At 36.9% G+C, this 144,179-nt stretch overlaps 3 protein-coding genes and 1 pseudogene across 7 annotated transcripts; 2 read left to right on the top strand and 2 right to left on the bottom strand.

Moving 5' to 3' along the window:
* The first annotated feature begins 42,255 nt into the window (after positions 1–42,255).
* On the top strand, positions 42,256–108,630 carry LOC120077951 (dynamin-related protein 3A-like). Of its 5 annotated transcripts, none has more exons than XM_090313892.1 (21): positions 42,256–42,970; positions 45,477–45,759; positions 45,835–45,863; positions 45,944–46,045; positions 56,377–56,445; positions 56,527–56,586; positions 56,823–56,936; positions 57,307–57,355; positions 57,480–57,589; positions 62,751–62,843; positions 73,449–73,541; positions 73,650–73,787; positions 88,054–88,167; positions 94,505–94,600; positions 94,752–94,782; positions 98,306–98,460; positions 98,551–98,697; positions 106,949–107,001; positions 107,128–107,227; positions 107,780–107,945; positions 108,030–108,630. In XM_090313892.1, exons 1-21 carry the CDS (start codon positions 42,611–42,613, stop codon positions 108,053–108,055), a joined length of 2,388 nt encoding a protein of 795 aa, XP_090170018.1. In that variant the 5' UTR covers positions 42,256–42,610; the 3' UTR covers positions 108,056–108,630. The 5 variants fall into 5 exon arrangements, with proteins under 5 accessions (XP_090170018.1, XP_038888014.2, XP_038888015.2 ...); XM_039032087.2 differs by having other exon boundaries at positions 42,265–42,970; positions 88,054–88,176; XM_039032088.2 differs by adding an exon at positions 43,527–43,692 and having other exon boundaries at positions 42,313–42,970; positions 88,054–88,176; positions 107,780–108,630.
* Positions 76,786–84,019, bottom strand: LOC150036084 (uncharacterized). Its single transcript, XM_090313944.1, is given in 8 exon segments — positions 76,786–78,732; positions 79,433–79,517; positions 79,614–79,793; positions 79,838–80,395; positions 80,539–80,733; positions 80,831–81,349; positions 81,941–82,077; positions 83,899–84,019. Coding segments are annotated over 8 exon segments (3,141 nt in total). The 3' UTR covers positions 76,786–77,386.
* Positions 108,631–112,350: 3,720 nt separating the features above from the next.
* Positions 112,351–112,830, top strand: LOC150036083 (uncharacterized). Its single transcript, XM_090313559.1, has one exon. It carries the CDS (start codon positions 112,351–112,353, stop codon positions 112,828–112,830), a length of 480 nt encoding a protein of 159 aa, XP_090169685.1.
* A 3,419-nt stretch (positions 112,831–116,249) lies between these two features.
* LOC150036082 (dehydrodolichyl diphosphate synthase CPT3 pseudogene) lies at positions 116,250–119,117 on the bottom strand (annotated as a pseudogene).
* Between the last annotated feature and the right edge of the window lie 25,062 nt (positions 119,118–144,179).

Genomic DNA, 144,179 nt, shown 5'->3' with positions numbered 1-144,179 from the left:
GAGTGATGTAAGGTAATAAAATTGATTTATCACCTAGACATCATAGGTTAATTCCCCGTATAAGAGTTATACTAGGAAAAATTACCTAGACTTAGGTTGTATAAAATTAGTCAGTTTATAACCAAGTTAGTACCAATTTTTATAAAATAGAACACTCTAGTGGGAGATTAATAGTATTTGAGATATATTATTTCTAGCTCTCATGTCCCTAAGAGTTCACACCATGAGATCCATGCTCGGCTTTGAGTTATTATCAGTGACAACCTCCCTTTGGAAAGTGTTTGCATGGGTCAATAACAAGGTGAATAGGGGAAGTAGTTCATAGTAAGTGGGTGAAGGGTGTGTGTCAACACGTCCTACGGTCTCTTCCATTAGGTCATACTGTGAGATTCCTATGTTGCGTCTGCTGGTTGGCTTTATGCGACCCTTTGCTAGTCGTTTCACGACGGCTATCCCTTCAGAAGGTTGTAACATAGGGTTCAGAACACCATAAACTCTAGAAATGGATAGGTACTTAGGTCCGTTTTCAAACAATTGTTTCTCCTTCGAGGGCTTGTTTGATTCCGATTTTTGTAATTTGAAAATGACGGACGGGTATACACTTACAAGACTTACTAAGTGTTAGTAAAGATCTTGACCAAATAAATGGTAACTAAGTACTATAAGGATAAGAGTTATACTGGTATTAGTATTTAGTCAAGAATGTCTTGATTTAGTGAAGGAGTAGTCGACTGCCTTTCGTGGGGGCTATTCTGACTCACTAAAATATCGTACCAAAAGAATAATGAGAACGAGTACATTATTTTTGCTAAATAAATTGGATAAAAAAGAGTTAAATCAACTCTCTAATAATTTGTTTACTTTTTTCAGCAATGTCAACATCCATATACAACTACTAGCTTCTGAAAAACTTAATGGCGATAATTATGGGACTTGGAAATCAAATATAAACACGATACTAGTAATAGATGATCTTTGATTCGTTTTAACGGAGGAGTGTCCTCTATCCCCTGGTCTCAACGCAAACTGAACAGTTCGGGATGCGTATGAGAGATGGGTCAAAGCTAATAAAAAGGCTTGGGTTTATATTTTAGCTAGTATATCTAATGTACTATCTAAGAAACACGAGAGGTTAGCTACTGTAAGAGAGATCATGGACTCTTTCCAGGGCCTGTTTGGACAATCGTCCACATCTGCCATACATGACACAATTAAAATCATTTACAACTGTAGAATAAAAGAAGGAACCTCCGCAAGGGAACATTTTTTTTAACATGATAGTTCACTTCAATATTGCAAAAGTGAACAGAGCCGTCATGAATAAGAAGCGTCAAGTTGGATTCATCATGCAGTCTCTTCCAAAGAGCTTTTTTCAATTTAAAATGAATGCCATGATGAATAAGATAGAATATAACTTGACAACTCTTCTCAACGAACTCCAGATTTATGAATCTTTATTGCAAAATAAAGGTTTAGAGGCAAAAGCAAATGTTGCTTCCACTTCAAAGAGGAAACCCCAGAAACATTTGTCTTCTGAGAGTAAATCTGGCACTTCTTTCTCCAAGAATAGATGTATTCAAAAGAAAAAGAATGAAACTGAGAAGGAGAAGGCTCCAGCTGCATAGAAAGGCAAAATGTTTCCATTGCAACAAAAAAAGGCATTGAAAAAGAAATTGCCCTAAATATCTTGCCGAGAAGAAAACTGAAAAAGAAAGACAAGATAAATTAGATTTACTAGTTATTGAAGCATGTATAGTGGAGAATGAAGATTCTACCTGGATATTGGATTCAAGGGCCACTAATCATATTTGTTTTTCTTCTCAGGAAACTAGTTCCTAGAGGCAGCTTGAAGAAGATGAGATTACTCTCTGGGTTGGATCAAAGGAGCGTATCTTAGAAAAAGCAATGGGAGTTATTAAGTTAAATTTTGGAAATAGATATCTGTATTTAGAAAATGTTCTTATGTACCTTCTTATAAAAGAAATTCGATATCTATTTCTTATTTGTTGGAAGATTTGTACAAAGTAAATTTTTGTCTTAATGAAGCGTTCATTACAAAAAGAGGTATACAAATCTGCTCTACAAACTTAGAAAGTAACTTATATAAGTTAAAAACATCTAAAGTTGAAGCTGCATATAACACAGAAATGTTTAAAACAACCGAAACTCAAAGAAAAAGACAACACATTTCTCAGAGTACTTATCTTTGACACTTGAGATTGGCCACATTAATCTCAATAGGATTGAGAAACTGACTAAAAGTGGACTTCGAAACAAGTTAGAAGAGTTCTTTTTCCCTTTGTGTGAGTCATGTCTCAAAGGAAAAATGACAAAAAGATCTTTTTCTGGAAATGGTCGTCGAGCCAAAGAAACCTTAAGGCTTGTGCATTCGAACCTCTGTGGACTGATGGGTGTTAAAGCACATGGAAGTTATGAATATTTCATTAGCTTTATAGATGATTATTAAAGGTACGGTTACATTTACCTAATTCATTTTAAGTCTGAAGCTCTTGAAAAGTTCAAGGAATTTAAGACCAAGGTTGAGAATAAATTAGGTAAATCTATTAAGCATTTCAATCAAATCAAGGAGGGGAGTATTTGGACTTGAAATTCCAGGACTATATGATAGAACATGGGATTCCATCACAACTCTCTGCACCGAGAATGCCTCAGCAGAACGATGTATCTAAACGGAGAAACATAACCTTGTTGGACATGGTTCAGTCCATGATGAGTTATACTTGGTTGCCTAACTCGTTCTAGGGGTATGCAGTAGAAATTACAGCTTCCATTTTGAATAGTGTTCCCTCTAAGAGTGTTTCAGAAACACCTTATGAGTTATGGATAGGGCCTAAAGCTAGTTTATGTCATTTTCGGATCTGAGGTTTCCCGGCACACGTGTCAGTGCACAATCCTAAAAAATTGGAACATCGTTCAAAATTATGCCTATTTGTAGGTTAGCCTAAAGGAATGAGAGGTGGTCAGTTTTATGATCCTCAAGATGAAAAGGTAATTGTATCGATAAATGCCACATTCCTAGAGAAAGACCACAATCGAGATCATAAACCCCACAGTAAACTAATATTGGAAGAGATTTCACATAATGCTACAGGCGAATAAACAAAAGTTGTTGGTCAGCCTTGCTCATCAACAAGAGTTGTAGATAGATCAAGGACGTCCTGTCCATCACATCCTACTCAAGAGTTGAGAGGGCCTTGACGTAGTGAGAGGGTTGTAAGACAGCCTGACCGCTATATGGGTTTAACTAAAACCGAAGTCAACATACCTGATGATGGATTAGAGGATCCATTAACATATAAACAGGCAATGGATTATGTTGATTGAGATCAGTGGATCAAAGCCATGGACCTTGAAATAGAGTCTATGTACTTTAATTCAGTTTAGGAACTTGTAGATAAACCTGATGAGGTAAGACCTATCGGTTGTAAGTGGATCTACAAACATAAAAGAAACCATACGGGGGAGGTACAGAGCTGCATTGCAGACTCCACAATGGAAGCAGAATATGTCATTTCTTGTGAAGCAGCCAAGGAAGCAATATGGCTTAGGAAGTTCCTAAATGATCTGGAAGTTGTCCCAAACATACGTCAGATAATCATTTTGTACTGCGATAACAGTGGGGCAGTAATGAACTCCAAAAACCTAGAAGACATAAGCGCAGAAAACATATTGAGCACAAATATCATCTCATTAGAGAGATCATGCTAAGAGGAGACGTTATTGGGAGACAAATAGCGTCTGAGGACAATATTGCTGATCCGTTTACAAAGACCCTCCTGGCAAAGATTTTCGAGGGTCACTTGAAGAATTTAGGACTACTGGTAGAATAAATAGGGCAAGTGGGAGAAATTGTGGGTATGGGATGCCCTACTTTATTTTATTTAGTCATCTCTCACAGTACTCAACTTTGTTGTAACCCACTAGGAGTTTAAGTCCAAGTGGGAGTTTATTAGGTTGTATGTCCTAAAACTCCTAGTTTTGTAAACAGTAAATATATATGAAGTTTATTCAGACAAATGTTGTTGATTGTTTAATACCTCTAAATCCAATAAACTATGAACCCTTGGCTATTATCATGAATACTTGGACTATATGTGGAGATATAAACTTGATCAAATTTGAGTAAAATAGCCTAACAGTCTATAGTACTTGGATTAGGTTGGGTACCTATTTTTGGAGATACTATTAAATACGATCTTCTTTATGATTGTTACAAATGTTGTAAAGTGTCATAAACAATGTGATTGGTATGTTCATGTAGAGACATGTAAGCAGGGGTATTCTACACGATGAGATTGTGTAAGACAGACTACAAAATAATCACTGTTACGTATTAACACCGTTACTATTAACACTGATTAATTTCACTTCTTGATGACCTAGATAACTTGATCTGAATCCTGAGCTATCTATGAACTCATGTTTATTCGCGATTGTCCCTTGATCTGCATAGGTAAGGGTAAGCTCAACATCGCTGCTCAATATGCCTCCCATTTCAAGGATAAGACTGGGTAGATGGTTGGGGACATAAAAATTGCAAGATGAAAATTACTCCTACCCATTTTAGGGATAGTAAAAAGGTTGTTCCCTTAAGGGCTAATCCCGAATCTTAAACAAGGGGCCCCATCCTCTCATTGGCTTGAGAGGGAATGGATTTAGTGATTATGATTTTAAATCAATTGTTCATTAGAAAGACAATGGTACTTAAGGAGAAAAGATGTAACTCAGGGGTAAAACGGTGTTGAGGTTACGAACAACTTGTGAAGGAAGAACTTATTGATGACGGTTATATCAAATGGACACATAATATATCTACAATGAGAGGAGTGCAACTACAGGCTATAGTGGAGAGTCTTGTTAGTTAACAAATGTTGATTAACTAGGTTAAAGAGTTTGATCAGTTAGTCTCAGATCGTTAGAGCCCATGATCTATAGGTACAGATGTCCACGGGGCGGGGCAGGGACGGGGAAGCCATGCCCGTCCCCATCCCCGCCTCTCTATACTATTCCCTATCCCCGCAAATTTCTCTGCGGGGAACGGGGCAGGGATTCCCTGTGGGGATTCCGCGGGGATCGGGTTCCTCGCGGGAAAAAATTCCCCGCTTTTGTTTTTTTAATTTTTTTTAATAAAATGTGGACTTTTTCAATTCAATTTTAATTGAAACAAAACATTTTCTAGTGCAAATTTCAATAGAATATCATCAATTTTTCTATTAAAAACATTCATTCATAATCCATCAATTATTCTAATTAAAATTCAACACAAACTTAAATAATAAATACATTCATCTCATTAAAATTCAACTTAAACTTAAATGATATCTATTCATAGTCCATCAACTATTTTAAAAAAAGTTACAACATGACAACAAACATATTTGTTAAAAAAGTTACAACATGACAACAAACATATTTGTTAAAAAAAGTTACAACATGACAACAAACATATTTGTTTAAGACACAACAGACAACAACACTCCACTAACATCGCCAAACGAAGCCACCATCAACGAATTTCATCCAACTTTGCGAGGGATGATTCATTAAAAAAAAACACACAAATATTGTACATATTAATATAAATCAATATTAAATTAATAATAATAATACATGAACTTATAACTTACATCATCTGGATCTCGATCCTCAAGAACATTTTACAAAACTTTAGCATCGATAGGAGCATGTTTATCTATTAATTTAAATCACTAATGTGAGAAAATGTTAATTAAATAATTAACTTTATCATTAAATTGTTTATTATAGTTAGTTTTATATGACAATTTGAATTTAAAGATAAATTACTCAAATTTTGGCCTAAGAAAGCTTATTAATTTTTTTAGTAGAAAGAAATAACTATAAATCAAATTATTCACATATAATCTAAATTTAAACATATTCATTATGTTTCCCAATAAATAATCAAATTTGAAATTTAAATGTAATATTTATATAATAATGATAATAACATAACATTAGATAACTATATTAAATAAATATGTAAAAGCTAATCGGGGTGGGGACGAGGAACGGGGCGGGGTTTGGGCCGGGGGGGGGGCACGGGGAATGTTTAGCTCACATTCCCCGTCCCCACCCTTGTTTAGCTCACGGGGAATTTTTTTCCCCCATTCCCTCCCTCATTCCCCACCTAATCGGGGAATCCCCACCCTGTTCGGGGCGGGGCCCCATCCCCATGGGAAAATTGGACATCTCTGCTCGACAGTTAACGGATGGTGGATCTCGTGACTAAATAGTTTAGTTAGCTATTCACATACTGTTGGAGTTTCACGCTATAAGGTCCCCTTGGTAGCTCAATGGATTCAAGTTTAGAATCAGTTTTTGGGTCAGTTTGAAGTGTTCAAATTGATAAGAGGGGGTTTGATTATATATAATATGATTAAACTAGTTCAATTATATGTGATATAATTGATGTGATGTATGAGATACATTATTTGGAGGATTTTAATATAAATATGATTTATAATGAATAAAGGAGAAAAGGATTATGGTTTAAATGTTACATATGATGTGATATTAAAACTATAGGTTATAAATATAATATGATAAGTTAGTTATTATATTTATTTATAATTAAAATAATTATACGATAATTGTAGGCAGTTTCTCCTTTAACTATGCGTGAAGTTGGAGGTTATATTTAGTTTTCATAATTGAAAGATAAAATGAAAAAGGTTTTCACTTTTGTAAAGGATCGCTTCATTAAGTGTATGATCAATTGTTTAGCTCACGGAGATTGAACGATAGCCTTTTAAGCGAGAGCCTAAACGATCATGTACTAGCGCCATTGACTAAACGATCGTGTAGAATTTTACTAAACGATCGCATGACAAGCGAGATTATCTAAACGATCAAGCCTATTTTTCCTAAATGATCGTGTACCTACTGAGTTTTACTAAAAAATCAAGCATAAAGTCTATAGATAAACAGGATCCTTCTCCTACTTGCTTAGTCGTATAGTTCGATCATTGTTTCTTCCTTCCCTCTACCAAATCCAACAGAGCCCACACCTCTTGGATTCTCACTCCGAGAATACCAAGGTTACTGAGTGGTGGTGTCTGAGAGGTTACTTGTTCATGGAGAAGATTGTCCGTGATTGACCAGACGATTACCTGGACGATCGTAGTGACAGCAAGAGGTTGCTGGTCCAAGTCTTCACGAGAGCGAGAGGTCTTTAGAAGAAGAGTTCTTCAAAGGTATGGTTCTTGTTCCCTTTGTATTTATTTACTAAAACATGTCGTAATTTGTTCTAAGATGCATAACTAGTATATATGTCTGTGAATGCTTATAATTCAGTCATAATGAATTTGGATCGATCGTGCTTCTGCTCATGGGTTCTCTTTGATTAGAGTTCCTTTAATTGGTATCAGAGCTAGGATTTGATATTCCAAATCCCTTGATGTATAGAATAGCATTTACATTCTTAGTGGGTGTAAGTATGTCTACATTTTGTTTAAGTGTTAAATAAGTTTGTGGATGTGGATTAATGGAGTTTCTGGGATGGTTGCCTCTGGTTATTGAATTCTTTTACATTCAAAGTTAATTGTAAGGGCTCCTGCGTTTTTGGGCATATTGACTTGCTATCGATTCTGTAATTCAAAGTGTTTGAGTCAATGTGAGTCACTCATGATGAAGCTTTAAGGCATGGAGATACACATTACTTCGAGGTTGAAGAAGACCAAACGTTGGTCAGATCGTGTAAACGATGAAGGTAAGCGATCGTTGAGTATGGGATACTCAGTAGTAATGTTGATGTATGCGCACTGAACGATCGTGTAGCTTAGAAGGCTTCAACGCCTTGTCATCAACTACACGATCATAGGGTAAAATTTACTTAGCGTTTGTTCTTCGATCATTTCGGAGATCATGCCTTATAGCATCATAATCGTCTAAACGATCATTTAGCCTTACATTGTTTAAATTAGTGCGCTAAATGATTGAGTGGCCTTAAGCTTCATTGCATTGTAAATGGTACTCGATCATAGCTAAGCGATCGTGGTTACTCACCCAATTTACTAAACGATCAGGGAAGACTTCGCCCAGGCAGTTCAAGACCCGGTGCTTGTGAACCGGTTTGCTCGATGGATTTATGTAATAGATAGAATTTAATTTTGGTTTTTTAGGCTAATCATCCCGGTCCACTAATTTGTGAATGTACATAAGATGTATGTTTTATTATATGCCATATAGTTGAAATCCCACCATAGGTTATGCATTGCTCATGCATCATCTCTATATTGTAAGAGCTATGATATAGTAGTTTGCATGATTAAATTACTTAAGAGCATGCTCATGCATCATATAATATAAGAGTTATATTTATGCATGCATTAAGCATATTCATGCATCATCTTTATATTATAAGTGTTATAGTATAAGGGTGTATGGAAACATGTATGCTTAGTTCATTACCAAGTATATAAGTGTTATATATAGTAATGAATGGACATAGCATGAAGCATGACACATAGGTTAAATTTATAAGAGTTGTAAATACCTAGTTATGCATAGCAATGTGAATGGTTTTGGATGTTTCTTTTATAAGAGTTATAAGGGCAATTAGAACTAAAATCAATAGAAAGACATGCATGCGAACTTAGGCTTGAATCATGGTTTTAAAAGAGTTTTAAAACTTGGTGGAGATAGACCTAAGATCACGGTTCTAATGAGATTAGAAACCTAAGGTTTAATCTTTTAATCAGTTTAATAGGATTAAATTGACTAATAAAAGATTAAATATGTAGCAAATCTATCTGTAAGGGACCTTTTGTCTAAGGTGGGTTTTGTCTAGGCTGGGGTACTTAAGCTGACGAAAATGGAACACCCCTACTTGGGAACCTACCTAGAAAGGTGAATTAGATAGATTTGATGCATGCATGCAAATTTGAGGATAGTCCGTTAAAGAGTTTGATGGGACTTGACTTGTTTAATATCAAAGACAAGAGTTGTTTTTAAGCAAATTAAACATACTTAGATAAAATCAGTAGCCGGATGATCTAAGTTAATGAACCCTTAGCTAGAACATTTAGTGGGAGGTACTTGAGGTATATGATACTTCATTTAAACCTCGTCACGTTTCTCTCTTTATGTTCACACCGTGAGATCTATCCTCGGCCTCGAGGCACCCTGGGAGTGTCCCCCTAAAGGATGGTGTTTGAGTAGGTCAATACCAAGGTGAATGGAGAGAATATTCATAGTAAGTGGGAGTCAAACGTGTGACAACATATCCCACGTTCTCCCTCATTAAGTTGGACAACATTTTTGTGCATCGCCTCGAGGTACCCTGGGAGTGTCCCCTATAGGATGGCAATTTTGCACGACTCTTTATCTGATCTCCTGTATAGGATAAGGTCACTTTAGTCTCTTGTCCTAATATACTTTTTTCCTACGGTGGGCGCATTACAGTGGGACTTTAGGGCCGAAAATGAGGGGTTACACTTATGCGGAATTGTTAAAAGTTAACAGTTCCGGACCAAAAAATGGTGACTATTAGTGTCAGTTACAAGAGTTGTTTCTACCTAATTGTTGAGAATCTCTCATCCCAGTGAAGGGGCACTTGATCCTCCACCGGTGAATTTTGTTCTGTCTCACTTGGGCATCATTGTGAAATAGATGTCTTTTCACTTAGGGTACATGAAAACTATTTTGTTAAAACTAAAATTGGTGTTAAAAGTAGTAATGCATGGACTTATTAAGTTTTTTATGTTTTCAGCAACGTAGAAATAGCTAAAGCCACATTAGCTCTATTAAGTGTTGATAAGTTGACTGGCGAGAATTACGTACTTAGAAACACACGATAACTACAATTTTGATCATCGATGATCTAAGGTTCATCCTTACGGAAGAGTGTTCTTCTATTCCAACTCAGAATACCACTCGAAATGTTCGGGAGGCTTATGAGCGATGAACAAGGGTGAACGAAAAGGGCCGAGCTTACATCTTGGCCAGTCTAACGACATTTTGGCCAAAAACAATGAACATATGGTCTCTGCGCAGGAGATCATGGAGTCCCTGTGGGGGAATGTTCGGACAACCATCTGGACAACTCAAGCATAAAGCTCTTAAATGCATCTTCAATTCCAAAATGGAGGAGGGTACATCTATTCATGAACATGTTCTGAACATGATGGTCCACTTCAATGTGGCGGAGATGAATGGGTCACGTATCGATGAGGGCAGCCAGGTTAGTATCATTCTGCAACGTTGCCAGATAGCTTTTTGCACTTTGTCAGTAATGCTATACTGAACAAAGTTGACTATACCCTTACAACTCTCCTCAACGAATTGCAGACATTCCAATCCTTGTTAAAAAGTTATGAGAAGAAGGTTGGTGAGGCAAATGTTGCTTCATCATCAAAGAATTTCCATCGGGGTTCAACCTTAAGGACTAAGTCTGCACCTTCTACTTCTAACACTTCCAAGTGGAAGAAGAAGAATGGTGGTAAGGGGAAGGGGAAGGCACCTACTAACCCACAGCCTGTCACTCAGCGGGGAAGGCGACTCGCACTGGTTGACAAAAGAAAGTGTTTCCATTGCAACCAGGATGGGCACTGGAAGCGGAATTGTCCTTGCTGGATAAAGGAAAAGAAGAAGGATAAGGCCAAGGCAAAACAAGGTAAATATGATTTACTAGTTTTGGAAACATGATTAGTGGAGAATGATGATTCTGCCTAGATTATTGATTCTAGGGCCACTAATCATGTTTATTCTTCTTTTTAGGGGAAGATCCTAGCGGTAGCTTAAGGCTGGAGAGATAACGATGCAAGTAGGCACCGGGCACGTTGTCTCAGCTATGGCAGTGGGAGGACTCCAGTTGACTTTACGGAAGAAATTTATCATTTTGAATGATGTGTATATAGTTCCAGAGTTAAAATAAAACTTAATTTCTGTAAAGTGTTTGATAGAATGTAAACATACTTTCACTTTGAATTGAATAAAGTGTTTATTCTTAAAGATGGTGTTAAAATTTGTTCAGCAAAACTAGAAAATAATTTGTATGTGCTAAGGTCGTTAGCAACAAATTCCATCCATAACATAGAGATGTTTAAAACTGCCATAACTCAAAATAAATGACTTAAAGTTTCTCCAAAAGAAAATGCCCAACTTTGGCACCTTCGATTACGGCACATCAATCTCAATAGAATTGAGAGGTTGGTGAAGAATGAACTTCTAAGCGAGTTAGAGGAAAATTCTTTACCTGTGTGCGAGTCATGCCTTGAGGGCAACATGTCTAAAAGACCTTTTACTGGAAAAGGTTATCAAGCCAAAGAGCCTTTAGAGTTGTACATTCAGACCTTTATGATTCGATGAATGTGTGAGCCAGAGGAGGCTATGAGACTTTCATCACTTTTGCTGATGATTGCTCGCGATATGGGTATGTTTATTTGATGCAACGGAAGTCTGAATCTTTTGAAAAGTTCAAAGAGTTCAAAGCTGAAGTTAAAAACGCATTGGATAGACGGATTAAAACACTTCTCGGATCGAGGTAGAGAGTTTTTGGATTCTGAGTTCCAGAACTATATGATAGAACATGGAATCGTTTCCAACCTCTCAGCGCCTAGTACACCTCAGCAGAATGGTGTATCGAAGAAGAGAAACAGAACCTTGTTGGACATGGTTCTTGTCGATGATGAGTTATGCTTCCTTACCAAACTCATTTTAGGGTCTTGTACTGGAGACTGCAGCTTATATCCTCAACTGTGTTCCTTCCAAAAGTTTTGCCATAAAACCTTTGGACTTGTGGAACGAGCATAAAGCTAGTTTGTTCACTTCCACATATGGGGTTTCCCAGCACATGTGCTTGAGGCCAATCCAAAGAAACTGAAACCACGTTCAAGGTTGTGTCTATTTTTAGGCTACCCCAAAGGTACACGAGGGGGTTACTTTTATGATCCTAAGGAAAACAAAGTGTTTGTGTCGACGAACACTACCTTCTTGGAGGAGGATCATATGAGGGAGCACAGTTCACGTAGTAAGATCGTGTTGCATGAACTTTCCAACGAAACTCTTGAAGCTTCAATAACAGTTGTTGAAGGCATGCTCCGTCAACAAGAGTTGTTCATGGATGTTCATCTAGTTGATCAGTTCCACCTCAAGAGTTGAGCCTCGATGTAGTAGGAGGATTGCAAACCCACCTATTCACCATATGGGTTTCATTGAAATCCTTACTATAGTAGCCGATGGAAAGGTTGAGGATTCGTTGTCTTATCAGAAGGCAATGGAGGATGTTGACTGGGATGAATGGGTCAAAGCCATGGATCTCAAGATGGAGTTGATATACTTCAAATCAGTATGGGATCTTGTAGATCAACTTGATGGGATTAAACCTATAGGTTGCTAATGGATCTAAGAGAGGAAACGAGATGCCAATGGGAAGGTGCAAACCTTCAAGACTAGACTTGTGATAAAGGGTTATACCCAGGTGGGGGGAGTCGAGTATGAGGAGACTTTCTCGTCTGTTGCCATGTTAAAGTCTATCTGCATCCTTCTATCCATTGCCTCATATTATGATTATGAGATCTGGCAAATGGACATCAATACTGCCTTTCTGAATGATACTCTTGAGGAGACCATCTATATGGTGCAACCCAAGGGATTCATAGCCCAAGGTCATGAGCAAAAGGTTTGCAAACTGAATCGGTCAGTTTATGGGCTGAAACAGGCATCTCGATCTTGGAACATTTGGTTTGATACTGCGATCAAATCATACGGCTTTGACCGAAATGTTGATGAGCCTTGTGTTTACAAGAAAATCATCAACAGTTTAGTAGTTTTCCTAATGTCGTATGTAGACGATATCCTACTCATTGGGAATGATGTAGGTTTACTGACATCAGCTAAGAACTGGCTAGCGACCAAATTCCAAATGAAAGATTTGGAAGAGGCTCGGTTTGTTTTTGGTATTCAGATCTTTCAGGATTAAAAGAATAAAGTGGTAGCGTTATCTCAAGCATAGACATTGACAAGATGTTGCTCAAGTACTCGATGCAGAACTCCAAAATGGGCCTATTGCCTTTTCAGCATGGAGTTACATTGTCTAAGGAAATGTGTCCTAAAACACCTCACGAGGTTGAGGAGATGGGAAGGGTCCCCTATGCATCTGCCGTTGGCAGTTTGATGTATGTGATGTTGTGTACTAGACTAGACATCTGCTACGCTGTGGGGATAGTTAGTAGATATCAGTCTAATCCAGGACAGGGTCACTGGACCGCAGTCAAGAACATCCTTAAGTATCTTGCGGAGAATAAGGGACTACATGCTCGTGTATGGATCTAAGAATTTAATCCTTATTAGATACACGGACTCTGACTTTCAAACTAAAAGGAATTCTCGGAAATCCACTTCAGGCTCAGTGTTCACTCTTAATGGAGGAGTTTTAGGGTGGCAAAGCACTAAGCAAGGGTACATTACCAACTCCACGGTGGAGGCCGAGTATGTAGCGGCTTGTGAAGCTGCTAAGGAGGCCCTTTGGCTCAGGAGGTTCCTGACTTATTTGGAAGTTGTTCCAGACATGTCTAGGCCCATCACTCTCTAGTGTGATAATAGTGGTATTGTGCGAACTCTAGGGAGCCTAGGAGTTACAAGCGCGACAAACATATAGAGCGAAAGTATCATCTCATCCGCGAGATAGTGCATCGAGGGGAAGTGATAGTCACGAAGATCGCTTTGGAGCACAACATTGCTGACCCGTTTACGAAGGCTATCACGACTACAGTTTTTTAGGGTCACCTTTAGAGCATGGGTCTACGGGACCGCTCGCAGTTGGACTAGGGCAAGTGGAAGATTTTTGTACTGAGCCATAGTGCCCTAGTTCATTGTTTTGTACTTGTTGTTATCTTGTACACCCACTCAAGTGAGAAATTATTGGGATTGATGCCTTAAACACTCGTAGGGTTCTGCAGTTTGTAAACACCTTTATGAACAAACGCTTATGATGTAATAATATGAGATATTTTCTTCACTGTTGTCTATGAAATATGAGATATTTTATTTGCATTTACCACAAACCAATAAACTAAGATCTCTGGTTGTCGTTGTAACTTAAGCATGTATGTGGAGATATACAAGTCAATCATGCCTTAAGTGATAACCTAAATGGTCTGTAGTATATGGATATAAGAGAGAAACATTATCCTAGTGACACTACGAATATGACCCACTTTGTAGATAGTTACAAGTGTTGTGACGTGCTACAAATGATCTGATCCTAATCATTCATGTGGATACATGCGAGCGGGGCTGTCCTATACAAAGGAGTTTGTATAAGACCGGGCCACGAAGTGTTTAGTCTCGTTATATAACGCCGTTCATGACAGAGACTTTCATTTCACTAGGATGACCATAGGTAATATGACCTTAATCCTGAGTGAGTTGGGAACTCCTGCCTATGAGGGCGGTCCTTTGATTTGCGTGAGTGTGAGTGGCCAGATTGTCAACTCAAACCTACCATTTTAGAGATTCGTCTGATTGGGGATCTGGAAACTCAGCTACACAAATGGAATTCACTTCTTCCTTGAAGTAGGGGTAAGTAAATTGCTCCCTTAAGGGCTGATTCCGGGGCTCATGGCCCGAGAGGTGTCCACTCATAGTAGGACTATGATGTATTGTTCATTAGAGGGATCAGTGGTGCTTAAAAAGTTAGATGTAATTATAGGGGCAAAATGGTAAATTAGCCTAGCTATACTTACGAGCGTCTGTGAAGGGTTATCATACTATTGACTAGTTATATTCGATGGGCACAGAAATATATCTGTAGTGAGAATAGTGTAGTTGTCGGTCTTTAGTGGAGTGTTTGACAGTTAACGGATGGTGGATCTCGTCACTAAAGAGTTTAGTCAGCTATTCACGTACCATTGGAGCTTCAAGCTACAGGTCCATAAGGCCCCCTTGGTAGCTCAATGGATTCAAGTTGAGAATCAGTTTTTGGGTTAGTTTGAAGTGTTCAAATTGATAAGAGGGAGTTTGGTTATATATGATATGATTAAACAGGTTCAATTATATGTGATATAATTGATGTGATGTATGAGATACATTATTTGGAGGATTTTGATATAAATGTGACTTATATTGAATAAAGGAGAAAAGGACTATGGTTTAAATGTTACATATGATGTGATATTAAAACTATACGTTATAAATATAATACGATAAGTTAGTTATTATATTTATTTATAATTAAAACAATTATACGATAATTGTAGGCGGTTTCTCCTTTAACTATGCGTGAAGTGAGAGGTTATATTCAGTTTTCATAACTAAAGGATAAAATGAAAAAGGTTTTCATTTTTGTAAAGGATCGCTTCATTAAGTGCATGAGCAATCGTTTAGCTCAGGAGAGACTGTACGACAGCCTTCTAAGTGAGAGCCTCAACGATCGTGTACTAGCACCATTGACTAAATGATCGTGTAGCATTTTACTAAACGATCGCGTGGCAAGCGAGATTCTCTAAATGATTGTGTAAACGATTAAGCCTGTTTTTCCTAAACAATTGTGTACCTGCTGAGTTTTACTAAACGATCAAGCACAAAGTCTATACGATAGACAGTATCCTTCTCCCACTTGCTTTGTCGTATAGTCCGATCGTTGTTTCCTCCGTCCCTCTACCAACTCCAATAGATCCCACACCTCCTGGATTCCTACTCTGAAAATACCAAGGTTACTGAATGGTGGTGTCTGAGAGGTTACTTGTTCGTGGAGAAGATTGTTCGTGATTGACCAAACGATTAGTTAGACGATCGTAGCGACAACGAGAGGTTGCTAGTCCGAGTCTTCACGAGAGTGAGAGGTCTTTTGAAGAACATTTTTTCAAAGGTATGGTTCTCATTCCCTTTGTATTTATTTACTAAAGCATGTCGTAATTTGTTCTAAGATGCATAACTAGTTTATATGTATGTAAATGCTTGTAATTCTGTCACAAGGAATTTGGATCGATAGTGCTTCCGCTCATGGGTTCTCTTTGATCAGAGTTCCTTCACTAAGATCTTCGAGGTCATCTGAAGAGACGGGTAGAATAAATAGGGGAAGTGGGAGAAATTGTGGGTATGAGATGCCCTAGTTTATTGTATTTAGATTTCTCTTACAGTACTCAACTTTGTTGTAGGCCACTAGGAGTTTTAATCCAAGTGGGAGTTTTTTGGGTTGTATGTCCTAAAACTTGTAGTTTGTAAACAGTAAACATACATGAAGTTTATTCAGACAAATGTTGTTGAATGAAAATGAATTGATAACTCTAAATCCAATAAACTACAAACCCTTGGCTATTGTTATGAATACTTTGACTTTATGTAGAGACTTAAACTGGATCGAGTTCGAGTACAATAGCTTAAATAGTCTATAGTCTTTTGATTAGGTTGGGTACCTATTTTTGGAGATACTATTGAATACAATTTGATTTATGATTGTTACAAATATTGTAAAGTGTCATAAATGATGTGATCAGTTCGTTCATACAGAAACATGTGAGTAGCAGTGTTATACACGATGAGATTGTGTAAGACTGACCACGAAATAATCACTGTTATGTATTAACACCGTTACTGTTAACACTGATTAATTTCACTTCTTGATGACCTAGATAACTTGATCTGAATCCTAAACTGTCTATGCACTCCTGTTTATTCGGGATTGTCCCTTGATCTGCATAGGTGAGGGTAAGCTCAACAGCGCTGCTCAATATGTCTCCCATTTCAGAGATAAGACCGAGTAGATAGTTGGGGACATAGAATTTGCAAGATGGAATTCACTCCTACCCATTTTAGGGATAGTAAAATGGTTGTTCCTTTAAGGGTTGATCCCGGGTCTTAAACAAGGGGCCCCATCCTCTCGTTGGTCTGAAAGGGAATGGACTTAGTGATTAAGATCCTAAATCAATTGTTCATTAGAGGGACAATAGTACTTAAGGAGAAAAGATGTAACTCAGGGGTAAAACGGTAATTGACCTAGCTGAGGTTACGAACAACCTGTGAATGATCAGTTTACAAATGATGATTATATCAAATGAACACATAAAATATCTACAGTGAGAGGAGTGCAACTACAAGCTATAGTGGACAGTCTTGTTAGTTAACAAATGTTGATTAACTAGGTTAAAGAGTTTGACCGATTAGTCTCGGATTGTTAGAGCTCATGATCTGTAGGTCCATCAGATCTCCTTGCTAGCTCCCTGCAGACAAAATTGAAGAACTAGGTGAAGTGAGAATTTGAAATGTTCAAATTCGGTTTTTAGGGAAATTGTATTTTATATAATATATAATTTACAATTAAATAATTAATTAATTATTATTGGAGAGTATATTTTATAGAAGGTTTTATTAAATATTAGCATGAAAGTGTTTGAAAATTGATTAATGTGATTAATCAAAAGATAGGTGTCAAAGACAATTTAATATGTGATATTAAATTTGTTTATTGTTTTAATTAAATAACTTCTAAAATATGAAAAATAGTATTTCATTTTTTTTGTCAAAAATTGTTTTAATATAAATTTATTTTAATAGAAAATTAGTTAGTGGAAAAATTCAATTGTTGGATTTTCCCATTAACTAAGTGAGTTTTGAAGTGGCTTATGCTAAATTTGACACCAACATTATTCATGCTAATGGAGTTTGAGGTGGAAGCCATACAAGAAAGGGTTTTTGTATGTGTTCTGTTTATAAATAGGTTTTGTTTTTAAAAATTTAAAAACTAATGCTTCCTTGAATATTCAATATATTTTTTCCATAAATTCTCTTTAACTCTACAATTTAATTGGTGAAATTCCCTATCTTTCACTAATAATTCAGTCCCACAACCGTATTCTTCAACCAAAGAATAACGAGGATTTACCGTTGGTGGTGCCGATTGATCGTGGAGACGAAGATTGTCGTGGAAACTATAAAGGTTATATCTCAGACTCTCTTTGCATGTTTAATCCTTAGTTAATTATTTGTAATTAGAGCGTTATGATCCGTTGCTTCTGCCGTGTATGCTTCTTTCATTCCAACACCGTGAAGATTTTGCAAACAAGAATTTAATACAATCGATTTGTCAGATCAAGTCAATAAAATTCCATTAAATATAATCCAAATCAAACCCAATGAGTTCAAAGAATTCAGTACAATTAACTAGAAATCTTTAAGAAACCGAACATACAACTAAACCTAAGAAAGAATTTACCTAGCCTTGCATAGGAATATGAAAATATCAATGAATAAAGTAGGAAGAATGATGAATCTGGTGAAAAATAGCCCAGAAGTCGTCCCAATCATCGCCCAAAATCATTCTCCTTTTGTATTTTCTTCACCCATCACTATTGTAAACAGAACTCTCAATTTGTAGAACGATCACACGTTGCTGCCACATTATACCTCAAGTGTTGAAAGAGAGGTGAAACACTGCTATGACGGTGTGTTGCGCATGCGCGGAAGTTACTCGTTCGTTGGAGTTCATAGTGTTGCAATGCTCTAATCACCTGATTTTGTCCAATAGCGTTGAGCTAGAGCTTTGTTCTGCCATTGTGACGCTGATTGCTTGTCTAGAATTTGATGCTCTCTACCTTTCAGCATCATGTGAGGGTCAAGGGAGGGCTGCAATGTGGCCCTCAAGAGTAGTTTGGTCATTTTGACGTCTTTGCTTAATATGGTGCATCCAACTACTACTCTAGGTTCTTTTTGGCTCAGTTTTCATCCCAACAACACATTTACCCTCCGAGATCAATTTACCTACAAATAAGACAAATAAAACAGAAGGATTATTCAAATCAATAGGATTAAGGACATAAAATTAGCTCTTTTTAAGAGCTAACAAACACCCCCAACTTAGCACTTGATCGTCCCGAGCAAGGTCGTAACATTCAATCATGCAATCAATAAGGTACTGTTCATTCTATTTAATGGTTCCTAACTCAAGACTTAACAGTCTTTCGAGCCACAAAATAAAACACATGACAACCTGTATTCAGACCCTCAATTGAGGCTCATTGTAAAAGATGTTTTTGCAATCAAACTCATGTATAAATGAACACTAAGGTCAGGAAAAGTTTTTCCATAAATCAAAGAATACCCGAAAAAGTTTTATCCTACTCCCATTTCATCTTCCCTCTAATCTGACTTAGTTATTAGCTTAAGATATACCGTTCTTGCTAATCAAAGAGCAACAGTTAGCCTAGAGGGCTAGCTTTCACACTCAACCATCGAGAACCTATCCATTCTTTTCTCGTGAGACCCTAACTAGATATGACAGAGGTAGCTCTTTTCTCTTCTATTCATGCACACACGCCACTATTTTTTTGCAGGCAAGCTAGCTTTTGCCTCCTTTCTTTCTCTTTTTTGTCAACCAACCAATTTGCTTATCTTTCTTATTTTTTTCTCTTATTCACACTAGATCTCTTTTTTCTCAATGTCCAATTTTACTCTCAGGCACTAATAGTTACTCCCAAGCTAACATTGGGCCTTCTGAACGAAAATTCGAAAGAGATAACCTGTTTCTAAGACTCTTTAGGATTTATAAAAAAAATCTGACCTCAGTTCACTATGCATGGGTTTTCATGAAAATATTTTTTAGAAAGGGCTCAAAATCATTAAAAAATTTCTTTCTTGATTGCATAATACTTGGCGAGTGCATCATCAACTTATCATTGAAAGGAAACGACAAACAGAGCGAACAAATCATGCAAAACCAAACATTCAGATTGATTTTCAGCATAAAGAATTCTATTTCATTTCACAGCAACAACGAAAAATTATTCAGATAAAAAAAACTCAAGCTCAAATGCTCAAGGAAAATAAGAGAACACATGAATAAAAGAATCGATTCAATTATTAAAAAGAATACAACAACTGTGTTTCATTATACCAAGTATCAACTATCCAAAAAAAAACATATATGGTAAGTACTATTGCATAAAATCTGAAAATAAGAAGCATGCTTCGCACCAACCCCCAACTTAAAAGTATGCATTGTCCTCACTGTATAACTAAGCAAAAAATCATGCAAAAGGACAAAGAGAGGGAGCTAGGGGAACAGAAAAATTTCCCTGGATTTGGATACGAGCATGAATTTGAGGAAAGCCTCTCAACAAAGAGCCAAAAATATAGTTTTCTGTAAAAAGAAATAGAATAATCCATCATTCTTTCAGTTATTGCTTTTGGATTTTTTTTTATTGGCCAAAAAATAAACGAAAGAAACAGAAGAAATAAAGAAAAGAAAAATGAAAGCAGAAAAATTTGACGCCTAACTGCCTCTAGGAAGCACAACTCTTTATCGTCGTTTGCTCGACTTTGGGTGAGGATGGGCTCAAATGAATGAGGGTGATGTCAACACAAAGCTCGAGATAGCTAGGCCGACTTCCCTTTCATTGAAGACCTTGAGACGGTGCCCATTCACCTTGAACTCCTTTCCACTCTCCAAGCTTCTGATCTCGACTGCACCATAGGGAAAAAGATTAATATTTTCAAAGGGACCAAGCCACCTAGACTTAAGCTTACCTAGCATGAGTTGGAGGCGCGAAATGAAAAGCAACACCTTTTAACCGACCTTGAACTAAAGTTCTAGAGTTCTTCTATGCTTCAAGTCATAACTCTTCCAACTTTTGCAATTCTAGAAGCCTTTCCTCACCGACTTGGGCTAAACTCATATTGCATTAGTTAACTGCCCAATAGGCTTTGTACTCGATCTCTACTGGCAGATGGGATGCCTTGCCATAGAAAAGCTTGAAGGGCATTATTCCAATGGGGGTTTTAAAAGCTGCCCTATAAGCCCAAAGAGCATCGTTCAGGCACGTGCTCTAATCCTTCCTTTTTGGGTTGATGGTCTTCTTAAGGATACTCTTAATCTCTCGATTTGATATCTTAGCTTGGCCATTCGTCTGAGGATGGTACGGAGTGGCAACATGATGATAGACTCCATACTCTCTCAAAAAGGCCTTAATGGTCCAGTTACAGAAGTGGGAACCTTGGTCACTGATTATAGCACAATGGATACCAAACTTGGAAATATGTTAGCCTTCAAAATCCTAAAACAAGAAAAACATTGTTAGTCCTAGTGGGTATAGCCTTGATAACGGGCAGAAATGCACATTATCATAGTGTTAATTTCTTAAACAATGTTGGATTGCGTTGATGAAATATGTTAAATTGCGTCCATTAAGCATAAATTCTATAATATTGCGGTCGCATGCATTCAGCGCATTAAAACTATTCATTTTTGTATTTTTGTGCAGAATATGCGTTAATGCAATACAAAGATTGCTATCATAGGAATTCATTGGTCGAGCGCAACTTCACCGCAAGACTTTACGTTGATCGTGCTCGCAAACATTCGCCCGAGAAAGATCGCCACAACTTGTCAGCGCAACATGGTTGGCGCATCTGGGTGAAAGGCCAATTAAGAGTGATGGGACAGAAAGCTAATGACAGTCGAATCCAAATTAAGATGACAGTCGATAACGGTCACGAAGTACATTCAGCTTTATCGGTGATAATTATTCAGTGCGTCAATCAGGAATTAAAGTTATCCCATCTGTACAATCGGGAGAGAGAAGCTGCCTTTCACCATTGATGCTCTATAAATACTAATTGCATTCTTCAGAAAAGGGGTTCACGATATATATAACTGGTTCACCATCTTCACAACCAGTTGCTTCTGTTCATAGTTTATTTCCATTTTAAGGCGGAGCAAAAGAAAAGTGGTGGCGCTGGAGATCGTCCAGGGCAACTCGAGAGAGAACCTTGGGGCATAAGAGCAGAGAGCGAGCCGACTCTCGCGAGAGAGAGTATATCTATAGAACACGAATAGAAACAATGTAAATGCCTGGCAGCAAGAAATTGCTACCAAGCTCTTTATTATACTTGCATTGTTATTTGTACTTCATCTTCATATATATTCAATAGAAGTTCTATTTCTACATCTGCTCACTCTCTTAATATGCATGAGTAGCTAAACTAGTTGAATGGGTTGAGAAGAACTAAGCTAACATGACCTAGGAAGTTCATTGCTTACGATTGTTTTGTTTTATCCTGTGCAAAATACCCTTTAGAGTTACTCGAGAGAAAGTCTAAAGAAAGAACCTAATGTCTCGAGAGAGCTAGGTTAGAATTTGGACTCGAAAGAGCAAGATTAGGCTTGCATAAATAAGAGATAGAGACTTAGAGATAAGTTCTGTTTGTCAACTTACATCGCATGCATACTAGGAATGGGAATGATATATATTATGTGGTCGCATATTTGTGTGAATATCATGTTGTCATCGCATAAAAAGAGATAGAGGTTTATATGTAAACCCTGTAGACTTATCACATATTTATCGCATGCGTTCTAGCCTTAGAAGTCGTGGTATTCGCACCGAGAAGTGGTTTACTGTTGTATGCATGTTGCATGATCGCAAGCATGAACACATTCTAGGGAGTGTTAGCCAAAATCTTTCTCAACCTGTTCACCGCATATTCATCGCATTTCCCGTTTACCAACTCTTTTCAAACTCCGCCACATTTTTTATTTATTTTTAATCAACGCAATCAACAAACCAAACACTTTATTTATTTTCCCGGTTACCGCAAAGTTTTCATAAAAAATTACCAATGCAATCTATTTTCACAAGTCCCTGTGTTCGACCCTGGACTTACCAGGAAACTCAGAGAAATTTACATTTGAATTCTGCTAGGAAAACTTGACTGCACAACGCAATTCCATCAACGCATATCATCCATATTTCTACTTAATAAAATAACGCATCAAGTTTTTGGCGCCATTGTTGGGGACTTCGGCAAAATAGTTTGTTAACAGTAATTTTTTTTATTTCTTTGCAGAACTCTAAATCTCTGGCGAATTATGACCTGAAGATTGAGAGGACATTTAGAAGAAGATTTAGAGACCGCCAACAGCAACCAAAATCCGATAAAGAAGAGATGGCGGAGCAGCCTGGAGGTGGAGCACCAAATGATAACAATGTCATGGCGAATCCGATTTTGCTGGCAAACGATCGCATAGGCCCATTAGAGACTATGCATCGCCAAACCTCTATGATTTCTCTCTAGGAATCATGAGGCCTGCCCTCGACGGAAGCATATTCGAAATGAAACTAGTAATGCTGCAGATGATCCAGACTGTAGGTCAATTCGGAGGCAGGCGTGGCGAGGACCCGCATGCTCACCACTAGAGTTTTATTGAAATCTGCAATATTTTCGTGTTCCCGAACATCTCTGCCGAAGAAGTTCGACTAACGTTATTCTCATTTTCTCTCTGTGATCAGGCTAGGAAATGGGCATATTCTCTCGAATCGGGAGAGACAACTTCCTGGGAGCAGGTAGTGGAGAAATTTATCAAGAAGTATTTTCCACCTACCGAGAATGCAAGACGAAGGAAACTTACCACAAATTTTGAACAAGACATGGACAAATTGCTCGGCGATGCTTGAGCGAGGTTTAAAAGGTTGGTCCGGGATTGTCCACATAATGGGTTACCAGACTGCCTTCAAATGGAGATTTTCAATTATGGTTTGAATACCGCTTCGCAGACCGCTGCTAATACCGCAGCCACTGGTAGTCTGCTTGATAAAACATACGATGAGGCGAAGAATATTCTGGATCGCATCTCCAAGAACCATGAAGACTGGAGAGAGAGTGACCAGAGATTGAGACTTAAAGAGTCTGACACAAAGAATGGTGCTATTACTTCATTACAAAACCAAACGACTGCAATGATGAATTTGATCCAAGGAATGGCGATCAGCAGCCCAACAACATAAGGTGGGCAAATCAACACAATCAGTCAGAACACTGCAAGGTGTGCGACTTGCGGTGATGGGCATGCGATGGAAGATTGCCCGCAAAATCCACAATTTGTATACTTTGTGAAAAATAATCCCTTTTTAAACACCTACAACCCCGGGTGGAGAAACCACCCCAATTTTGCTTGGAAGAATTAACAACAAAATTTAAAACCTGTGGCGCAAAAAAAAGGGCCACCAGGATTCTTTCAATGCAACAACGGTCAACCGAGCAATCAAGCAAGTAGCTCACAACAACCACTGCAATCCTCTTCTTTGGAGAGCCTATTGAAGCAATATATAGAGAAAAACAAGATAGTACTTCAAAGTCAGGCCACGTCCATCCGCAATCTCGAATTGCAAATGGGCCAGATTGCGAGTGAGCTGAAAAGTCGACCGCAAGGGGCGTTGCCAAGTTCAACCGAACTTCCATGCAACTCGAGGGGATCAGGTAAGGAGCAATGTCAGGTTGTGACATTGCGCAGTGGGAAGACTGTGGAGGGAGAAAAGAAGGAACATAGTAGAAAAACTTCCATCGCATCTGAGCCTGAGATTGCAGTAACGTAAGAAGAAGAAAGAGAAAATGAAGTAGTAGAACCCGAGGTTGTGTCGACCTTAAAGCCTAATAAAATGGGAACCGTGAAAGTTCAGTTACCACCCTTCCCACGGAGACTAAGGAAGAAGAAAAACGAAGAGGTACAGTACCAACACTTCTTATCTATGTTAAAGTAATTACATGTTAACATTCCTTTCAGTGAAGCGATTGAGGAAATGCATGCCTATGCCAAGTTTCTGTAGGACATGGTAACTAAGAAGAGGGGCGCTGGAAAATTTTCCACGGTGGAATTAACGCAAAGTTCCAAATCCATAATCCTATAAAAGATGAACGATCCTGGGAGCTTTACTATTCCTTGCTCCATAGAAGGACTCTATATTGGACAAGCCTTGTGTGATTTGAGGGCCAACATAAATTTGATGCCACTGTCAATTTTCAGAAAATTAAATGTGAGGCAACTTGTGCCCACATAAGTAACTCTCTAATTGGCTAACAGATCTCTGGTTCATCCAAAAGGTAAGGTGAAGGATGTGTTGATCAGGATTGATAAATTTATTTTGCCGGCTGACTTCATCATTTTAGACTATGAGGCCGACAAAGATGCACCCATCATTTTGAGGCGACCTTTTCTATCAACGGGTCATGCTCAAATTGATGTGCACAAGGGACAAATCACTTTGAGTACAAACAAACAGAAGCTAAAATTTAATATAATTCGTGCCATGAAATTCCCGGATGAAAAAGACCTGCAAGATTTTGATGATGACCTGAATTTGATTGAAGAAGAAAAGTCTGATGAAGAGTATGAAGAAGAGGATGCCCACACATTCGTTGCTGCCTGCAATGCGATCGTAGCAAAAACAAACAAAGAAGAAGAAATGATCGGAACGCAAGAAGTAAAGTCAAAAGAAGAACGAAAAACAACGCAACCTTCCCTGGCGGAACCACCAACACTTGATCTGAAGACCCTACCAACCCATTTGAAGTACGCATTTTTAGAGTAGAATGAGAAGCTGCCAGTGATCATTTCCTCTGCGCTCAACAAAGAACACAAGAATGCATTAATGAGCATTCTCAAGAAACATGTGCGAGCAATTGGCTAGACGCTTCTTGACATCAGAGGAATTAGCCCCGCATACTGCATGCACCACATTCGTCTTGAAGACGACCACAAAGCAAATTTTGAATATCAACGCAGACTCAACCCTGCGATGAAAGAGGTCCTCAACAAGGAGATTATCAAATGGCTAGATGCAAGCATTATCTACCCCATAGCAGATAGCACGTGGGTCAGCCCCGTGTAATGTGTGCCAAAGAAGGGCGGAATTATCATAGTCCCAAATGAGAACAATCAATTAATACTGCAAAAAACCATCACTGGATGGCGCATATGCATGGACTACCGCAAGTTGAATGCGGCGACAAAGAAAGATCACTTCCCTCTGCCTTTTATCGATCAAATGCTAGACAGACTAGCAGGGAATGATTTTTACTGCTTCCTGGATGGGTATACTGGATAAAATCAAATCATGATGGCTTCTAAAGATCAAGACAAAACCACATTCACCTACCCATATAGGACGTTTGCTTTTTGCCGCATGCCATTTGGCCTCTGCAATGCGCCAAACACGTTCCAAAGGTGCATGATGGCGATCTTTTCAGATTATCTCGAGGACTCAGTAGAAATATTTATGGATGACTTCTCCGTTTATGGGAACACTTATGAAGTCTGCCTAGCCAACTTAGAGAAAATTCTAAAGAGATGTGAAGAGACGAATTTGGTGCTCAACTGGGAAAAATGTCATTTCATGGTCAACAAGGGTATAGTGTTGGGACATAAAGTCTCCCGGGATGGCTTGGAGGTGGACAAAGCAAAGATCGACGCAATCGAAAAACTTCCACATCCAACCAGCGTGAAGGCTGTGCAAAGCTTCTTAGGGCATGCCGGATTTTATAGAAGATTCGTCAAGGACTTTTCTAAGATAGCACGACCACTGAGTGTGTTGTTAGACGCTGACAGAAAATTTGGGTTCGAAAACAACTGCCTCAACGCATTTAGAGTTCTAAAAAATACGCTGATTACCGCACACGTACTAATTACGCTGGACTGGACATTGCCATTTGAAATCATGTACGACGCAAGCGGTATGCGATGGAGGCAGCTTTAGCGCAAAAGAGAAAAAAAATTTGCACCCCATCGCATATGTAAGTAAAACTTTAAGCCTTGCTCAAACAAATTATACCACTATAGAGAAAGAACTCCTGGCTGTGATTTTTGTGTTAAAAAAATTCCGGGCATATCTATTGGGAACCAAGTTACTCATCCACACCGATCACTCGGCGATAAAATACTTAATGACAAAGAAGGATGCAAAGTCGAGGTTGATCAGATGGGTTCTCCTCCCTCAAGAGTTTTATATCGAAATAATTGACCGGAAGGGGATAGAGAATCAGGTTGCGAATCATTTGTCTAGACTGGAAAATCCTGAAATTGACCGCAATGAGATTGAGGTGAGTGTCATGTTCCCAGATGAGCAGCTATTCCACATAGAAGAATTGCCCTGGTATGTGGACATCGTCAATTATTTGGTTTGTGAACAATTCCCTAAAGATTACACTTATCATCAACAGAAGAGGCTCAAGAATGAATGCAGACATTATTATTGGGATGAGCCGAATCTGTATAGAAGAGGTGCAAACCAGATTATTCGGTTATGCATACCAAATGCTGCTCAACAACACATATTGTCACAATGCCACGACTAACCATATGGTGGGCACTTTGGAGGGCAACGCACCGTAGCCAAATTTTTGCAAAGTGGATTCTTTTGGCCTACATTATTCAAGGATGCGGGTGACTACGCAAAGAAATGTGATCGGTGCCAACGCATAGGCAACATTTCATGGAAGAACGCAATGCCAATGAACACTATCTTGGAGCTAGAATTATTCGACGTATGGGGGATTGATTTCATGGGACCATTCCCTCCTTCGTATGGTAAACATTACATCTTACTGGCTGTCGATTATATCTCCAAATGGGTAGAGGCAATAGCATGCGCCGCAAGTGATGCAGCGTAGTCTCCTAGTTCCTGAAGAAAAATATTTTCACTCGTTTTGGCACTCCTCATAAGTGATGAAGGATCCCACTTTATCAATCACAATATCAAGGAGCTGCTGCGCAAGTATACTATCCTCCACAAAGTGGCCACTGCATACCATCTATAAACGAATGGTCAGGCTGAAGTGTCCAATCGAGAAATTAAGTTGATACTTGAGAAGGTAGTAAAGCCTTCACGGAAAGACTGGGCAACAAAGCTTGACGATGCGTTATGGGCATACAAGACCACATTTAAAACACCCATAGGTATGTCCCCCTATGCGCTGGTATTTGGTAAGGCGTGTCATTTGCCTTTGGAACTGGACTATAAAGCACTATGGGAGGTAAAGAAGCTGAATTTTGATTTGAAGAAGGCAGGGGAAGCATGAAAAATGCAACTGATCGAGCTAGAAGAATAGAGGAACAACGCATATGAAAATGCGAAGATTTATAAAGAGCGCACCAAACGCTGGCATGATCAATGCATATGCGGTAAAAACCTCCAAGTCAGGCAATAGGTCTTGCTATTCAACTCATGTCTGCGACTCTTCCCGGGAAAGCTAAAGTCACGTTGGTCCGAACCGTTCGTAATTCGACAAGTACTTCTACATGGCGCGGTGGAATCATCAAATGACAACGGAACCAACATATTCAAAGTCAATGGGCAGCGAGTAAAGGCATACCATGGAGAGGACTGGGATCGCCAAGTCGACTCTGTGGAACTAAAGAACTTTGACTGAAGAAGAAAGTAGATGGTTCCTGCGTTATCAAATGATCGCAACTTATCAGGGACACAAGTTTTGGGAAACATCAATTCGTCAACTCTTTTCTCCACTACTCGAAATTTTTACTATCTTTTCAAATTCTGATCTATCCTTATTTTACTATCACTATCTTTATTTCAAAAAAATAAAAATAATAATAATCATATTAATATGCGATAACGAGTTTTATTTTGTTTAAAATAATTTGACCCTCTCTTTGTTTTTCTTGCAACGATCGAGACACTGGATTGCGGAGATGTTACGTGAAGAAGCACTTATCTTGTTCCATCAATGCAACCCAAAGAAGAGAGATCGCCGCAAAGATGGATGCATGAATACAATGCAGGCGACAGCGCAAATTTGGGGGTGTACTCTTCCTTATCTTTATTTCAAATTTTGCGCTATCACATTGTATGTTAGTTTTTTCAAGTTTTATCACCGCATCTTCTTTAATCACTGCAATCATTTGACATAGATAAATTTAGTGAGTTACCGCATTCTGTTTCTTTGTCAAGTATGATTTCAATGATGAAAAATATGCTTCTATTTCTTTCGTATATATTAGAGTCAACTTAATCTTAAGATAGTCACTCATGAAATATTTCTAGAAGTTAGGGTTTTGTTAGCTTTATTTCAAACTCTATTTAGAACACATTCTAGAACATCACATAACTTATTTTAATCTTTTGGCAATGAGGACATTGCCGCATTTTAAATTTGAGGGTGAGGTATTTGTTTCCGACCTTGCTATTTCTCTTAAAAAAATATATATTTTGAGAATAATAACTCCATTGTCAATGCAATGGGAAACTCATGTTGATAAGAGTTAAGTTGTGAAAGGCACTTACCCGTAGTTGGATGTTCGCATGACATACGTGGGGGTAAGCCAAAACGAAAGTAAGTTACCAGGATCAACGCATAAATAAATGACCACAAATCCACTGCCAAATAGGTATGAGTTTAGTCTGAGAAAGAGTGCATTGCTCGTAGTTGGATGTCTGCATGACACACATGGGGGCAAACCAAAACGAAGGCGAGGCACTCGGATCAGCACAAGGTCAGAAAAAAATATCAATGAAGAAAATTTTTGTACAAGGATAAAATCACTTGTCACCCCAGTAGAAAATTTTCTATTTGAAATAAATCATGCAATGTTCCGGAATTTAGTAAAGTCCTTTTGAAAGTTAAGCTTGCAGTCCCTAGGTCTTAGAAATATTTTAAGAAAAAACTTAAATAAGACTTAAGAAAATTTTGGTATATAGAACTTGAATGAAGTATTCTTGAGAAATCTGAGAAAGAACTTTGCAGTGGACTTGCTAAAGGAATCTTTAGCTTATGCTTGAGGACAAGCATTGTTTAAATTTGGGGGTGTGATAACGGGCAGAAATGCACGTTATCATAGTGCTAAGTTCTTAAATAATGTTGGATTGCGTTGATGAAATATGTTAAATTGCGTCCATTAAGCATAAATTATATAATATTGCGGTCGCATGCGTTCAGCGCATTAGAACTATTGATTTTTGTATTTTTTTGCAGAATATGCGTTAACGCAATGCAAAGATTGCGATCCTAGGAATTCATTGGTCGAGCGCAACTTCACTGCAAGACTTTGCGTTGATCGTGCTCGCAAACATTCGCCCGAGAAAGATCGCCGCAACTTGGTCAGTGCAACATGGTGGGCACATCTGGGTGAAAGGCCAATTAAAAGTGATGGGACAGAAAGCTGATGACAGTCGAATCCAAATTAAGATGATAGCCGATAACAGTCACGAAGTACATTCAGCTTTATCGGTGATAATTATTCGGCGCGTCAATCAGGAATTAAAGTTGTCCCATCTGTACAACCGGGAGAGAGAAGCTGCCTTTCACCATTGATGCTCTATCAATACCAAGTGCATTCTTCAGAAAAGGGGTTCACGATATATATAACCGGTTCACCGTCTTCACAACTAGTTGCTTCTGTTCATAGTTTTCTTCCATTTTAAAGCAGAGCAAGAAAAGAGTGGTGGCGCCGGAGATCGTCTAGGGCAACTCGAGAGAGAACCTTGGGGCGTAAGAGCAGAGAGCGGGCCGACTCTCGCGAGAGCGAGAATATCTTTAGAACATGAGTAGAAACAGTGTAAATGTTTGGCAGCAAGAAATTGCTACCAGGCTCTTTATTATACTTGCATTGTTATTTGCACTTCATCTTCATATCTATTCAATGGAAGTTTTATTTCTACATCTGCTCACTCTCTTAATACGTATGAGTAGCTAAACTAGTTGAATGGGTTGAGAAGAACTAAGCTAACATGACTTAGGAAGTACATTGCTTGCGATTGTCTTGTTTTATGCTGTGAAAAATACCCTTTAGAGTTACTCGAGAGAGAGTCTAAAGAAAGAACCTAATGTCTCGAGAGAGTCTAAAGAAAGAACCTAATGTCTCGAGAGAGCTAGGTTAGAATCTGGACTCGAAAGAGCAAGATTAGGCTTGCATAAACAAAAGATAGGGACAGATAAGCTTTGTTTGTCAACTTGCATCGCATGCATCCTAGGAATGGGAATGCTATTATGTGGTTGCATATTTGTGTGAATGTCATGTTGTCATCGCATAAATAGAGATAGAGGTTTATATGTAAACCCTGTAGACTTATCGCATATTTATCGCATGCGTTCTAGCCTTAGAAGCCGTAGTACTCGCATCGAGAGGTGGTTTACTGTTGTATGCATGTTGCATGATCGCAAGCATGAATGCATTCTAGGGAGTGTTAGCCGAAATCTTTCTCAACCCATTCACCGCATATTCATCGCATTTCCCGTTTACCAACTCTTTTCAAACTCCGCCGCATTTGTTATTTATTTTTAATCAACGCAATCGACAAAGCAAACACTTTATTTATTTTCTCGGTTACCGCAAAGTTTCCATAAAAAATTACCAACGCAGTCTATTTCACAAGTCTCTGTGTTCGACCCTGAACTTTCCAGGAAACTCAGAGGAATTTACACTTGAATTCCACTGGGGAAACTTGAGTGCACAACGCAATTCCATTAATGCATATCATCCATATTTCCACTCAATAAAATAATGCATTAAGCCTCAACCCACTTCGACACATAACCAATGACTAACAAGATATACAATATCCATTAGAAGAGGGAAAGAGTCCCATAAAATCCATCCCCAGACATCAAAAACCTCACAGACAAGAATCGAGTTAAATGGCATTTCATTCTTTGTAGATAGAGATTTTGACCTCTCACACTTTTCACAAGATTTACAAAATGCATAGTAGTCAGCAAATAAAGAGTTTCAAATCAAACCACTATCTAAGACCTTCCTAGCAGTTCTCTTAGGGCTAAAATGCCCACCGGGAAATTAATCATGCAACATACCATGGTATCAATGTGGCTGTCTGGAGCAAATACTCGTCAGAAAAATCCTCTCATACAGGTGTAAGATCTTCTTCTTGCACTATCCTGCTTAAGTGGTCTACCACTTAATTTTCTGCCCTCTACTATCTTTGATGGTCAAGTTAAATTCTTGGAGGAGAAGAATCCACTGAACAAGTCGAGATTTTACCTTCTTCTTAGTCATGAGGTACCTAAGGGTAGAATGGTCAGTATATATTGTAACAGGAAAACTAAGAATATAAGATCAAAGTTTATCTAATGTGAAGCCAAGAACTCTTTCTCAGTCGTGGTGTAGTTGACTTGGGTAGGATTGAGGGTCCGTGATGCAAAACATATGACATGACTTTTCTTATCACCTCACTGTCTAGAACTACTCTCACTGCTAGATTACTAGCGTCACACATTATTTTGAATGGAATGTCTCATCATGGGGGTTAAAGAATTGGAGTAGCGGTCAACTTTTCCTTCAAAATGTCAAAGGCCTTCTTGCACTCCTTTTGCAGTAATGTGGATAGAGGAAGAGCCTGAAGGCACTCATTTTACAAGGAGATCCTTAAGTGTAAGTGGATCATCAAAATTCTATTTTTATTGAAAACTAAATTTACATTAAACATACAAGATATGCGTCCATAAACAAATTACAACATGCATTTTACAAAGAAAAAAAAGGATTTAAGAGATATCACCTTTGAAGAACCTTTCTTTGTGTAAATCTCTCGAACAATCACAAACCTCAAACTCAGCAAAAACTTGAAGACCTTCTTCAAGAACTTAACGAATCAAATAGAGACACTACCACAGTGAACCTTTGGCATTCTCAGGGTGAGAACCCAGAAGTGGTGGGCTCTGACTATTTTGGTTAGGAGGGTTTGTTTGAGTTTGGAGTGAAGGATCTCATACCGAGAGTTCCATGAGCGGGCTTAGATCACTCTGATTTCACAGTGACCGAAACATAAACGATATACATTCCATACAAACAGTTATGCATATTAAACTCATATTCGGCATGCTCAGAATACAATAAAACACAAGGAAAGGGTTCATACCAGATGAAAACACTCTTTGAACGATTAAACCCAAAGCAGCGAAAAACCTCCTACCGATCTACCAGCACCCGACGAGTCTGTCGACTGCAACAGCACGATCCGAACGTACACGAACAATGCCACAGGGATGACACCACCACAAGAGAAACCCGGGTATCCTCGGCATCAAAAACCAAAAGAGTGGGCTCTGGTGAGTTTGGTAGAGGATAAAGGAGAAGACGTCGTGTAGACGATAAGCAAATGGGAGATGAAATCTGCTATTGTATAGCGGAAATTCTTATCGTATAGTAGCGCTACACGATCATTTAGGAAAAACTGAACGATCGTTTAGGAAAGATGTATACGATCGTATAGAGAATACGTGAACTAGACGATCGTTTAGACGAACGAGCTTCTATCGTATACGCTCTCGTGATCGCTCTTTCACGGATTCTTTTTTAGGCACGGGCGATACGAATGCATGACTGAATAATAATGAAAACGATTTTCATTACTTTAACCCGCCGGTTACCATAACCTTCGCAACCCCACTTCCCACGTCCGAACATGGATCATTGGTTAATTATCATAATCAATTAATTTAATTAATAAATGCAATCATATTATATTTATATCTTATAGTTTGATATTATATATCTACTATAGTATTTTCTCCTCTACTTGATATAAATCATATTTATATCTAATTTTCTCCAAAATAATGTATCCCATACATTTAGCCAATTATATCATATATAATTAACCAGTCCAATTATATCATATATAATTGAACTTTCTCTTGTCAATTTGAACATTTCAAATTAACCCAAACACTGGTTCTCGACTTTATCCAAGTACCCAGGTGACCTAATGGACCTGTGGCTCGAAGCTCCAACGATACGTGAATAGCTGACTAAACTCTTTAGCTACGAGATCCACCATCCGTTAACTGTCAATGATTCCACTAAAGATTAACAGCTGAACTCTTCTTACCATAGATATATTTCTGTGTCCATCGGATATAACCAATCATGAGTATGATGACCCTTCATAGATGCTCGTAATTATAGTTGGGCCAATTTACCGTTATGCCCCTGTAGTTACATCTCACTCCTTAAATACCACTGATTCCTCTAATGAACAATACAACATAGTCCAACTATGTCTGAACACCTTTCAGGCCAAGAGAAGATGTGTGGCGCCACATCGTTCAAGCCTCGGAATCAGCCCTTAAGGGAGCCATCTATCTACTTACCCCTGCCTCGGGGAAGAAGTGAATTCCATCTTGTGTAGCTAAGTTCCCAGCTCCCAAATCAGACGAATCCCCAAAATGTTAGGTTTGAATCGGTGACCTGGCCACTCGCACCCATACAAATCAAAGGATCGTCCTCAATGGCAGGAATTCCCAACTCACTCAGGATTGAGGTCATGTTAACTATAGTCATCCTAGTGAAGTGAAGTCTCTGTCATGAACGGTGTTATATAACGAGACATTAACACTTCATGGTCAAGTCTTATACAAACTCTTTGTATAGGACGCCCTCGCTCGCATGTCCCCAACACGAATGATCAGGATCAGACCATATGTGGCAAGTCACAACACTTGTGACCATTCCACAAAGCGAGCCGCATCTGTAGCATTACCAGAATAAGGTTTCCCTCCTATATCCATATAGGTTACAAACCATTTTGGTTATCACTCAAGACATGATCCACTTGTATGTCACCACATACATGCTTGAGTCACATACAGATAATTAGGAATTTTATGTTTATTGGTTTGTGGTAAAGCAAATAAAATAAATAACTGAGCAAAACAACAAGATGTGAAGTAAATATCATATATTAACAATCACTGGTATTCGTATATACTGTTTATAAACTACAGGATACGAGACTTTAGGGCATCAACCCCAACATGGAAGAGGAAGAAGGATGAAGAAACACATAACGTTTCTGTGAAATTCTATCGTATAGCAATCTCTTCTATCGTGTAGGTTTTATGCCGTGTAGGAAGAATAAAAAAAATTATTTTCTTTTAATTCTTTTTTGCCATAAAACAAATTAACCACCACTAAGGTGGTTGGAGAGAAAATAGGAATTTCTTATTCAAAATGATAAATAAATATGATAACTAGCTTATCATATCATATTTATATTAAACTATATGTTATATAAAATATAACATATAACCTATAGTTTTAATATTGTATTATATACAATATAAACTATAGTTTCTTTTCTCTATTTTATGACATTTAATATAAATCATATTTATATTAAGTTTAACAACTATGAATCACATTCATAGAAAATATATTTGAATCCCATTCAAATATTTATTTCCTCCAATTAAACTATAATGTATCAAATACATTATAATAATTATATCATATATAATTGAATCAATTTAATTATATCATATATAATTAAATTCCCTCTTATTAATTTGAACAATTCAAATTAACCCAAAACTGATTCTCAACTAAATCTTTTGAGCTACCAAGGGGACCTTATGGACTTGTAGCTTGAAGTTTCAACAGTACATGAATAATTAATTAAACTCTTTAATTACATTATCCACCACCCGTTAACTGTAGGACACTCCACTAAAGATCGACAGCTGCACTTTTCGCACTACAGATATATTTGTGTCCATTAGATATAACCAATCAACAGTATGATAACCCTTCACAAATTGCTAGTAAGTACAATTAGGCCAAATTATCTTTTTACCCTTATAGTTACATTTAACTCCTTAAGTACCATTGATCCCTTTAATGAATAATAGATCGTAGTTTTACTATGACTAAACCCCTTTTGGGCAAGGAAAGGGTGTGGTGCCACATCGTTCAAGACCCAGAATCAGCCCTAAAGAGAGCAATTTATCTACTTACCCCTGCTTCGTGGAAGGAGTGAATTCCATCTTGTGTAGTTGTGTTCCCAACTCCCCAATCAGACGAATCCCCAAAATGGTAAACTTGTTAAGTCGACGATCTGGCCACTCTCACCCATACAAATCAAAGGACCATACTCATAGGCAGGAGTTCACAACTAACTCAGGATTAAGGTCATATTACCTATGGTCATCCTGGTGAAATGAAAGTCTCTATTATGAACGGTATTATATAATGGGACTAAGTATTTTGTGGTTCGGTCTTATACAAACTTCTTTATATTGAATATCCTTGCTCGCATATCTAATACATGAATGATCAGAATTAGATCATTTGTAGCACTTTACAACATTTATAACACCTACAAAGCAGGCCATAGTCGTAGTGTCACCAGGATAAGGTACCCAACCTTATCCATATACTACAAACCATTTAGGTTATCATTTAAACATGATCTACCTATAGGTCTCCACATACATGTTTAAAGTGCAACAATAATCTTGGATTTAATTTATTGGTTTGTGATTAATGCAACTAAAATATCACATATTTTATAGATAAAGTGAATAAAAATGTCATATATTATTAATCACATAAGAGTTTGTTCATACAATGTTTACAAACTATAGAACCCTATGAGATTTAGGGCATCAACCGAACAGAGCCAATTCGAAAAGTCCTTGATGAAACACCTATAAAAACCTACACTACCAAGAAAAGAACGAATTTTCCTAATACATGTAGGATAGGAAAGGTTAGCAATAACATCTATCTTTGCGTTGTCTACTTCAATACCTTTAGTAGAAACTAGATGTCCTAAAACAATACCATGTGAGGCCATAAAGTGACACTTTTCATAGTTAAGGACAAAATTACTTTCAATGTAGCGTTTTATCACAAGACTGAGATTATGCAAACAATCATTGAAAAACTCTCCATAAACTGTAGAATCATTATAAAAACTCGATGCTTTTTTCTATGAAATCCAAAAAAAATGCTCTTATACACTTTTGGAACGTATTTGAGGTATTGCAAAGTCCAAATAGCATCCTCTTGAAAGCGTAAGCCCCATAAGTTCAGGTTAAGTTTGTCTTTTTTTGGTCTTCTTGAGTGATCAAGATTTGGTAAAATCTTGAGAATCTGTCAAGAAAACATAAGAATGGCTTCTCAAAAAGCCGTTCCACCATCTGATCAAGAATATGAATGGGAAAATGATCTTTTCTCGTTACCTCATTAAGCTTTTGAAAGTTGATGCACATCCACCATCCGTTCTGAACATGCATTGGCACCATCTCACCTTTATCGTTTTACACAATCGTCATACCGGTCTTCTTTGGTACCACGTGAATTGGACTTACCCACTTACTATTAGGAACTGGGTAAATAATTTTTGCCTCGTTGAGCTTGATGATTTCCTTAAGCTTTGCACTCCTAGAATAGTGGGTCATAAACCAAAAGGAAAATAACAACACACTTTAATTCTAAAATTTTCCTAGGCTAGTTACCAAATTTCCTCATAAATGACGCCAATTTGTTCGAGAGTCGGATTAAATAGAAACGTTGCCGCATATAATCACTGACTCAGACAAAGAAATATAATCAATTAGAGGGGAGTTAGGAATAGTATGTAGTCCAATTTCAATCATTAGATACTAATTAATAACACCGAATCTATGAACTCCAGAACCTATTAGAGATACTAATAGACCAATTAGCCAAATTCAATATTAAATCAAATTGGCTCTAATTTAATTCAAAATTCTTCTTTCTCAGCGAAATCCAAGTTAAGATTAAACTACATTATGAAAGGGTTCATGCACTGAGACATACTACAAGTTGAAAAGCCTAATCTTATAGCATGATTAATTTGGGCAAGATTAAACCAGGGCAAACATGTGTGAGATCAGAAACAGTCTTAGCCGACACATGCAATCCTAGTTTGTACACCTAAATCATTCATTATGCATAGCGCCATGAAGATTTTGCAAACAATAATTTAATAATCGATTTGTTAGATCAATTCAATAAAATTCCATTAAATATAATCCAACTCAAACCCAATGAGTTCGCAAAATTCAGTATAATTAACTAGAAATCTTCATGAAACCGAACATATAACTAAACCCAAGAAAGAATTTACCTAGCTTTGCATAGGAATATGAAAAGATCAAGGAATGAAGTGGGAAGAATGATGAATCTGATGAAAAATAGCCCAGAAATCATTCCAATCGTCGCCCAAAATTGTTCTCCCTTTATATTTTTCTTCATCCCTGACTACTGTAAATAAAACTCTCAATTTGTAGAAAGATTGTAGTGTCGCAACGCTACCAATCGTAGTGTCGCAATGCTACCAAGAGCGTTGCAATGTTGCTGTCGAATCAGACCTCAAGCATCGAAGGAGAGGTGCAACGTTGTTGTGACGGTATGTTGCTGCGTGTGGAAGCCACTTGTCCGTTGGAGTTCGTAGCGTTGCAACGCTGCCCTGTTCGCTCGATTCTGTCCAATATCGTCGAGCTAGAGCATCGGCCTGGCGTTGTGACACTGACTACTTGTCTAGAATTTGATGCTCCCTACCTTTAAGCATCACACGAGGGTCAAGGGAGGGTTGCAACGCTGCCCTCAAGGGCAGTTTGGTCATTTTGACGTCTTTACTCAATATGGTGCATCCAACTCCTACTTTTGCTTCTTTTTGGCTCATTTTTCATCCCAAAAACACACTTGCCCTTTAGGATCGATTTACCTACAAATAAGACAAATAAAGCATAAGAATTATTCAAATAAGTAGGATAAGGACATAATATTAGCTCTCAAACAAAAATGAATATTTGAATAAGATTCAAATAATTAATTAATTATTTAATTATGAGATAATTAATTAAGTAATTTAATTAATTTAAATTTTTTTATTAATTTTTGATAAATAAATTAAATAAAGAAAGTGAATAGTTATTTAACTAATACCCACTTCACGTATTAAATGAGAGTGGGGAAGTTATTCGAAAGTGAGTGAGTTTTTTCTTCGCATAAAAGTTCTATAATGTTCAATCTCTCATCCTCACTCTCTCAAGGATTTAATAGATAAATGTTTTCTTTGTGAAGATCATTTGCTATCCAAAATAATTTCGTATTCTTTCAAAATTTAGTTTCCACAAACCGGTCCTTGCCAAGAGAATAGCAGGGAAGATTTTTTTGGTGGTGTCTTCATGTTGTTCGTAGGAGATCAATTGCTAAAGACTTGGAGAAGATTTGAAGAATTGTTCTTCAAAGGTGAGTTCTTCTCCTCTACCATTTATTTTGATGCTTAACCTATAATTGCATTATAAATGTAAATTTCTTTTGTTTTGTGTTCTAAATTTCAAAAACAAAATTGAAAGCAAAATGATCAGTTGCTTCCGTTGCAAGATTTGATCTCCTCACTTTGAGCTTTGGGAACCACCTCCGATTACAAATTCTAATGACTAACTTCAATACCATTTTCATGCGACCAACTTTGTGCTCCAACAACCACCTCCAACTACAAACTTCAGTGAAAATCATCTTCAATGATTCAACTTCGACGACCACCTTTGTGTGACCAACTCTAATATCACCTTCATGCGACCAACTTTGAGCTCCGACAACCACTTCTGACTATGAACTCTAGTGAAATTCCTCTTCGATAATCAACTTCAACAACCACCTCCTACTATTATATGACTGATGACTATTAATGTATTTTGTAGGGTTGTTGATTATATAAATAATAGTATTTTGTCTAGTTAAGTGCAATATTTATATGTAGAAAATTTTAAAATAAACTTTTATTTAATTGAACACATATATCAAATGAGTGTTAAAAATATTTGGAAAAGTATGTAATAAAAAACAAGAAAAAACTATAAAATGAAGATTTTTTCCTTGTAACATTTTCTGGTAAGAATTAATGAAAGATGAAGATTTGTTGTCAATGATCCTCTAAATTTGGAGGGAATTGAAAGTAGAATTGTTTAAAAAATGTGGTGGCATTTCATTGACTGCTAAGATGATGAGAGAGATTCAATTAAAAAAATTAATGACGATGTAAAGCAACACTAGGAAGAAGAAGAAAAAAAGATGATAAAATTCATGGAGAAAAAATTAGGAATCAAGAATTTTGGTTTCTCTTTGCCCTCCCATTTTTTTTTATCATATTTCTACAAAAAAAAAATATAGTGGGTTAATTATTAGGAGTGTTCAAAAATCCGACAACCCAAATAATCCAGACTAGCCAACCCAAACTATAAGAGTTGGGTTGGGTTGAACTGTTTCTATTTTTGGTGGGCTGCGTTGGGTCTCAGATTGACTAAATAAAAATTCGGGTTGATCTAACCCAATTCGAGTTATATACATATATATGCATACATACATACATACATATTATATATATATATATATATATATATATATATATCCTTGTTTAAAGTTCGACTATTTTGGATGAATGAATTTATGAATTTTTAATATTTTTCTTTTAAAATTGTTATGTTGTTTGCATTTGTTTAAAGTTTGTAATGAATATCATGGATATTTGGTTTCTAACATTTGAATTTTATGAGATTTTAGTTATTAGACATGTGTTATAGATAAATTTATATATTTTAAATTAATAAGGAAAACATAAGTGATAACACGACAATCCAACCAAACCCAACCCGAAATTTAAAGGTGGGTTGGGTTGGCTTGGAAATTTTATTTGGTATTTTGGGTTGTCAATCCAATCAACTCAAATTTTCGGATTGGTCCAAAAAACACCCTCGATCCAACCCAACCCAACCCATGTACATCTCTATTAATTGTTGTTCATTACCAAAAAAGAAAGAAAGAAATCAATAAAAACTTTAAAAAGTAAAAGAAAAAATTGTAATCCATATTTTATTGAAACAAAGATGAGTAGAATTATTGAATAAAAAAGTTTCAAAACAAAAATAGTAATCTTAAAAGCAGATTATTTAGGCCGGTTTGGTAACCATTTTTTAAAATTAATTAATAATTAATTAATTTTTTGATTTTTGAAAACTATTTTTGGTTTTTTTGTTTTGAAAATACAAGAACCATACACGTTCGGTTACCATTTTGATTTTTTATTTTTCAAAAACAAAAAAAAAAAATGTTTGGTAATTATTTCTTGTTTTCTGTTTTTAAAAAATTGAAACAAAAAATATGTTTGAAAATCATTATTAAAAAAAATTAGGTTTGATGACTAGTATTTTATACTTTTCTTTATAAAAATGAAATCAAACCATTTTTACGGTATCTATTTATCTGATATCTATTTATCTGATATACATAGTTATAAAATTCTATATTTGTTTTTAACTTCTGCGTTTTTTAAAAATCTATAGTGATAAAAATGTTATCAATATTTTATATACACAAATTAATCACAAATCAACGAAGAAAAATAACAAAAATAAACATATCATAGAAATACCAGAAAATAGGGTAATTTAAAATGCAACAAAGAAAACAATTAATCTATACCTAATGAATTTATGTTGTTTACTTAAAACAATTTTGTTCCCTCTATAGTATTCGCAACGTATCATGAACAAATGTCTCTCAAATACAAGACAATTAGTAATATGTAAATAAACACTTTAATCACATGATTTGATGAATTTACCGTCTATAAATAATCTATATATGAAAGAGATGAGAATTGTGATAACAATTCATGTTTTTATGTGTTTCTAAGCTGATAAAAAAAATAGAATATTTAAAACTATTTGAAGCAATTCAAATAATCGCACACATATATTATATTATAGAAAATACACATTCTTCCATTAAAATTATGTCATTCAAAAAAAAAAAAACACGACTTTTTATGGAGAGTGGTGGTTTTCTAAATTTTCTAATAATAATAATAATAATAATAGTAATGATTATTTTGTTTATATTTTTCCACTAAACTTTGAATTTGAACTAGTTTTGAAAAAATATTTAAAATATTATTGTTAGAAAACAAAATGAAAAATTGATATGGAAGGGAAGTGTAAAACAAGAAAATACCATAAAAATTAATTTTCATTTAATTTCATATAAAAAGTGTTTTAAAAATTACATCATTTAGGGGACATTTGGCGCGTAGAGTTGAGTTCGGTTGATAATTATTATAGGAGAGTAATTGTGAGAGTTGATGCGAATAACGAGGTGAGATATGTAAGTTAACACGGATAACGAGATAATAAACCTCTTTAATAATTGGTGAATCAAACAGTGACTTATTTTTTTTACCCATCCAATCCAATTCAACTGGGTCCAAATGCCTCCTTAATATTTGAACCCAAAACTTCAAAAGATAAAAAATAATTGTTACTCGTTAGTAACACAAAGAAAATATTTTATAAATGCACAAAAGTATTATTAATGATAGTAAAAAGTAAAATAAAAAAATTATGTACAACTTGGGGATTGAATCAAAGAATTAGTTGATGAAAATTGCTACTTTTAGGCTTTACCAATTAGGCAACCGTGCACTTGGACAATTGAACGAAAACATAAGTTTTTTCCATTTAAAAAATTCATTCACAATTTTCAAAGCATTTTTTAAATGGTAAAAACAAAAAATTCAATTAATTATCGAACAAACTTGTTTTTAAAGAAAAAAAACAAATTGCTTTTATAATTTAAACAAATAAACTTATTATCTCAGACATAAATCTAATTCTATATCCCAAACGTACAATTTTACAAACATATAAAACGTATAGACTCTACACATCATTCGTAACTCAACGACTCAAACAATTGTAATAGTTTTTCTATAATTCCGATTTTTCAAATATCACTTGTAAATGGAGTGATTAATTTTTGTGCTCGACCCTAATTTATTATTATTACAGGCTCAGAATCGCTGTTGGCCAAAATTTGCAGGGTGGCCTGATTTTTTGTCCACCACCGCCTTCTTCGTCCGCCCCTGTTGATTCTCTCCGCCGCTCCTCCGCTCCTCCGCAGAGACCCACAAATCTCTTCTTCCTCTAACTTTTCCACCAATCTCAATCTCCTCGAATTCTATCTCTCATCGATCAACGATTCCAAAAAACACTGCATCCATCCTTTCCCGATCCGTCGTTGTCCATGGCGAACGAGCAAGTGCCTCCTTCTCCATCGTCTTCCTCTGCTTCTGTCGCCTCCCCCTTGGGCAACTCCGTCATCCCAATAGTGAACAAGCTTCAGGACATTTTCGCTCAGCTGGGCAGCCACTCCACCATTGAGCTCCCTCAAGTTGCTGTCGTTGGTAGTCAGAGCAGTGGCAAGTCGAGCGTACTAGAAGCTCTCGTCGGTCGCGATTTCCTGCCGAGGGGTTCTGATATCTGCACGCGGCGGCCATTGGTGCTTCAGCTCGTGCAGACTAAGACTGACGAGGAGTATGGGGAGTTCTTGCACCTACCCGGGAAGAAATTCTACGACTTCTCTGAAATTCGGAGGGAAATTCGTGTAAGGATTTTGTTACTGCCTATTGTCTTCTTTCATTCTTTGACTTTTTGTGCATTTGGAGCTTAGCGTTGCGAATGTTGGAATCTACCTGAATGTTGATATATCATTTCTGGTTTTCATCGAGTATTATTAACCCGAAATGAGATAATTTTGGTAGCTGGAAACTGTATAAGTGCTCCCGAACTATTTGATATTCAGGTAGATTGTTCCATTAGATTTGAGATTCGAGTACTTATGAGGTTGTCAACCAAAACATGTAATAAGAGAATGTAAAGAGGAACGTGAGTGGTACACCGTTGCTGCATAACTTATTAGAATGTCACATGACTGGGTATAAGATGAGCCTTTGAAGTTTTTATCTGACATTGAGAATTTTCCATTCAAGTTAAAACATGCTTCAAACTGTTTTTGCTTACCTGCTGATTTGTTGATCAGAAAGTTAGAGGATTTGACGTCACTTGCTATGCTTTTTCCAAAGACCATTTTCTTTTCTCATTACTCTTTTCCTCTTTACTAGCCCTTTATCATTTTTTTCACTTTATTTTTTTGAAACAAGAAACTTGTCACTTTTCATCGGAAGAACAAAGTTCATGGTTGGTTACAAGTTCCTGATGGGAACGAGAAAATACTATACAATCGAAAAGAAAGAAGCCCAAAAATACAAGAAGACAAGACAAAGAAGAACAACTAAACCATCCTGGGTTGGCCTAATGATAAATAAGGTAAATAAAGTGTTTTTTTTTTTTGTATCCATGAGTGTCTGAGCAAGCTGACGTGCATCTCCACCAATCTAATGGGATAACCTGCCTGATCCTACAATATTTGGGTGTTAAGGAAATTCGTAGGAAATTAATTCCTACGTAGATGGTTAATAAAGGGCTAAAAGGTAATAGATTCAATTTATGGGGACTGTCTACTTAGGATTTAATGTCCTATGAGTTTCTTTGACGCCCAAATGTTGTAGGGTCAAGCGGGTTGTCCCGTGAGACTAGTCGAGGTGTGCATTTGAGGCAGGAGCAACCTCATATTAGGCACTGCCGTAGCATCAACAAGTAGTTGGAAGGTGCACGATAGCGAAGATCAATCCATCTCAATCTACAAAAAAAAAAAAAAAACATTGCCTTAGGCATGCAACCCAAAAATCTCGAAAGACAGCTTGCTTGAAGAAAACTTGACCCGGACACTCACGACTCTCAAAAAAAAAAAAAAAAGAGAGAGAGAAACAAAGAAGAACAACTAACATAGCAATCAATAACCCAATTAATAATTTGCAAAAAGACTCTGACTAAAACTTCAGAAGCTTCTTATGGTGTAAAAATTAACAGCGATACATAGGCAAAGTTTGATATGCACTTCCTGATTGAGTGCATATATCATGGCCTCAATAACAGTTGATGGAGCATAATTTGAAGCAGATTCATACAAATGAGATTATTTCTTACTGTCAATTTGAGCCGAACTCAACTAAAATGATTAAGGCATTATATCCCCGACCAAGAGGTTATAGATTCAAATACTACAACCACAATCCAATGAAGGTTGGAAGTTATGGGTCTTGAATATTGAACCTTCAGAAATTATTAATTGAAGCTCAAAGAGTTAGGGTTGGGACTTCACAAAATCAAATTTAATTTATGAAGGATAAAATTGAAATTTTAAAACTTGTTAGGAAGTTATCGCTTATTCTACGAGAGTCTATTTTAAAGTTAGTAGTTAGTAGGTAACCGGTTTTAAAAAGTTCGAGAATGAACACATGTTTAAAAAAGTGATTTTAACAAATTCATTCACAATCAAGAAACAACCTTACTGAACACTCAAAGGGGTTAAGATTTTTTACATAATTACTTTTTATGCTCTCAAAAACAATCCCAAAGCATCCTAAGTCATTATTAATTTGCTTGTAGACCCCATTACAGTTTTGTTACTTTCCTCTATTCGTGATTAATGTCAATTGGAGAACCTATTTGTGCTCTTCCTTTGGTCCTACCTTTGGGAGCATACTTAATGTTCTCTTCTGTAGATTTGATGATAGATATCAATACAATATCTCTGCTGAGAAGTTCACAGGGCTTCCTATTCAGGGTATCTATTGCGACTGGGCTGTTTTCATTGTTCCTCTCCAAGAAGTTTTCAGGGCTTTCTATTCAGAGTATCTATCGCGAGACAACTTTTCATTGATTAAATGAAAAGAGAGACTAATGCTCAATAAATACCGTTCTCATTGTTTCTGTTTAGTTTTAAGTTTCGGTTTCCTTATGTTTACTTTGTCAATACTTTGTTAGTTTCTTTTTATTTTAGTTTTTTATTTTTTATTATTTTTTCCCCTCCTTTTGGAGTTTGCAAGAGTCTCTTTTCATTCACTTAATGTAAAGTTTCATTTCTTGTTAAAAAAACATCTCTTTCTCTCTAGCTATCCGCTGAAGTGAGTCACATTATTTTGCATTTAAAGTATATTGAAGCATATTAATGATCTCCAACTTGCAATGTGTCCTCTTTTGTGCTGTAGGCTGAGACTGATAGGGAGGCTGGTGGTAATAAAGGTGTCTCAGACAAGCAAATTCGTCTGAAGATCTTTTCACCAAATGTTCTTGATATAACTCTGGTTGATCTTCCTGGTATAACCAAAGTTCCAGTTGGAGATCAACCTTCTGATATTGAAGCTCGCATTCGTACAATGATTATGTCATACATCAAAGTTTCAAGCTGTTTGATTCTTGCCGTTACACCAGCAAATTCTGATTTAGCTAACTCAGATGCTCTTCAGATCGCTGGAAATGCTGATCCTGATGGTAAGTTATTTCACAGCATTTAGTCCATGAGTTAGTACTTTGTTCCCTTCTAACTCACATTTCATGTGTTCACAGGTCTTAGAACGATTGGGATAATCACAAAGGTGCTTTGTAAGTTTACTAAGTATATGTTGACTCTGTAAGTGAACGCAGTTTTTGATGGTTCTCTTACCCATAATTGCAGCTAGACATAATGGATAGAGGCACTGATGCACGTAACCTTTTGAATGGAAAAGTGATTCCATTGCGACTTGGCTACTTTGGTGTTGTGAATCGATGTCAAGAGGTAATTATAAACTTGATGAGGATGCAAACTCTTGCACATGATGTTTATTTTTTTGAAGTTTTTTTAAAATTAATTTATTATTTTTATAAACAAGAAACGACAATTTTCATTGATTCAATGAAAAGAGATTAATGTTCAAAGCATACAAATTTCACAAATTAGTAGTCATGGATTTTTAAATTTTTTTAATCATGTATCTTGACCTTTATGTCTTACTAAACCAAGAAGGAAGAATGATGAACAGTGATACTATTACTTGAATTTGGGAAGAAAATTTTATATTTCTTACATGATTCTATGAGTCAAATACAAATTCTTCTTTAAGGCGGGTCTTGAGACTTTTCCTCTTGAAGAGGCGAGACATAAGCCTCGAGATGGTATGAGGCGTAAGCCTCAAATAGTGAATTAAGAATATTTTACAAATCTAAATTGGCATGACTAAGTATTGCTAAACATGATAGTTATAAAAATGAAAAGAAAATTCACCCTCACAAATTTCATTTAATAAAAAAATTCTAAAAGAATATCTTTATCATCACTCCTACTACTATCATTTATAGGATTGATTTATGCTATAAATTTTTTCCTTCAATGTTTTTATAGTCACAACAGTAAAAGTAGTCTTGGTTCAATAGATATTTTTGAAGAATTAGGCAAATCACTATTATTTTTCTAATCATTAGACGAGTTGGGAGATTTTATGCTACATAGGCGTAAGCCTCTTATTGTTCAATGAAGGTGTAAGTCTTGAGGTTAAAACTTTAGAGCCTTGCCTCAAGGCGCAAGGATTTTTTTTTTTTTTTTTTTTTTAATTATTATTTTATTATTTTATTATTATTATTATTTTTTTTTAATATTGGTCTTCTTATATAGAAGAAAGACCATCTACCAATAAGAAAAAAATCTTGCAGAAATAAATTATAAATATACACATAATACATATCTTAACTTTGTCCCCCCTAAATTAGGTTTGAAGGTGCCTTCTATAGCCAGCTTGTGGGATGTTTATCGAATTGTCTTTTCGAAAGGTCTTTAGTTAGGTAACAACTAGTTGTTTTGTCGTTGGAAGATACGATATGCATATTACACCTGCATCAGTCTTCTCTTTTATGAAATGCTTATAATTTTAAAATGCTTTGTCCCATTATGTAGAACTGAATTATGAGTTCTACTGATAATAGCTTTGTTGAGATCCATATAGGTGTTTCGTTCTCAAGTATCTTGCTAATCCAAATACATTCACAAATTTCATGAGCCAAGCTCTAAGTTCTGCTTCAATATTGGCTACTGCATTTTGTTTTTTTTACTTACGCCATGTAGCTAAACTTTCTCCAACAAAAGATAATAGCTAGAAGTAGATCTTCTATCTGATGTTTTACTTTTCATTAAGAGAATGAAAAGAGATTAATGCTCTGAGATACAAAAGGATACAATGAAGAAAACTTAATAAAGCTTAGCTAAAGACTTAAAAATAAGAACAAGAACTTAAAGAGAACAAGTTTAAAAAGCTTAACAAAAGACTTAAAACAAGAACTCAAAGATCATAAGCTTAAAAGGAATTAATAAATGTAGGCCAATCACAATAGATATGTTGAATGGAATGCCCTTTGAACTTCTTGGAGAGAGAAGACCACGAAGAAAACTTAAGTCGAGTTGAGTCAAAGATGGAAGAATAAGGTTGAGAAAGTTGAAAGTTGCAATGATTCCTTTTCATCCAGTTTATTAGTAGTACTCCTCAATATTAAATTTGCAAGGATAATAAAATAGGGGGAGTTTTTGTTGGTGACTAAATAAGAAAAGCAAATGAAAGAGGAACATATCAAGGTTCTCAATTCAAGGTGATCTCATGTAATTGTAATGCCGATCCCAAGCTTAATATAAAATTAAATCAAGCAAGCATCCAAATACTTAGTCTACTTATTTGAAAAAGGTCAGGTAACTTTTATTTTTTATTTTATTTTTTATTCTTTTTAAGAGAAGCCGATTAGATAAGTTTAGTTCCCAAGTCTATTGATTATAACAAAACATTATAACCAACTCTTATTATCTAATTAACCGTATCAACTTGACAAGAAGTATAAGCGCAATGGGAACACTTGCAAAATCAATTAGGCAAGATAGCTACACTTGAACAATTTCTTAAATCCTAGAGTTTGTCATGCAAGCTAAGTACTTATGGAAAAGCCATAGGAAACACACATATTGTATGCTACTAAAATTAAACAATTATTCATGACAGTGGTGGATTTCGAAATCATACATAGCGTACATACAAACAATCAAGACAATTGAGACATCAATTCAATCAATGAAAGCTCACAAAGAATAAAAACAAGAACAAAAGAATACTTGGATAAATATTGGAAATTACACCGAAGTTCAAAATGTCATCGGTTTACCATTGGGCTTGAATCGATCCTTGAATCAGGAGATCAAACTCTAATCAAACATCGTGATATAGCTAAAATTCTACTTGGAGTTCATAAAATCTAAGAGTGTAGATGAAAAGAGGACGAAAGAACAAAGAAAAAAGACCAAAAAAAAAAAAAAGAATATGTAATTTGCCCAAATTGGATACTTCCTCCAAAAGTTGAGACCTAAAATTGAAAAAGGTACATGTTTTTTTTTTTTTTTTTTTTTTTTGTAAAAAACAAATTTCATTGAAGTATGGAATTTGCAAAAGGAGGGCATGTAGCCCGAGCCAAAGGAGTTATAAAAGATTTCTCCAATTGATCAAAAGGGATGTAAGATCACATGAATTGAAAAACGATGTACACTTGCACCAAGTCATAGCGAGGTAGATAATATATTAAAAAATAGTGTCAAAAGACCTCGGCACATTTAGAAACGCCATAGTGTCAAGATGCTAGGGACATTGTCTCAACGCTACCCTAATTTCCAGGAGTTATTAAAACGGATGTAGACATGTATTTGGTCAAACTTGAAGCTCTATATAGCGTCTCAATGCTGTCCCCTTGGGTCTTTTGTCTTTTTTAGCTCACATAACAATGTTTTGATGTCATATTTGGTGTTCAGATGCTTCATCCTCGAGTCTATTGGCTTGGAATCCAATTTTCATGATATGGTTGCTCAATTTAGGCACGATCTACTCCATTTTTTTTAATAGAAAACAAACAAGTATATTCCAAACAAAATAGAGGAATACAGCCCAAGGTCAAGGGGTTGAAAGGACCCCTCCCTAAAAGACTAATGCAAGAGCGCCTTCCAATTGTTAAAAATCATCACAAGGCTGTAATTACAAAAGAATTTGGTGTAATTCATACACCACCAAGAGGCTATATGTGAACAAAAGCCCAAAAAGAATCAAAAGAAGCAAACTTACCTTAAATAATTCTACTATTTCTTTCTTTCCAAAGACACCATAAAAGAAACCGAGAGGCGCAATGCCAAAGAAATTTTCCTCTTTCTCTGAAAGCAGTGCTATCAAGACCCTGAAGAAACTAGTCATCAACTTTGAAAGGGAGACAACAGTTCAGCCCAAAGATGCTGAACAAATTCGACCAACCCTTATAGGCAAAATCAGAATGTTAAAAGAGGTGGTCCAAAGACTCATCTTTCAAGCAAAGGCAACATATGGAAGGAGATAGAGAGCCCTTTTTAAGTTCTCTGCAGCTTATCGTGGGTGTTTAAACTCCTAAAGGCAAGAGAGCAAAGAAAGAATCCAACTTTTTTGGGAATCTTCTGTTTCCAAACGAGATTAACCAACGAAAAGGTGGTGTTACAGGGTTGCTTCATAATCTTTAGGAAAGTAGCTTTAGTAGTAAACTCCTTTGAGGCATCCATCTTTCATTTAAGTCCATCCTATTCCCCTGTGGTGTCCAAGAGTGAAAAATTTGGAGAAGCTCAGCCATGTCACCCATTTCTCTATCAAAGACGTGCTTTTCTAAGGCCCAAATCCCACAAATGATTTGAGTTACACCGACAATTAGCCACTTTAGCTTCCTTTTTGTAAGAGATGGAGTATATATTAGGAAATTTGTGGGCAAGGGGCTGGGAGTCCCACCATCCATCCTCCCAAAAACTAACAGTTTTACCATCCTCCAATACAAATTCTGTGAAGTTAAAAAACTGCTCTCTGTGCTTTAAAATTCCAGCCCACAGCCTATACTTTCTACCCTTTGGTGGAGGCTTAGTAAGCCAGCCATGATCATCTCACCGTAGATAGCAACAACAACATGCCTCCAAAGAGCGTTTTCCTCATGACAGAATTTCCATAGCCATTTCATTAGAAGGGCATTGTTTTTTTGGCGAAAGGAGTTGATCCCAAGGCCACCATGGATAGTAGGGAGAGAAGCCCAATTCCAACTAACAAGGTGTAAGGTCAGATTAAAGAAACCGCCATCCTAGACAAAGTCTCTAACTATCTTCTCGAACTGTTAATGGTCTTAATCGGGGCTTGCAACAAAGAAAAGAAGTAGCAAGTGAGGCTATTGAGGACCGACTGAGCAGGGGCCAATCTGCCACCTTTTGATAGACATCTCTCTCCACTTATCAACCTTCATTTTAGATTTCTTCTCCAAGCCTTTCCAAGCCTCCTTAGCTGTATCTTTTCCACCAACTGAAAAGCCTAAGTAAACAAAGGGGAGAGCTTCAGCTTTACAACCAAATCTCAAGGTAAGGACACCCGCTTCCTCAATGTTTAGACTTATTCCAATGAGGGAGATTTTGGAGGAATTATGGGCGAAGCCCGAGCCCAACAAAAAAAGATCAACAACGCACCACCATGCCAAAAGGTTCCCATGTTCCCACGAGCAAAAAAGGAGGGTGTCACCAGTGTATTGGAGATGGGTCAATTCTGAAGTCATATTGCCAAAAGAGAAGCCTCTGATAATCTTTTGTTTGTTACAGTAATGAATGAGCCTACTAAGGACATCTCCTACAATAGTAAAGAGAAAAGGGGCAAGGGAGTCTCCTTGGCGCAAGCCCCTTTTGGCTAAGATTTTATCCCTCGTTCTCTCGTTAATAATAATAGAAAGGTTGGTCGAGGTCAAGCAGCCCCAAATCCATTTCCTCCAACTTCTACCAAAGCCCTTTCGCTTTAAGACAATATCAAGGAAGCTCAAATCCACCTTATCATAAGCCTTCTCTAGACTCTAGGTGAAGTTTCAAAAGAACACCTTTTTTCCTCTCAACTGCTAATCCTGTAGGGATTTTGATGCCGTCATAATAGCATCGGGAATTTGGTGATCCTCCACAAAGGCGGCTTGAGACTCGTACACAATGGAGGGGAGGATCATTTTCAACCTCTTGGCTAGCACCTTAGAAATTATCTTATACAAAGACGTCACAAGACTGATAGGCCTGAAGTCACCAACCCTGGAAGCCTTCTTTTTCTTTGGGACAAGACGAATATAAGTTTCATTACTCCTTTTGTTAATGATGCCGTTTTTAGAGAGCTCTTGGAACCACCTCAACAAGATCAGATTTTAAGATATTCCAAGATTTTTTTTATAAATCTCCAGTCATTCCAATAGTGCTTGGAAACTTAAGATTTCCCAAGTCAAAGACAACATCCATAATCTCTTTTTCATCAAACGAAGCTTCCAAGGATAAGGAATAATCGTAGTTAAGAGCCTTCCAGTCAAGGCCATCAAAGGTAAAAGGATGGGTAGATTTCTTGCCATAAAGGTTTGAGTAAAAATCAAGAATTTCTTCCACAATCTCGGTTTCATTTACAAGGACTCTCCCTTCATTACTTTCCAAGGCAAAGATAATGTTTTTACTTTTTCTAGAAGAGACCCATCTATGGAAGAAGTTTGTGTTTTCCTCTCCCTCTCGGAGCCATTGAATCTTACTCTTCTGGGCCCAAATCCTCAAAATCCTTCGTTCTTCGATGTTGGTGTCAAGCAAGAGAGCCTCGCAATAATATCTTTCTTTGACATCACTAGTAGAAAGCAGATCCAAGTCTTCCGATCAATCCCAACCATCAATTTTTCCAAGCAAGGGTTTCTTTTGAGCCAAAATGTCTGCAAGAACCTCTTTATTCCACTTTTCAAGATCCCCTTCAACCCATTCAATTTTTCCATAAAAACAAAAGTTCAGCCAACACTCTGTTTTAATACTCACCCACCAGCGCTCTAAATTCTTGATGAAAAGATGGTGCTCATGCCGTACATTTTCGAACTTGAACGGTGAGGACCCTAAGACTGTGCCCCTGAGGTAAGTAAGATGGGGAAATGATCAGAGGTCACCGAGGAAGCCTATTAACTTTTATCTCTCTAAAAAAATCAGCCCAAGACTTAGTGAGAGAAAACGATCAATTTTCGAGGTTACTAGACGACTTCCAGTCCTGGACCACGAGAAAGAACCATTCCTAAGAGGAACATCCATAAGGTCCATTTCTTTAATAAGACTGTCGAACACATTCATGCTTCTGGTTGATCGACCCTTAGAGCTTTTCTCATTAACCCATCTAACAACGTTGAAATCCATTCCAACATACCAACAATTGTTGCATACTCATACAAAGCCCAGAGCTCTTGCCAAAAGAAGTCTCTATTTCTGTAAGATGAGGGGCCGTAAACTCCAATAATCCACCCACAAAAATCAACATTAGTTCTACAAAAGATCGAGAGGGAGAACTGACCTTGTAAAGAGTCAACCACCGGGATAGTCTCCTCTTTCCACATAATCAAAATACCGCCTGAGGAACCTATGGCATCAAGGGCCACCCAATCAACATGACAATTGCTCCATGTCGATTTCACTGTACATCTATCAGCCTCACTATGCTTCGATTCTAGAAGAATAACTACATCCGGATTGAATTTTACAAGCAATTCTTTCACCAAAGCTCTTTTGGGGCGAGCACTAAGATTCCTAACATTTCAGGAGACCCATGTAAATCTAAGGATAATCCCAAATAAACAGGAGTTCATAATTAGCTTAGGATTAAGGTCAAGTTACCTAGGTCTATTACTTTGAAATAGTCAGTCTTAAATAGTAAACAACGTTATAAAGTAAGAGTGACTTATTTCTCGATCCAGTCTTATACAAACTCTTTGCATAGGATGTCCCCACTTGCATGTCTCCACATGAACGATTCGGGATCACACCGTTTGCACTAAATTCAAAGCCGTATCCGATAGTATTTCCAGAATAAGGTACCCAACCTTATCCGTATACTATAGACCGTTTTGGATATCTACTCGTACTTGATCCATTATAAAGTCCAAATACTCATGTAATAACCATGGATCTTAGTTTATTGATTTAGTTTTTACAAATGCAATTTACATATTCAATAACAATAAAAATAAACCTCAATAACTTTTTTATTGCAAATAGAATATATTTAATTTTACAAACTGTGAGTTTTAAGACATACATCCCAACAAATAAAAGGAAACAATACTTTTGAACAAATTTAGAAACAAATGCTTAAGTAAAGAAAATTAGGATTTTCTTCTTTAGATGAAATCGACAACTTTCATTGAGAAAAAAATGAAAGAATATAAGGGCATAAAAAAAAAAAAAGCCCACAAAAGCATTCTTTCTAAATGAAGGGTTTCCGACTAAGTAAAATATTACCTGGAGAATAATTACAAAAAACCTTTGAGACCAAAGCCCAAAGCGAAACATGAAATCTCCTTAAGGACCAAAGCTCACTAGGATCCTTTCCCAAACCTCTAAAAACCCTATTGTTCCTCTCCCCCCGAACATCCCACAATAAAGCATACACCTCAGCAAACCACAAACAACAGTCTTTTTCATTGAAAAACGAATAGAGGAGGAACTTCCCGATCATTACGCGAACATCCCTTTGGTAGCAATATGAACCTTATACTCTTGTAGAAAGCAAATCCACACTGACCTCGCAAACTGATAGCCCCAGAGAAGGTGATCCAAGTTTCCTTCTCCTTTTGACAAAGAATATAGCAAAAAGGACCCATTAACGAGACTATCTTCCTACTAGCCTATCCGAAGTGTTCACCCGACCTAGTAGAACTTGCCAGGTAAAAAACTTGATTTTCTTTGGTATCTTAATCCTCCAAACCACATCAAAGACCGACTGACTAGCAGGAGAAGGATCTAACAACAACCTAGAAAAGGACTTACATGAAAAATCCTCGATAGGATTAGGACTCCAGACCTGAACATCCTTTCTTCCCTCCTTGAAATTGCACTCTTCCAACAAAGAAAGGAGAGAGGCAACCTCCGTCTTCTCCCTATTGGATAAAGGATGACGGAACCCGAAAGAAAAAGACAGAGCTCCTGATCAAACCAAAAAGTTAGAGATTGGGCGATTTTTGAAGGAAGACAAGTGATAAGGATGAGGAATGTGGAATAGAGGGGGCTATCCCCCACTAATTGATCCTCTCAGAAGTATGTATCCTTACCATTCCCCACAATGCAATGGATCGGATGAGAAAAAGAGGGAAGCTTAGAAGAAATATCTTTCCTAGGATTTCGGTATGTGCCTTTGTCCCTCTTCACCACCCATTCAAAGGGATGAGTGCCATGCTTACTCACAATGATCCTATGCCACAAAGATTCGGGCTTAAGGGCAAAACATCAAAGTCATTTAGCTAACAAAGCCTTGTTTCGAAGCCTTAAATTACCAATCTCCAACCCACCCTGGTTCACAGAACGCCCAACGATCTCTCAGCTAACTAGATGAGAACCATCTTTCCCTCCACCCCATCCCAAAGAAAGTCTCGTTTTCGTTAAAAAAAAAAAGAAAAAAAATTCTCCAGGCTTTTGCGAACCTGGGAGCCTGAAAGAGGGAAAAGTAGTGAACGAGAATGCCACCTTGATTAGAGTTAGTCTACCAGCCTTGGAATAAAAACCTTTCTTCTAAGAGACTAGCCAAGGTAACAAGAAGGAAGGGTCCCTACCTCACAACCAATCACATTTGCCCCCTCCTAAGCTTATCTTGGTCACAATTAACACCCAAGATTTGACACTTGCTTTTGTTAATTTTATGGCCAGACATAACCACGTTTCATTTTCAAAAAGATGAAAAAGGTTGGACATAACCTTAAAAAATCTCACCATGTTATTAAGAATTAGGAAGGAATCCTCATTACCAGAACAGAACAACACAGCATCACATCATCAGCAATTTGAAGATGAGACAAAGCAATCTCTTTAGAACCAACCTTAAAAGGCTTGATGATGTTTCCTTCCACACCCTTTAAGATGAGATGACTTAGGAGATCCACAACGAGTAAGAACAAAAAGGGAAAGCCTCTAGAAGTCTGAACCGAACCCTTAGGGGTTCCATTAATGAAGATAGAGTAATTCACATCGAAACATTGGGATGTTCTAACTTACGATGCCCGTGCATGATTTGTTCATGAACAGAAAAAGCCTACTACCAAGTCTCTTAGTTGTTGTATTGGTGTAATACCTTCGTCAAAGTAGTAGAAATCATCAAGCATTCTAGTGCTTTCAATTTTCTTTCCCGACTCTCAATGTTGAAAAACACAATGAGATTCAAAGAAGGTGACATGACAATTAGTGTATCGACAAGGTTAATTGACTGATAAAAATTTATCAACTAATTTAGAACATGAAGAATATACTCTAAGGAAAGTGCGTCAATCAATTTAATGGTTCATTTTTCTACCATGGAAGAGAAGCTGTCATCTACCATTTTATTTTTTTGCCATAAGAAATAGAATATGATAAGATGAGATGAACGGGTTATGTGATTAGTGGCTCTTAAATGAATGATTCATGACAATGAACTATTACAAGAAGAGGCTTGAGGATCATTACCTATTTGTGCTGATTACCAGATAAATTGGTTCGCAGCAGTTGTGGAAGTTGATCAATTTGCTCCATAAAACAAAATCTAAACTAGACATAGACCAAACCCATATCAGATTAAACCAAACCTTATACTTCACTTCAAAATTTAAAGGCTGGAAATTGAGAAGTATTTGAAATTGAAGAACGTGAATCTGTACTGTACTTCCAACCACCAACGAACAAAGATAAATAATGACGGAAAGCAAATGCGTTGGAGGCGTGCAGACTTTGTTAAAAATAGTGGACGACCTCCTAAAAAAGATAGAACTCATTAAAGACAACCCGCTCCAACTGAAGCTACAAACTTCACCGCTAACTTGCATATGAAGGACTGTGAACTCAATCAAATTGAAGGTCTTTATAAGAAAAAAGACCATCTACCAATAACGAAAAAACCTTATGAAAATAAATTGTAAATATACACATAACACACATCTAATATCTAAAAATATAAAGGAAATTCAATGTTATTTCATTTTGTGATTATTTATGATGCATGCTTTATTTTTGATGCAATGGTCTGATTAGGTTTGTTGATTTCATTTCTAAACCAGGATATTTTGCTCAACCGGAGTATTAAAGATGCACTTATAGCTGAGGAGAAATTTTTTCGCAGCCATCCAGTATGATCGCGCTATTCCCTTGTTATGCAATGGAGAAGGACTCTTGAACATATTTTATTTATGGTTTTATCTGTTACTCAGGTATATGATAGTCTGGCTGATCGCTGTGGTGTTCCTCAGTTGGCAAAGAAGTTGAACCAGGTATTAAAATTGAGCATTTAGATGTGTATTTATATTTGCTTCTAAATGAGGTACTTGCATATAGATGTGATTTACCACCTTTTATCTCTCTCTCCCTCCAACATTCTCCTTCAATTTGATTGATTTTTAAATTTATTCTGCCTGCTATTGGCAGTCACTTAGTTCAAGCTTTCAAGTTCGGATCCAATTCTATGAATTTGTTATTAATTCGATTTTATAATGGCTTTTTTTTGCAGATTTTAGTGCAACATATAAATGCAATTCTACCTGGGTTAAAGTCACGCATAAGCTCTGCACTAGTTTCAGCTGCCAAGGAGCATGCTAGTTATGGAGAAATCACGGAGTCAAAGGTGTATTTGATAGCTAAAGATTATTTATATGGCTGAGAATTTTTAGAGTAAAAAAGTATTCTTGTTGTTTGAGGATTTCTTTTCCCTTATTTATTTATTATCCACAATAAATTACTAAAGGTCTCACATTGTATTCTTAGTCTTACAAAGTGTTCCATGGTGTTATTGATGTTAATGCATGCAATTCTTGAGCAAATTTACTCCATCCATTGCCTTTTTCTCTGACAACTTTCTCTACCTGTATTGAGAAAATTAGAGTCTTCCTGGCTTCTATTCTACTCTCGCGATTGCAACTTTAGTTTGGTTAAAAGTTCAGTCTGCTTGATGTTGGCCAATGGTTTTATAATTGTTGACTTCTTGTTACTATTAGGCTGGTCAAGGAGCTCTTCTTCTGAACATTTTATCAAAATATTGTGAAGGTAAGTGTAACTTCACTTACTTTTCTTTCCTTCCACGTGGAACCATGCAAGCTGTGTCATTTATAATTCTAGCTATTTTCTGCTTAAGTAGATTTTAACTATATGTTTTTTTGTTGGATAACAGCATTTTCATCAATGGTTGACGGGAAGAATGAAGAAATGTCAACATCTGAACTCACGGGTGGAACTCGTATTCACTATATTTTTCAATCAATCTTTGTGAAAAGTCTAGAGGTACTTGCGGCTTCATTTTCTTAGTTGTGAAGTTCCATCGTTTGAGTTCCCATTAGTGATTTTTCATGGCATACTCAAAACGAAATTATTAGACTCGAACTTAATTATAGTGTAATATTCCTTTGTTTGGTTCATTTGATTGGATGAGCTGCTTGCTCCTGCTGTCACTGACATTTTCACAAGGCAAACCTAATAATGAATTTACTGGTTGAGAAAATTGAAGGAGATAAAAGATGGTGATTTCAAATCGATATAGTTGCAATTGCAAGTTTTGAAATTAAGACATAAAAACTGGGCCTTTTTTTTGAAAAAAAAAAATGGAAACAAAACTTTCATTAAAAAAATGAAAGAGGATAATGCTCCAAGTACATCAAAGGGAGCAAAAATAGAAAAATTTTCAAACTTGCCAATACAAGGCTAAATCTAGATTACAATATAGAGACAAAAGCTCTTCAGAATAAATAAAAGCAAACCAGATGAACCACTTGATAAGACTTTAAGTGGAACAAAACCAAAACCAAAACAAATAGAAAAGAAGCCTCCACCGCAACAACTCCCAAAGAATGAGCCTGAAAAATAATGAAGGGCCAGCTAAAAATGATTGATGAATGAAGCTCCATAATCAAACCATCTGCTTCCTACATACTGACTAAAAGCACCAGAATACCCATCAGTTCTGATTTTTCTCCTTTAGGATGACAAAGGCAGTAATCAAATAATGAAAAAGCCAGGCAGCCTACGTAAAAATGACTCTGAACCCTTTTGAATTTCTTGAGAAAGACTTTAAGATCAGCTGGGCCTTATAATCAAACAGTTGGAAGCTAAGTAAGGGACATGACGAAGTTGAATGCCACAAATATCAATAATCAATTTTAGGTTAGATTTAATTTGTGAAGGAGACAAAGGGGTGAGACTTATTTGCTTTGAGTTCAACCTGTCTTCTCGGCTTAACCTTGAAAAAGACCATTCAAGGCTTTTCCTCATAATGATCTTCTGAGAATTGAGAGTCTGATACGAGCAATTGAGAACCAAAATCCTCTTCTTCACTACTAACACTTGCTGTGGAATCATCATCGGAATCACTTGGAGAAGTAGGGCCTTTTGGAGAAGAAATGCAAGGAGTGAACTTTCTGAATTGGACGGAGGAATTCACAAATTTTAATGTTGACTGAGAGAGCATCAAAGAAGGCTTCTCCGAATTTGAAGGGCCCAAAATCTTTTTCTTTGAAGAAATACCTGGAATTTGAGCTTTCACGCAACCAATTTCTAAAGCATCATAATTTATCTTATGAATCTTAGAGAAATTTGGGGGGATTTTTTTTCTTGTATAATGATATGGCAGTACTGGAGTTGAACAACCCAAATTTTTTTTGAGAGAAAGGAAACATGGCTCTTTATTAAGATAATGAAATGAGACAATACAAAGTGAAAGTAATAAAGTGAAAGTAATAATGCAACGAAGAGACAAAACTATAGCCTTAGGATCAACGAGTGTACCAGGACATTTCAACTAGGTTAACACCCCCTTAGCACTCGCATATCAAGACAAACCAGAACTGAGGTTCCAAGAACAAATAGGAGCGGTTACAAAATCATTACATGGCCAAAATCAAAGCAGTACAAGAGCTTGAAACTAACACAGGACAACTACAACAAAGTACAACTTGCAGTATAAAAGACTAAACTAACCGAATATACTATAATGGAGGGAAGATGAAAGCCTTCCAATTAAGACTGATGTCTTGGATGGAGAAACCTTCAAAGCCTTTAGCAAGGGAACACCACGAGGATGTGTTAAGCCGAGCTATCTCGAAACAGATCATCCAAGGTGAAGCTTTATCATGAAATACACGTTGATTTCTTTCGAACCACAGTTCTGCTAACAAAGCTTACACTGCATTGGTCCAAATCAGCCTTGGTTTTTCTTTAAAAATAGGACCGATAAGCAGCTGCATAACATTGTCCTTGAACACGTTACCAAAACTCCAACTGATATCGAAACATTCAAACATGTGATGCCAACAGTTTTCAGCATAATCGTAATTGAAGAACAAATGCTGTAGGTCTTTCGAATCTGCCAAGCATAGGGGACAAACCTGTGGAGAAAGGCTGTGAGAGAGAAGTTTCATTTGCATTACAGCTGCACAATTGGGAAGCCCATTAAGCATTATCCAAATTGTGATATTAATTCCCCTGGGCTTTTAGTTTTCCAGTGAAGTTTCCAAACTTTTCCCAATGGGGGAGGCTGTTGAGATGAGAAATGTGTTACAAGGGATTTTACCGTGAAAATTCCATTAGCTTCTAGCTCCCAACTTCGTTTATCAGCATTTTGCATGACTGTTTTTGCTGCAACAAGGCTGATGAGGATTTGAAAATCAACACATTCATCCTCCTTTAGAAGCCTTCTAAAATTAATAGACCAAGAGGCAAGTGTGGAGTCCCAAAATTCAAAAACAGCACCATTTGGATTCAAGGAGATTCTATAAAGTTTTGGGAAGTAGTCCTTTAGGGGTATTTTATCCACCCAAGGGTCATGCCAAAATGCCATTCTTCTTCCGTTACCTATCTTGTAAACAGCCAAAGATTCGACTTTTAACCAAGTCCTTGATATGCTGATCCAAGGACTACGAAGGCTGCAAATTACTTTTCCATTGGTGTGCCACCCAAAAAAGCTTATGCCGAGGATACTTTTCATTACTTGGCTCCATAGAGCATTTTCTTCATTCATAAGTCTCCACCCCCACTTAGCTAAAAGGGCTAAATTCTTTGTTTTTAGGCCTCCAATACCAAGACAACCATCAACTTGAGTTCCAGTGACATAATCCCATTTGACTAAGTGATTTAGTTTGCCCCCTTTGTGTCCTTCCTAAAAGAAATTCCTCATTAGGCATTCAACAATTAGGACCACCTCTTCTGGCATGAAGAAAATTGACATGTAGTAAGTAGGGAGATGAGAAATGACGGACTTAGATAGAGTGGCATGACCTCCTTTGGAGAGGCTATATCTCTTCTATTTATCCAATTTACCTTGGATTTTTTCAATCACCGATTGCCAAAGAGCATTGCTAAGAGTGAGCTCTTCGATATTCATATTCTCGACTCTGATTCTGATTGATTGGTGAACTCTTTTGGTTGTAAATGGGGTTTCTGGCCATCTACTTACCTTGGCCTCCCTTTGGGTGGTAATTCCAGTTTTGTAAATTTTTGGTAGCTGGTGGTGGAGAGACTTCAGCACAAGCTTCATAATTGGAAATGTGCTTATATTTCGAAAGGTGGCAGACACACTCTCATTCAGACGACCCTTTTTAATCTCCCTACGTAGTACTAATCTTTGTTCAAGGCTCCCTCTTCTATCATCAATTGCCTTGACAAGATGGTCCGTGACTTCTTTTGTTGGTTTAAAGGCCCTTGGCCATGAAAAACATCCTTATTTCAGAGGAATGGTATAGAGTTAGGTGGGTCGTGGAGATAAAATCTGATTGTAGGACAATGAATGGTTGACTCGCCCCTTTGTTTGGAATTTCATAGGCTTCTTAGACTTGTGACTGCCAAGGATTCTTTAGTTTATCAATGTTGGTCTGATGCTCTTTATGCATGGGTTATAAAGTTCAGAAGAAATTTCACTGATGCTGAATTTGATGATTGGGTTGCTTTTTTGAACAAGCTTCATCTTTTTGCACTGAATAATTAATGGCGATAACATGTTTGTGTGGTTATTAGAAAAGGATGGGTTTTTTCAGTAAAATCTCTCTCCCACGCTCATTGTGAAGCAAATAGCTTTGGAAACACAAAAATCTTGTCTTATTTGAAAGGCCTTTCGTACTAAGAAAGTCAAGGTTTTTTTGCGGATCTTTTCTTTTAGGAGGTTAAATAATTGTTGCGGAATCCTTTGAAGTTATGCTCTCTCCTAATTGACGTGTTTTTTTTTTTTTTTTTTTTTTAAAAAAGCAATGAGAGCCTTTGATACACAATTTTTTCTTCTATCCATTTACGGCTGATTCTTGGGGAAGACTGTCTAACTTGTTCAAAATGCAATGGTGTTGGCCTTAGAAAGCTTTAGATGCCCTTTCACAGTTAAATGAAGGTCCTCAAGTTAAATGCTCGGGCGAAAAATCCTTTGGTCCAGTAGGATCTTTGCCCTCCTTTGGAGTTTGGAGGTAGTGGTTTGAAAGAAACTCTAGAATCTTTCATGATCAAGAAACTAATAGCGACTTTTTTTGAAGTTTGGTTACTCCTTTTCCTTCTATGTGATTCTCTACTTCTAAATTCTTTTGTAATTATAGCCTAACCCAAATTTATACGAGTTGGGTTTCTTTTTTGTAATTTATTGCTTTGTACTTTGAGTTTTAGTCTCATTTCATTGCATTATTGAAGAGGTTTATTCTCATTACAAAAAAAAAGAAAAAAAAAGAAAAAAAAAGGAAAGGCCAGCCCTTCCTTTTTCAATGGACCCATTGGCACAAGAAGACTGCTTACCGCCTGTGGGAGGCTAAACGACACACCTCATCAAGCCAAATGAAGAATGAACCTTTGAAAAAAGAGTGACTCCATCTTCACTCTTATATTTTCTATAGAAAAAATGGAAGCGGCTGTTGAAGTAAATCTACTAAGGAGCTTTGAGCCAGCAAACTTGGGCTGACAACAAAGATAGAAACTACGCATGAGAAGTTCTTTGACAAAAAAAATGCCATCTTTGACCCAAATACAAAAAAAAAGAGTTATTAATCTTGCAACTACCTTTTTCCATCCTGATGAGTCGAGGAAGCAACCCACGAGTCGAAGATGAACCGGAGAGAAATAGAGAAACGAATGACTTCGTCAGATCAAGTAAACCGTGGAGGATAAGCAAGAGAAGAACGTCAGATGCTTGATGGAGAAGTAGTTGGAGAAAGAAGGCGACGGTTAGAGTCCTAGAAGAGGAGAGAGGAGAGAGACCGGGGGAGGGGATTTAATCAAGTAACATATCTTATGTCCATCTTTTCTTTACTTCCTAGATGCAACAATTAAAATAACTGAGTGAACCATACAAGAAAAAGTTATTCTGTTTGCTATATTTTGTCTGATTTAGTTGTATTTCTTTGCTATTTCTTCATGCAATTAATGCTGTGAGACTAGTAGGGTGTGATAATTCTCACTGATCTGATGAAATGTTATTCGGCAGGAAGTGGATCCTTGTGAGGACTTGACTGATCTTGACATCCGAACTGCTATCCAGAATGCAACTGGTCCTAAATCTGCTTTATTTGTTCCCGAGGTAGGTTATGATACCTTTTGTTTTCCACTTCTTATTGTTCACAATTATCGTTCTACTCTATGTTTTAATAATCTAAACTAATAACTCTTCATTGTCTGCATGTTTTCAAGTTCTTTCATTAGGTGTCCACCTGAAAAGATTTAGTACCTTATCATTGATTATATGAGGAATACGAAAGAGGGGACAAACCCCTGAAGAGTCAAATGGCTAACAAAAGAGAACGCTAATTCAACTTTGATACAATAAATTACAATTACAATAGAATTGTGAGACAGTGTACCTTGAGGTTACAAATCTCATTGTCCAGTCGTCTTTCCATTTTCTAATGTCATTGTGAAATTTTAGTGGTCCCCTGATGTAGCTTAAAGGATACGAAGGAGAGAATTCTCCAAAACTCAAATCAAAGTCTTTATTATCAATTAAAAGTTATCAATACATGAAAAAAAAAGTTATCAATACATGAAGACAATCCTTCTATTGGTAGAGAATTAGAAAGAAAACTAATCATAATCCTTGAAATATGATGAGACATAAAAAGCAAGATAAAGAAAATACAACCAAATAAAACGCTGGACTTGCGTAGAAAAATAAAACAAGTGCAATCAAATACAAAGCTAATCTTTATCTTGATCCATTAAGGATTTGACCAAGGTACCCTAATTTCCTTAATCCTGCCCCAACAACACACACACACAAAAAGGGCTCATCCTTGAGTTTCAAAAAGAAAATGAAGAATACAAAGCTAGTTTTTTTTTTCCGAAGATTTGTAAAAGTTGCAACTAAAATCGTTGTCCCATGGGAACCTTGCACTGCAACTACAAAAATTGAAGGAGTCCATAAAAATTTGAGAATTGTAGACTATGACCCTCATCAAAATTTTTTATTGTGTACTCTGTACTTTTGGAGTGTAACGACCCAACTTTCTAGGACTTATACTAGATCGTCATTATATGCATGCATAAATCTCAAAACAACCCTCTCATAAATTTTAACTAAAATCAAAAGAATTTTATTAAATAAATAGCTTTTGTAAAATCTAAATAATTAAAAATCTTTGGTCAGGGTCCCCCTAAAATAAAAGTAAGTTTCATGACGCTTTGTAAATAAAAATTTTAAACACTAGAACTCTAAGTTCAAACATCAAGACTAGAATTTAAAACATCAAAACAAGCGGAAGCATCTGTCTGGTCCCAATGGCACAATCATGGATTCCTTCTGTCATTTGCCTGTGTGTCCTTATCCTACCTGAAAAACATAATATAATAAAGAATGAGTATAAAATACTCAGTAAGTAACCCCACTATCGGAGTCAGGCTATGCATTCATGTCCAAGAAATGCAACTTCCTAGTGAGACGTGCAAAAACCTCTACTAATCCTAGATGGCCATTTAATGAATAGTTTAACTCAACCTACCGTAGATGAGATGTACCCACAAACCTCTAGTGAATCCCGAAGGAAACACAAACCTTTGGTGAATCCCGAAGGAAACAAAAACTTTTGGTGAAATCTCGAAGGAAAACACAAACCTCTAGTGAAATCCCGAAGGAGACACAAACCTCTGGTGAAATCTCGAAGGAGATCACCACTTCTGGTGAATCCCGAAGGAAACAAAAACCTCTGGTGAATCCTGAAAGAAACATAAACCTCTAGTAAATCCCGAAGGAAATACAAATCTATGGTGAAATCCCGAAGGAGATAACCACCTCTGGTGGGTATCTAATTACGGGTAGGAGTAACTACCACTATCATAAACATAACATGCATCATAAAACATAGTCCCACAATATACAAATACATATCATTATGCTCAAAGTTCATCCAACAAGTCATATAAACAAAATAATTTAGTTCATGCTCGCATTCATTACATGCCTCAAAATACCATTAAGATCAACTTATTTTTCCTCAGGCATCTGGACGCAAACAGTCTTAGAATCCTCAAAAATATTCTTAAACATAAAAATGGTTCCAGTAGTAAGATTACTTACCTCAAAATTTGGTCACAAATTTTAATCTAAGTAATTAATCTTCTTAAAATTTTGGAAGACTTGAATCCACCCTATAACATAAATCACAAATTTAAAATTAATAACTAAGACCTAGCTCCAATCACTAAATTATATTGCCAAATAATTCCGGACAATTCCGAATAATCTTACCCAAGGTATGTTTAGATTCGAATCCACTTCAATACTTCCAAATCAGCACGACCCAAAACTAAACATAACAATTAGGTGTTAAAAACCCAATTTACAGCACCAATAATCAACCAAATATCCTAAAAAAACTTTTATGATCTTAAGCATTTAGCAAAACCTCCAAAAAAAAAAAAAAAAAAAACTTTTATAATCTTTAACATTTAGCAAAACCTCCAAAATCGCTCCTTGATACTACTGGACAGCGACTAAAAACACCTTAAGACCTCAACTCCAACCTTCTAAATTGAAATCAAACCAACCATAAAACCAAAACTTCAATGGGTAGTGAAGATCTTCAAGAAAACTCACATAAACCATCCAATAAACCAAAAATCTTACCCAAATATGCAAATCCAACGAAACCTACAACACACTGGTGAGACGAACGACAGCTAGAATCACGACAGTGTGCGCTAGGACTCCGATGGCTCAACACAGGCGAAGGGATCAACGGAGGAACTCAGACAGAACGAGCCAACGTCGCTGAGTGGTGTGAAGTGTGCTAGCACGGGTGAAAACCAGCAGCTGGATCGTCCTAACTGCTGGTAGACTGGTGGCGATGTGCGATTTGGCTAACTGACTGGGCAACGTTTGGGGCAGTCGATGGCCGGTAGGAGGAGAAGATCGGCCGCGCGAGGAGTTGTGAGAGAGGGAGAGAAATCGCTGAAGGAGAGTGAAAAAGAAAGAGATTTTTTTTCCTTTTTTTTTAACTTACTCGCTAATCGAGATAACAATATAAATATGCATTATATATATATATATATATATATATATTCTCGTCCTTCTCAAAATCCTAAAACCAAATAAATACACATATTTAAATATTCTTTTCTTTTCTCTCCTCCATCTCCAATTTAAGCTAGACCCCCAAATTAATTAATTCAATTCTATTATATCCAAATTTGAAAAAGATCTTTTGTCCCCTAAAAATTCAGATCAAATTATTCTACAATAATTCAATTTTTAAATCTCAAATTAAGTTGTCTTAACCAAATTACTCAATTATCCTCAATATCCAAAATAAACCCAAATAATTTAACAAAAATTATCTGAAAATTTGGGACATGACATGAAGAGTTATCTCATATCATTTAATCAGACTAAAGATACGACAAATAAGAAACCCTATTCTATGGAATGTAACATTACAAAAAGGAGCTATAAATAATAATATAAATACACTCCCCCTCAAGTTGGAGCAAATATGTCAATCATGCACAGCTTATTGTATAGGTAGCTTATTTTGCTCCATTTGCAACTTTAATAAGGATATCTCCCAATTGTTCTCCAGTCTTCACATATCCTGTATACATCAACCATTCTTGTACTTTCTCGCGAATAAAATGACAACCCACTTCAATATGTTTAGTTCGTTCATGAAACACTGAGTTGTTTGCTATGTGAAATGCAACTTGATTATCACACCATAATTAGCTGGCATGGTAGCACTGAAGCTCATCTTAGATAAATGTTGGTGTATCCACATTATTTCACACAAATTGTGACATAGCTCTATACTCTGACTAAGCACTTAAAGGAGAAACTACATTCAGTTTCTTACTTTTCCACGACACTAAGTTTCCTCCTATAGGAACACATTATCCAGAGGTCGATCTCTTATCTTCTCGAGATCTAGCACAATCAGTATCTGAAAAAGATTCAACCCTTGTATGATCATGATCTTTATATGAGATCCCACGTCCAGGTGCAACTTTTAAATAACATAGAATTTGTTCTACTGCAACTCAATGATCCACTATAGGAAAAGACATAAACTGACTCACGATACTCACAGAATAACCGATGTCTAGTTGTGTCACTATTAAATAGTTTAACTTTCCAACTAATCTTCTGTATCTCTCAGGATCTTTAAATAATTCTCCTTTAGTAATTTGCAAATTTGGTATCATCGGAGTACTATATGGTTTGACTCCAAATTTTCCAGTCTCACACAACAAATCAAGTACAAATTTTCCTTGTGACAAATAAATACATTTCTTGCTTCTCATTACTTCAATACCTAAGAAATACTTCAATTGCCCCAAATCATTAGTATGGAATTGACCCTGAAGGAAAGCCTTGAAAGAATATATACCTGATACATCATTTCATGTGATAACAATATCATCAATATATACAACAACCAAAGTAATACCATTGTCAGAATGTCGATAGAATGCATAATGATTAGATGTACTTTTCTTCATACAAAAACGTTCGAGTGTTTGACTAAACTTACCAAACCATGCACGGGGACTTTGCTTTAGTCCATACAAAGATTTTCGAAGGCAACACATATTACCACTCTCCCCCTGAGCAACAAACCTAGGTGGTTGCTCCATATAAACATCCTCTTGAAGATTACCATGTAGAAAAACATTCTTAATGTCGAGTTGATGTAGAGGCCAATTATCAACCATGGAAAGAAATAGTCGAATGGAAGTTAATTTTGCAATGGGGCAAAATGTATCAAAATAACAAGTTACATTGATTTAGGGATAACCTTTGGCGACAAGATGAGCTTTCAACCGAGCCACTATTTTGTCAGCAAACAACCATTTACACCCAATAGCCTTCTTTCTTGCTGGACATGAGACTAAATCCCAAGTACCATTATCATCCAAAGCAGTCATTGGCAGGGTCGAGTTTAACATCACCCGTAAACCCGCGCCCATGCAAGTAATATTTATAGATCACCGAACGAATTACTTATACTAACTGGTAGTACAATCGGCAAGTCTGAGGTTGAACCTCAGGGAAGCGCGGAAGATTAGTGTATCAAGGCTCGATTCACCCAATGTAATTTAGATCATTGAACCAATTTATGACTTAAACTTCTTGTTTATGCTTAGCTCAATTGATTGAAATCTCAACCAATGGTCCTAATTATCTAATTAATCAAAATGCACAAAAACGAATCCGCTCCATACAAATTAACACATTGCATTAAGTTCTAGGGATTACTCTAAGATGAGTGTTTAACTTTCAACGTCTAATTAAACAATCATTATGGTTTTTCTCTAGGTTGATAGGAGCAGTCCTTTTACCTAATGAACCTATTGCTTTCATTGGGATTAACTTTTAAATATGTGTCAAATATTACAAGTTAATCACAAAGCATTAGAATCACACAACAAAATTAATGGGCGTCAATCAACAACTAAAATCATGCAATTCATAAATATGGATAACCTATAGACAAGATCAATAAATCGAAATTTCAAGAAATTACATCGAGTTCCTCCGAATCCCTAAACTAACAAACCAAAACCTTACCTTCCCATAGAGGATGAGAAGCTACAATCCGACATCTACTCGATAAATGTTGCAACGCTGAGCATTCTGTCAAAAACTCAATACTCGATGCACAATGCTCCTTTACTCGATGCTCGACGCTCGTTTACTCGATATCATTTTACTCGATTATACTATACAGCCTTTTACACGATGATACTCGATGGTTGATTATACTCGATTGCAATTTACTCGATGGTTGATTATACTCGATTGTACTCGATGCCATTTTACTCGATTACTTGATGGTCGATCATACTTGGTGGAACTCGATGGAATTTTGGTAATTTCAACTCCTTTGAAGTCCGGATGCTCAAATCAACTCCAAATTACTTCAAATTAGCCCCGTTCTTTACCAAATCGCCCATTCTACCTCTTGATTGCTCGATATCTACAAAATAGGGAAATAAACACGTAAAATCTAATAACGAGCCCGAATTGGGCTAGGAATAATAGCTCTTTTTGAGAGCTATCAGTCATCTCCTCAAGCATTGCACTACGCCGCCCAAGATGAGATAAAGCTTCATGAACAGAATTAGAAATAGAGGTGGAATTAAGAGATGTAATAAAGGAATATGTGGGTGAAGACAATTGGTTATACGAAACAAACAAAGAAATAGGGTAAGTACAAGTGCATTTACCTTTTCGAAGGGCAATGAGAAGATCATCACTCAGTCCTGGATCAGATGTTGAAGAAGCCATTGGAGTAGGACATGTGTCTGAAGGTTGCTGTGGAGGTTGCCTGGAGTAGACTCGAGTAACAAGTGGGCGAGAAGCAAGAGACAGAAGGAGACAGAGTAGGAGTTGATATAGGAGAGGTAGTCTCATAGATAAAAAGATCATCCTCCGCCCTTTGACAAGGACTTGATAGTGAGGGACTAAAAGGTATACCTTTAAAAAACGTAACATCAAGAGAGACAAGATACCTGTTAAGAGTAGGACAATAACAACGATAACCCTTTTGATCACATGAATAGCCTAGGAATATGCATTTCAAAGATTTTGGATCTAACTTGGTACGATGAGGACGAACATCCTGAGCAAAACAAACACAATCAAAGATCTTAGGGGCAATAGGAAACAAAGATTTCGTAGGAAAAAGGACACAATGAGTAATCTCACTATTGAGAACAAAGAAAGGCATTCTATTAATTTGGAAGCAAGCAGTGGAAACAACATCAGCCCAAAATGGATTTGTAACATGTGTTTGAAATGATAAGGCTCGAGCTGTTTCAAGTCGGTGGCTGTTCTCTCTTTCAGCAACTCCATTTTGGGATGGAGTATCTGCACTAGAGGATTGATGAATGATGCCATATTACATATGTAAGATCCAAGTACATGAGAAAAATATTCACTAGCATCATCAGTGCAAAAGGTTTTGATAGATTAAATTGAGTTCGAATTTCAACATGAAAAGCACTAAAATGAGATAGTAACTCAGAATGATTTTTCAATAAATATAACCAAGTCACACGGAAATAATTGTCAATAAAAGTAACAAAATAACGAAAACCTGTTTGGGACATGATTGGACAAGGACCCTAAATATCAGAATGAACTAACTCAAATGGAGCACTGGTTCGTTTAAGGACTTTAGGACTAGAACTAAGACGATGAAATTTAGCAAACTGACACGAATCACAATTCAAAGAGGACAGAGAACGAAATTATGGATAAAGTTTGTTCAAAACTAATAAGGATGGATGGCCAAAACGACAATGAACTTTAAACAGGATGTAACTCTAGAGCAAGCCACAACTCTTGGTATCTTGGTGGTAAAAAAAATGTAAAGGCCCCTCGACTCATGTCCTTTACCAATAATCTTCTTCGTCATGCAATCCTGAAACAAGAAATAACCAGGAAAAAACGGGACACAATAGTTAAGCTCACAAGTAAGTTGGCTAATAGAAATTAAATCAAAAAACAATCGAGGCAAATGTAATATAGAGGACAAAGAAAGGGATGGGGTGAGAGGAATGGTACTGAATCCAAGAATAGAGGAGGTTGATCCATCTGCCAAAGTGATAGATCGGGATGAGGTAGGGGACACAGGCATAGACAAGTCAGAATTACCCGTCATATGAGTGGTGACACCAAAGTCTATGACTCATTTGGTAGATAATGTAAGAAGGCATTTCATATTACCTATCTTGGCAAGTGTGGCAATGGGATTCGATGAAGGAGATGCGTGCAAGGATTCTTGGAATACTTGAAATTTAGCAAAGTCATCGATAGAAATTGTAATAGACTTCTCGACCATATCGTTAGTGGAAGCTATTGAGCATGCTGAGATCGTTGAGACTTATGTAACAACTTTCGGCAGTCACATCTTAGATGTCCTGGCTTACAACAATAGTGATAGACGATCTACTAAGAATATGATTTTCGATTATCATAACTACAGGTGTTATACATTAGATGCTCCCACATGCTTCATCTCAACCATTATGAACTAACACACGATTCCTAAATCTCATAAGCAAAATGAAAGCAAATCAGAATCGAAACCAAGGTCAAGAGCAAAAAAAAAAAAAAAAAAAAAAAAAAATCCCAAATTATAACAAATTATAACAAAACAATCACAAACCCTATGAACAAAAGGGTACTTTCCAAATAACCTCACACCGGAGTAGATTTCGATGGAATCAAAGGCAGAAACGGATCGGAAACTAGGATCTGATACGAACCCAATCGACGGCAGCTCAAATAGACCTCCCACACGCTAGCATGTGGCAACAGAGATAGTACCTTTCTTCACGTGCGACATTTTCTGACGTTAGACAAGATAGACCAGGCAGAAGATGACGGTGCTCCTCTTGGGTTGGGCGGTGTTGACAAATGGTCATTCAAATTTGATGACCCAAATGCAAACCCTAACTTTGTGAGAAGCAAAAACCCTAACGTAACTGTTAAATGAATATTTTAAACCCTACTCTGATACCACGTACTCTGTACTTTTGAGGGAATAATCTCATATTATGTGATCAGACTAAAGATATATATATATATATATAAGAAACCCTAATCTAGGGAATGTAAAATTACAGTAATGGACAACAATACATAATAATATAATTACATATTATAACACATTGATTGCTGAGAATAATTTTTTCTTGACCATTTAGCCAAAGTTGGAGTTTCAGATCAACCCATAAACCCAAATGAAAAGTTGTTGCATAACCTAGAATTTGTGAAGAAATGCTTTGAAATAAACCCATGAAAAGGGAGAACAAATTGAAATTGGGGAGGACCGAACTTGGGATGGTCTCACAAATTCGAAGGGGTCGGTTTGCATGAAACACAAGTCAAGGAATGAATGCACATATTGGGTCGGATCGCATGGGTTGGGTTGAATGGATCATGCGTTTCCTCCTATTCTTTCTCGCTCTCTTCCAAGCAATTGGTTGCAACCAGAAACTTCTTCAAATCTATTTGCCCATGGTTGTCACCATCTTTGCCCCTGATTTGCCTCCATCAATTATCAAGTCTTCTTTCTTGTACATGACTTCCTTAGTTTTTGTCTTAGATTTTTCATCGCTCATTTTTTCTTCTTTGCTTAGTTGGTCCATCTGTGGGTTTACGAATTTCTTTTGGCTTTTTTGTGTTTCTTGCAAGATTCCATAACCTTGGTTGAATTCTTGTTCTTCTATTAATCCAACCATCTCTTGGTTTTAATTTTCTTGAATTATTTCTTTATCTAAATCTTATTATTGTTCTGAAAGCTTATCCATGTTTCGAGTCATCTTAGCCAACAAACGTTGACTCTCTTTTATTTCATTCTTCATCTCATCCGATACTTCATGATTGATGTACAAGTTTCAGCCTTATGATTGTTGCAGTAATGATTCACGGGTGCTCTTTGATGTTGGTCATAATAATTTTCACACTCTGAAGCACTTTCTGAATCATCAAATTCTTACGTCAATTTTTTGAAAAATTGGTATTGATTAGATCTTCGAATTTTTTCTTGGTAATGGCTGTTTGTTTTGATGTTTCGACTTGTATTTAAATCTTTATTGGTATCACTTGAACCACTGGAATCAAAATTCCATTCTGGATCTTGATATGTTCTTTGATAAAATCGAGCATGAGCGACGTAATGTTGAAATTCCTCTTTTGAATCACTTGAGTAATAATTCCAACATTGTTTTTGGGAGTAAATTTGACTTTCTTGCCTATACCAACTGCTGCAACTTTTCTTGGGCATTTGCCTTGATAGTTATAATCCATTATTGCAAAATCTTTAAAAAAATCTCCAATTTCTTCTTTCTTTTCCAGAATTGGAAGCGTTCCCCCTAATTGGATGTTCAATAACGGGCACAACTCTTGAAGTTCCCTATTGCGATCGACATCGCCAAGAATTTCTCGATCTTCCACCAATGGTAGTCAATATTGGTGGAGGTGATTGATTTATACCAAATTGATGTTGTCTAAAAAATCAAAAGGAGAGAGTTCTCCAAGAATCAAATCAGAGTCTTTATTGTCACCCAAAAGTTATCAATACATGGAGACAATCCCTATATTTATGGAGAATTGGAAGGCAAACTAATCCTAATCCAAATTTATCAAATTTCATGTATTGCTTCCTACTCATACTTTAACTTTGGCTAATTCCAAGCTATGATCCAAGCAAAAAAGGAGTGGGTTTGAAGTGGATTGACAAGATTCAACATTGGTCTTTGGAGCGTTATAAAGCGCGCCTTCTAGTCCAAGGTTTCACTAAAGCATTTCTTTCTCATAAACAATTGTAAAAGAACCCTAGCAAAATCAGAGGCCTCCGTCTGCACTTTCAAAAGACGGCCACATCCGTCAAGTATCTTGTTGCGTGCTAAGCAATAATCCGTCTCTCGAATTCTGACACCAACCATCTCATAGGTGGAACACATTGTCGAGGGACTAGTCCTAATCCTAATAAATCAAAGAAACTAATCATAATTCTAATCAATCAAAGAAACTAATCCCAATCTTAATCAATTAAGGATTTGGCCAAGATACCTTACTTTACCCTAATTCTGTTACATCATCTACGTTTGATACAATTTAGCCCTAACATATTATGGACAAGGTTTATCCAAGTTTGATGTTTATTTGATCTTTCAACGTGTGTAGGTTCCTTTTGAAGTTCTTATTCGCAAGCAAATAGCTCGGTTATTAGATCCAAGCCTTCAGTGCGCAAGGTTCATATATGATGAACTAATAAAGGTGGGTTTTTATTTATTCATTATTATTTTTTGTTTTGTTTTGTGCTACTGATCCTATTACCTGCTTAGTTACTTATAATTTTTTAATATTTGGTTGACCTCTCTTCAGATTAGCCATCGTTGCATGGTAAATGAACTACAAAGATTTCCAGTTTTAAGGAAACGGATGGATGAAGTGATGAGCAATTTTTTGCGAGAAGGCCTTGAACCCTCAGAGATTATTATAGGGCATATTATTGATATGGAGGTATTTCATCTATGTTTGATTTTGTGGTGATCTACATCCATAAGCATAAGATCATGTTGATGTTATTTTAAATTAATTGTTAGTTAAGGGATACCTAAGTGGAGATGATGGAAATCCTAGCCGCCAAACCTTGGGAATCACTTCCTAAACCTTAGACGACATTTTATCTCTGGTTGCTGCAGTTGCTCCTCGACACACCCTTCTCCATCGCCGTCGTCTGTTGCAACTATTTCCATTCATGTCTTGCCAAAATCCTTTCTGAAACCCTTGGTTTTCTATCCGTCATGGCCATTTTCATCGATCCTCTCTCTGCCTCGCTAAAATCCTAGCCCACCTTCCTTCTCTCACTGAAACCCTAGCTCACGTTCTTTTCTCTTGTTGGAACCTTAGCCCAAAAACCTAGATCGATGAAACCACTTTCTTTCACCGTAACCTTAGTCCTTGGCTAATCTTCCTTCTCTTTCCCTCGTCGTAACCTTAGCGCACCCTCGACCAGCTTTGCCAATACCCTAAACCTCTCTCGCCACTGTACCCTTTCACCGTTCCAAATGTCTCCGACTGCCGCCTTTGCTGCATAGGCCAGCATTTTCTACTTTTTTGCTAAGATTTTCTTTTTTCTTCCGTGGGCTTCAATCTTCTTTAGGTCTTGTAGTTTTTTTATTCAATATTTTTTTAGATCTCAACTTCGTTAGATTTAAAAAGTTGTTGCATTTGAAACATGTTCAACAGTATTCGGGGAGAATATTGTATGATCTATATGGAGGAGATGGGAAGTAATCAGCATGTTCCTATTTCAGCTACTCTTCTGTATTGGTTTGAAATTGCTTTGGTTGAACTACTTGAACTTCCAGTTAATTCATTCTTTCAAAGGAAATTTGGAGATGATTTTTGTGTCATTCGCTTATCCAAATTTAGACCATCTTTTGGCTTGCATTTTGAATGTTCCATTTGGATTTCCAGAGGAGGAAGAAAGCTTATACATGTTCCTGCTGGCTTTGACAAAAAAGGTTGGATGGTATTTTGAAAATGGTAAATCCTTTCTCTCAACTCTTAAGAACAAGATGCCTTCAGAATCTGATTCTTCCTGCAAGTTGAAAGCAGTAGGAAATTCTTAGGATGCAGTTTCTTCTTTTTGGGTAAGAAAGGAAAAATGGTGGCTCTGAATTTTAACTTCGTTTTGTTTGTATCCGATTTGCTTTCTCATTACTCTTGGAAGGATGTACAGTGCAAAGTTTATATTAATCCATTTATGGATGATAAGGCTTTACTAAAGATTGACGAAGATTACTGATGCAGCCTAGATGCTAAAAGGAGAGAAATTTTCAAGAAACCAACAAAGTCTTTATTATGAATGAGAAGATATCAAATAAAGGGGGGAGACTCTCTATTTGTAGGGAATTACAAGTGTCCTCAAGTGTCCTAAAAGAATAACTAAAAGAGGTTAAAAACTAATTTGGTAATTAAAATGTAATTAATCAAGGATTAACCAAGATTAACTTGATTTTACCAAAATATCCCAAACCTATTACTTCATATTCTATCCCTCCCAAGAAAGACTCGTCCGAGTTTTAAAACGAAAACGAAGGTAATAGTAAAAAAGTAAGCCACCCGAATGGAAACGTCCTTGAACAACCAACATCAATAATATCCAAATTTCATGATTCAAGCCAATGAGTCCAAGATCTAATTGGTTCAAAAAATCCTCTGTTGTAAGAAGATATGCAGATTTTTTAGAAGATTTGGGGCCTAGATTAAAAATCAGAATTCTCAATTTTTGTTGATTGGCCTTCTGAAGGTGATTCACATGGGTTATGGGTTGAAAAACCCAAAATTTCATAAATGTATTGGATTTCTTGGTCGGTTCATACAATTTTCCAATTCCAGTTCATCTTCTTTTGATTTAACCAAGTCTTTTTTACTGGTGAAAAACCCAAAATTTTTCGATTTCATTTTACTGACAAATAACCCAAGATTTTCCAATTCGAGACATTTCATCTTCCACGTTTCTTCGCAATCGGTTGTAACTTCATCAATTTCATCGTCCAACGTTGGCAATTCGATTGCTCCCTGTTTTATGTCGTGGACCAACATTGGCAATTTGATTGCTCCCTCATTCAACTTACCTCATCGTACAAAATACGGGTGTAACTTCCCTCATTCGACAAAATAGGACCAAGCTTCATCTTCCATAGAAAGCTCCCTCATTCAGCTTTCTATGGAGAACTAGTGCCCTTTTGTAGAGGATGGACTAAGATTAAAAATCCCTCGAGTCTTTTAAACACAATGGTGATCAATGTGGTGGTTTTTGGGAAGCGGCCCGATAAAAATAAAAATAGAAGAAGAGAAACACAAGACTGATTTACGTGGAAAACTCTAGGCCAGGGAGAAAAAACCACGATTGAATCTTATTATTAAGTTACACTGAAATACAAAAAGACTGCTCAAATAAATAGACAGATAGGAAGCCCTAGGCCCATAAGTAAATTACAAATAAACCTCTAGCGCAAACAAACCCTTTTTCGACGCTCCCCCTCAAGTTGGGATGTAAATATCGATCAGACCCAACTTGCTGACATAGTAATCAAAACTCTGGCTTAACAACCCCTTTGTAAGGACATCTGCAATCTGCTGATTTGAAGGGATGTAGGGAATACATATGCTCCTATTGTCCAATCTTTCTTTAATGAAATGTCTGTCAATCTCGACGTGTTTAGTCTTATCATGCTGGACCGGATTGTTGGCAATACTTATTGCTGCTTTATTGTCGCAAAACAACTTCATTGGAAGCTCACTGTCTTGTCGAAAATCTGTTAATACTTTCTTCAACCAGATCTCTTCACATATCCCCAAACACGTGGCCCTGTATTCGGCTTCTACACTACTCCTGACAACCACTCCCTGTTTCTTACTTCTCCAAGTGACCAGATTGCCCCAGACAAACGTACAATATCCAGACATAGACTTTCTATCAACAGTAGATCCAGCCCAGTTCGAATCTGTATAGGTTTCTATACCATGTTTACTAGACTTCCTGAACAGAAGACCTTTACCAAGAGTGCCCTTTAAATACCGTAAGATGCGTTCAACTGCTGTCATTGTTCTTCATAGGGAGCTTGCATGAATTGACTAACAACACTCACGACATATGATATATCAGGTCTCGTGTGAGATAAATATATCAACTTCCCGACTAACCGCTGATATCTTTCTTTACTAACAGGAGCTCCATTATTAACATTACTCAGTTTGACATTATACTCTGCAGGGGTGTCTACCGGTTTACACTCAGTCATTCCTGTTTCTTTGAGGAGATCTAGAGTATACTTTTGTTGTGATACAGATATACCCTCTTTCGATCGGGCCACCTCCATCCCAAGAAAGTATCGCAATTTTCCCAGATCTTTAATTTCAAATTCTTCAGCCATCTTCGTTTTAAGTCTTATGATTTCATCAGTATCATCACCAGTCAGAACAATGTCATCTACATACACAATGAGTACTGAAATCTTTCCTGAATTCGACCTTTTTGTGAACAACGTGTGGTCTGAGCGCCCCTGATCATACCCCTGAGCTTTAACAAACATGGTGAATTTGTCAAACTAGGCTCTTGGCGACTGTTTCAACCCATACAGAGACTTCTTCAATCTACAAATCCGATGGTTAAACTGGTGTTCAAAGCCGGATGGAGGGCTCATATAGACCTCTTCTTCGAGTTCTCCATTAAGAAACGCATTCTTTATATCCAACTGGTGCAAAGGCCAATCTTTATTAACAACAACAGATAATAGCACCCGGATCGTATTGAGTTTGGCCACAGGAGAGAATGTCTCAGAGTAATCAATACCAAAGGTCTGGGTAAAGCCTTTGGCAACTAGTCTCGCCTTATATCTGTCAATCGAGCCATCGGATTTGTACTTGACAGTAAATACTCATTTACATCCAACCGTCTTGTGCCCCTCAGGAAGAGTAACCTGTTCCCATGTTCCATTTTTCTCTAGGGCTCTTATTTCTTCCATAACCGCAGCCCTCCACTCGGGAGTTTCCATGGCAACTTGTATAGTACTTGGAACCATTACTGTATCTAGATTGGTAGTAAGAGCCTTGAACTCAGGAGATAGGTTACTATATGTCATGTAACTATGCATAGGAAACTTTGTACATGACCTAGTCCCTTTTCTCAAGGCAATTGGAAGATCAAGAGACGCATCATGGTTTTCCTCTTCTCCATGTTCCTTATTGCATTCAGCCGTCTGATCTATGGATCTTTTGTCAGAAGGATTTCCCACACAATCACCTTCCCTTCCACTATTCTCGTTTGCTAAAGTTATTTCTTCAGTGTTGTCTTTTCCATCAGTTTCTCCATCCTCCTCAGTTCCCTCAATTTTCTCATTATCTGCATCAATCTCTACATCTCTATCCATTCTACAATTATCAGTCTCAACACAATCATCAATATCACAAACAGGGATATTCATACCTGGAACTGAGACCGAGTCAGACTCATGAACTGGAGCCGGAGAGGTGACAGGCGGCACTGTTTCCTTCCTGAGATTCTTCCTGTAGTAGGTTATCCAAGGGACTTGATTAGTGGGAAGAACAGGACTAGGAAGAACATGGTTAGGATGTTCAGGTTCAGCCGACATCTCTAGGGGGATAGAATACGAGGACCAGTTAGTCTCTTCACTAGGACACTCCCCCTGAAGAGGACTAACGGGAAAAAACGGTTGATCCTCAAGAAAGGTGACATCCATAGACACAAAGTATTTCCGAGACGAGGGATGATAACACTTGTACCCACGTTGATGGAGAGGATACCCAACAAAGACACATTTCTGGGCACGAGGAGTGAATTTTGTATAATTGGGACCATGGATATGGACAAAGACAACACATCCAAACACCCGCAGAGGTATGTCAGGAATTAACCGAGTGTTGGAATACAATTCTTTGAAACATTCAAAAGGAGTATGGAAGGACAAGACACGGGAAGGCATGCAGTTGACAAGGTGGGCTGCAGTAAGGATAGCATCGCTCCACAAATAGGAAAGAAGAGAGGTAGATATCATAAGGGAACGGGCGACCTCTACCAGATGTCTATTTTTCCTCTCGGCAACTCCGTTTTGCTGAGGAGTATAGGCACACGAGCTTTGATGGATGATTCCTTTAGATACCAGGAAGTCCCGGAATGAGTTATTAATGAATTCACGCCCGTTGTCACTCCATAAAATGGCAATTTTTGTGTTGAACTGGGTTTTGACGATCGCATAAAATTGTTGGAAATACGGAGGACACCTTAGACTTATCGATCAAAAGGAATACCCAAGTCAATCTGGTGTGATCGTCAATAAAGGTGACGAACCACCGTTTGCCTGTAGAGGTAGTGGTAGGTGAGGGACCCTAGACATCACTATGGATAAGACTGAATGGTCTGGACGGCTTGTAAGGTTGAGAGTGAAACGAAACACGACTCTGTTTAGCCCGGATACAAACATCACACTGTAAGGATGACATATTAATATTATGAAATAAATGCGGAAAAAGGTACTTCATATATTGAAAACTGGGATGTCCCAGACGGTAATGCCATAACATAAAATCAGTTTCAACAACAGAGAAATTCAAAGAAACAAAACTAGTCCTATAACCATCCTTAAAGGAAGTTTCATCAGTCAGGAAATAGAGCCCTCTATCGTGCCGGGCAGTACCAATCGTCGTCCCCGAGCCCAGATCCTGAAACAAAACAATGTCGGGTGAGAAAATAGTCTGACAGTTCAAGTCCCTTGTAATTTTACAAACAGATAGTAAGTTATACGAAATTTTAGGAACATGCAGCACATCACGCAATATCAAACCATCAAACGGAGACAAATGTCCTTTCCCCGCGACAGGGGCAAAGGAGCCATCGGTGATTCTAATTTTTTCATTGTCGGCACTTGGGTGATATGAGATAAAATGATCAGAAGACCCGGTCAGATGGTCTGTTGCTCCAGAATCCATAATCCAAGGCTGTTTACCATTAATGCTAATAAAGCCAAAAGACTGAGTCGTACCTGAGTGACCCCAACAGCACTTAAGTTACTCTGATTGTCAACTTGAGGTGGAGTCAAAGTCTTGTCATTTGCCGAGTCGTTGGCCAAAGCACGTCCAGAACCAGTCTTGTCCTGTGACTGGCGTCGTTTGTAATTTTGAGGTTTCCCATGAAGCTTCCAACACTGGTCTTTCGTGTACCATGGTTTTTTGCAGTGCTCGTAGATAGGTGGATGTTTCTTGTCACTATCTGATCTAGATGACTTGGTGGCAAAAGCTGCAGCCTCAGTAGACATAACAACTGAAATATTCATGGCCTTAGACCTGTCTTCTTCGAGGTGTATTTCAGAGCACATCTCCCTCAGTGATGGTGTAGGGCGTTGACCTAAAATCCTGCTGCGAACACCGTCATATTTTGGATTTAACCCTGCCAGAAAATCGTACACTCGATCAGCTTCCTTAAGTTTGGAATACTGCGTTCCATTATATGTACATCTCCAGAAAATCTCACGGCATAAGTCCATTTCTTGCCATAACAAGGACAATTTGTTGAAGTATAACGTGACGTCCATAGCTCCTTGCTGACATTCATGAATTTGTTTAAGGTATATAGGCGGGATGCATTCTGCTTCTGCGAATACAACTGTTGTACTGCATTCCAAATCTCTTTGGCAGTCGCCGTATAAAGTAACGGTCTGCCAATTTGAGATTCCATGCTACTCACCAGAACTGATCGTAGCAATGAATCTTCTACTCTCCAAAGACGCTCGTGGGGACTACCGGGTTCAGGTTTGGCTATCTCCCCAGTTAGATAGCCAAATTTCTGTCTTCCTTCTAGAGCCATTCGTATGAATTGATACCATGAAAAATAATTTTCGCCATTCAACTTTTCTCCAATTATAATCCCCTGCAGAGTGTCCTATTGATCCAGATAATAAATTTATAGCAGGTAAAGAATGGAAAGAGTTTATCGGGTTCTCAGAGCCTAGCTGTAAATTTGACGATTCCGATTGAACCATTTTAGAGTTTGTACCAAGAACCGACCCAAATTCAGCGAGCTGTTGCTGGAGGAAAACAAACCTGCTTTTAATCTCATCAAAACATGCCTCGGTCAGACCAGCCGGAGAGTTCACCGGAAAAACAACCGGACCGGCGTCACTGCAGTCAGAGAGGACTGGCCGTCCTACCCCTGGAGGTTGTTGGTCAGAAAACGTCGTCGATTGGTCGCGCAACCCGGTGTGGTCGACTGCCCTAGGGTTCGAAGTCACGGCGGCTGAGAGCTCTCGTTTGGGTTGTGCGAAAGCTTCTGGGAGATCGACCGGCCTATTGTGCGTGAAGGTTCCCGGCCAATCAGTAGGTCTGATCGTTGTCAACGGATTTGCATAGTCGCCGAACACCGTCTGGGCTACGACTGGACCTGGCTGAACACCGAACAAGGTTGGATCTGTTCGCCGACCACTATCTACACTTGAGATGTCGATTGATCTGCGGTTGAAGAGTGGCTGGGCATCGCTCACATCTGGGCGAGACCCGATCTATCCACCGGCACTCATTTGTTGGAGGAGGCGAGGTAAGACCGTCTCTAGGTATTGTTGGATAGCTTCCTTAATCGTGTTAGCCATCTCAAAATTTGTCGTCGAAGGAGACTCATCAATGGTGGCTAAGGTTTCGTCCCCGTGCTCTGATACCATGATAAAAATAAAAATAGTGATTTACGTGGAAAACCCTAGGCTAGGGAGAAAAAACCACGATTGAATCTTATTATTGAGTTACACTGAAATACAGAAAGACTGCTCAAATAAATAGACAGATAGGAAGCCCTAGGCCCATAAGTAAATTACAAATAAACCCCTAGGGCAAACAAACCCTTTTTCGACATGGCCAATAAGACTCTCTCGTATGGATATGATTGAGGCTTGTATTAAAGTAAAAGGGAAATCTCTTCGATTTCTTACCAACAAACGTTTAACTACCCTCATCTTCATCAGATCCAATCATCGTAAACATTGTTCCTTTCTTTGAAGCCCTTCTTCACATTCAATATTCAGTTGAAAAACATGGTGATCTTCCCTTGCTGGTGCATGAGATCGACCGAGTGGAGGACCTATCTAATCGAAGGTACACACCTCCCTCTCACTTACTGAGGAAAAAATTGACATTGGTCTCTTGCCCGATTCATTTGCTTTACCTAATGGTCTTGAGCATGATTCATCTGCTTTACCCAATGGTCTTGAGCATGCTATTGGTCCTCCTTTATCTATATCTGAGGCACCAAACAATGGGAAAGATAGTAAAGATGGAAATGCTTCCTTTTTGTCTGATACACTCCATCTTTTGACTAGTGATCACGCCCCCCAAGTTGCAAAATCTGATATTTCTCCACTTCCTATTGCCTTTCACAAGCAACCTATCTCATCAACTCACTCTAACACTCCATCGATGGTCCAAACTATTCAAACTTCTCTTCCCCTATCTTTTCCACAAAATCTTCCCACCAATCTTCCTCTCCCCCTCGGTAAAAAATCCCTAACAGTTTCACCTTCTCATACACATCTTTCATCCTCTCCGACTTTGGCTACTAACATTCCTTTCACAAAATCTAACCCATCAGATACAATCCCGCCCTTCCTATTCCTTCTAACCCCTCACCAATGGACTTTCATCATAACCTCTTGAATCCCTCTCCAATAATTGACAAAATCAACACGACCTTACTTGAATAGGATTTGTTCTATAGGTTGTACAATCGTGTCCTTGAGTTCTAAAGAATTGACAAAATCAATGAACCCCCTTCATCTACCAAAGAAAAACAACCTTGTAGAATCAATAGCCGGAATGAACCATCATACCTTTCGTTCCATGGCCATTGTTGATCTGACTACTTTCCACGTAATAGTTGTGAATCTTTCAGCCCTTTTCCACACTTGATGGCCTCCGCACCTTGGTTTAGAGATCTTGGCCTTTGCATAAAGGTGATCTTGGCTCGAAAACACTCCAACTGGTTATCTAGAAGGAAGAAAAAAGGATTGAGAGAACTATGAAACCCTGAGAATTCTATTTCATATGAAAAAAAGCAAAAGCTGTGCTGAGAGAAGACCTCACTTTAGCATGAGGATGCCCTATTTTTCATGATTTTCGGTTTCATGGGGCATCTTATTGGGTATCATTGATTTTCATTCGGCCAAGGATTGAGCTCTACCAGATCTCCTCCTTTTTTGGTTTTGCCTTTACTTTGATTTGCTTTTGGTTTTGGGATCTCACTTTTTGTATTAGCCAATTTGTTATGGCTTTAATTTTCTTTCTACTCTTTAGTTGTATCTTGTTGTCTCCTTTATCTTTGGCATCATTGTATCTATCACCTTGATCTCTCTTGTATCGTTTCGTATTAAAAAAAAAATTGCAGGGAATGTTCTCAAATCATTTTATATTGATAATGAAGAAATTGTTGGAATTTACCCTCTTATTTTGTTTTCCTAAATAAGGAGGGTTTGGTGATTAAGCTTGATATTGAGAAGGCTTTTGATATAGTGAACTAGGAGTTCTTGGACAATATATCGGTAGCAAAAGGTTTTGGCAATATGTGGTATAGATGGATTAATGGATGTCTATCAACTGCAAATTTCTCAATTATTATCAATGGGCGCCCTAAAGGTAAGATAAAATCCTCCAGAGGTCTTGGGCAAGTCGATCCTTTCTCCCGTTTTTATTCATTTGAATGGTTGATTGCCTTACCACGATGCTCACCAAGGGGATTACCATAGATACGATTGAAGGCTTTGGTATTAAAAATTCCAACCTCTCCGGCAATCATTTACAATTTGCGGATGACACAATCTTGTTCTCTTCTCCAGATCTGATGAAGTTTGTAAAGCCTTTTTATATCATTCAACCTTTTGGAAAAAGAAAAAGATAGAAACACCTTTTCTTTTAGTTTCCTGCATATTAACTCTCTAAACTAACTGCTAGATGGGACTTAGGCGCAACCGGTTCGTCTCCGATGAAGTCTGCCCGTCTCGGGCGTAACCTATTTGTCTCCTGCATAACCTGTTCGTCTCCGGCGAAGTCCGCCTGTCTCAGGCGTAACCCATTTGTCTCTTGCATAACCTATTTGTCTCTAGTGAAGTCTGCCAGTCTCCGGTGAAGCTTTCCTCTCTCCTCTTTCCTGCTCCTAATTCCTTTACCTTCCCCACCTTGTTCTTCCCCATTTTCGACGTCTTTCTTAAGTCTTGAAATTCCTAGCTATAGAAGTGGGAAGCTGAAAAATCAACGATTCGTTTTTCTAAATTTTGTATGACTCAGGTACATTTTTCGTGGAGGATATGGAAGTCCGCTGAGTACTTCGTTTATCACCCTTTCATCTAAGTTGGTCTATCGATGCCATTTTTGAGCTTCTTCAGGGTCCTACTAATCTTTTTTACCCAAAAAAATGGTCGTGATGAATCTGGTGCAACGAGATTATTGAAGTTTAGAACATCTTCATGCTGGTTTCTCAGGTGTGTTGTTTGGCCTATTTCCAGTGGTCGTTACTTTATCCATGTTCACTCGGGAGACTCTCAGAAGGGATGACACTCTTTTTTAGAATTGCGAAGTGGATTTATGAAGAAATGGAAGTAAGGAACAAGACAATGTCTGCAACATTTTGTAACAAATACCAACTCAAAGACCAAGGCTGGCTGTAGTTCCACTTTTTTTAAAAGCTCATGGTTCAAGCTGCACGGAGATAGGACAGAAAAAGGCCTCCTGCACATCCTCTGTTTCTGTAAAGGTAAAGGAGAGCACCCTCTTTCAACCGGAAAAAGGGCATCCTTCCTACCCTGCCTTAGTACAGAAGAAACATAGCGTGGATATTTTCTGGGTAATAAAAAATTCAGAGGTATTTTAGGAAGATTTCAACAATTTATGGGTTGTTTCAAGATTATTTGTGTTTGACGATTGGAAGGAAATTGCAAAGACGTTGGTAGATTACTTTCAGGCAAAGGTTATCATTAATCCTTTATTTGCTGAGAATGCTTTGATTAAGATTGATCATGAAAGGATGGAGGAGATAATTAATTCCCCTGGTAAATGGCAGGAAATCGGAAAATTTCATTTATTGTTCGAAAAATGAAACAAATACCTGCACAGTCGACCATTAGCAGTTAAAGGCTTTGGGGGTTGGATCTCAATTAAAAATTTCCCCCTGGACTATTGGACTAGAAAAACCTTTGAAGTAGTAATCAGAGCTTACTTTGGTGGTCTCGAAAATATTGCATCGGATACTTTAAATTTTCTTAATTGCTCTGAATCTAAAATTCAAGTGAAGAGGAACTTATGGGGGTTTACGCCCTCCACCATTGAGATTATTGATGTTTAACGTGAAAATATTTTCTTAAATTTTGGTGATATAGAAGCTCTTAACCCTTTGATTATTGCTCATGGTGAATTATTGCTGAAGGACTTCTCTAATCCTATTGATTTATTCCGATCAAAACAAGTTTTGCCGGATGAAGAATTGAACTTCAGTTTTAATCATCCAAAAGTGGACTTCATAGCTTTAATCCAACCCACTCTGTCATTCTCTCGGAATCCTTTTGTCTCCATTTCAAAGGAGGATCCAAAGATGTCGAAACCACTACCAAATCCAGAGGAGTCGCTCTCCCCCAGTGCTGCAGGAAGCCCAAAGGTTAATGCCTCTATTAAAGTGAACGCAAGCTGTCAAGGTAAAAAATCCAATTTAATGAGGAAAGAGAAGCGAATTTCTCGTCCAATTTGTGAGTCTTTTAAAGTTATTCATATTGAAAACATCAATGATTTTAATGCGGCAAAAAGTGAAAGGTTGTCACTGGTTATTCCCTTGAAGATAGTTCAAAAGACTTTTTCTCTGGACATCTGCTCTACAGTCAATCACCTTGCAGATTCAGCTAATGAATGTGACGATAGAAATTTTGATCATAGTCCAATGGAGAAAGATCAGAACTCCTCCATTAATGTCATGACAGATAAGAACTCATTTATTAGTCTCTCTCCTGGAATACCAATTGATGAAAGTGCACAATCCATTGGCTCCCATCCCATCGATCCCTGTTACAAATCTTTTGAAACCTCTTCTGTTGCTTGAGCGCCGAGTTCCAAAAAAAAAAAAAAAAAGAAAGAAAGAAAAAAGAAAAGATCTCACCTGCTGAAGCCATTTCCAAAGCACTTCATCTGGAAGAAGACATCCTTCTCCAACTCTTGGACAACAATTGTTAACTCAAATTTGCTTGAAGAATGCTATGTCAGGGTGCAAATTCCTGGTATCTTCCCTGATAGGTCAGTTAAATCTCCTCCTAAGGCTGACTCTTTTATTTATTCCGATTTCAAAATATGGTTCAAACATGCCTTTTGTGCAAGGTAACCCGAGCACTCAGTCAAGTACTGCACATTCCAATAGGTATGATTCTGATGGAAATTCAATTGCAAGTGCCAGTAGTGATGAGCTAGAAAGATTGATAAGAGAAGCTATTAGTGGATTTGTATTGAAAAATTGCAATTGAAAGATTGATGCACCTACTAGTGGATATTCATTCTGATGGAAATTCAATTGCCAGTTGCCATATGTTTCAGATTCAATTGCAATTGTAAGTACCGCACATGCTGGTTTTGCTGGGGAAGGATTGATAAGAGAAGCTTGATAACTTGTAGAAATACAAGTTATTGTCACTCAAAAGTTGGAACAGTTAGGGTCTTTAATGATAAAATCTCATCATTCTTAGAGAAAACGCATGGAATTACTCAAACACTACCAAACTCGTGCAAAAGAGTGTTTATTACTGAAATACTGCGGCACTAACGCATAATATTGTAGGATTTCAACAAAGATTCCAAGTGTCGCAGGCAACATCAACGCATAGGCATGCGTCGGAGGGGTTTCAACGCAAGAAAGATTCATTGATTCAGGCTGTTTGTGTCAAATCACCACTTGCAAGCATGGGCATCTGCAGCTGGCGGCGTCTGAAAAGTATCTGAGTGTCAGGCGACTGACTAGGGTATGGAATTTAATGCTGCCCCATCATCAAGTTGATGAAGAACAACGCCTATAAATAGAAGAAATCCCACCAGATGAGAGGATCTTAGCACAATTTGTATAATTCTGAAATTTAGAGACTTAGAGTCGTGCTGTTGTGACAAGAAGAACACAAGAAGGAAGAGAACCACCCCCACCGTCGATCAAAGAGTGGAGAAAGCTTAGCTCGAGAGAGAATTTTCTTCCATTTCTTCTATAAGTTGGTTGTACACGAATTTAAATTGAGCCAAAGAGGACAAGAGATTGTACTTTGTGGCTTGACTCATTTCTTTTCATCTGAATTCTAATTCTCTTCATCTCATTTGATTGAGTATTGATCTTGTAAAGACAATCGTTTCTTTATGAATTCACATATTTGATTTATTACACTTCGTAACTGTTTATTTCTTGCTTTACGTTAGATGCATCTATAACTTCATGCAAAATCCATTTCTAAACACCTAAGCCAACTGAATCACATGGTAAACGTTACTTTAGCTTGAATTATTCGAGAGAATAAGCAAGCAAGCATTAAGTTAGAAATGCTTGGTACATTCCTAGAGATAGACGCACTAGTGTTTTATTGCGTTCTGTGACTAACGCATACATCCTAGAGATAGGGAATTGTATGACATTCGCATTGAGAAGTGCTGAATAGAAAGTAAGCAGAAATCTAACGCATAAACGGAGATAAACAAGTCATTTCATCCGCATCACATTCTTTTATGTGTACATTTCACTTAGATCGGCGCATATCCCCTGCACTAAACACCATTTTCACACGATCCCCTGTTTTCTACTTGACCTTTTTGTATCTTCTTGCACGCACACAGGAAACTTATTGTAGATAACTCATTTTGCATTCACTTAGGATACTTCTACATCAGCTACAACACAAGCTCTTGAGTTTCTTATTAAAAAAATTATGGCCCTCTGTTGGATGGCATTTCCTCAATAGACATTGATTCAGATTTCTTGAATAGATTTTTTCTGTTTTTTGAAAATAATTTGTTAAATCACCAATGAACCCAACAGCATAAGCTGATTAGTGAAAGTAAATATTTAATTATTTCAATACTTCAATGTAGTTTTTGTTTTCATTGGCCTCTCTGCACCAATATTTAAGAACCTGTCTTGGTTGTTTTCTATTTACCAGTTTTGACACTTTATTCTTATAGAATGTTTGATCTCAAATATCATATCTATTTGTATTTGTAGATGAACTACATAAACACTTCACACCCAAATTTTATTGGTGGGAGCAAGGCTGTTGAGATTGCATTGCAACAAGTCAAATCCTCTAGGGTTTCCCTGCCTATCTCCAGACAGAAGGTAAAGGAGGTGAATGGTTATTGTTCATTTTCACACGTGTATATATGCACACACGTATATAATAAAAAAGCACTATCTTTAAGGAAAATTTTTCTTTCAATGAACCTTGGATTTGCAATATTTTGAACAAGATCATTTTTATGTGCTTTCTGCCCTCTCTCTCTTATTGAGCTGTATTAGGAAGAAATTTTATGAAAGTGCTCTTTTCCTCCTCCCTCACTCTTGAGCATGGCTAGCCTTTGGGCTCTGTTGCTCTTTGAATTCTTCTTTGTGGTAATTGGCACAAAAGATTGTTATGCTGTTACTGATTTTCTTATAGCACTCCTTTGTGGAGTGTGTATCTTTTAGTTGTAAATATTTTGATGTATTGTAAAATCATTAAAGATTTTATTTTGTTTTTATTATGATACTTTCCTTTTATGTACATAACCTTTCTCCTATATAAAAGGGCTTTGTATCTCATGATTATTCAATGAAATACAAAATATTGATTCCGTTCATGCTAAGATGGTATCAGAGGCACTCAAATTCTAGTGGTCTCTAAAACCCTAATTTTAAAAGGAAGAAAAAAAACCCTAGCCGTTTATCACTTGATCCACTGGTTTCCATCACTAGTTGTCCATCACCGATGTCTCTCTGTCCATTAGTCCTCATCCATTTTCGGCACTTCTCCATCCATCTGTCTGTCACCAACGTGGTTTTTATTTTTTTCCGTTCGCATGGTGTTGCAAGTCGTCTAATGTGGATTTCCAGATCCGTGCCACCTTGCCCCCTGCCTAGATCTTCCGTCATTGCCCCGTTCAGATCAATATTTTGCATCAACCAGTGCATCCAAAACAGTTTGTCTGAGACCAAAAACTGCCAGATCCGTCAGGCTCACGACTAGATTCACACGCACCTAGATCCAGCCATCCACGACCAAATCGACAAACCTGTCCGCACATGCCCCCAAATCTGACCAGATCTGGTTATCTGCGCTCCATTTACGTTCCTCAGACATACGCCGTCCTTTGTGGCATCTCAGTTTCGACCAGTACTTCTCACTGTCATGAGTTTTAGTGTGGAGACCATGGGTTTCTTTTACCATAGTGGAGATCATTCGAAGCCTTCAGACCTGTGCGTCGGCAACCTATTATTCGTGGTTTCTCATCTCTGTTTGTGGGTTCATCAAATCCAAATTCGTGGGTTCCATTCGTCGGCTCCATTATTTGGTTTGTGTTTGAGGACCTCTTCAGTGCAGCCAACTTGTTTGGTTCGTTTTCAATCAAACCAATTCATTTTCACACAGACCAGTTCGGCTCGCATAGACTAGTTCGATTTAGATTCTTTTTTTCTTTTGAATCTCTAAGTCTACTATTTCCTTTTTCTTATCACCCTTACCAGGAAGAGTAAATTCATCAGTCCATGGCATTGCTACCAACCAATTTATCATCTAATAATCCTTGTATTTCCTTGGTACAGTCAGGTATTTATCCTATTTATTCTCAAGTCTTCTCTTCTCATAAATCTCCGTGGATTATTGATTTCGGAGCTTCTGATCATATGACTAGTTCGTCCTCTCTCTTTCACTTTTATTCTCCCTCATATTGCAATGAAAATGCGAGAATTGCATAAGACAATTTTCACTAATTGCAGGCAAAGGAATCATTAAACTGATTGAAGATATCACTCTAAAGTCTGTTGTCCATATCCCTAAATTAACCTGCAATCTCTATCTATTAGTAAACTATCAAAAGATTCTAACTGTCATATTGTTTTCTTTTAATCCCATTGCGCTTTTCAGGATCAAACCTCGAGGAAGATGTTGGTAATTAAAAAACTAAGGTCTTTAGTAGTATCCATTCTTCCTCTGTCAAAGATCAAATTATGCTGTGGCATTATAGATTAGGGCATCTGAGTTTTTCCTATCCCAAGATTCTGTTTCCAAATCTTTTTAAGGGTGTTGATTGTTCTTTTTTAAATTGTGAAAATTGCATCTTTGCAAAACAGTCATCGTTCCTCTCTTTCACCAAAACCTTACTCACTTCAAAACCATTTACCTAATTCATGGTGATGTTTGGGCCCATCTAAAATTATGATCCATAGTGGAAAACGTTGGTTTGTGACTTTCATTGATGATCATATTTGCTTGTCTCGAGTCTTTTTATTAGCAAAAAAATTTTGACGTGAAGGATGTTTTCACATGTTTTAACAGTAACCAAAATAGGTATTTTACATTTAGATAATGGAACTTAATATTTCAATGAACATTTAAGTGAGTTAAAGGCACTATTCATCAATCCACTTGTCGAGACACCCCTCAACAAAATGGTATTGAAGAACCTAAAAATATGCATTTGCTGGACGTTGCTAGGGCCATAATGTTTATTACGAATGTTTTTAAGTACTTGTGGGGGGAAATAATTCTTGCGGCTATCTACCTAATAAATTGAATGCCTTCTAAAATTTTGAATTTTAAAACTCCACTTGCTGTTTTGGAAGATTTTTTTCTAATTACTCTTTTGTCCTCTAATTTACCTATTAAAGGTTTTGGGTGTATTTGTTATGGTCATCTTCGATCAAAATTAGATCATTGAGCTATTAAATGTATTTTTCTAGAATATGCTTCTAGCCAAAAGGGGTATAAATGTTTTGATTCTCAAGCAAAAAAAACTTTATGTGAGTATGGATGTTTCTTGTTTTGGAAAACCAACCTTTTTTCACCATTCTTTAGGGGGAGAAATTAAACATAGATGATGATAATTTTTTGGATGTATCTATTCCCACTCCCAAATGTTGTTTGTCCTAATCTTGCTAGCTCTTCAATGTCAAGTATAGAAAGTTCTAATTCAGGGGGAAAATTACTACAAAAGGATCCTATTGATCTGAATTTTGAGTTTGAGTTTTATAATCAAATGAGAAAAGACCAAATAGCTGACTCATCACCAATCCAATCTCAAACTCCGAGGGATGACTCTCAAACTCCAGGTAACAAACCTCCCACTCCTATTTCAACAATTGTCCCTCCAACCATTGAAAATGTCTTGCCTGATGTCCCTGTTGCCTTTGATCTTGATATTCCTATTGCTTTGAGAAAATGTATTAGAGCTTGCACTTAATATCCCATTGCAAATTTTATATATTACAAAAATTTGTCAATTAATTATAAAGCTTTCACCTCTAGGATAGACAACTTATTTGTTCCAAGAAATAGTCTTGGATGATCCAAATTGGAAAGTTGTTGTCATGGAAGAGATGAATGCTCTAAGATGTAATGGTACATGGGAAATAGTAGATTTCCCAAGAGATAAGAAAACAATGGGGTGTAAATGGGTCTTTACCATAAAATGTAATGCTAATGGTAACATTGAAAGATATAAAGCAAGACTAGATGCAAAAGGATTCACTCAAACTTATGGGATTGATTATCAAGAAACTTTTGTTCCTGTTGCTAAAATCAATTCCATCATAGTCCTTTTAGCACTTGCAGCAAATTTAGAATGGCCCCTTCACCAGCTCGATGTAAAAAATGCATTCTTCAATGGTGATCTTGAAGAAGAAGTGTTTATGAGCTTACCGCCAGGTTTTGAAAGTGATCTAGGGACAGACAAAGTATGTCGACTAAAGAAATCTCTATACAGACTGAAACAATCTTCAAGAGCATGGTTTGAGCGATTTGAGAAAGTAGTGGCAAAGCTTTGGGTTTCTTCAAAGTCAAGTTGATCACACCATGTTCTACAAATATTATGCAAATAATAATATTGCAATTTTAATTATTTATGTAGATGCCATTATTCTTACAGGTGATGATGAAGCAGAATTGTATATGTTAAAGAAAAAGCTTGCCGGCGCATTTCAGATCATGGACCTTGGAAGGTTAAAATACTTCCTAGGGATGGAATTTGTGAGACCTAAAAAAGGCATCTTTGTGAATCAAAGGAAATATATTATTGATTTACTTGGAGAAACAGGTTTACTTGGGTGCAGGGTGTAACGGTCATGATTGTCCAGGGCGTGTTGTCCGTGGCCTCATGCTGATCCAATCCCTTTTATCATGCTTTCATGTTATGTATTTCATTAGTTAAGTTAGTTTATTTTCCTTGTACTTTTGTTGTAAGTGACAGCTCGTCCTTTTGCATATGCAAGGGCGCCTTGGCTTTTTGTTCAGAATGCACTATATGGGGATAAGACTTATCATCACTTCCCCATACTCGGAATGGTATACTATAAAGCCGTTGTTGCTTATTGCTTTCTAGCCTACTACAATCTTTCTCTTCTTTATTCATACATACAAACGTTTGCGAAAACCTTTTTCTCCAAACCCGTTTTCCAAAACCGTTTTCTCCAAAACGAGGGTGGAGGTTATGAGAGGCACCCGATATGCCATCGACATTCCATATTCGAATTAGCTGACTTGTTTGTGAGCGGAAACAAGTGCCGCACGCTTGCTTAGTGAAGCTTCTGAAAGTGCGATTGTGACATAGGGTAATTGAGATATCTATTGAACCAAATCTGAAATTGGAAGTAAAGGATAGGGAATGATACTAGAGACCTGTGGGAAAACTTATTTATTTGTCTCACACACGTCCAGATATTGCTTTTGCAGTAAGCATGGTAAGTCGGTTCGTGCATTCGTCAGGATCGGTTCAATTCACTTTGAAGCTTCATATAGAATCTTGAGATATTTGAAGGGAACTCCAAGAAAGGGCATATCGTTTAAAAAACACAGCCATCTTTAGGTTGAAATTTATACTGATGCTGATTAGGCAGGAAGTACAATGGATAAGAAGATCTACTTCTGGTTAATGTTCATTTGTTGGAGGTAACCTAGTCACGTGGTGTAGCAAAAAACAAAACGTGGTTGCCTGAAGTAGAATTTAGAGCCCTAGCTCACAGTGCATGTGAAGGAATATGGATAAAAAGACTCCTATACAGGTGAATTGTGACAATAAGGCAGCCATCTCTATCGCCCATAATCCAGTTCTACGTGATAGGACAAAGCATATCAAAGTCAACAAACTTTACATTAAGGAGAAAATTGAAACGGGTGTGATGTGTATTCCTTATCTTCCTAGTACAGAGCAAACTGCTGATGTGCTAACTGTAAAATTCTTAGGTTTGAGAGAATCAACATACTTTGTTTCATTCACTTGGTTCCACAATCTTGGTTGAATTCTTGATCTTCGTTTAACTTGAAAGGCTCTTTAATGTTGGTTAGGGTATAGATTTAGATGTTCATTTTGCTGTCAAATCATGTATCGACATTTTATTCCATTAATAGATTTCTATGTGTAAGGCTTTGGCTTTTGATTTTCATTTTCTATTCTGTCTTCCACAGCGGTTCACTCCCTTTTACGTTTTTCAGACTCTTCCTTTCTTTTTCCATGTGTATGTTATGCACTAGACGACCTGGAAAAGACAGTCTAAAGGTAAGAGAGAACCCACTCCCTTAGAAGACAACCAAAACAGCTACAAGAGAGCTTTCTCTTCCTTCTCTTTTTCTTTTTTCTTTCATCCATGTTAATCGCCTACATCTTCTTCTCCGTTCTTTTCATCCACATTGTCGATGGACATCATCTTTTTACTCCTCATCTCTGGTTGTTTTATGCACACTAGTCACTAGTATTTTTTGTTTCATTTTCTTTTTCTATTTTACTGATATGATTGAAAATCTAGCTGGACATTCTCTCTTTTAAAATTTTCTTCAACAAATTCGAAAAAGGGGGAGGGGATATGTATAATTGTGAACCAGACACATGTTCAGATGTATTCATGCCCGTCATGGATAGTTGCCTAGCATAGAGTACTCACACTTCATAGGTTTCCTTTACCCCTTGCCCTTAGGCTGTTTTGAGGCTGGCTCTCTCTTTCGAATATTGCTAAATTGCCAATTGACCTAAAAGCTTAAGTTAATGGATTATGGACAAATTTAATATTCTATCAACACTCTAATACTTCCCCTCACTTGTGACTTCACATTTTGTTAAAGCGCCACAAGTTGGGGAAGAAATGACTTTATAGGGGGGTTCGAATTCAGGGCTTCCTGCTTTGATACCATGTCAAATCACCAATTGATTGAAAAGCTTAAACTAGTTGAGATGGCTGAGTGCACCTCTTGATCCTTAGGTTCTTTTTGTTCATTGTATCCGTATATTGTACTTTGAGCATTAGTTTCTTTTCCTTAATTTAATGAATGAGGCTTGTTTCCGTTTAAAAAAAATGAACAAATTCAATATTATATCAACACTCTTAACAAATACAGTCTCTTGTTCTCCATAAAAAAAAAGTGGTATATTCTTTATCCAAACTAGTTCTTGATTGATGTTTAATACTAATTACTAAATTTTATGTTGATTAGGATAGTGTAGAGTTTGATAAGGCAACGTCATCAGAGAGAAGTTTGAAAACTGTTGGGATTCTGGCAAGGCAAGTAAACGGGATAGTAGCTGATCAGGTAGCGAATATTGTAAATTAGTGGGAAAAATGTATTTAAGTTGGTTTCCTTGATTACTTGTTTTGCCGTTGTTTTTCTGTTCAATGTAGTATATTTAAACTGAGAATTAATTACCCAGTGTTCTTATCACTTTTTTTAATGATTTTAACAGGCTGTTCGTCCGTCGGCAGAAGGTGAAAAAGGTACTTTGTCCCGTAATGGTACTATTATTCTGTTAACCAAATCTGAAAGAATATGACTTAACTTCTTTTTTTTTTTTTTTTTTTTTGGGGGGGGGGGGGGGGGGGTAGGTATAGGAAACATAGAATTATTATTATTTTTTTTTTTAAAGGAAAACGACCTTTATTAGTCATTAAGAGATAGTACAAGAGATGTGTACTTGAAAATAAAGGCAAATACAAAAACCGAAATCGAAACCGAAACCAGAGGATCAACAACATAGAATTATCTTAAAGAGCTAATACAAAACGAGGGGAAATGAGATACCCCAAAAAGACCAATGGGGTTGCACAAAGTACTCTTAATTGGTGTCTCCTTGTTAATGGTATTTGTAAAGTAGGCTTTTAATGGTATAAGGTATTTATATCACAAGATCTCATAATTACAAATACCATTAAGGAGACACCAATAAGAGGAGAAAAGTTTTACACGATCCCTGAAGTTCTTTGGTCCCTTTGAAAAATCTCTAATATGTCTCCAACATTATCTCCAGACAGTAGCGTACACTGGATTACACCCAATAGTTTTTCTTGTCCCCTGATTCAAGGCCCGACTAATAGTTGTAGTATTGTACTTAAAATGGTCTTTTGGAAGCACCAGATCAAAGCCAAAAACATTAAATAAAAAATTAAAAAAAGCTTGAATTTAATTGGTGTTTGACTTAAGCAAGAGACAGATTTCATTATATAAAAGTCTAGTTCTTGCTGTTAAGATCTTCAAAGTTAGGTATTGCTGAAGTTTTTTGTGAAATTTTTTCCTTATTTCTCAAATGACCCAATGATGGGTAATATAATACAAGGCAACTAATTATAGAAGGAAAATTAATAAAAATACCCAAAAAAAATTAACAAACTAATAAAAAACACAATTACATTAACACAAATTTACACTCCCGCTCATAAAAGCTTGTCCACGGTAACACTTTGGTGAGAATGTCAGCAGATTGGTGAGATGGAACATAGTTTTTTGCCATTGAATTATTGTTGACTTTCTCTTATATGAAACAACGATCTATCTCTATGTGGTTTATTATGTCATGATGGACAAAAAAAAAATTCTTGCACAATTGTTGTCTGACTATCAAAAAATATTTTGAATGAACTCAGTGTTTCTATACCTAGTTCTTTTGTCGGTACTCATATGTAGATCTTTAGTTGATTAATTTTTCGACCCAACTAGTATCAGTATAGAGTTTAACCATTATGTTTTATGGCTTTTTAAATAATAATTTATGACTTGGAGTGTCTTTCAAGTATCTAAAAAGTCCTATTTACAGCTCTCGGATGTTTGTTTGGACTTTTCATATATTGGCTGTGAATACTAATTGAGTATGCAATGTCTGGTTTGGTATATAATAGGTAAATTAGTTTATCCATCGATCAAGGTTGTTAATAATTGTTTACTGGGTAAAGACTTGCAGTAAACATTAAAAACACTCCTTATATGGTAAAAGTAGTATGGTATGGTAAAAATACCTACATCAACCTTACCCCACCAAAAATCAAACTTGGCCCGAGTTTGTTGAGCTTGCAAAAACTAATCAGGAGCCTAATAGGGAAAAAGATAAGAAACATCGAAGGTATTCCTAATCCGCATAGTTGAACGGAGATCAACACGGTAGGTATTGGGTCCATGCTTCTCAAGAATAGGAAAAGGCCAATCTTTTTATTGGTGAGCTTGGAATGAGTTCCTGAAGGCAGACAATTTCTTTTCAAATGAACCATAACAAGATTCCTCGCTTGAACTCCGCAGCTCGATGATGTGCATCAAGCTTTGATTGGCAGACTTCCTCATGCAACACTTGAATTCTGTTAGCATTAACACTTGCCTCGACATTAATATCATTAGAAGTAGGGAAATTAGCATGATCCAAGTTAGACGTGGGCCATGAGTATAAACAACTTCAAAGAGACTCTTCCTTGTGGAATGATTGACTATGTTGTTAAATGAAAATTCTGCTTGAACACGAGAAAGATCCCACTGTCGAGGATGATCACCATATAGACAACGTAATAGGTTCCCAAGAGTGCTCTTATTAACTTTTGTTTGGCCATTCGCTTGAAGATAGCTAGTGGTACTGAAGAGGAAATCCATATCAAACTTCTTCCACAAGGAACGCCAAAAACAATTCATAAACTTCATATCTCCATCAGATACTATAGTTTCTTGAATACCATGGAGCCTAACAATATATATATATATATATATTTTAAACGGAAACAAAACTTTCATTGATGTAATGAAAAGAGACTAATGCTCAGGATACTATAAATCCACAAGGATCAATGAAAAAACGAACGAAGGTTCAAGGGTGCACCTTGAAGCCTAACAATCTTGCAAAAAAAAAAATAAGTTAGCAATATTCAAAGCATCATTATTCTTTTTGCAGGCAAGAAAATGGCCATTTTTCTTAAACAGTCAAAACCACGTTGACAAAAACCATAGAAAGGTCTTTTCAAGTGAACATAAGAATAGGGAGAGGGGAATGAAGACCCTGGTTTTGGGTGGAATCCTTAGAAGTTTGACACATATGACATCTTTTAACAAAATTGGCAACATCCTTTTTTGGTTGGGGCCAATAAAATTTAGAAGAAAGAGATGCATTAGTCTTATCAATATCTACAATGACCGGCTAAACCACCTAAATGAACTTCTTTTAAAAGTGATTCCGAAGAGGTGTTTGAGGAATACAAAGGCCACCACAAGACGCTGAGAAACTAAAACCCACTTCAATACTTTCAAAACAGTACATCTTGTACAAAACAATGTCTCTGAGGGACGTGTCTATGCTCTTGAAGTTAACAAGATTCTTTGAACTATACAAGAAAGTTGATCACCCTCATCTCCTTCGATATATTCAACCTTGTCCTCTGTGTTATCTACTTGATCAGTTCCTTGTCCATCTTCCACTAGAGCAATCGTTCTTTGTTGTGGGCATTCATTTGACAAGTGACCTTGCTGGCCACAATGGGAACAATTTTCCCAGCTTTGGTGGATTATACTGATTTTGAGGTTCTTGTTCTGGGTTTCTTGAATCTTTGATTCCTTGAGAACATTTTTTATGCTGTGATTGGTCATCTTTGGAATTTTTTGCCTTGGCATATGAAGGACTGAAGTTTGTAGATGAATTCCCTTCATTAAATTCACTCCTTTTATATGAAGAAGGCTGCGTGATTGGTCATCTTTGGAATTTTTTGCCCTGGCATATGAAGGACTGAAGTTTGTAGATGAATTCCCTTCATTAAATTCACTCCTTTTAAATGATGAAGGCTGTCTATCCCCACTTGACTTCTTCATTGGTTGTTCTCAAAAAGATTGGTTTCCGTTCTTTTCCCCAATCTTTTTCCTATTTCAATATGTGCGCGTTAATTAGTTGCATAAGGGACCATATCGATTGATCCATTAAGTACTTTCTACATTGGTCTGATTTGGGTGAATTTTTGTCATTAACATGAATGATGATTGCATCCTTCCTTATCTTACCAGGGGGCGCAGGGGGTTCCACTTGGGGGATTTCATCTATTTTTGGCAGTAATAGCAGTGATAACCGTACTCATGTTAAAGAAAATTCATCAAAAAATTCATTTGGTGAGCCTTTGCATAGTGTGGAGCAATCTTTCTCAATGATCCACTTGAGAGAGGTTAGTCATAATACCATAATCACTTGTATTGAATTTTGTAGTTTAGCCACCACTACCACCAACTGTCTGACACATTTCATGTTGTTTTAGCCACCGCCTGTATTGAGACCCTCAGAAAGCCTTACGGAGCAGGAGGCTATTGAAATTGCTATAACTAAACTGCTATTAAGATCCTACTATGACATTGTTAGGAAGAACATACAGGATTATGTACCTAAGGCGATCATGAACTTCCTGGTAAGTTAAAATCTTTAATTAATAATACCAGTTCGCATCATATTTTTCTTCAATTAAATACCAGAAGCCATGAGAAACAAAACCGTTTGTTTTTTTTGTTATAAGTTCATTAGATTCTTGATGGTTGTTCTATTTGGTTGGGCTTAGGTATGAGTTTTTTTCCACTTTTTTGTCCAAAGCTTTCGGTTCTCAGTAGCCTTTCGTTTGGTTTCCAGAGTACGGACTGTTGTGTTGAGATTGGTTTTTCAGACTCTGTTAGTTTTTGTTCAGTTCGCTCAGTGTTTCTCATTCTGGAAGTTCTTTTCTGTATTTTCTTCTTTTCTGGTCCTTTGTAGTGGTTCTTTTTGTGTGTAATTGTATCTTTGAGCAATGATCATATTTCATTTGGTGAAGGAAATGTCTTGTCCAAGGAAAAAGTCATTAAAATGCATCTCTTTGATCTTGTTTGTCAAACAAAAAATTGTACCTCTTTTTTCTTTTGAAAAACAAGACATTTCATTAAATTAATGAATTGAGTCTAATGCTCAAAGTACGAGATAGGAAACATAACAAGCAAGACTGAATTAAAAACTAATTGATAGAAGAAGAAAATAAATAGTTAAAATTGAGAAGAGAATAGTATAGTATTATTCTTCTTACATATGAATCAAATACAAGGTCTTCTTATATAGGAGAAAGACCAACCGCCAAAAAAGGAAAAAATATTATAGACATAAATAACAAATATATACATATTAGGCATCCAATATTACAAGATAAATAAAAGAAAATCCAACATAAATGCTTCCTAATTTAAACATGTCATGAATAGAGTAGTCTGCAAAAAGTATGAAAAGAGAGTAGTGAAGAAGCTTTGACAAGAACAATCTATGAAAACCAACAATCATGTGATGAGGCCAAAATAAGAGACAATAACAGAAAGGAGCTTGGAGAAGTAAGAATCCATCCACCAACTTTGGCATAGAACAAGGTTTGGTGTCAAACCAAAATCTGAATTTTTTATCAACATGGATCTCTTCCTCCATTGAGGGGGGAGGGAAGCCTTTATTTATAGGAAAACAAAGTATAGGTTCTTCTTACATAGCATAATTATATACAAAAGTTCAAAACTAATAAATTTAAAACAACAATTAATTCGTAACAAACAACTATTAAACTAACTAACCATCCTTCAAAGATAAAGCTTCTAATTACACCATATTCCAACACCCTAAAATTAGACCCGTCCTCGAGGATGACAATTAGGACGCCATATGGAAGTCATCAGGAGCAAAATAGGGTTTGAGATCACCAACATTGAATATTGGATTAATATGTAGGTCACAAGGCAACTAAATGCGGTAACTTGGTTTGGCCATCGGTGTAGGACTTAAATGTAGACTTCCATTCATTCCTCGGCATTATTCGAATCTGGTGGTATTCACTCTTCATGTCCACTTTTGAGAATATTAAGGCTCCTCGAAGTTGGTCAAGCAAATCACTTATTCAAGGTATTGGAAAGTGATATTTCACTGTGATTGGATTGATAGCTCTACTATTTACGCACATCCTCCAACTACCATCCTTTGTTAGTGTAAGGTTGGTACTATATACAGGCTCAAGCTTGGTTGATATGCTCTTTTTCGAGTAATTTTTCAATATGTTGATGAAGGATTTCATACTCCTTAGGACTCATCCTATAATGAGGTAAATTTGATAGTGTAGCTCCCAAAATTAGATCAATTTGACATTGGATGTCTCGCAATGGATGTAGTCCCTCGGCTTTCTCTCTAAGTTGAGGGAATTCTTCAAACAAACTTTTTAGTTCCGGAGGAACTTCATTTTCTTATGTTTCTTTGGATTTTTCAGCAACAAGTCCTAGAATAACAACCTCCCTTTCCTTCATCAAAATCTGACCATTGATTGTAGTAAACAAGTGGCTGCTGTCTTTTTTCTTTGAATTCTTTTTTTCAATGGGAGTAACAACACTTTCTTGCCCATCCAATGGAATTCGTAAGTATATTCTATCCCCCTATGCAAGGTTCGAATGTCATATTGCCCTAATCTTCCCAACTGTACGTGACATGCGTTCATTTCTAACACATCACATACTATTTGGTCTTTATAACTACTGCCAATTGACAAAGCAATGGTGCAAATTTCACTTGCTTGTGTCTTGCCACTTTTCTTCACCTAACTGATCTTGTAAGGGCTTGGATGAACTTCTACCTTGAGGTTCAAGGCTGTCACTAGCTTCTTGGAGATGAAGTTCTCACTACTTCCACTGTCTATAATCATGTTGCACACTTTCCCATTGATTGTACATCTTGTCTTGAAAAGACAATGTCACCCATTGATTGTACATCTTGTCTTGAAAAGACAATGTCATTGAGAGTTGGGGTTTCCTTTAGGAGCAATCAACATCCTTTGGAGAACACAAGATACCCTCTCACCATCATTTGGTTCAATGAATGCAACTTCTTCAATTTCATCACTATTTTCAGTTAGGATTTCTTCATCATCTTCCATGTAAGCTACTGTCTTCCTTTGAGGGCACTCATTGGACAAATGGCCAGCTTGGCCACATCGAAAGGATTTGCCCTATGAAGGTCGGTTGTAAGGGTTTTGGGACTTTTTTTGTTTGCTGCTTCGGCGTTCTTCTCCATGGTTCCTTCAAGGTTTTCTTTCTCCTTTTCTTTGGCCGAGGGGGTTGATGCTGGTTGGTTCATGATTTTATTTGAGGAATTTGCCTACTTGTGGATGCATCCCATAAGGTATTTTTTGAAGCTATCATGGAGCAAATTTCATTGAGTTCCTCCACCGTTTCAGCCAAAGAAATCACATCATCCAATAAATGGAATTGTTGAAGCTTTACTTTCTCTTTGATGTTCATTCTCAACCCTCCAATGAACTGTGCAATTAGGTGTTGCTTGTTCTCGGCCAAATTAGTTCTTGCTCCTAAGTGATGAAACTCTTCTACAAAATTTGCTACTGTCCATGGGCCTTGTTTGCAATTTTGATATTGATTATAAATGTTTCCTCATAATTTGGAGGAAGGAACCATTCTTTCATCAGTCTCTTCATCTTTTCCCACGTTCGGATAGGCCTCTTGCCTTGTCTTTGCCAATTGACTTCCAATTGATCCCACCAAGCGGAAGCTCCCCCTTTCATTTGGTCAATGAAATGTTATTTCTTGTTCAAGGAAAAAAAATCGTTAAAATGCATCTCTTTGATCTTGTTTGTCAAACAAAAAATTCTCTTTTTTCTTTTGAAATGGAAACAAGAAATTTCATTAAATTAATGAAATGAGTCTAATGCTCAAAATATGAGATATGAAACATTACAAAATATGAAGCTCCAAGAACTTAGCAAGACTAAATTAAAAACTAATTGATAGAAGAAGAAGAAAATAAATGCTTCCCTAATTTAAACATGTCATGAGTAGAGTAGTCTGCAAAAAGTATGGAAAGAGAGTGCCGTGAAGAAGCTTTGACACGAATAATCTATGAAAACCAACAATCATGTGATGAGGCCAAAATAAGAGACAATAACAGAAAGGAGTTTGGAGAAGTAAGAATCCATCCACCAACTTTGACAACTTAGATCAAGGTCACTCTCATTAAGTAAGAGAATATCGTCGACTTGCCTATAGAATTTGGAGTAGAGATCCAAAAGCTCCAACAAGTGTTGCTGAAAAAAAAATTAATCTTATGCTTTAGGTACTTTATTTGCACAAAAGCTTCTCCTTCTGAATTCGATCTAGTTCTTCGTCAAGATGAGCTATCCATTTTCTACAAAGGGCCATGAAATAAATTTTTCCCAAGCATGCTCAATTTAAACTAATCAAATACTTTTTAATATAAGTTAATAAAAACTTTAATTAATGCTAAATACAAGATTGATGAAAATTAAAAAGTATGGAATAATAAATATAATCAATATTCATCCATCAAAAAAAGTAATCTAAAGCATGAAACTTAAATTAAATGCAAAATTAATTAGGAAATAGTTGGAGAAGAAAACACCGTAATTTTATAGTGGTTTGGTTGAACTCGACCTATATTCACTTTCCCAAGCATCTCTTGGGATTTTGAATAAAAATCTCCTTAGATTCTTTCCACGGATTAGATCGAACCACTACCTTACTCTATCGGGAATGGGTAGTGGTTGTAGTAATCCGGCAGGAGCTAATGCTTATACCTTGTTTTTTAACAAATCGTGCATTTCTCCACATAATTTTGTACATCTTTCTTCATCCCTTGCCAAAAGAGCTCCCCTATCATTCGGTTGTATGTTCTCAAGTACCCAGAGTGTCCCCCCATTAGGGAGTGATGGAATGTATGCAGTAGAGTTGGAATTAAGGAAGAGTTCTTAGAGATTACCAATCTATTCCTGTACAACAGTTTCCCTTGTTGCATCGAAAACTTGGGATGCCTGTCAGGGTCGCTACTGATTTCTTCAATGATCTTTTGCAAATCCAGGTCCTCATTTACCTCTTGCTGTATCAAATCCACGTCTAATATGTGATGCATTGAGAACATTTGAAGTAACACCTCCCTCTCTAACTCCGATTCTTCTGGGGCCTGTTTCCTCGACAGTTCATCAGCCGCTTTGTTGTTCAATTCTGGTTGATATAAAATTTCAAAGTCATACACCATGAGTTTCGTTAACCATCTCTGAAAATCTGGTTTAGGTTGTACACCTCGACAGTTCATCAGCCGCTCGTTGGTTTGAGATAACGGTGAAGCGTCTTCCTAATAAGTAATGCCTCCACTTTTGCACAACTAGGACAACCGCCATCAACTCCCTTTCGTAAACTAACTTGGCTTAAGCCTTCGCGGATAATGTTTGGTTGAAATATGCCACTGGCCGGCCTTCTTGGGATAAGATTGCTCTGAGCCCTGTTTTGGAGGCATCGATTTCAATGATGAATGGTTTATCAAAATTCGGTAGGGCTAACACTGGTAGCGTGGTCATTGTCTTTTTCAAGGATTTGAAGGCCTGATCTGCTTTGTCATTCTATTGAAAAGCATTCTTGTGTAATAGTTGATGTAACGGCTGAGTGATTTTGCCATAGTCCTTCACGAAGTGTCTGTAGTATCTAGTCAACCCCAGGAAACTTCTGAGTTCCCTCTGATTTCTTGGTCTGATCCACTCAAGCATCGCTTGTATCTTTTCTCTTTCAGCCTCTCCTCTGCTCCCTGCTCTGAGATCTAATGGCCGAGATACTGGATTCTTCTTTGGCCAAACACACTTCTTTTCATTCACAAACAATTGATTTACTTTCAAAACTTCAAATACCATTCCTAAATGTTTCATATGTGTATCCCAGTCCGGACTATACATATCACCAAGAAATACTAATACACACCTTCGGAGTAATGGTTGGAAAATTTGGTTCATCAATGACTGAAAAGTGGCTGGAGCGTTCGTGAGACCCAAGGACATGACTAGAAACTCAACGTCCTTCGTGAGTTCTAAAAGCAGTCTTGGGCATATCATCTTCTCTCATTCAGATTTGATGATATCCAAACCTTACGTCTAATTTTGAATATACTACCGACCCATGTAGTTCATCCAATAATTCTTCTATCACTGGCATGGGGAATTTGTCTGGGACCATTGCACAATTTAAACGCCTATAATCCACATAGAATCGCCAGGTCTCATCTTTCTTTCTTACTAACAACACAGGGCTAGAGAGTGGGCTATTACTGGTTCTGATGATTCCTGTGGCTAACATATCGTTCACCGAGATCGAACATTAATTGGGTTCTACCTTCATAGGTGGATTTCTCTTCATCGTTCCCCCCTTTTCTGGTATCATGATGCTCTTGGTGCCTCCCTTTTTCCAAACTTGCAGCTAGATCCTTCATTTGTGACCTTTCTTCGCCACTGTCCCCTATTTTCTTTACTCCCGAGTTTTCTGCCGATTCTATGTATGTCCCTTTCCCTTGCCGATCGACATTTCCTTCATGTCGCTCGAAAGCTTCTCCAGAGTTTTGTTCATATTGAGTAGCATTTCCTTGATGCCTTGCATCTCCTTCTCTGCTCCTTCAATGCATTCCTCCAACTGCCTCTGTGCCATGGCTAGCATCCGTCCCAGCTTGGAACGTGCTCTGATATCAAATATTAGGATCCCGGTTCACCTGCACAAGAACAACAGTAACACACACCAACTAGATACCTAACTCCAAGAATCAGGGTATTAGATCCCTCCCTGAGTTATGATATTAACCAGCAAACCTTATAGTCCTTAAGCGTTTCTAATGAAAGGAAATAACAGATGGAAAAGAACAACGATACTACAAGGCAGAAATGAAAAGGATACTCGGTTGTTCGAGAGGCCGATTCTCCCAAGGATTCACTCCCAAAGCATTCCCCTCCTTCTTTCCTTCTTCCCTGCAAGTCCTATAAATACCCAAACACTGGTCCCCCTTCCTCTGTACGGCTCCCCCAAATGCTCACTGCCCTCTAACGGTTTGTGCTTCCTATTTCCATTGTGGTCCCCTCCTGTTGATCCTCACTCTTTGTTTCTGTTAAAAAATAAAGAATAGGGAAGAGAAGAACAACAAAGTTATGTGGAAATCCTAGTACAGGAAGAAAAACCACGATATAAAGACTTTTCTTATTCTTTTAAATCTGATACACTGAATACACAGGGACACACTGTATAAATAGATAGTAGGAAACCCTAAGGGTCTTACACAATTACATAAATGCCCCTAGGTTAATAACCCTATTTTCAACAGTTTCCATATCCTTCCTCTTTTGTCCTTCCTCTCGTAGACTTCCATGATGGGTGGCCTCATAGACTCTTTCCACGGATTAGAGCCAAACCACTACCTTACTCCTTCGGATTCAAGAGCCAACCCAATCCTTTCCATATGTTAATATCAAACAGTTACAATGTCTAGAAGCTTTAATAACACACAATAAACTCTCTAAAAAGAATGGGTATACAAATTTGAGCTCTCACACTTTAATCCTCACAATACACGGAAAATATCTCTCCAGAATATGGTATTTTTCCGTTAGCTTTATCAGCTTCGTTTGAACTCTAATTTGGGCGATTCAAGATTGTCGCGCAAATCCCCAGGTGAAACAAATTTGAGAATGGGGAATAGAAGATGAATATAACCTCTGTGAAGAGTGAATTGGCTTTTGAGATTTTTTTTTGCAAGTCCGATAATAAAGCGCGAGAAACAGCTTCTTCCAATCAGTCATGATTATACTTCAACAAAGCCGGCACCTTTCCTACGCATGCTTCAGCTAAGCCTTACACGAAAAGAGACTTCACCCCTCTACTCCTTACATAACAACATTCCTTTTCCCTACATACAAAAAAACCTCTCCCACCAACTATTTGAGGGCACAATTCCTTCTTTACCCTCCTACTATACATCATCATAATTTGGGGCCTGACAATGTCCTCTTTTCGACCTCGAATTCACTGATGATACTATTTTTTTTTTTTTTTTTAGTTTGGGGTCTTTCTTAATCTTGAAGTAAATGTTAGATTCTTGTGTTGACCACATGTGATCCCAAGAAGGTGGGTAGGTGGGTTCTTGTGGTTTGCGAGATTGGATCTTTCCTTCATTCTATCTAAGTCTCCTTGTGGTGAACGTACCGAAGGCATATTTTGTTTTGGAACCCCATGGTAGATAAGAGGATAAAGAGATTTGTTTTTCGGAATAGACTTGTTTTTTTTTTCCCCCCTAAAAGAGGAATACTGACCATCATCTAATTCAGTTGGTGTTGAGTAGTATCCCATTTACTTTTTCCCCTTTTTTAAAGCCTCTTGTTCGGTGTGTAAGAGTTTTGAAAAGCGTATTGGAACTTTTTGTTGAGGGTGGAGAAGGGAAAAGGAGCACACCTTGTGAGTTGGGATGGGGGATTGGAGGGGGGGATCAGGTTGAGTCACAGAGATTCTTGTTTTCTTAATGCTGCAAACGTAGTGTTTAATGATGTGTAAACACATGTTGATGATGATCAACTTAACAGCCTTACAATCCAACCAGTCAGCTTGCAAAAGTTATACTTTCTGCTTTTGAACTACAATCGCTTTTGAGCTAGGCAGACTGGTAAACTCATCAGGAGCATAGTTGATTTGACAAGTATCACATGTTTTGCAATACTTTTCCTGCCTACTGATGAATAGTTTAGTTCCTTCCTATTTTTGTTCTTGTTCTTTGGTCCAAAGTCTAAGACCATGTTGTTTTAACTAAATAGGATCATATTTATTGCTTATGTTTTGGTTGGTTCCACTCAGGTAGTCCATGCCAAACGAGATTTGCACAACGTATTCATCAAAAAACTTTACAGGTATGTATCATTCTTCAACCATCTTGATTCTGCTTTTGGATGCTCGTGACCTTGTATGTATCCATAGAAGGAACTTCTTGACATTCTAAATTATGTTTCTCGTTTCGATGTAATGTTGTAAAACAGAGAGAACCTGTTTGAAGAGATGTTGCAGGAGCCTGATGAGGTGGCAATGAAGAGAAAGCGTACTAGGGAAACTCTTCGTGTACTTCAGCAGGCTTTTCGGGTATGGTTTTCCTGGCCACATGACACGTGCCGGTGCTTGCATCTTGATATGATGAAAGATCTTTCATGATGGAAACTATTCAGCGTCGAAATAACATAAAATAAAATAACCACTCGGATGTTGAGTTCTGTAAGAGTCTATATATGAAATGGAAAAAGAAAGAGGGGAAAAGAAAAAGAATAATATACGATCAAATCTCATAAGAGAATGGGATGAATCTCACAAGAGATAAAGGGGTTGGGTAATAAAACATCTAGATGGATTCATAACCATCATAATTAGATGAAATTGTTCATAGAACAAAAAAGCCTGGAGTTGCAATTTAAGGGGTTGGGTAATAAAACATCTAGACAGATGGATTCATAGCCATCATAATTAGATGAAATTGTTCATAGAACAAAAAAGCCTGGCAATTTAGTAAACATTGAGAAAACATTTGAGGGTTCTATCATGTTTCCCATTGAAATAAATTTTTCAGTTCAGTTTGCTGTTTGATCGTGACATTCACATGCATGAAGTTCTATGAATATATCTTCTTCTCAATGATTGCAGACATTGGACGAACTACCTCTGGAGGCTGAAACCGTTGAAAAGGGATACAATGTGGGTGCCGATCCAACAGGACTACCGAGGATCCATGGATTGCCAACATCATCAATGTATTCTACATCCAATTCCAGTGATTCATATTCTGCTTCTCCAAGGCATCTGAAATCCCGTAAGTCGTCTCATTCAGGGGAACTCTTGTCTCCATTCCATCCTAATGCTGATTCTAATGGAAATGGATTCCCATAAACGCCAGGAAATTATACGTCTACCGATCTGTAAGACTTCGAATGTGCATAAGAGACACCGATCATTACCGAATGAAGGCAATATATTTGATTTACTGCTTGACCAGATTTTGGAGTTTTACCATCCACAACTGAATTGTTGGGGCGCTAGTTCTTTCTACTAAGATTAAATCCAAGATATAAACATCTTTTCTCTACACATCCTCCTGTGTACCTTGATATATTTTAGTATTAGATTGCATTATTTATGAAGCTGCTATTAGAATAAATAGGAAGCAGAGGAACTAGTCATTCCATTTTTGGAAGTTAGCTGGTTGTAAAAATATATTGCCAGTGAAATTGTTCAGATTTTGGAATCAATGTCTAATTTTGGCATCTCCTATAGTTCATCAGTTGTAATTTTCCCTTTTTCTGATTCACTTCATATCTGTAACTCTGCTGCTCCACATCATATCTTATTGAGGGTATTTGTATGTTTGGATATTAGTTGGGGCTTTTCAGCCCAAACTTCTGTAATTGCAATTTTGAGGTGATCTTGTGTCACTAAATAATGAGCTGTTTTCAATTCCACCTACGCAATACAGGATTGATTCCAACCTTGCCAATTAATGAACAAAGCTGAGAAGATCTCTCTCTCCCTCTTCAATTTTCTTTCCATCTCCTATTCTCTCTCTTTACATTGCAAATAATTCAACTTTAACACCTAAAAAATGAGGAAGTAAAATGACTTGAACTACTTTCATGTTTACATAGTTTACACTACACAGGGATGAAAGTCTTCTAGCCAACCATTAACTAGAAGGAAAATTCATTGTTCGAGGGATTAGAAGATTTGAGTGGTGGTTGAACGAGCAGTGATTTCAGATCAGTCCTCACTTCAATTGATTTGAGAAAACTACCGGAGGTCTTCTCGTCAAGATAGTGATATTCTTTTCAATGAATAGGCTTTAAAATAAAGCCCCATTAGTATGTAGGAAAAGAATCTTCAGGGATGGTCAGTCCATTAGTTTGGGCTGAAGTTAACACCAACATGAGAGGGTTGTTGATATTTCCATTCTAAAATTACCAAAAAAATAATTTTTTTCTGATATTAACCTAACAAACTAATGGCACATTTGGGTGAAATAACCTTTAGCTAGGTGAAATTATCAAAAAATAAATAAATAAATAATGCGCACACTGAAAAGTCTATCTCCATCTTGCTCTCTTGCTCTCCCTCTCTCTCTCTTCCTTCACTCAAATCACTATCCTCTCTCTCTCCCTCTCATAACTTCACTCTCATTCCTGCTCTTCTTTTCCTCATTCAGAGTTGGGTGCATGGTTTTTTGCTGAAGTTAATCTCGTTGGAGAAGAAGATACAAAGAAAGAGCGAAAAAGAAAAAAAGAAAAGAAGAAAAAACAATTTTGCCAAAATTGGTTGTGCTTGGGCTAAAGGAAAAAGGAAAAAAAAAGAAAAAAGAGTTCTTACCAAAGTTGGTCGTCAGAAAAGAAGAATAAAGTAGGAAAGAGACAAAATAGTTTTGCCGAAGTCAGTCCACCGGAGAAGTAGTCGCACTCGAGAAGAAAGAAAGAGGAGGAAAGAAATCAAAGGCAAATTCGTAACTTCACTCTTGACATTAACAAAAGGTCATTTGATATTTTTTTAAAAAACCGAATCAATTGGCATTTTGGACTTTAAAAATGGATTATCCATATAAATTTCTCTAAATGCTCCCTCAATACTTAAAAAACAAGGATTCTCAAGTAAAAATAACTTAGAAAATCTTCTATTTGAATTTCCCAATTTTTATGAGTATATACCAACTTTTATAATTGGTTGATAACTGCATCGACACATCCACAAAATTGAGACTACAAAATTTCCTTCTACAAAGTACATACAAACTTTTGTTGTGCCATCCTATATCCTAGATTCACTTACCTTTGTAAACTAATTTGTTTTATGAATTAACTCACTGCAACTAACCATTTTTTTTTTTTTTTTTTTTTTTAAATTTAACACATAGTAAGGGACACCAACTACTATCCAACCAACACATTTATTTTCAAGCTATGTTTCCAAGCTAAAGAGTGATAATTCGTCTGTGTTACATTACTTATCCTACCCACTTCTTTATGGAGAAACATCAATGCAGACTACAAAAATTGCAGTACTCTAAAACACTTAATTGGCTTCATTTAGATTTAGTCATCCATAATTCTTTCAATGCCTTGCAATATGCAGTCTATTATGTGGACTCTAGTTAAAGATTGACGGCTAAAATTAATTAATCATACACTAAAAACCATTCATAAATGTATCATTTCTCCCATTTCATTCATGGGTGAAAAGCCAAAAAATGAGAGACTTCCAAGAGTTAAAGGGCAATAGAAGCAGGGCAAGACCTGAAGAAAGATAACCGCACTATTTCCAAGCTTTTGTTGGGCTCCAATGAAACTATTACTTATAATTCATAAGATCCTAAAACATAAGGATGCAGCCACAAATCATACATCACCATAGCATATGCATAATTGGAAGAAGTGGGGAAAGGGTCAAAGAGAACCATAATAAATGAGAAAGTTGGACACCAATAAAATCGTACTTGTACTTCACGGAAAGCTCTTCCAAAAACCTGAATGAAAATCCAAGATCAAAGACAAGAACGGTAACGATCTGGCTCCCAAGGACTTAAATTAGGTCGTTACTATAGATATGCATGCATACAATTCAAATTGACATCTTTTCATGACATAGTAAAACCAAATAAGTAGCATAAAATAATTAACTTTATTAAAACTACATAACTAAAATTCATGTAGCAAGGTACCCTTAAAACCATAAAACAAAACTAGAAAATTATTTCAAAAAGTCTAAAGCACAAATATCAAAACTTCGAGTTCAAACTTAAGACTAGAAATTTTAAAATATAAAATCCTGAAAACATGACCGGAAACATATGACTAGTCCCAGTGGCTCGATTACGGATTTTGCCTGTTATTTGCCGGCGTGTTCTTACTCTTACCTGAAAAGTAAACATGAGAAAGAATGAGTATAAAATACTTAGTAAGTAACCCCACTATCATGGTCAGGCTAAACATCTATGTCCTCTAGATGCCACTCTCTGGTGAGATGTGCATAAACCTCTACTTTCTATGGGATGACTAACTAGTGGTTAGTTGAACCCACTCTACCGTAGATTAGGTGTACCAAAAAACCTCTGTTGAATCTGAAGGAAACACAAACCTTTGATGAAGTCTCGAAGGAGATCATCACCTCTGGTGAATCTCGAAGGAAACACGAACTTCCAGTGAATCTCGAAAGAAACATAAACCTCTGGTGAAATCCCAAAGGAGATCACCACCTCTGGTGAATCCCCAAAGAAACGCAAACCTCTGGTGAATCGCGAAGGAAACACAAACATTTGATGAGATCCCGAAGGAGATCACCACCTCTAGTGGGTATCTAATTATGGGCAGGGGTACCTATCATTATTATAAACTAAACGTGCATCATAAACATAATCCCACGCACATTCATATACATATCATCATGCTCAATATTCATCTAACAAATCATATAAAGAAAATAATTTAGTTCATGCTTGCACTCATAACTTGTTTCAAAACATGATCAAGATCAGCTTATCTATCCTCGTGCATCTCGATGCAAATAGTCTTTGAATCCTCAGAATTAATCTTAAATTTATAGTCTGGCACAAAGTCGATTCCAGTAGTAAGATTTTAACTCAAATTTTGGTCACAAAAATAGTCCACGAAAATAATCTCCTCAAAACTTTTGTAAGACTTTAATCCGTTCCAGCCGTGATGCCTCCGTTCCAGCCGAGCGTGGGTGGGAGTTTCAGTCAAAGAGTTCCTATGGGTGGAAGATTTGAGGTGAGGGAGTCATCTTCTTCGTATCTTGGACAAAAACTTGACTATATCCAAGAACGATTCACCCAACTTCAACTCCAGATTAAACAACAAAACGAATCTGTTCAGCAACAAATAGCCACCCTAGGAGAAGCTCTTGGAACGACCTCGAATGTCCAGTCAGAACTCCCTTCCAGTGTACCAATTTACTCAGGAAATCCGATAACTTCTTTCCTTACTTTACCTACAACAAATTTATTTTCTGGTGCTATGGGAAATTCTGCGAGTTTTATTGTTCGGGAAAAATTAAATGGTCACAATTATTTTTCGTGGTCTCAATCTATTAAAATGGCCCTCGAGGGTCGTCATAAATTCGATTACCTGAAGGGTGAAATACTGAAACCGAGACCAGGTGACCCCCAAGAATGTATCTGAAAATGAGAGGATTCCTTACTCCGGTCTATTTTAGTAGGTATTATGGAGCCTCAGATTGGAAAACCTCTATTATATGTTGCCACTACACGAGATATTTGGGATGTTGTTCAGAAGCTGTATTCCAAACGGCAAAATGCTTCCCGACTCTATATTTTATGCAAGCAAGTTCACGAGTGCAAGCAGGGAACAATGGATGTTATAGCTTACTTCAACAAGTTGTATCTTCTCTGGCAAGAGATGGACCTATGTCGCGAGATGGTCTGGGATTGTCCTTGTGGGGGAGTCCAACATTTCAAGTGTGAGGAAAATAATCGTGTATATGATTTCCTCGTTGGGCTGAACTTGATGTTTGATGCAGTACGGAGCCGAATACTGGGACATTGTCCGATACCATCCCTGATGGAAGTTTTCTATGAACTTCTCCTCGAGGAGGAAAGGTTTAATGCTATGAATAATATGCCGATTTCATCAACTGATTCTGTTGCTTTTAAGACGTCAGGTCTTGTGTCTTTCAGGGAGTGAGACTTGATCCCAAGTACTGTTCTTCTCAAGAGCTCTCATTTCCTCCATAACTACAGCTTTCCACTCAAGAATCTCCATTGCCACATGTAAACTACTTGGTATTATTACTATATCCAGGTTTGTGGTAAGAGCCTTGAATTCGAGTGACAAGTTACTGTAAGAGATGTAACTATGCATAGGACACTTTATACAGGATCTAGTACCTTTCCTTGAGGCAATGGGAAGATTCATGACTTTTTATCTTGTCCAACCGTTCAAGACATTCAGTATTCTGCTCCAGGGCTTTATCTTCTGAGGGATCTTTCACACATTCATCTTCCCTTGTAACACTCTCTGGAGTCGTTTCCTCAACACAGTTATTTTCAATCGCAACTCCACTGCACATGGCGTCCTTGGCACAACATCGACAATTTCTTCATTTTTACCCACATTGCACGTATCATTCTTAGAACAAACATCAATATCATTAGAGATAGGAATACAAGTACCTGGAGCTGACGCTGGGTCAGACTTGTGGATCGAAGCCGGAGAAGCAACAAGTGGCACTGTTTCCTTCCTAAGATTCTTCCTAAAGTATGTTATCCATGGGACTTCATTGGTGGGGAGAACCGTGTCATTACTTCTTGAGGTAAGCTCAGGTTCAGATGACAACTCTAATGGAATTGGAGATGTGGACCAATTAGTCTCTACACTAAAACTCTCCCCTTGAAGATGACTAATAGGAAAAAAAGGCCGATACTCGAGAAAGGTAACATCCATGGAAACGAAATACTTTTGAGAAGGTGGGTGGTAACATTTATACCCACGTCGATGGAGAGTATACCCAGCAAACACAAATTTCTAAGCACGAGGGATAAACTTTGTGCGATTAGGATCGTGGGATGTACAAAAACAACACACCCAAACACCCGAAGTGGCACGTCAGGGATAAGGCAGGTGGTTTGATACAACTCTTTGAAATAGTCAAGAGGGGTGTGAAATTTTAGGACATGAGAAAACATGCGATTAATCAGATGGGCTGCAATAAAGATAACATCCCCCCATAAATAGGAAGGAAAGGAAGTGGACAACATTAGGGAACGAGCAACTTCAACTAAATGACGATTCTTTCGTTCAGCCACTCCATTTTGCTGAGAGGTGTACACACAAAAACTTTGGTGGACAACCCCCTTAGATGCTAGGAAATCCCAAAAGGAATTGTTGAAGAATTCACGCCTGTTATCACTCCGTAAAATGAAAATTTTCGTGTTGAACTGGGTCTCCACAATGGTATAAAACTATTGGAACACAAATGATACCTCGGACTTATCTGTAAGAAGGAAGACCCAGGTAAGCCGAGTGTGATCATCAATAAAGGTCACGAACCAACGTTTGCCAATACCGATGGTGATAGGTGAAGGACCCCAAACATCACTATGGATAAGGGTGAAAGGACTTATGGCTTGTAAGGCTCAGAGTAAAACGAGACACGATGTTGTTTGACCCCAATACACACATCACAAGTTAAAGAAGAAATATCAACATTACGAAACAAATGAGGGAATAAATATTTCATGTATTGAAAACTAGGATGCCTAAGGCGAAAATGCCATAACATAAAATCTTTTTCAGAAGTAGAATAACAAGAAGAAACGAAACTGGCCCTAAAACAATCCCTAAAGGAAGCATTTGCAATCAAGAAATAAAGCCTCTTATCGTGTCGGACAGTGTCAAACGGCATCCCCGAGCTTAGATCCTAAAATAAAACAGAATCAAGTGAGGAAACAGCTTGACAACCTAGATTTCTTGTAATTTTACTGACAAATAAGCAATTTTTGGAACATGTAGCACATCCCATAACATTAAGCCCTCAAATGGTGAAAGATGGCCCTATTCTGCAACCGGAGCAAATGACCCAACTGCAATTCTAATTCTTTCATTACCAACACTCGGACAATACAAAATGAACTGATCACATGAGTCAGTTAGATGGTCCATAGCTCCTGAATCAATAATCCATGGTTTTTTACCATTGACACTAATAAGACCAAAGGACTGAATCGTACCTGACTATGTAATGGCACTGACACCAACAACACGTGAATTATTCTGACCATCTACCGAAGGTTGAGTCTGAGGATTTCCACTCGCTGAATCACTCACAATAGTTTTTCCAGGGTTTGACTTATCATGTGACTGACGTCGTCTGCTATTCGGAGGTCTTCCATGCAACTTCCAACATTGATCTTTAGTATGCCATGACTTTTTGCAGTGTTCACAAACAGAAGGGGATTTACTATTCTGTTTATCACTCTCAGATTCAGAAGACTTTGTAGTAAAGGCAGCAAAATCGGTTGAGGAGATTATGGGGTTATTCATGACACTTGATCTGTCTTCTTCCAGACAAACCTTCGAGCAAACCTCCGCAAGGGAGGGTATTGGATGCTGTCCCAATATCCAACTACGTACATCATCGAACTTAGAATTCAACCCAGCAAGAAAGTCATACACTCAATCTGTTTCCTCAATCTTGAAATGTGTACTCATCCACACGGACAATCCCAGACCATCTCACGACACAAGTCCATCTCCTGCTACAGTATAGATAATTTATTAAAGTAGGACGTCACATCCATTGATCCATGTTTACATTCATGGACCTGTTTATGTAATGTGTACAGTAGAGAGGCATTTTGTCTCTTTGAATATAATTTCTGCACTGCATCCCAGATATCCCAAGCGGTTGAAGCATACAGTAATGACTTGCCAATTTATGGTTCAATGCTATTAACTAATATTGATCGTAACAAAGAATCCTCTGCTTTCCAGATGTGTTCTTGAGGGTCACTAGGTCTTAGCTTTGGTATCTCACCCGTTAGGTAGCCAAATTTATAACATCCCTCGAGAGCCTTCGTAGAAATTAGTGGCCCCACCAACGTTGATGTTGTCGTCGTAATACAGGCAATCGTTGAACAATACTTCCAGACCACGTTACCACATCTTCTTTAGCCAGCACCACTCATGGCTGCAACAGGACCCTGCCCAGATTGAGTCGCCTAGCAGATCGGCTCCAACCGCCCAGTCAAGACCCACCAGACACACTCGATCCAGTCGCAGTCGAACGTTCCAGCTGCCGTTGGCTTCGACCGAGCCGCCATCCATCTGTACTCGCACCAATCGTTGTCCTTTCCGTCAGGTGCAGTCGGAGTCGAAGCCGGTCAAGCCGACCACCACGCAGCTGACTCCCTTCAACCAGTGCGGCTAGATTCCCACACCGGAGCCGGTTCTCGAATCAACCCAGTTTTTGTTCCTCCATTCGATCAACATGGATCTGATCGTTTGCGTAGCGCTTGGGTGAATAGCCTCACAACCGCACCAAGCAGCAGCGGCGCGCCTCGCGGTCTGATCCCGGTGGCTTCAAGTGGCGGCACTAGCACCAATCAGCCAATAGGCTTTGAGTTTGGAGAGTCAGTTTCTTGGACAGCAATCGACTCTAGGGAATCAGGGTAATATAGATCCCGTAAGTTTTTCCCCAAATGAGGTCCAACGACAGTTTGCTCATCTTCAACAGCAAATTGTAACTTTCGGAGCAGTTCTTGGTGCAAACTCGCAACCAATTCACCCAGATCTCTCGGCCAATTTACCAATGTATTCTGAGAATCCGGTAAATTCTTTCCCTACTTTACCCACAATAAATTTTTTGTCTGGATCAATGGGAAACTCTGCAAGGTTTATTATTGGAGAAAAGCTAAATAGCCAGAACTATTTCTCCTGGTCCCAATCGATCAGGATGGCTATGATACCATGATGAAAATGATGGAAGAAGTGAACACAATGTTTTACGTGGAAAACCCTAGAACAGGGAGAAAAAATCACGATGCTAGACTATTTTTTTATTATTTTTTGATGATCTCAACACAAGAGCGACAACTCAAATAAATAGACCAGTAGGAAACCCTAGGTCAAGGCTAATCTACAAAACTGCCCCTAGGGCTACAACACTTATTTTCAAACATATGCCATAATACACTGAGATCTTATTGCCTAAGTTACCCTGCAACTAGCTAGCTTGCACCCAGGATGATAACTAGATGACAGGTAAGTTATCATAATATACAAAATAATGTAGGTTAAATAACTCATTGTAAAATTTGATGGGTGAAACTCATTTTTACTCTTTTTTTTTTTTAATTAAACATTGACATATGATGTGGATCAATTGCTTCTTATGTTAAAATAAAAATAATAATGATTCAAAACTAAGATGATTACAAAGCTTACAATAAGAGATTCAAAACTAGGGTTTTATTTTATTCTACAACAAAATAAAACCCTAGGTCCATGCTTTTGAATTATCATACTCAATTACAGGTGGAGGATACCAAATCGGATTGATCTAGTATCATTGAAATCTAGAGAAAAATATGTACAAGAATACGTGAACGAAATGGTCAATTCAACCAAACACACAAATGAGACAATCCCTCCAGGTGAGCAACAAAGATGACAAAAATACGTGGCCTATTGAAAACCATAACTCATGAGTTAGATATGGTATCTATCTATTGTGTACTCTATCATGCCCCCACTGCCACAACAAGTCATGGACTAATTAACTTGGATAACTTAAAAGGATCGTTTTATATTTAAATAGTCTTTAATTAATCATATGTTTAACGACGTGATTTCAGAATTGATTAATATAAATGAGAAAAAAATTATTCTAGAATTCATAAGAACAATTACTATCCCAATCAAATATCTGCCCAGAATACAGTTTTCATGGAACTATTGACTATAGAATGGACAAAATGAATTGTTTTAGTGGCTATAATTGGCATAACATTAAACATAGCATCTATACATTTGATAATGGTTGAAGCACTAAAGGGATCAGACTAAAATAGATAAGCATGTGTCAAATTTAACCTCATCTTGCAATGTGTTCTACTTAGATATGGTAGAGATAACTATTTTAGATGTAAATTTCAAATATCTAAAATGAGTTATAAGCATGTGAAGACAATAATGCATCCTATAAAAGCACAGAACCATTGTTTATGCAGGAAGTTTGAATGAACCAAAAATATGTTGGACAGCAAACTTTATCAATAAATGCACACAATCTAACAGATTAAACCTAACAAACTAATAAATGTCAACTTTAATCTCTACTGGCCAAATTGAACTACAGCAAGGAAACAAAGAAAAAAAAACACATACTACTTCATATCAATTGTAATTCAAAATACCTGTTGTTGAGAAAGGTAGCATATAAACTTAATACTCACTTCGTATCAATTGTAATTCAAAATATCTCCGTTGTTGAGACATAGACAGTGTCCTGTTTATTCAAGCAAAACCAACCTAACAATAAATTGCCCAAAAAAAAAAAAGTTGTACAATTATTATAACTACTAATGAAGTTAATAACTGTTTCCTTTTCTTTACCAAATGAAGATGGTTTCTTTGATAATTCAATATTGCCCACATAAAATGCCAAAAATTAATTTCTGGCCAAATTAGAGAAGGAGAATACAAATAACATAAAGAGGTCTGCCACAAAAGGAAATTACTCAAACGAGCCTCTCCAGATGTGCGAATTAACATATCGGGGTTATGGAGTAACTGCATTATACATATGCTTCTCAACATCCGGTAATGTTATGGAGTTCTCACCATTTTCAGCCACTGCTAATTTGCCTAAATCATATCCTACTCCATTTGCACTCTTCGAATTGATCTCATTCCATTTCTCTTCACAAGACCTTTGAACAGATAGCAAGTTCATCAGTGGAAGTGTAAGCGATACAGATAGCAAGTTCTGCTCTGCTATTGTTTCTGGTGGCTACCGTAGCTCTTTCAACTGCTCTCCTAACAGGTTCACTCAATAAATTTAAGTTTCCTAAAAAGTGAAGTCTAACTCCATATTGATTCACAAGGCTTTCTTCTCTTATCAACAATTCAACTTTTTCCAACATCAGATCCATCACACTTTGAACTTCCTCTGGACTTTTTCTAAAATTATCAATGCTGAAGGCATAGACTGTCACACACTTCACACCCAATTCATAGCAGTACTTGAGCATGAACGTCAAAGCCAAATGCCCAATCCTATGGCCAGCCCCTTCTGCCAACTTCTTTTTCTTGGCAAATCTACTATTCCCATCCATGATGAAAGCAACATGAACAGGAATCGAACCCATTGATAGAACAATGAAAGTGAATCTCCTAAATAAACTAATTACATGTTCGAAGATTTGATTAAGTATAACCCAAAATTTCGTACACATATTTCCAACTCTCATTCTTTCCAACTCTCATTCTGTTTGGATTGCTTGATGGGTAGCACCAAGACGCCTGTCAATGAAGCCAAGATTTATTAAATAGAAAAGAAAACCTTAATTTCACTCCTATCTACAACTTTCTTGATGGTATAAATGTATTGAACCATAAATCTACAGTTTAATCTTCGAATTTTGGGGCAGAAATTATCCCCAATCAGATGGAGCTCCCCAAAGAAAACACCCCATCTATCCATCAAATCGTAATAAATGTAAGAGAGAGAGACCTCACCAATTCTATTAGAAAGAATAGAGGTGAAAGCCTAGTTCAAGTAAAATGGCGACATGGGTGGTCATAAAATAGCGAAGAAAGATTAGAAAAAAAACAAGAAACATATAATCTCTCAGTTTAATCGATAAGAAAAAAAAAACATAAATTTTTAATCGATAAAACATATAAAAAGAAAAGAAATCTAGCCTGTTCAACTAGCAAGAACGTAAGTCAAGGCGAAAACTGACAAAAAAAAAACAAGAAATGCATAATCTATCAGTTTAATCGGTAAAAAAAATATTAAAGAGCAGAAATATTTCGTAAGTGAAGACGAAAACTGACAACAAAGAGATGGGGAAAGAACTAAACAAAAACAAGAAATGCATAATCCATCAGTTCAATCGGCCAAAACAAAATATGAAAGAACAGAAACATATAACTAGGAAGAACCTAAATGAAGGCGAAAAATCACAAGAGAGAAGGGAAAGAAAGAATACTTGGAGTTGCTAAGTGCCGGTGTCGACTGAGAAAGAGACCAGAGCGCCCTGCGGAGGTGTGTTGGAGAACGAACTGTGCCATCAGATATATATTATTATTTAAATATTGTGAGTTTTTTTTTTTGGGGATTTTCAAAATAAAATAAAAAATAAAAAATTATTTATACAAAATAGCAAAATTTTAGTCTTCTTTTCTAAAAATTGATAGTTCTTGGGTTGGGTTGGGTTGAAAGACTTTTTAGACATTCGGTTTGTAAATTTTTTCAATCCAAATAACCTTGGTTAAAAAATGAACCCAATCCAACCCAACCATAAAATATTTGGGTTGGGTTGGGTTGGTTCGGGTTAATCGGATCATTTATCTAAAATTTTGTTCTAAAAAGAAAAAAAACTTAAATATGTAAAAATCTAATTTAATTATTTTCATATATTGAATTAAAATTAACAACCCAATTTTAATTTATATAGTGAAAATTTTCTTTCTAAAGTACAAAGAAACTTGTTGAAGAATAAATTATTCAAAAGATATTGGAATTAAATAAAATTAAAATCAATATATGTATAAATAATTGTGTTATAAATAATAAAAATATATATTTTAAAGTTAATAATAAATTCGGGTTCGTTCGGGTTGGTTTGAGTTATATTAGGTAAACCCATGAACCAACCTAACTCATAAAATGTTCATTTATTTGAACCCAACCCAACCCAAATGAGTTGATAACCCAACCCAAACCGCACGGGTTGGGTTGGATTAATTGGTTTTTTCAAGCCATTGGGATTTTTGAACACCCCTAACCGATAGAGATCTATCAATGTGTATCAGTGATGAAACCGATGATAGAAATTTATCACTAGTAGATGCTGATAGATCAGTATTTTTTTTTTATTTCAATAAATAATTTGATATTTTTTCTATCTGTAAAATCTTTTCTTTTTATTATGTCTACTCTTTTTTCTTTTAATACATAAAATTTATTCTTTTATTTTATATATCAATAAAATTAATCAATACGTGAATATTAAATTTATAATTTAAAAAATTATATTAAATTTGGGATTGTCATATTTGAATTTAAGTATTTCAAATTCATAAATTATCAATTGTAAAGAATCAATATATTAATACTATTAATTCATTAATAAATTATATATAGTTAATTAATTTTCATTTACGATTAATATTTTATGAAGTTATTTTTAATAATTATAATTAATTTATTATTGATTAGTTATAATTCATTAATTTTTACCAAATGTTATATTTTTCTTTTAATTTTTTTTATTAATTAATACACCATAATTATATAAATTAATCAAATTCATACATATGTAATCAAATAACTTTAATTATAATTTACTCACTTGACTGGTAGCTAATAATTTAATTAATGTCATTATTGATTGTTACATAATTAATTTTACTCAAAGCTTTGAATTGAATTCATTATTTATTAATTAATCTATTAAAATTTTATTAAAGGTGTCCATGATTAATTTTTAAAATTAACTACCAAGATAATTTATTACCATAAAATTCTGATAATATTCTCATCTACAACCAAAATAGTCATCTTTCATTCTCAACAATCTTATTCGCAGACATCCTTAATTCATGAACATCTATCCAAGCCAAATAAAATGCAACGTTTTTTTTGTTGGAAAATTATATTTTTAGTCCAAGTTTTGAAGGATGGGTGTTTTTGGTCTCTGGATTTTCAAAACATACATTTTTAGTCTTTGAGTTTTTTAAAGGATGCATTTGGTCTCTTAGTTCTGAAAATGTATTCTTTTAACCCTCAAATTTTTAAGAATAGGTTTAAAAGATCCTCTAAAGTATTCGTTTCAACTTTTTCAAGAGATAATCTTTTAAAATTAATTTTCTAACTTAAAATAATAATAAAAATTATTGCATTAACCTTTTAAATATATTTTTGAAAATTTATCGACTAAAAAGTTACATTTTAAAAATTTAAAAATCAAATGCACATATTCTACAAAATAAAAGGTATATTTCAAAAATTCAAAGACTAAACACACATATTCTTTAAAATTTTGAGACTAAAAAGACTTTTTTTTCTATTTTTTTAATAAAGAAAAATATTTTTTTAATCTTTGAATTGTTAAGAATAAGTTTATTTGGAAGGTAAATTTTTTGTTTAGTCACTTTAATCTTTAGTTTTTGAAAATAGGTTTAAAAGATACTTATTTCTATTTAAAATATTTTTTTAATTATTCTAAATTTTAATAGGACATTTAAATATATATATATATATATATATTCTCTCTTTCCATCCACTCTCTCCTCTCTCTGTTAGGATGTACCTCTTCCTTCTTGACTTGACTTAACATTTATTTGCAGAAGGTAATCCAATCTCTTTGTTGGGCTAACCATCATATGAGCTTTATCTTCTTCCTCATTGATGTTGTATTTAAGAGTTGGAACTCTCAACTGTATTCATTAAGCTTTCATCAATAAAGATAATCGAGAACTCTCAATATTACTGCTCTATTCTCGAACACGTTTGATAACATTTTCGTTTTTCGTTTTTTGTTTTCTATTTATTTTTCAAGAACTATAAACAGAAACATATTTGGTAACTATTTATGTTTCTTGTTTCTTGTTTCTTGAAAAAAAAAAAGCATGAACGGAAATTTGTTTGATAATAATTTTTTTTGGTTCTCATTCTTGTTTTTTTTCTTTAATATTTTCTTTTATTTTATAATTTAATTATGTCAAATAAAAAATATATAGCATGTATTAAAATATAAAAAATAGTTATAAAACATTTACATTATCAAATACACATAAGTTTTTATGCAAAATTAATAACTATAGTACAATTGTTTCTATAGTTCATATGTTGCTACTTGATTCGCATATTATTTCTCACTCAATTTATTTGTTTGAGTTGATGTTGACTCAAATACGACTCAATTATATTATTATGCAAGTGTTGTGGTTGTAAATATTGAGGTGAACCTATATGAATATCTTAGTAAACAAAATTTATATATTATAAAATGTTAACTGATTTCGAATTTATTAAAAATAATAAATTTAAATTTAAAATAATATATAAGCATGCATATTATAAAATAATATAAACAGGCATATTTTAAATTTTAAATTTTAAATTTTAAAATTAAAAAAATATTTAAAGATACATATTGAAAATTTGTAATTTGAAAATAAAAATAATATATAACCCTAAGTATTAGAAAAATTCAAAATTAAATTAAACATATAAGTATAAAGAAAATAATAAAGAAAGAAAGAAATATAAGAGGTTGGTTGGGGCATAAAGTTGAGATAGGATGTTTGGAGTTCATATGTTTGTGAAGTTAGAGTTCATATATTTGGATATCCGATGCAGTTTTTTTAAACTTTTTTATTCAATAATATGCTTTTATGATTACTATTTTTGTTTTGAAACTTTTTTATTCAATAATTCTTCCCATTTTTGTTTGAATAAAATATGGATTACAATTTTTTCTTTTAATCTTTAGATTTTTTCTTTTCTTTTCTTTCTTTCTTTCATTTTTGGGTAATGAACAACAATTAACCCATTATATTTCTTGTAGAAACATGTTTAAATAAAATGAGAAACCAAAGCAAAATCAAAACTTTTGATTTTAGCTAATCTTTCTCCATGAATTTCATTATAATCTTTTTCTTTTTCTTCTTCTTCCTATTGTTGCTCTATATTTTTACTATGTCATGATTTTTTTAATTAAAATCTCACCCATCATCGTAACAGCCAATGAAATGTCACCATTTCTTCAACTATTTCACTTTTATTTTCTCTAAATTTGGAGATCATCAAAAAAACAAATCTCTATTTTTCACTAATTTTTACTGGAAAATGTTTCAGAATTTTTTTTTTGTTTTATGATTTTTTTATTATATGTTACATACTTTTTAACTACATACATACTTTTCAACTACGTACATACTTTTCGTCTAAATATTCTTAACACTCATTTGATATGTGAATTCAATTAAATAAAAATATTTTTTTATAAATTTTTACGTATAAATGTTGCACTTAATGAAGACAAAATAATATTTTTTATATAATCAACGACCCTACAACATACTTTAACAGTCCTCAGTCTTATAGTAGTCGGAAGTGGTTGTCGAAGTTGATTATCAAAGATGATTTTTACTAGAGTTTGTAGTCGTAGGTAGTAGTTGGAGTCTGAAGTTGATTGCATGAAGGTGTATTGGAGTTGGTTGTTGAAGTTTGTCATCGGAGGTGGTTTTCGAATCCCAGGGTTGGTCGGACAAAAGTGGTCGTCAAAGTTGATCATCAAAGATGATTTTCGCTAGAGATTATAGTCGGAGGTGACTATCAGAGCCAAAAGCTAGTCGCATGAAGGTGGTATTAGAGTCACTTGTCAGAGTTTGTCATCGAAGGTGGTTGTCAAAGCCCCGAGTTGGTCATTGGAGTTGATCGCTCAAAGGTGATCATCGAAGGTGATTTTCATTGGAGTTTGTAGTCGAAGTTGGTCATCGGAGTTTGTTGTCAAAGCCAATTGGTCATCGGATTTGGTAACGTGAAGGTGGTCGTCGGAGTTGGGTCACAGAAGGTGGTTGTCGGAGGCCAGAATTGGTTGTTGGAGTTGGTCGCGTGAAGGTCGTCGGAGCTCGGAGTTGGTCATCGGAGTTGTCAGGAATGGTTGTCGGAGTCTGGATTTCGTCATTAGAATTTTCATTGGACGTGGTTGTCAAAGACCAGAGTTTGTCGTCGGAGTTGTCATCAGAGGTGGTTGTCGAAGCCTGAAGTTAGTTCTCGAAGTGTGACAGTGGTCGATGGGTATAGCCATTAAAAACATGGGAAGAAGGGAGAGTTGGGGTGAGTTGGTAAAATATGTCAACTCAACTCCACCAATATTTGTCCAACAATGAGTTGGTATATTGTACTAACTCAATTCAACTCATGTTAGTGAACCAAACACCCCCTAAAAGAAATATAGCCAAATCAATATAGGAAAAAAAGAAATATTAAACAAAATTTTCATTGTTGATAATTGATCCGAAGACCACAAAGCCCATGAGAACCAACCAAGCTGATATTTTGATTCACTTTAGAAACGAAATTACATAAAATGGAAACGAAATAGGATTGTAGTTTTTCAAGTTTGGTCTCATTTTCAGAAACATTTCTCAAATTTTAGAAACAAGAAATAAGAACAGTTATCAAACAAGTTGGTTTCTTGAAAAATGAAAAACGGGAATAGGAACATAGAAAATGGGAACGTTATCAAACAGACCCGTCTCAAATGACGACTAACCTCAATAATGAACTAGTCGTTGGGAAGGAAAGGTACCAGGTACAATCAAGTACATGTCCAGTGGGCAATCCTTCATTTACCAACCTACTAAATCAATAAACTTCCATCGAGATTGATAAGGGAAATTTCTCTTATGGAAAAACATAATGCTTCTAATATTAAGGAGTTACAAGTTGGAAGAACATCTTATGGGTACGATACTTGCGCCTAAGCAATTAATCATCATACGTCCATGAGGAAGAACCTGAAGGTCTACTGCTACAAATCCGTAGCATGATATATAGTTAGTTGTTGATTGATTACTTGTTGGATGGCTATATAACTTCGTGACCCTTGAAGTTGCAACCTAATTTATGGGTTAGCAAAGCTTTTACGGGATGCCATTCAAGAGTACTTTGGCATTCATTCAAGATCTCAAGAGGGCTACTACAGACAGGTGGTGCAGCAAACCAGAAAAGGAAATATGAAGATGGAAGATTATTTGGCGACCATGAAAAATTACTATGACTACCTTGTAACGACCCTAATTTCCTACTACATTCTAGGATGTTACTGCATGCATGCTTAGGCTTAATCATCCCATTTCTTTTAAAGCATCAAATACAAGAGCCAAAATTTTATTTAATAAAGCTCAATCGAGCTAGAAAAACATAATTAAATAATAATAAATAAACTAAAGCAAAATAAAATAAAATAATTTACTAATCGGGTACCTCTAAACCCTACTAAAAATAAATGAATGAAATTAAATAGTCAAATAATAAAATTGATACATTTTGCATAAAAGTGAAAAATTCCTAACTCCTAAACCAGGTTTCAAAACATAATACTATATGCGGAAGCAGTGAATCGTCCTGGCCAGGTCACGGATCTCTCTTGTCATGCACCAGTCTATCATTAATTTAACCTGAAAAATAGGGAAAGGGAAAGAAAAGGGGTGACTATAAAAATATACTTTGGGTCGCTTCAGTGATCTATTAGTTTATCCATTGGACCAAAAATACACAAGGGCATCATAAACATAGGCATAGGCCTAGGCATAAGCGGCGAACCCGAAGGCACGCTTTCATAAGTAGTGACACAAAGGTCACAGCATAAATATAAGTGGTGATCCCAAAAAAAGATACCGTACATAAGCATAGGGTGTGGGCCCGAAGGCTCACACGTGCGATGTGCATGGCCCAATGGTACACTAATAGCCACTAAAATCTCATATGGACATAAGCTTACACCCAGTACATAATTAAACATAAGCATGCAATCAAGGCCATGACTTAACATCAAACTTTAACACCGTTACCCATACTTCAATCAACTATTTCACAGTCTACTCATACTCAGGTCTTAACACATTATATTCATTATATTCATACTTCAACCTTATCACAGTATCCCCTTAATCCTTATATCCAACTTCATCACAGTAAGAATACTTCAAATTCAACACATCAAATTTAACACAAAACCTAAAGCAGATTTCATCACAGTTTTACACATAAAAATTTCTCAGCAGGCCTAACAACCAGCAGTAAACCACTTCCCTTAAGATAATGTACTGTCCCAAAACGAGACCTTATTCTGCTCGAGAACTTCCTTCACCGCCGCAAATCAATCAGAAATTAGGCCCAAGAATCTCAAAAGACAGTGGGCTACCAAAAGGTAACTGACACTTACCCCAAATAGAAGAATCAGGCGGAACCAACCACGAATCAGCGACAACTGACACTATTCTAGTGTGCAATCGAATAAGGTGAGTAGTCTGATGCGCGTTGGGCTTCGACTATCGACGGAACACTGACGTGCGGCGGACGAACAGAGGCGGAAGGAGAGCTCGACGTGGCTGGAACAAGTCGCGCGGCTGGAACGAGACGCGAAGCTGGAACGAACGATCTGCGTCTGGTCGAGTAGTGGACGGAGAAGAATCGACTAAGTAACTTGTCAACGAATGGAGAAACGACCGGCGAAGAAGCTGATGTAGTCGACGATGGAGAATGGCGAGGAGGCGCGCGAAGACCGGCGACTGTAGAGTGGGGGGCTGGAGGAGGAAGAAGAAGAAGAAAGGAAAAAGAAAACCTTTTTTTTCTTTTTGCACGCATCCCAAGACCCCCTTTTTAAAACCCTACTTCCTCTTCCTAAAAATAACCAAAATTCCTACAATAGCTCTAGGTGCAGTGCCCTCATCTCGTCCTCTCGCTCCCAAGTTGCTTCCTCAAACTGATGGTTTTGCCACAGAACCTTCATCAGTGGCACTTCCTGCGTAAAACTTTCACCTTCTTGGCCATAACTTGCACGGGCTTCTCCTTGTAACTCAAGTTTTCATTTAGTTGTAAGGGCTCAAAGTCCACCATATGCGACGGGTCCACTAAATACTTCCTCAACATAAAAACATGAAATACATTATGGACCGCGGAGAGGGACGGTGGCAAGGCCAAACGGTAAGCCACAGAACCGACCCGCTCTAAAATCTCGAATGGGCCTACAAAACGCGGACTTAGCTTACCCTTCTTCCCGAATCTCAGGACACCCTTCATCGGTGCCACTTTCAAGAACACCTTGTCACCTGCTTCGAACTCCAAATCTTTTCGCCTAAAATTATGTAAGAGATTCAAATATTAGATTTATATGAATTGGATTCCTAAAGAAATGTATACATACAAATATGTGATATTTATGTGTCAATTAACTCTATATTAAATATGATTTAATATAGTTACTTAATTGATTAAGAAATAATAGAGAGGAGGAAGAATATAAACACATGATGTTTATATTAATTAATTAACCATATATATTAAATTAGATTTAATATATGGTTATTTAATTAATGTGCCAATTAATTAAATAAGAGGTTATTTAATTAATTGGCATTAAGGGTAAAAAGATATAAATTTATCTTATTAGCCCATTTAGGGCAAGAATTGTTTTCGGTGAAAAACATACCCTAGCCTCCACAAATTACAAGGGAATAGATCAAATAAATAGACAATAGAAAATAAATAGACAATGAGAAACCCTAGGTGCATAAGAAATTACAAAACATCCCCTAGGTTAACAAGCTATTTTCGACACTCCCCCTCAAGTTGGGGCATAGATATCAATAAGGCCCAACTTACTGACACAATAATCAAAGCTTTGTCTGAGTAACCCCTTTGTGAGCACATCTGCAACTTGCCGACTTAAAGGAATATATGGAATGCATATGTATATCAATCTCAACATGTTTGGTTCGATCATGCTAAATTGGATTATTTGCAATACTTATTGTTGCTTTATGGTCGCAAAATAGTTTCATCGAAAGCTCAATGTCTTGGTGAATATCTGACAACACTTTCATCAACCAGATTTCTTCACATATCCCTAAACTCATGGCCCTGTATTCAACCTTCTTGCTACTTCTGGCTACAACTCCCTGTTTTTTACTTCTCCAAGTAACCAAATTACCCCAAACAAAGGTGCAATACTCAGATGTCGACTTTCTATCAACAACCGACCCTGCCTAGTCAGAATTGGTGTAAGCTTCAATGAACCATTTATCAAACTTTCTGAACGTTAAGCTCTTACCAGGAGTTCCTTTCAAATATCGTAGAATACGCTCAACAGCTGTCATATGTTCCTCATAAGAAGTCTGCATAAATTGACTGACAACGCTTACTGCATAGGATATATCAGGTCTCGTGTGAGATAAGTAGATCAACTTCCAAACCAATCGTTGATACCTTTCTTTGTTGATAGAGACTCTGTTATCTATATTACTGAGCTTTGAATTATATTCTATCGGGGTGTCAACAGGTTTAAACCCAGTCATACCTGTCTCTTTGAGTAAGTCAAAAGTGTACTTCCGTTGAGATACTGAAATACCTTCTTTTGATCGAGCTACTTCCATTCCGAGGAAATATCTCAACTTCCCAAGGTCTTTAATCTTGAACTCTTTGGTCATTTTTGCTTTAAGTCTCATAATCTCAGCATCATCGTCACCAGATAACACGATATCATCAACAAAAACAATGAGAACTGCAATCTTCACTGAAGTTGACTTTTTTGTAAACAGTGTGTGATTTGAGTGCCCTTGAGTATACCTTTGTGCTTTAACAAAAGTGGTGAATCTGTCAAACCAAGCTCTCGGGGACTATTCAACCCATATAGAGACTTCCTTAATCTGCACACCCGATGTTTGAACTGACTCTTGAAACCGGGGGAGGACTCATGTAGACTTCCTATTTAAGTTCCCCATTGAGGAATTCATTCTTTACATCCAGTTGATGAAGAGGCCAATCCTTGTTTACAGCAACTAATAGCAACACCCGGATAGTATTAAGTTTGGCCACGGGGGAGAACGTCGTAGAGTAATCCACTCCAAAGGTTTTAGTAAAGCCTTTGGCAACCAGTCTGACCTTGTATCGGTCAATTGTTCCATCAGACTTGTACTTTATGGCAAAAAACTATTTGCACCAAACCGGCTTGTCCCCTTTGGGAAGAACCACCTGATCCCATGACCCATTTTTCTCAAGGGCTCTCATTTCTTCCATAACTACAGCTTTCGATTCTAGAGTTTCCATCACAACATGTATGCTACTCGGTATCATCACTGTATCTCGGCTGGTAGTAAGAGCCTTGAACTCGGGTGACAAGTTACTGTATTCCATGTAACTGTGCATAGGGTACTTCGTACATGATCGAGTGCCTTTTCTCAGGGCTATAGGGAGATCGAGAGATGCATCACGACTTTCCATCCTGTCAAGTTTCCCACTGTGATTGGTTGTCTGCTCAACAGATGATTCATCTTCAGAGGTACACTCCACATCATCATCTTTTCTAGTACCACTTTCATTTTCTGGGATTGTTTCCTTACCCTATTATTTTTTCAGCTGTCTCTCCATCTGCCATGGTTTCCTTGGCGATACTGTCAGCACCTTCTTTGCCTTTTTTCTCTTTGCAATTGTCAATCTCAGCACAAGTACCAATATCTTTAGTTTTAGGAATACACATACTTGGACTTGATGCTAGGTCTAACTCATAGACCGGAGCCGGAGATACGATAGGTGGCACTGTTTCCTTCTTGAGATTCTTCCTATTGTATGTTATCCATGAGACCTGGTTGGTAGGAAGAATAGGACCGACATGTTCAGGAATAGGAGATGACTCTAAGGGAACTGCATATGTGGACCAGTTAGTCTTTTCACTAGGATTCTCCTCCTAAAGATGACTAATGGGGAAGAATGGTTGATCCTCAAGAAAGGTAATATCCATGGAAACGAAATATTTGCGAGAAGACGGGTGGTAACATTTATACCCATGTTGGTGGAGAGGATACCCAACAAAGACACACTTTTGAGCACGAGAGGTAAATTTCGTGTGATTTAGACCATGGAAATGAACAAAGGCAACACAACCAAATACCCGAAGTGGTACATCTGAGATCAAGCGAGTGGTTGGATATGACTCTTTAAAAAAATCCAATGGATTGTGAAAGTTAAGGACGGGAGAAGGCATGCGATTGATTAGGTGGGCGACAGTAAGAATAACATCCCCCCTATAGGTAGGACGGAAGAGAGGTGGACAACATCAAGGAACGGGCGACTTCCACCAAATGACGTTTTTTTCGCTCGGCTACTCCATTCTGCTAAGGGGTGTAGGCACACGATCTTTGGTGGATAATCCCTTTAGAAACAAGGTAGTCTCAGAAAGAGGCATTAAAAAACTCTCGCCCATTGTCACTTCTTAGAATTCCAATTTTCACGTTAAATTGAGTTTCCACAGTGGTATAGAATTGCTGGAATACTGATGACACCTCGGACTTATCAGTGAGAAGAAATACCCAAGTAAGCCGAGTGTGATAATCTATAAAGGTGACAAACCAGCATTTACCTGTGGAGGTGGTAGTTGGTGAGGGAACCCAGACGTCACTGTGAACTAGGGTGAAGAGTCTGGACGGTTTGTAAGACTGAGAATGAAAGGAGACACGACTCTGTTTGGCCCGAATACAAACATCACAGTAAGAAGATATATTAATATTGCAAAACAAATGAGGAAACAGATATTTCATGTATTGAAAATTTTGATGCCCTAGGTGAAAGTGCCACAACATAAAATCATTCTCAGAAGTAGAAAAATTTAAGGAAATGAAACTGGTCCTATAATCATCCTTAGAGGAAGTATCATTAGTCAGGAAGTAGAGCCCCCTATCATACCGGGTAGTATCAATCGTCGTCTCCGAGCTCAAATCCTAAAATAAAACAGAGTCGGGTGAAAAAACTACCTGACAACTCAAATCTCTTGTAATTTTACCGACAGGCAATAAATTATACGAAATCTTAGGCACCCAATCTATCCTCTTTTAGCCGTATTTCTAAACATACCTCCATGAGGGAGGGTATAGGGTGTTGGCCCAATATTCGAATTTGAACAACATCGAATTTAGAGTTTAACCCAGCTAATAAGTCATAGACTGTAGGATTGTATCAGCAACAGCGGAAGCACAAGGATCATTTAAGCACTCTAAGCACTGAAATCTTATATAAAATTCTAAATATTTATTACCAACAAATTTCCTCCTTTAATTATATTTTTCATTTTTTTTCCGTCTTTTCTAGAAGATTTAGCTTTTGGGCACTGCGAAAGGAATAGTAGTACGAAGACATTTGGCAAAATACAAAGCATGCTCTTGTAAAAAACAAGTGAGTTTCATGACATACATCATGTAGAACTTCTTCAAAGCTTGTTCTCCAGCTACAATCTTCTCCAAATCTTGTTGCAGACCACCTCAAGATCTTCCCCACTATTCTCTTGGTGCTCTAGATTGAGTTGTGGGACTAAAAAAAAGCTTGAATCAAGGGATGAAAGAGAAATGCTCACTGTAGCAATCTTGTTGAAGAACCCTTTCTTCAACCCGAATTTTCTCTAAAATTTTCTCTTGATTGCATACTCGAATTTTACTCCAAACTCTTCATTATATTGCAGATCAACATGCAAGGGAGAGAGTTGCATGAGTTACAACTCATGCTTGGAGTAAGACAAGGCAAAGTGAATGTTATTTATGTGTGCAAGTTAGGTGATGGATAATGGAAAACCGATTTTTCCATTTTGTGTTTTGTTTTTCTATTTTCCAATTTTATCTCAAAAATAAAAAATTGATTTTAAAATCCATTTTGATTTAAAAATTGAAAAATAAAATTAATTTCATAAATTAATTTTTAAAAAAAACTTAATTAATTTAATATCAAATATTAAATTAATTTTTACACATATCTATCTTTATATATTTAAATCATATTTAAATATATAAATTCTCCTATTCAGTTTAATTCTCAAATTAAACATGTAATTATATTTCATATAATTACTATATAATTACTAATTCTCTTAATTCTAATTTAAACATTTCAAATTAACTTATCACTCTATTCTAGAGCTAGTCCGTTATAAGCTAGTAGGGGGACCTCGCGGACCTATAAATCATGGGCTCCAACGATCCGAGATTAATTGGCTAAACTCATTAGACCAAATTAATCCCCATTCGTTAACTAATGGGTCACTCCACTAAAGCCCATAGTTGCACTTCCCTCACTATAGATATATCATGTCCACATGATTTAACCAAACTCAGCAAGTCGACCCTTCACAGGTTGTTCGTAATAACGGCTGAGTCAAATATCTGTTTTACCCCCGAGATTACGTCTTCTTCCTCAAGTTCCTACTGATTCTCTAATGAACAACTGGTTTGTTATCCAATCACTAAACCAAACTCTCTCAGCCTAGTGAGAGGGTGAGGCCCCTTGTTCAACACCTGGATTCAGTACTTCAGAGAACAACCTTTCTTTTATCCATAAATCAAGTAGGCGTGAACTCCGACTTACACCCTATGTCCCCAGCTATCTATTCGGTCTTACCCTTGAAATGGGAGTCTTATTGAGCCGGTGCTATTGAGCCAACACTCACCTATGCAAATCTAAGGGCAATCTCGAATAAACAAAAGTTCATAGTTAGCTCAGGATTAAGATCGAGTTACCTAGGTCATCTAGGTAAAATAGTCAGTCTTATACAGTAAACAGCGTTATAAAGTAAGAATGACTTATTTCTTGATTCAATCTTATGCAAACTCATTGCATAGGATGCCTCCACTTCTCATGTCATAACATGTAGGAATTAGGATCACATCATATGTAGCACTTTACAACTCTTTGTAACAACTACAGAGTAGGCTGCATAAAATGGTGTTACCAGAATAAGGTACCCAACCTTATTCATGTACCATTGATCATTTTGACTATTTACTTGAACCTTATCCACTCTTATGTCTCCACATAAAGTTCAAGTACTCATGCAATAGTCATGGGTCTTAGTTTATTAGATTTAGAAATTCATACAATTTATGAAATCAATAATAAGTTTATTGATTATAGAAATTGTTTATCATTTTACAAACTGCGAGTTTTAGGACATAAAACCCAACATACATATGATTGGCTTCCTCAGTCTTTAAATACTGAGCCCCGTCTTGTGCGCAATTCCAGACGATTTCTCGACACAGGTCCATTTCTTGCCATAACAGGGACAGTTTATTAAAGTAGGACGTTACATCCATGGTCAATCATTGACCTGCTTGCATAGAGTGTACAGTTGAGACGCATTCTGCCTTTTTTTTAGTAAAGTTTCTGTACAACATCCCAAATATCTTTGGCGGTTGCAGTATAAAGTAATGGCCTACCAATTTGGGGTTTCATACTATTAACAAGAACTGACCGTAACAAAGAGTCTTCTCTTTTCTAGATACGTTTTTGAGGATCACCCGTTTTAGGTTTTGGTATCTCTCCCGTCAAGTACCCAAATTTAAGACGTCCTTTCAAAGCCAGTCTGGTTGATTGAGACCAGGAAAAATAATTCTGGCCATTCAACTTTTCTCCAATGATGAACCTTGCAAAAGTTTTCATCGAGTCAGATAAATAATTCGTATTGGGTAGAGCAAAGAAAGGGTTTACCAGATTCTCAGAATGGATCGGTACGTTGGTGGGGAATTTTGGTTGAACTGTTTGTGGGCTCATGCCAAGAACTGCTTGACACGACTGTAATTTTTTGTTTAATGGGGAAGGATGTTGTCACGAATGGCTGAGATTTAAAAGATCAGCCACGAGGACTCGACTTTGATCATCGGCTAGTTTTGTCACAAATAGGAGCTGTGAACGCCTACCGACTAGAGCTATCACGAACGGAAGCTGCATTTGAAGTGAACCAGCCAAGAACTCTTGGTATCGATCGTCGGCTGAGCTTGGTGAGAGTGGGAGCTGCGACTGGGAAGGACCTGCCGCAACCTCTTAGTATCGATTGTCGGCTGGACTCGACACGACCTGCTAGCTCCGATCATCGCTTAAAGCTCTAATTTAAGCACCGATTGACCATCAAACGGCTGCTGAAATTGAACAGTTAGGCTTGGCTTTGATCTGGGATGGAAATCGATCGATGGCTACTGAAGAACGGCGGCTGGAACCAGTTGAGGCAGTGTGGCTTTGAGGTATCGCTCGATGGCTGCCTGAATTGTTGCTGTGATATCAGCATTTATGGCTCTACCGATTTCCACAGAGGTTGTTGAAGAAGACTGTGGTTGATTCTCGTCGATGACGGCTAGGGTTTCTTCGCCTTGCTCTGATACCATGATGAAAAAGAGAATAGAGAAAGAACACACAGTTTACGTGGAAAACCCTAGAGTAGGATGAAAAAACCACGATAGAGACTTATTTTTTTATATTATTGTTCTGATACATAGAATACAAGGAAACAGATCAAATAAATAGACACTAGGAAACCTTAGGTGCATAAGAAATTACAAAAAATCCCCTAGGTTAACAAGCTATTTTCGACAATTATAAATGTGATTTATAATTAAAATTGATCATATGAGGTAATAATATTTGCATAAGATTCAAATATTAAATTAATATGAATTGGATTCATATTAAAACTATAGGCTAAGAAAGATATATGCATTTTTATATGATCGAAATACATGATGAAATAAATATGTGATATTTATATTGATTAACTAATAGTTAATTAATTAATTAATATTTATTTAAATTATTTATTATATATTAAATATGATTTAAAATATTTATTAATTAAATAAAATAATTAATTTTAAAATGGGGAGGAGTGGAGAGTGGGAGTAAGGGGAAGTTATTTCCCTTCACGTTGGTTTTTGTGTTTTATATAGAAATAGAAAAGTGTTATGTCTCTCAATCTCACCACTCTGCATATTTTTTTTTATCTCTCTTAATCTCTCAGAGAAAATCATTCTCTCAAAATTAATCTACTCCCTGCCTATTTCAATCCCACAATCAATTGATCTTCCCTGAGCAAGTTAGGTAATCTCCTGGCAGTGTCTTACTGTTCTTGTTCTTGGGCGTTCATGTAGAGGAAATTCATAGAGGTCTTTGAAGAAATTGGTCTTCAAAAGTATTTTTTTCCTTTCTAAATTCTCTCTGTTGAATGCTTAACCTTTTCTTTTCTATAATGTCAATTTTTTGTTATTCCCTTCCTAATTTGAAAACAAAACATTTAAATGCTTCCATGTTAGGATTCAATCCCTTCAATTGGTATCAAAGCCAATGGAATTGTCTTTGCTTTTGATTTAGGGAAGTAAAAACTTGTTTTGGTGGGTGAATTTTTGTATTGCATTTCATGCGATGAATGATGTATTTTTAATTTGTTTTTTTTGCATAATAGATGTTTTCGATATTTGGCACTTAGATCTCATATTTCTTTTGATTTGATTGAATTGTAAGGGCATTTTTTGTTTGAGCATTTAATTTTATGCAATTGAGTCTATAATTTGTTGTCCAGGTCATTAGTGGTGCTTGATTGCTATGGAGAACATCGGAAAACAAAGGAGAGCTGTAGAAATGAAACAAATCTAAACATTTATGGAAAAGCTTTGCGGTGCTCCGATGCGAGGCAGGACGGACAATTTTTCTATAGCGTCATGGCGCTAGAGTACAGCGCCGCAATGCTCCAAACTTCATAGGTGTGTACGCACTGTTGTCACAATAGAGAGTGACAGGCAGGTGCATATTTGGAACTACTTCTAGATCTGTCAGGAAATTTCTGTGTCATACTGCTTCTTTTGCTGCTTCACTTGCAGCTACATACTCACTTCCATTATGGAGTCAGCAATATAACTCTGCTTGATGCTTCTCGACACAACTTCTCCTCTGTTTGGAGTGAATATTGACCCCGAAGTTGATTTTCTCGAATCAATATCTGTTTGAAAGTCAGAATCAGTGTATCCAGTAAGGATCAAATCCTTAGCACCATACACGAGCATATAATCTCTCGTTCTCCGAAGATACTTGAGAATGTTTTAACAGTAGTCCAATGATCATGACTAGGATCGGACTGAAATTTGCTGACAATTCCTACAACATAGCATATACAGGACGAGTACACAACATTGCATACATTAAAATCCCTACTGCTGATGCATATGGAATTCGATTCATCTTCTCAACCTCTAGAGGTGTCTTAGGACTCTGCTCCTTAGACAGGTGATTTCCATGCCTGAAAGGTAAAAAACCTTTCTTGGAATTTTGCATTTTATACCTAGACAACATCTTGTCTATATAAGAGGCTTGAGATAATGCTAATGTTCTGTTCTTGCGATTCCGAACTATTTGGATTCCAAAAACATACTGTGCTTCTCCCAAATCTTTCATTTGGAATTGCGAAGCCAACCATCTCTTAACGTCAGCTAGATATTCTACCTCATTCCCAATGAGTAGAATATCATCAATATACAACACCAGAAAAGCAATAGTTTTGTTGACAATTTTCTTGTATACACAAGGTTCGTCAACATTTTGTTCAAAGCCATAAGATTTGATAGTGAAGGACCTTATATCGAGAGTTCCATGAGTGCGTTCAGATCGCCCTGATCTCACCGTGATTGAAATATAACAATATACCTTCGTCACATACAGTTATGCAAATAAATCTAATTATCGGTATGCTAAGAACAAAAAAATCATAAGGGATAGAGTTCCATACCAGTGAAGACTATCTTCACACTCTGGAACTCCAATGCAGCGGAAACCCTCCAAGAGATCTACCAACACCCGGCGGGAACGTCGACTATAACAGCACGATCAATGCGAACACGAACGCCGCAACGGGGACGAAACCACCACTAATGAGCCCCGGGTATTCTTGGAGTGAAAACCCAAGGGGTGGGTTTTGGTGAATTTGGTAGAGGATGGAGGAAAAATGAGTCGTGTAGGCGTCAAGCAAGTGGGAGAGAAAACAACGCGATCGCATAGCAGAAGTGCTTATCGCATAGAGAAGCTACATGATCGTGTAGGATTTTCTAAACGATCATTTAGGAAAAGGTGTATGATCGATTAGCTAAATCGGCACACTATACGATCGTTTAGAGAAGCTATCTGATCGTCTAAGCGATAGTGTGCGATCGTTTAGGCACAAGGTATACAATCGTTTAGGTGGAGAACACTATTGTATAGGCTCTCAAGCGATCGTTTTCTTTCACCAACGCGCGCTTCACGAATTCTCTTGGGCGAATGACAGATTATTGATTGCACCATTCAAAAATGAAAACTTTTTTCATTTTAACTCATCGGTTACCATAACCAATGCTGCCCACTAACCTACATCCAAATGTGATATTAGGATTAATTATCATATAATTAATCAATTAACTAATTAATAAATATAATCATATTATATTTATATCCTATAGTATGATATCACATATCTACTATAGTATTTTCTCCTCTACTTGATATAAATCATATTTATATCTAATTTCATCCAAAATAATATATCTCATACATTTAGCCAATTATATCATATATAATTAACTAGTCCAATTATATCATATATAATCGAACTTCCTCTTGTCAATTTGAATATTTCAAATTAACCCAAATACTGGTTCTCGACTTTATCCAAGCTACCCAAGAGACTTAATGGACCTGTGGCTCGAAGCTCCAATGGTACGTGAATAGCTAACTAAACTCTTTAGCCACAAGATCCACCATTCGTTAATTGTCAGGCATTCCACTAAAGAACGACAACTGAACTCTTCTTACCACAGATATATTTTTGTGTCCATCAGATATAACCAATCATGAGTACGATGACCCTTCACAGATGCTCGTAAGTACAGTTGGGCCAAATTACCGTTATGCCCCTATAGTTACGTCTCACTCCTTATGTACCACTGATTCCTCTAATGAACAATACAACATAGTCCAACTATGTGTGAATACCTTTCGGGTCAAGAGAAGGTGTGTGGCACCATATCGCTCAAGCCCCAGAATCAGCCCTTAAGGGAACCATCTATCTACTTACCCCTATCTCGGGGAAGGGGTGAATTCCATCTTATGTAGCTGAGTTCCCAGCTCCTAAATCAGACGAATCCCCAAAATGGTAGGTTTGCATCGACGACCTGGCCACTCGCACCCATACAAATCAAAGGACCGCTCTCAATGGCAGGAGATCCCACCTCACTCAGGATTAAGGTCATATTACCTATGGTCATCCTAGTGAAGTGAAGTCTTTATCATGAACGGTGTTATATAACGAGACGTTAACACTTCGTGGTCAAGTCTTATACAAACTCTTTGTGTAGGACGCCCCCGCTTGCACGTCCCCAACACGAATGATCAAGATCAGACCATCTGTGACAAGTCACAACACTTATGACCATCCCACAAAGCAGGATGCATCCGTAGCATTACCAAGATAAGGTTTCCCTTCTTTATCCATATACTACAAACCATTTTAGTTATCAATCAAGACATGATCCACTTGTATGTCACCACATACATGTGCTTGAGTCACATATTGATAACCAGGGATTTTATGTTTATTGGTTTGTGGTAAAGCAAATAAAACAAGTAAATGAGCAATCATATCAAAATGTGAAGTAAATATCATATATTAACAACACAAGTGTTCGTACAAACTGTTTACAAACTACAGGACATGAGACTTTAGGGCATCAACCCCAATAGATTGTAGCATCAAATCTCATATTCAGGGATCTAGAAGCCTGTTTTAATCTATAAATGGATCGATTAAACTTGCAAACCTCTTGCTCTTGACCCTGCTATATAAACCCTTCTGGTTGAGACATATAGATACTCTCTTCAAGATAGCCATTCAGAAAAACTGTCTTGACATCCATTTGCCATATTTCATAATCATAAAATGTGGCTATAGACAAGAGTATTCTAATAGACTTTATCATGGCAACTGGAGAGAAGGTTTCTTCAAAATCTACCCCCTCATTTTAGGTAAACCCTTTTGCCACAAGTCTAACTTCGTAGGTCTATACCTTACTAGCTTGGTCTCATTTTCTCTTGTAGATCCATTTGCAACTAATGGGTTTTACCCCTTCAGGTTGATCTATAAGATCCCAGATAGAATTGAAATACATAGATTCCATTTCAAGGTCCATGGCTTTAATCCATCAGTCTTTATCCATATCGTTCATTGCTTGGTTAAAAGACAATGGATCAACTAAACCATCATTTGGTATGATGACTTGAGTTTTAGTTAAACCCATGTACCGTTCAGGCTGTTGCACAACCCTCCCACTATGAAGAGGCATTCTCAACTCTTGAGAAGGATGTGAAGTCTCAGTTTCATCAACAACTCTTGTTGATGGACCTGCTCTATCAACAACTCTTGTTGATACATTTTTCGTTTCTCTAGACATTTCTTCTATTACTAGCTTACTGCGAGGTTGATGGTTCTTTATTTAGTCTTCCTCCAGGAAAATTGCATTTGTCGATACAAATACCTTATCTTCTTGAGGATCATAAAAGGAACCATCTCTTGTTTCTTTTGGGTAGCATACAAATAGGCATATTTTTTAATAGTGTTCCAACTTTTTAGGATTTTGTACCAATACATGTGCTGGACAACCCAAATCCTGAAGTGAAGTAAATTTCCTTTACATCCTATCCAGAGCTCGTAAGACGTTTCTGAAACACTTTTCGAGGGAACTATGTTCAAAATATACACCACGGTCCCAACTACATGTCCCCAAAAAGAATTTGGTAACTGAGTGTAACTCATCATGGAACAAACCATGCCCAACAAGGTTCTGTTTCTCCTTTCTGCCACACCGTTTTGCTGAGGTGTGCCAGGGGCTGTGAGTTGAGATTGAATTCCATATTCTATCAAATAGTTCTGGAATTCTATGTCCATATACTCACCACCTCAATCCGATCGAAATAATTTAATCCTTTTACCTAATTGGTTTTCAACCTCAACCTTATACTCTTTGAACTTTTCAAAAGATTTAGACTTTTGGTGCATTAGGTAAACATGCCCATACCTGGAATAATCATCTATAAAACTGATAAAATATTCATACCCTCGTCTCTCTCTAACATTTAGAGGCCTACAAAGGTCTGAGTGAATCAGTTCTAGGGGTTCTTTGGCTCTAAGACCTTTTCCAGAAAAAAGATCTTTTTGTCATTTTACCCTCGAGACAAGACTCACATGGTGGTAATGAACTGTCTTCCAACTTATTTAGATGACCATTCTTAACCAATCTCTCAATCTTGTTGAGATTTATGTGACCCAGTCTCAAGTGCCAAAGATAGGCATTTGGAGAAATTTTCCTTTTCTTATGAGTCCCAGTAGTTTTAAACATCTATACGTTTAATACAGCTTTGACCTCAGTTGGTTTTAACATGTACAAGTTATTTTCTAATTTTGCAGAGCAAATCTGTTTATTTCCTATATTGATGAACACTTCATCATTTTCGAAATAAACTTTATAATTTTATTCTAGCAAACAAGAGATAGATATTAGATTCCTTTTCATAGAGGGAATATAATATACATTTTTTAAATAAATGTACTTATCTCCCATAAATAACTTCATATCTCCCACTGCTTTGGCTGAAACAATCTCCCCAGTCCCTACCTTAAAGATTGTTTCACCTTCTGTCAACTGTCTCCAGGAACTTGTTTCCTATGAGATAGTATATACATGATTAACGACACTTAAATCAATTATCCAGATTTTATCATTTTCCACTAAACATGCTTCGATAACAAGTAAATCATATTTATCTTGTTGTTCGAATTATGCATTCTCATCTATATAATTCATAATTTCAGATGAGTTGGGAGATAGAGGACAATCCTTTCTTAAAACTCTTTTGGTGTAATCAATCACTAGTAATTTGTTTGTTGATTTGATTTTACTATTATTTAAATCGGAAGCGAGTTTTCTAGAAGAATTCGACATGCTGATAAAATTGAAACAAATTATAATTAGCAAATTGTAACTAAATCCAAAATCAAGTTTTAGCAAAAAGTAATAATGTACCCATAACCATTATTTATTTGCAACGATACTTTAGTAAGTCAGAATATGTGCTACCGTGGAGCAGTCAATATACTTCACTAAAACAAACAATTTTGACCAAACACTATCCCTGGAATAACTCTTATTCCTATTGTCTCCGGAATAACTCTTATTCCTATAGTCGTTTAGTTATCGTTTTCGGTCAAGATCTTTACTAACAACTTAGTAATTCTTGTATGTGTGACCTGCTATTTTCAGATCTTATAGGACGATATGGACTTGCCTTCAAAATAGAAGACAATATCCAAGATGGAACTATAAAACCCTATTCATTTTACTGAAGTCTGGGTCGTTTTGAATCCTATGTTACAACCCTTCGAGGGCATAGCCGTCGCTAAACGACTAGCAAAGGGCCGCCTAAAGCAAACTAGCAGGCACAACATAGGAATCTCACGGTTCAGACCAATGGAGAAGACCGTAGGATACATTGACACATATCTTTCACCCACTTACTATGAACTACTTCCTTCGTTTACCTTGATATTGACTCATACAAAACATTTTCCGAATGGAGGTCACTTCCAGGGTGACACGAAGCGTTATATGAAGCTACGGTGTAAACTATATGGAGACATGGTAGTTAAAATCTATATATCAAATAATTGACTGATGTTTGAACAACTCCCCCTTATTCACCGAAATCTAGATTTAAGCTAAAAAAAAATACTTTCAGAATGGAGGTCACTTCTAGGGTGACACGAAGTACCACTTAAATCTGGATTGTAAAATCTTAGAGACGTGAGAGCTAAAAATAACGTATCGTATATGTTATTAATCTCCAACTGAAGTTTTCTAATAACTCTATCATATAGAAGTTATTAAACTGCCAAGTGTTCTATTGGGTAGATTTATACTTAGTTCTTTTTGGCTAATAAGATTACCCTAAGTCTATGTGGTTTATCTAAGTATAACTCTTATAATTGGATTTTAACCTAGGATGTTGGGATTGGTGTCCTAATTCTCTCGGAGTTTCATTGTTTGTAATGATATACATTGTTTGATGAATAAACTAAATGTTATTTCATTCTGGCATTTACTCATATCCAATAAACAATGCTCCATGGTTATCTTATGTGAACTTAAGCATGTATATGTGATATACAAGTGGATCATGCCTTAAGTGATAACCTAAATTTGTAGTATAAGAACTAAGGTGGGATACCTGATCCTGGTGACACTATGGATACGACCCACTTTGTAGAGATTTGTAAGTGTTGTAAACTACTACAGATGGTAGATCCTGACCATTCATGTGGAGACATGCGAGCGGGGGTGTCTTATACAAAGAGTTCGTATAAGATCAAACCACGAGATGATTAGATTCTGTATATAACGCCATTGATACTAGAGATTTACATCTCACCTAAATGACCATAGGTGACACGACCTCAATCTTGAGTGTTTTGGAAACTCCTGCCTTTGAGGGCGGTCCTTTGATTAGTATGGGTGAGAATGGACAGATTGTCAACTCAACATGCCTACCTTTTTAGGAACATGTCTGATCTGGGAGTGATAACTTGTAGAAATACAAGTTATTACAGCTCAAATTAGTAAAGCAATGAGAGAAAGCGATGGTAAAATAGGCAATATCATGTTTGAAAGCGCCAAACTAAAAGGAATTGCGACCGTGAGTGCTCATCGCATAAAAGTAGTTAATTTACCTATTTTTTGCAGGTACAATGCGATGGCGCATATGAAATTGCGATCCAAGGGACAATGCAATAGCACGCTTGAAGTTGCGACCGTAAGTCATGCAATCGTGAGAAGTTTCTTAAAAAGGTGATCGCATAAAGACCTCACATCAAGGTGACAACATAATAAATCATGATGGGACGTAAAGCTGATAACGATTGATTTTGTATTCAGTTGACAAGTCGTTAAAAGCCACACTGTAGCAAGTACATTGAACTTTCGGTGAATGGTGTAACAGAGTAGGGAAATTAATGCCGCCCATCATTGCAATCATTAGCAAGAAAAGCTACTTCACCTTGAAATCTATAAATATCGAATGCCACCAGAGAGAAAGGTATTGATACACGCACATACATATACATATATATAGAGGACAGAGAGAGCAAGGAGACGAGGCGAAGCCAAGATAAATCGCTCCCAGACAGATCGAGAGACTGTCGGAAAGGAATACAAAGGAGAGAAGGCCAACCCTTGCAAGAGCAAGAATCCACAACTAGAATAGAGTTGATGTGATAAAGAGCAGTGTAAAAGGCCATGGGAAGCAAGACATTGCTTACCAAGCTTGTTATCTCTCAAATCCAATTGTTATTTTGTATTCAACACTTTATTTGTAGAAAATGGAAACTTCATTTTGATTTATGTTCAATCTCTCCACACCATGCATGAATAGCTTAATTTTTGAATGGGTTGAGAAGTACTTAGCTAGCATGACTTAAGATTTACATTTTATGCGATCATCTTGTCTCATGTATGCATCATTCACCTTTGGATGTACTTGAGAAAGTAGTCTAAAGATAGAATCTAGGCTTGAGAGAGTCAGATTAGAATCTAGGGTTGAGAGAGTCGGATTAGATCTCATAAGCAAGAGTAAAAACTTAGACATAAGTTCTATTTGCTATTTACACATCGCATGAGCCCTAGAAATGGCTAGGTGG

Source organism: Benincasa hispida, chromosome 5 (genome assembly GCF_027475165.1).
Source record: "Benincasa hispida cultivar pf3 chromosome 5, pf3_genome.v1.1, whole genome shotgun sequence".
NCBI lineage: Eukaryota > Viridiplantae > Streptophyta > Magnoliopsida > Cucurbitales > Cucurbitaceae > Benincasa > Benincasa hispida.
Note: the sequence above shows the minus strand (reverse complement) of the source record. Positions and strands in the feature narration are given on the sequence as shown.

Excerpts from the sequence above, each read along its gene's own strand:
- LOC150036083 (XM_090313559.1), top strand. The coding sequence starts at position 112,351 with ATGGAGCCTCAGATTGGAAAACCTCTATTATATGTTGCCACTACACGA.
- LOC120077951 (XM_039032085.2), top strand. The coding sequence starts at position 42,611 with ATGGCGAACGAGCAAGTGCCTCCTTCTCCATCGTCTTCCTCTGCTTCT. Across the intron at positions 56,937-57,306 it reads GAGAAATCACGGAGTCAAAG|GCTGGTCAAGGAGCTCTTCT; the intron begins GTGTATTTGATA and ends TGTTACTATTAG. Across the intron at positions 107,002-107,127 it reads TTCATCAAAAAACTTTACAG|AGAGAACCTGTTTGAAGAGA; the intron begins GTATGTATCATT and ends GTTGTAAAACAG.